At 38.5% G+C, this 121896-nt stretch overlaps 2 protein-coding genes and 3 non-coding genes across 26 annotated transcripts; 3 read left to right on the forward strand and 2 right to left on the reverse strand.

The window, feature by feature from the left end:
• Positions 1 to 19270: 19270 nt before the first annotated feature.
• Pabir3 (PABIR family member 3) lies at positions 19271 to 69456 on the reverse strand. 2 transcript variants are annotated; one of them, XR_013431665.1, is made up of 10 exons: positions 69317 to 69456; positions 68944 to 69133; positions 57304 to 57382; positions 49090 to 49146; positions 39307 to 39350; positions 39150 to 39204; positions 37249 to 37341; positions 34780 to 34837; positions 30567 to 30648; positions 19271 to 19613 (listed from the first exon to the last, which is right to left on the reverse strand). XR_013431665.1 is itself a non-coding variant. In XM_078034250.1 (9 exons), exons 2-8 carry the CDS (start codon positions 69057 to 69059, stop codon positions 30577 to 30579), a joined length of 516 nt encoding a protein of 171 aa, XP_077890376.1. In that variant the 5' UTR covers positions 69060 to 69133; positions 69317 to 69456; the 3' UTR covers positions 19271 to 19613; positions 30567 to 30576. The 2 variants fall into 2 exon arrangements, 1 of the variants encoding a protein (XP_077890376.1); XM_078034250.1 differs by lacking the exon at positions 34780 to 34837.
• A 4348-nt stretch (positions 69457 to 73804) lies between these two features.
• On the forward strand, positions 73805 to 73877 carry Trnaa-ugc (transfer RNA alanine (anticodon UGC)). The gene has a single exon. It is a non-coding gene; the product is annotated as a tRNA-Ala (tRNA).
• Positions 73878 to 74640: 763 nt separating this feature from the next.
• Pabir2 (PABIR family member 2) lies at positions 74641 to 118378 on the forward strand. Of its 21 annotated transcripts, none has more exons than XM_078034255.1 (14): positions 75804 to 75865; positions 78608 to 78686; positions 80645 to 80703; positions 81780 to 81883; positions 82804 to 82860; positions 83387 to 83430; positions 83510 to 83564; positions 84028 to 84129; positions 84402 to 84487; positions 86174 to 86238; positions 89838 to 89934; positions 102144 to 102262; positions 103404 to 103484; positions 118139 to 118378. In XM_078034255.1, exons 3-14 carry the CDS (start codon positions 80673 to 80675, stop codon positions 118141 to 118143), a joined length of 846 nt encoding a protein of 281 aa, XP_077890381.1. In that variant the 5' UTR covers positions 75804 to 75865; positions 78608 to 78686; positions 80645 to 80672; the 3' UTR covers positions 118144 to 118378. The 21 variants fall into 21 exon arrangements, with proteins under 21 accessions (XP_077890377.1, XP_077890378.1, XP_077890379.1 ...); XM_078034259.1 differs by having other exon boundaries at positions 81840 to 81883; XM_078034251.1 differs by lacking the exons at positions 80645 to 80703; positions 81780 to 81883 and adding an exon at positions 74641 to 74756 and having other exon boundaries at positions 75624 to 75865; positions 78608 to 78698.
• LOC120891162 (small nucleolar RNA SNORA26) lies at positions 80484 to 80605 on the reverse strand. The gene has a single exon (XR_005735570.1). It is a non-coding gene; the product is annotated as a small nucleolar RNA SNORA26 (small nucleolar RNA).
• Positions 93302 to 93446, forward strand: LOC120891236 (small nucleolar RNA U109). Its single transcript, XR_005735614.1, has one exon. It is a non-coding gene; the product is annotated as a small nucleolar RNA U109 (small nucleolar RNA).
• Positions 118379 to 121896: the final 3518 nt, after the last annotated feature.

Below are 121896 nucleotides of genomic sequence, written 5' to 3' on the forward strand. Positions count from 1 at the left end.
GGGGAAGGATGGAATGTTCTGGAAGGTGGGGGGTTCCTACTCAGAATGTGGGACCTGGGGCCAGTTACCAGGACTATAGTGTTCCATGGTTCAAAGGCAGATATCAGCTCCCTCCTCTATCTCTGGGGCCAGCTGTGGATGGAGCCACTAGCCTAAAGTCATTTCTTCTAAAGGGCACAACATCCTAATAGGTCTGAGCCTGGCTTGTGTGTGTGCCACTGTTAAGGTGAGGGGAGCATGGTACTCTTCATGAAAAGCAAGGTAATACTCCATTGGGGGGAGGGGTCTAAATTAATCCTTGCCATGGAATTCCCTAGGGCTTCCCCTCTGCTAACCCCTTCTCATTTTAGCACTACTTTGAGTTGTTATTTTGTTTCTTTTCTTTTTGCAGTACTGGGGATTGGACCCAGGACCTCACACATGCTAGACAAGCACTCTACCACTGAGATATATCTATAGCCTTTTTAATTTTTGGTTTTGAGACAGTACTTCACTAAGTTGCTGAGGCTGGCCTTGAACTTGCAATCCTCCTGTTTTGTCCTCCTGAGTTGCGGGGATTATAAGGCATGAACCATGATAACTGGCTAGGAAAGTACTTTAAAATTGCAAAATTATAGAGATGGAGAACAAAGTAATGGTTACCAGAGGCAGGGATGGGGAGAGGTGTGGGTATGAGTATAGAGGGATATAGGAAGGAGATCTTTACATTTAATAGAAAGGCATAGCACTAGACACACATTGTACCTGTATCAAATTTTCTAGGCTTTCTATTATACTATCATTATGTAAGATGTAACCATTGGATGAAGGGCAAGTTCCTATGAATATAATTTATTTCAAAATTTAGAAAACATCAACTCTCAAGCACAATACTGCATTTATTTTAAGTGCCTTATAAAATCTTTCGTTTTCCAATTTTTCTTTTGAAAGAAGTCCATTCCACCACCACTCTATACCACCCCTCCTTGATTCTTGAGAACTAAAAGTATAGACTTAGAAACAAAACTTGCTCACTTGGCTGAGTGATGTAAGTCTGTAATCCCAGCAACTCAGGAGGCTGAGGCAGGAGCATCACAAGTTCAAGGTAGCCAGTCTGGGCAACTTAGGGACACCCTGTCCCCCCAAAAAATAAAAGAAGGGGCTGGAAATGTAGCTCAGTGGTAAAGTGCCCCTGGGTTCAACTGCCCAAAAAAAATTAAAATGAGAGAGAAAAAGAAATAAAGTTTCCCTTTTCCCCATCTTAATTATCCCCACTGGAAAGAAAAGTCAGAGAATGTGTGTGGCCTTCTTTCATTTTAATCTATGGACCTGATGTTTCAGGTGGAGCTATCCATTGGTAATGGCTTGAACAGACTGGAAAGGTTCCGTATTTGCCTAAGCCAGCTCTTCTCCCTGCCATGGAAAAAAAAAAAGCAGAAACATGTTAAATTCCTTTTAGCCCTTCAATGTGAACAGAAGTATCAAGTGGGAAGGAGGGAGAAGGCAGGCCAGGAAGTTCTTGGTGTTGAGCTACCCACTTGAAGTCAGGTACTTGGGGAAGAGTAGTAGTTCAGCTAACCTCAGAGAGGGGGCATTTGGAGTTGAATGTAGAAACCTGAACCAGCTTCTCCTTCCCACCTCCCCAGAAGAGATGACAAAGCCTGGACCCTTCAATGGGATCAGTTGGTTATTTTGCAAAGGGAACATCTGCCACAGGCCATTAGATTCCAGACACACCCTACCCCCAAAAAGGCCCCAACTTGGCCTTCATACATTCCATGTATCTCCCTGAAAGTCCTTCAGTATTCCTTGGTTGGCTCATGCAACCCAGTAGTTGATATAATTCATCTCTTTCATATTATGCTCTAATTTTAAGTCTGAGGGACCTGTGTTCAAATCCTAGTTCTACCATTTACTAGCTACAGGATCTTAGGCATGCTGTCTACACCCTGACACTCCTCAGTTTGTTCACCCATTAAACAGGGGTAACTCCGGCCTTAAAAGGTTTGTAAAGTGTTGGGTACCTAACAGGTACTTAGCAAATGCTAGACCTCTGTTTTCTCTGCTCATTCTTTTCCATGTGGATGCCACATTGCTCACTGGAAAGGAAGCTCCTCTTCTTTTTCCTTTAGTACCTAGCCTAGGGTTGGGCACACAGTAGCTTGTTAATGAATCCTTGTTGGCACTGATTTTTTTATATTTATTTTTTAGTTATAGTTGGACACAATACCTTTATTTTATTTATTCATTTTTATGTGGTGCTGAGGATCAAACCCAGGACCTCTCATATGCTAGGTGAGTGCTCTACTGCTGAGCTACAACCTCAGCCCTGCACTGATGTTTTGATGATGCTGACAGAGACCTGAAATGGACATAAGGGAATGTCAGCATTCCATTTCAGAGGATGAAGGGAACATGCTTATTTTTTTTTTTTGACAGTACTGGGGATGGAACCCAGGGTGTAATACATGCTAGGCAAGTACTCTACCACTCACCGACACCCCCCTCACCCCTGCCTACATGCTGAACTCTTTACTTCTTTGATATATTGTTAGAGCAAAATTCTTCAAGTGGTAAAGCATGTCTTTCTTCCAGACATTATTTTAGACAAATATTATGCAACCCCAGTAAGATTAGAAAGCAATGGTTTTATGTACCTTGACAAAATGGCTTCTTAAACAGTTTATCAGGTGTAAAGCAGAAAGAAGGGATTATAGACTAACATGCTTATTGCCACAGAATTGAGAAGATTATCAAAGATAGCAGTAAAATCTGAAATTGACCCAGTTATATACACTCCAATCACTGACTTGGAACTATATTTCAGTGTGTGGTTACTTGAGAGCTACACTGGAAAGAAGAATGCATCAGGAAATAAAGACCGGAGCTATAGCCCAGATTTGGTCATACCTTCTCTCACTTAGCCATGGCAGACGCGCAATAAATATCTGATGGCTAATTAAGAGAATGGCTATGCTCTATTGGATAAACTTCAGACAGGACCCTACCTTATTTGAATTTATTAAGTCAGTAGTTGTGTGACCTACAGGAAGTCTCACTTTGCCTCTCTGGGTCTCGTGCTTCCCATCTGTCCGATGGTGACAACTATATTAATATTTTTTTGTACCAGGGATTGAACCTGGTGTTGCTTAACCACTAATCCACATCCCCAGACCTATTTTATATTTTATTTAGAGACAGGGTTTCCCGAATTGCTTAGGGCCTAGCTAAGTTGCTGAGCCTGGCTTTGAACTCAGGATCCTCCTGTCTCAGCCTCCCAAGCTGCTGGCATTACAGGCATGCGCCACCACCACCCAGCTATATTTATATCCTTAAGCAACTATTAGAATTATAGGAGGGAATGCAGAGGCAAAGCTGTGCAGACTGCGATTGTTTTCTATTATTGTCCGCTATGTAATAGTTACATGAATAGCTTGTGATCATTTGAAAATAATGTCCTAAATCTATTTCAAGGGGGCTGAGCATGCTCTGCCTATGTCATTTTCTTTCCTTACATGTTGGCAAGCCAACCAAAACTAGAGAGAGCAAGAGAGACAGTTGGTTCTTCTGAGCTAAATATCATAGACAACAGCACTCCATTTCAGGTTCTCAGATGGGTTGGATTTCAGATATGGTTCCTCTTACAGATGGAATCATATTCCTCAAAAAGGTATGTTGAAGTCCTGTGAATGTGCCCCTATTTGGAAAAAGGCTCTTTGCAGATGTAAGGTTTGCCACTATAAAGATCCCTTAATCTGGCATTCTAGAATTTACGACATATTTGGTTTATTAGTGCCGTATACTTTCTACTTTCTAGAATAAAATCTATGGCTTTAAGAAAACTGAGCATATATAAACTCTAAAATGATTACCTTTTATCATGTGAATTCTTGGAAATGGCTAGGAAGTTTCATCTATTCTTTAATTCTCAGTAGATATTTAACACTGAAGAGAAACGTGCAATATTATACTTTTTCAAGGCACATGAACGAAGTATAGAAGTCCTCTTTAGCTTTAAATGACTCCCCCATCCCATGATGACAAGCTTCAAGTCATAGCTGATCACTTACTCAATTGGATTTAAGATCAATAAGTGCTATTTAAAGAAACAGTTTCATATTTTAGATATTATCTTTATGTTGTTTTTCATGCATACCGCATAAGCAGGACAAATCCTGTCACAACCAACCCTAAAGGAGTGTTGAGGCTCTTTTGTTAGTAGGGTTTTTGTTGTTTGAATATTGTTAAGGTGAGTCATACAGTCCCATAGAGATGATATTCATTTATAATAGGATTAAATTCTGACACATTTTTCTTCTTCTTTGTTTTAATTTATTCTTTAGCATGGTTTTAAATACAGCTTTTATCTTCTAGACCTTATGTCCTTTTTTGCTTTCTTCAACAACTAAAATATATTTTTGTATCTGTTCTTTTTTAAAAAGGTCTCCAAATTTGTGGTTTTTAAGGATTCAGGTAACTTCTTTTGTGAGCTCTGCCCCCCATATTATAAAATGTTAAAAAAAAAGTTTCAGCTAATAGTTAAGAGAAGGCCTTAGGGTGGGCCATAATCCAACTAGTGTCCTTTAAAAAGAGGTAAATTTGGACACACACACACATACACACATACACACACACACACACACACACACACACGAGAACATCATGTGAGACACAGAAGAAAGAAGGCCATATGAAGATGGAAACACAGATTGGAGTTGTGTAGCTGGAAATAAAACACTCCCCAAACAGAAACAGCCCCACCACCCTCTGCCCTCTATGTAGTCCATGGTACCCTGTCCTTCTAAGTACATGAATCTACATGAAAAGGACACCTTGGTCTAAGCACATTAACATGTGGGTCTTCAGAATGACGTGAGAGCCTGTGTGGAACACTGAATTGCATTCCATATTTTCCAAATACACCAAAAGGTAACTCTCTTAAGTTTGATGGAGAAGAGCAAAAGCAGGCGGGCCTGGGATGCACAGGTGTGGGGTATACCAAGCCAACAGCTGCTGCCTGCTACCTTCTGCATGGAGACTATCTTGGGAAAGCTGTAGAGTCCATTCTGGGCCCTGATAAAGACCAGGGAACTTTCAGGAGAACTAGCCTCATCTAAGGTTTACAAGTGCTATAAAGTATTATGGGCTTTCAAACCAGGCTGCGCCTTGTCTACGCCTAGAGTCTGTGGTGTTTACCAAATAGTCATTTTCAAAATAATATGTACCCACTGATTAAATGAGTCCTGCAGAAAGGATGCCTACTTTTGCTTAGAACAGAAGTTTCTGGTTGGCCGAGGTTGACAATAGCCATCAATAGATTATAAATCTAGGGAGTCAGAATTTGTGAGAAACATGATTATTTACATAGTCTCAAAGTACTTAACATACATTAGTTATGAAGTACACAACAGAAAAAATGGAATCTTTACAGTGAAAATAACCTGGAAGACATCATTCTCATCAAGGAATCAAAATTAAAAAACAATAATCTAGCCTATTTGTTTTACTTCTGCCAAAAAAAAAAAAAACCCGATTTATCATGCCACACAAAGGACATACCAAGCAAACTTAAGCTGAAGGACATTCTAATTGACCTATACTCCTCCAAAACGCCAATATAATAAAAGATAAAAAAAAAATGAAAAAAAGAAAAAAGATGAAGACTCAAGGAGATTTATGAGAACTAAGACACATGACAACTATTTACAAATGTGATCCTAGACTGGATCATGAATGATTAAAAAAATAGCTATGCAGGCCATTATTGGGACAATTAAAATTTGAAAATGAACTGTAGATTCTATGACAGTGTTCTGTATCAATGTTACATTTCCTGAGCTTGAAACACTATTGTGCTTATATAACAGAATGTCCTTGCTCTTAGGAAATAAAAACACTGAAGTACTAAGGGGCAAAAGGGACCCAATGTCTGCAACCTTCTCTCAAGTGTTTCAGGAAAAAGAATTGTGTGCTGGCACTTGTCTGTTTGTGTCAAGAGAAACAGTGATAGAGCAAATGTAACAAGATCTTTAGAACAGATGAATCTTGATCAAGGGTATATGAAAGTTCTTTTCACTATTTTTGCATAAAATTTGCGTAAGTTGCAAATTAATATTTTTATTTTTTTTTTATTTTTTATTTTTTTAAAGAGAGAGGAGAGGAGAGGAGAGGGGGGAGAGAGAGAGAGAGAGAGAGAGAGAGAGAGAGAATTTATTTATTTATTTTAGTTCTCGGCAGACACAACATCTTTGTTGGTATGTGGTGCTGAGGATTGAACCCGGGCCGCACGCATGCCAGGCGAGCGCGCTACCGCTTGAGCCACATCCCCAGCCCCAAATTAATATTTTTAAAACATAATATTTAGGAGGGGTCAGTGGTAGAGTGCTTGTCTGGTATACACAAGGCTCCAAGTTTGATCCCAGCATTGCAAAATATATGTGTTTTTTTACTTTAAAATGTGTGTGTGTGTGTGTGTGTGTATATATGTTATTTTGAGTATTTAATCATGTGCCTGAGACTGTGCTTGGAGTGAGATATTCAAGGGAGCACAAGTCATGGTGTCTATCCTTAGCTCACAGTGTGGGGGCAGGAGGGACAAATAAAGAGGGGATAATTTTTGCAGGTGATGAAGGCTTCTGTGAGAGCTTGGAGGAGGGTCTGCTAAGCCCAGATTTCTGGGGAAGAGGGTCAGAGAAGTTCTTTACAGAGGACATAAAGTGGGGGGTGCTTAGAGTTGGGAGGCCCGGTGAAGATTTGCAGTGCCAATGCGACATGTGAGCAGAGGAGCTGATGGACTGGGATATGGGGAAGATGCCTGAGCCTGTAGGCAACAGCCACCTGCTTCCTGAGGACAGACAACAAGGCATGGCATGGATTAGCAGGCGTCAGGGGCCAGGCTGAGGCCGCCATAGCCTCTGAGGTAACATAAGAAGCACAAGCTTACGTAAGCAAAACCACTTGAGGTTGAAAGGTTGAACACAAGTGTGCTTACGGACGACCTTTGCAGTGATGTATACTGAATGTTCGAGGGACATCAGCCCCTAGATTAATAATATAAGTAAGCTGGATAAGGACATGGCCCCAAATGAGCTACAGCTGCTAATAATAAACAGCGAGGCAGGAAGAGAATGTCAAGTGATCATAGGAAACTAAAGAAGTGATTTTTTTTTTTGAGAACAGGACGAGCTTTACCAGCAATAAGGATAAGGGAGTAGCCAATTAACACACTACAGGATGGAGAGAGATTGTTGTTAATGGGAAAAATTCTCAGAACAGTACCAGGTCCCATAATAAGGGAACCAACGAGGCAGTAATGCTGTTGGGGGAATGGGAATTTCCATTCAGTTATGAGATACAAGAGCATACATCAGGGCTGGGGATGTGGCTCAAGCGGTAGCGTGCTCGCCTGGCGTGCGTGCGGCCCGGGTTTGATCCTCAGCACCACATACCAACAAAAGATGTTGTGTCTGCCGAGAACTAAAAAATAAATATTAAAAATTCTCTCTCTCTCTCTCTCTCTCTCTCTCTCTCTCTCTCTCTCTCTCTCTCTCTCTCTCCTCTCTCACTCTCTCTTTAAAAAAAAAAAAAAGAGCATACATCAGAAAGTGTGCAAGTGTTCCTAGCAAGGGCATAGTGGGACTTCTTTTTTAAACTTTAATATTATGAAAAATTTTGAAAACATCATTAGTTTAAACCACATGAAATTGCCAAAATTGAAATATTTTTGACCCACAAAAATGACAATTTCATGTTCCAAATGAAAACAAATTCCCATATACCCATTCCCCAACCTTAACAGTTATTAAAACATCATCAGTTTCATTTCATCCAAATCCCCCCAGAGTATCCTATCAAATGGATTGGTTTGAAACAAATCTCTAGGGAAAGTTTCGTTATGCTTTTAAGTATTAAAATCTGTATAAGAGAATCCAATTATATATACACCTAAAATTGATTAAAATATTCAATTTGTATATGCATATATAGTATTTTAGTGAATTATTTTACTTTCGCATTAAGCTCTATATTCACACGGTTCAAAATTCAAAAGGTGCCCAAAACAAACAACAACAAAAAAGACAAGTGAAAGTCCTTTTCCACCCTTATCCCCTAGTCAACATCTTTGAACCCCTGTGTGCCTGCCAACAGCTGGAGTCCTCAGAGGCAACCAATCAATATTAATAATTTTTTATGTAACCTTATGGAGCCATTTTATGCACAGGTTAGTAAATAGATTGCAAACTACTCACACTCTTCTGCACACCTTGCTTCTTCCACTTATTAAATCATGGACGTCATCCCATATCGACACATAAAGAGCAGCTTCTTCCTGTTTTTCCAAACACCTAGCATTTCAGTTTATGAACTGTAATTTATTTAACTAATCAAATTACTATTGATCGACTTTCAGGCTGCTGCCAATCTGCTGTGGATAACAGTTTACGCTGCAGCAACTCGCCTTACCCAATCCTCTTGCACAAGAGCAAGTAATTAGGTAGGAGAAATTCCTTAAAGTAGAGGTGCAGGATGGGGGGAATGTGACTTTGCAATTCTGGTAGATACTGCCAAATTGTCCTCTTTCAGCTAAGCATTATTTGCATGCTGCCTTTACCCTTTCATGAGGCACAGTATCCTGGGTGCTCCTTCCCTGTTACTACCTGGGCCCCATTGGAGACCACTTCAACAACTCAAACTCAGAAATACCCCTCTGACTTAAGCTTATTAGTCTCCCTGGACTGCTCTTTGGCCACCCCAGTCACTAGCCCACCCTTCCTCCTCTCTTCTTTCCCAGAGACCATCATTAGCCTCCTAGCTTCCTTTCCTCCTTCCAAGTCTGCCCCATGACCAGCCATTTTAGCTTTGCCAGTGTTGATCTCTGGACTCATTCTCCCTGTGACCTTTGGCAGCACTTGCTCTGCCAATTCCCAGCTCTGTGAAAACCCCACTATGCATTCTCTCCATCACTTGCTCCCGGGCTGCTAGCTATTGCTAGAGAAGGTCATGAAGTTGGCTCCACTACAAAGCCTGGCCAGCCAGCCTTAGCTGGGCCCCAAGGGCTACGACGAAGCAGTCCTTTTATATACCTATATCAAATTTCTCTCAGCGATTGTTCCAAATCCTCTTCTCCTCACATTCTCTGCCTGACCATTGCCCCAGAACCCTCAGTCGATGGCCTAGCTCTGGATTTCAATGAAAGAATAAGGTTATCAAACAGGAACTCCCTTAGTTTCCCTTTTTCATCTGCTTTCCCCAGTTCCCTGCATACTTGACCGTGGCTTTTGCTGCCCAGTCCCCCAAGCCTCATGGGAAAGAGGTACTTCCTCCTCAAGGTTATTCCTTCTGCTTGTGGCCTTGGCACTAGATTCTCCTGACTTCACCTCACTTAGCCCCATCCTCCTTCCCTTTGGGGAAGCTCTTCCTCCTCACTTGTCTTTCCTCTCAGCCTACAAACACTTCCCTCATGCCTTTGCCATTGTTCCACATTACCACCAGAGTTTTCAAATTTAGTGATCTTTAAAATGATACAAGTAATTCATGTGCCCCTGGCTTCACTTTCTCCACCCCCGTTGGCCCCAAAATGTAATAAAATAATCAGAAAATACTAAGAAAATAAAAATCACAATGCCACAACCCAATCATTAACATTTTGATGTTTCTTTCCAATATTTTTATATGCACATATATACATTTATCTATATTTTTAATAAAATTAGATAATAGTATCCATACTATTTTGTTAGAATGTTTTGGACATTGTGTTTTACTATTTATTAATTTTCTGACTCTAGTGAAATACATTAACTTCTTTGACCGCACATTTCCTCCTGTTTAAAATGTGGACTATTATATTAACTGCCTCACAGGGTTGTTAATGGGGATTAAATTTGATAAAAATATTTTTTAAAATACCACCACAGTGCCTGATGCATGGCAAGTTGAATTAATTTTAGTTATTATGCTTTTTTTTTTGGTATCAGGGATTGAACTGAGGCACTTGACTACTGAGACACATCCTCAGCCCTATTTTTTATAGTTTATTTAGAGACAGGGTCTTACTGAGTTGTTTAGCACCTTGCTAAATTGCTGGGGATGGCTTTGAACTCGTGATCTTCCTGCCTCTGCCTCCCGAGCTGCTGGGATTACAGGCGTGCAACACTGTGCCTGGCCGCTATTATGATTCTTTAATTTTTTTTTTTTTTTTTGTTGTTGTTGTTATTGTTGTTTGGTACCTGGGATTCAACCCAGGGACAGTTAGCCACTAAGCCACATCCCAAGCCCTTTTTAATATTTTATTTAGAGACAGAGTCTCGCTAACTTGCTTAGGGCCTCACTAAGTTGCTGAGGCTGGCTTTGAATTCGTGATCCTCCTGCCTCAGCCTCCCTAGCTGTTGGGATTACAGGCATCTACCACCATGCCTTTCCCCTATTATGATCTTCTTGGCATCAGCAAAGATAGCTGTACAATAATTCAGTGAGTTCTGTCACTGCTGTGTCTAAAATTCATTTGGTACATAAGCAAGTATCAATATGTGATAAACTCCCAAAAGCAGAATTTCTGAGTCAAAGCAATGTGTATTTGTATTTTTTTAAGATATTTTTTAGTTGTAGATACATGCAATACCTTTATCTATCTATCTATATTTATTTATTTATTTATGATTCTAAGGATTAAACCCAGTGCCTCAAATGTGATAGGCAGGTGCTCCACTACTAAGCCACAACCCCAGGCTCCTCTATTTATAATTTTGATACACATTGCCAAATTGCTCTCCATTAAGTGCAAGTTACCATGATTTCTTTAAATGAGAAAGTATTGATGGATGTTGAGGATATTTCAGGTTTTTTTTTTCCTTCAGATTATGAGTCTAGGCTGTGAAGAATATCCTTATAACTAAATCTTTGCATAGATCCATGACCATTTATCCAAGGCAAAGGAAAGGAAAGAGTATGAGTGAATATATAGGGATGGGGTGCAAATGGTGTGCATGGGAAACTGCTAGAATCAGTAACAGTGGAGAATGGCAAGAGATGAAGTTGGAAAAGAGCAAGATCAGATTATGAAGGATTGTAAATGGCAAAGTCATCCAATCAGTCAGTTACTAAATATGTATTGACCACCTACTACATGCCAAACACAGTTTTAGATAACTTTGTTCATTTACTGAATCAATGTAGGAAAAATTCCTGCCCTGGGAGAGCTTACATTCTAGCAAGGGAAGGCAAACAATAGAAATAAAAAATATATATATTACTATTAGTTACTACTATTACTATTCATGTGTTAGAGAGTGGAAGTCCCGTGGAACAAAGACAACGTAGAGTAGGCCAAAGGGCATCAGGAGTGCTAGAGGTTAGAACAGGCAACATGCAGTGGTTTCCCCATTATGAACTTTGTACTTACTCTACAAGGAGGAATCACTTACATAAGCATTCACTTATATTCATCATCATCTTTGACATAACTCCATATGACTTCATACCTGATACTTAATGAATTTCTTTAAACCAACTTACTTTCCTGGCTATGGATCCTACCTAGTTGCCCTTCAACAGATGAATGGACAAAGAAATTGTTATATATATATAACAATATATATATATATATATATATATATAACAATATTCCAGTATATATATATACTGGAATATTACTCAGCCATAAGGAAGAATGACTTTATAACATTTGCAGGTAAATGGATGGATCTGGAGACTATCATGCTAAGTGAAATAAGCTAATCCCAAAAAACCAAAGGCCGAATGTTTTCACCAATATATGAAATATAAACCACAATAAAAGGGAGAGAGGGGAGAAGTTTTGTAGGTTAGACGGAAGAGAATGAAATGAAGGTGGGGGATTGGAATAGAAAAGACAGTAGGATAAGTCTAACATAATTTTTTATGTACATATATGAAAAAATCTAAGTGAACAACACCATCATGCCCACCCACAAGAATGGGAACATAATTATAATAAGATACATTGCATGCTTGTATAATTTTATCCAAATGGATTCTACTGTCATTATAAATAAGAACCAATAAAATGTTGTTTTAAAGGGAACTTCATAACATTACCATAAATAGAAATGCAGTATCAAGTGCTGTAAAGGTCTAGAGATAGATATCCCTTGACACTTAGTACGGGTCTCTCCCTTCCATTCAGAGACCAGTTTGTAAATAAGAATAAGAAGCACTTTCTAAACTGTGTACTTATTGTTTTCCAGGCAGGTTATTGTTTTTTATTATTCATTTATTTAACTATGGGGTTTGAACCCAGGGGTACTTTACCCACTGAGCTATATCCTTAGTCATTTTTATTTTGAGACAGGTTCTTGCTAAGTTGCTGAGGCTAGCCTTGAACTTGTAATCCTCCTGCCTCAGCCTCCCCAGTGGCTGGGATTCCAGGTGTGCCCTACTGTGCCTGGCTTCAGCTTCCTGGTATACATGCAGCAGATATGATTCATCTTCACAAAAATAGGAGTTAGGTAATACTGCTGTTGCTGTTGGTTTAGGAGGAAAACCAAGTCAAGTGATCAACCTTCCCATGTCTCAGTTTGCTTATAAGTAAATCGGGACAATAAGAAGGATATATGGGAGAGAAGGATTTAATGACTTCTGCCCAGTCCATGTCATGCTTTGGGGAGACTTAGAGAGGGCAGGAAGGGGACAGAGACTCTATCTACATCATTCCCTGGCCCACCAGATGCCAGTAAATGAGATTAGAACTAAATCACTGCTTTAAATTACAAACATCTCCCCCAGAGTTAAATTTATTGGTCACTTTAATTTTCCTAAGAAGAATTTTTAATCATAATATCCAAACTGATTTCAGCCTTTCTGGGGTGGAAATTTTGATTAGAAGAGTGGAAGATGATGCGCTGCTGGAACACCCATCTCTTTTGGAAGGAGACAGATATTGTATGTGTGTGGGGGGGGGCACCTGAGGGAAAGAAACAGCAGAAAACAAGATGAGAAGAATCTAAAGACAAACGTGTCAACTTCAGGGATCTCTAATTCAAGTGCTTTGGTGAAAGAAGCAGAATATAAAAATAAATAATAACAATAAATAACAGAATATAACAATAAATAACAGTGGAGAGAGAGGGCTTTAGGTCCTGTTAAGCTGCTCAGTCTCAGAAGGTACACTACTGTCGTTCAACTCTCTGAGAAGACAGCCTTGGATTTTTTTTAAAAGATATTTTCAGGGGCTGGGGATGTGGCTCAAGTGGTAGCGCGCTCGCCTGGCATGCGTGCGGCCCGGGTTCGATCCTCAGCACCACATACCAACAAAGATGTTGTGTCCGCCGAGAACTAAAAAATAAATATTAAAAACTCTCTCTCTCTATCTCTCTCTCTCTCCTCTCTCACTCTTTCTTTAAAAAAAAAAAAAGATATTTTCAGGGCTGGGGATGTGGCTCAAGCGGTAGCGCGCTTGCCTGGCATGCGTGCGGCCCAGGTTCGATCCTCAGCACCACATACCAATGAAGATGTTGTGTCTGCCGAGAACTAAAAAATAAATATTGAAAAAAAATTCTGTCTCTCTCTCTCCTCTCTCACTCTCTCTAAAAAAAAGTAAATAAAGATATTTTCACTCATAGGAAATAATATTGGACTTTGCCCTACTCAAAGAATCAGAATCAGACATGTCTTTTTCTGCTTTCATTATCATTGAATAATGAGAATTCCAGATAATTACACAGATGAACCCAGGGTCAATATAATGTAGTCATCCTGGAATGTGAGCATCAGTAGAGTACTTCAATGCTCCATTTACAAGAGGCCAATGATCCTCCACATAGAATCATTTATTTTTATTTGTTCTGTTTAGATATACATAACAGTAGAGTATATTTTGACACATTATAAATACATAACTTAGGATCCCATTCTTTTTTGGGGGGGTACCAGGGATTGAACCCAGGGGTACTTAAATACTGAGCGACATCCCCAGCCCCCTTTATTTCTATATAGTATTTAGAGTCAGGGTCTCGCTGAGTTGCTTAGGGACTTGCTAAATTGCTGAGGCTGGCTTTGAACTTGTGATCCTGAGCTGCTGGGACAACAGGTATGCACCACTATGCCAGACTCTTTTTTCTTTCTTTCTTTCTTTTTTTTTTTTTTTTTTTGTGGTGCTGGGGATTGTACCTAAGGCCTTGTGCATGCGATGCAAGCACTCTACCATCTGAGCTATATCACAGCCCCCTCAGACTCTTTAAAAAAAAATAAAAAACATTGCCTAATATATTGTTTGGTAAAATCCAGCTCTTTTCACCCCTATTAGAACTTTGGTCCTAAACAAAGTCAATGGCACCACCTACCTGGACAATTGCAAAAACTTTCAACACGGTGTCTCTACTTCTTTCTCCTACAGTCCATTTGCTAAGGCTCCTACACAAATCCTTGTACACATGGTTATAGTGACTCTTGGTAAGGGCATCTCTTTGCAATTATGATACCATATAAATCTTTATTTAAAGGGGCCAACTGGATGTTACCCCTGTCTACTTAACTTTTTTCACTACACATCAGTCAAATTACCCTATTAACTATGACTCAAATATGCCAAAAACCTAAGCTAACTCAAATTTTCTCATTCCTTTGCTGAGATGCTGTTCACATCAATACTGATGTGCCTGGAGGATCCAATTCTTGTGGTTGTTCATGATGTGGAGTTTCACTGGTTGTATATTCAGACATGAACATAGGAAAGTTCTGTCCAATTCATTCCACTGTCTTTCCTATTCCCATCCCTCTCCCTTCCCTTCATTTCCCTTTGTCTAATCCAATGAACTTCTATTCTTCCCTCCCCACTATAATTCATTCATTCATTCATTTTTGCAGTGCTGGGAATCAAACTCAAGCACTGGCACATGCTAGGCAAATGCTCTACCACTGAGCTAACATTTCCAGCCCTTTTTATTTTTATATTTTGAAACAGGGTCTCCTGTGTTACCCAGGCTGGCCTTGAACTTTTGCTGCTCCTGCTTCAGCCTCAGGGTCACTGGGATTAAAGGCCTTAACCACCAACCTGACCTAGTGTAAATATTTGTAAATGGCTTGGAGGAAATTGGAGACCAAAAAAAAAAAGTTTATCATGGAAAAAAAAGGACTAAGAGCAAAAGAGCTTCATCTTTAGAACAAAGGAAACTTTACCTAATGACAGCAAATAGCCTCCAGATGTGATATGTTATATAGACCCTATGTCATAGAAGAAAAGAAATTCCAAAGGCTGCCCCTGGTTTAACCATGTAGAGAGACATCAGATTCCCTTGATAGCCTGGGACTGCATTATCTAGTATGCCAATAGCTTGTTTCTCCTGCCCAACATTTGGGGAATCCCAGACAAGACTCAGATAACCCTGGCACTTATGCTAGACTTTCTATTTGTAAAGAGGGATTAGAAAAAGTTCGTTGCTTGGTAACATGTGCTTTATAAACCCTTAGATCTTTGGAATGCTAAAATAGAGAAAGTATTTCTACTGTTTTGTTTAGCTTTGTGTTTTTATTCCTTTCTTGTCAGCAAGATCCAAAGGGTGACACCATGCTTGGTAGCTTTCAAGGCACTCACAGTTCCTAACCAACAGGACCCGGCTAATTGTCTATGAAGTCAGATTCTTTTCCTGCCAGTGAGGGAGTTCAAGAGGCCACATACACATCTAATATGTCACTAGGACAGCTTCGAGTCATAGTTTCTATTTAACTGAATGTTATCAATCTTGAATTTCTATGTTAAATAAAAGAAGTGTGAAATCATATGAAGCTATTCCTAAGAATTTTAAGAGCCTCTAGAAAGAGTCCAGTTTTTTTTTTATTTTCTAAAGCAAATTAGATTATCTTTTAAAGGAAGTATAAAGTTTAGCTGATCTTTTTTGTTTGTTTGGTACCAGGGATTGAACTCAGGAACACTGGACCACTGAGCCATATCCCCAGCACTGTTTTTGTATTTTATTTAGAGACAAGGTCTCACTAAATTGCTTAGCACCTCGCTTTTACTGAGGCTGGCTTTGAACTTGCAATACTCCTGCCTCAGTCTCTTGAGCTGTTGGGATTACAGGCATGTGCCACCACAGCAGGCTAGCTGATCATTTTTTAAAAATATTTATTTTCTAGTTGTAGTTGGACACAATATCTTTATTTTATTTACTTATTTTTATGTGGTGCTGAAGATCTATCCCAGGGCCTCACACGTGCTAGGCAAGCGCTCTACCACTGAGCCACAATCCCAGCCCCTAGCTGATCATTTTTTAACAGTGATAAAATTGTTTGGCAAATACCAAAAACCAAGACATACAAATTAAATTCTTTGACAGCACATATAATCTAATCAACATTTTTGGACAAAATAAACATATTTAAATATACTCTCTTCACTCTCATTGATTGTTTTATTATCTCAAGTGACATTTTACACAATAAACCCTTTTGAAAACTAGTATCTCAAGTCAAATGTTGTTTCAATGAGCTATATATAGGAACTGCATAAACTAACGTGCTGCTAGTGGGAATATAAAGTGGTGAAATCACTTTGGAAAAGAGCCTGACAATTTCTTACAAATTTAAACATACATTGACCATATAATATAGCAATTCTACTAGACATTTTCTCAACAGAAATTAAAAAATACACCCACACAAAGGCTTAAACACACATATTCAGGAGTAGGGATATAGCTCAGGGGTAGAGTGCTTGCCTAGTATGTATGTAGGCCCAGGGTTCTAATCTCCAGAATCACACATTCAAAAAAAGCACAACTGTTCATAGCAGTTTTATTAGTAAAAGTCATCATGTTCATCAAGAGGTGAATGGAGCCAGGCGTGGTGGCCCATGCCTGTAATCCCAGAGGCTTGGAAGGCTGAAGTAGGAGGATCACAGGTTCAAAGTCAGTCTCAGCAATTTAGCAAGGCTGTAAGCAACTTAGCAAGACCCTGTCTCAATAAAAAATAAAGAAGGGTTGGGCTGGGGATGTGGCTCAGTGGTTAAGCATCTCTGGGTTCAATCCCTGGTACCCTGCAAAAAAAAAAAAAAAAAGTAAGGATAAACAAACTGTACCATATAAATACAATAAAATATAATTTAGCAATAAAAAGTAATGGGGGCAGAAAAGATGATGGAATGAGATGGACATCCTTATCCTAGGTACATGTCTGACTGCACATATGGTGCGACACTACATTGTGTACAACCAGAGAAATGTAAAGTTGTAAAGTTGTGCTGCAATTGTGTACAATGAATCAAAATGCATTCTGCTGACATATATACCTAATTAAAATAAATTAATAAATTTTTAAAAAAGTAATGAACTACTGATAAAGGAAGCAATAAAGATGAATCCCCCCAAAGACATTATTGCAAGCAAAAATAACCAAACACCATAAGTATATACCATATAATTACATTTTTATTAAATTGTATAAAAGATAAATCTTATCTATGGTAATGAAAAGATCAGCGGAAGCCTGGAGCCAGAAGTAGGAGGTGAGGAGGATTAACTACAAAGAATAGTGGATATTTTCTATAGCAATGGAAATGGTCTACATCTTAACTATAAGTATAAAATGGGTATAATCTATAATTTGCATATTATACTTTGATAAAACTATTTTTTAAACTGTGTGAAAAGTTCTGGGGCTGGGGGTGTAGCTTAGTGGTAGAGCACTTGCCCAGCATGTGCAAAGCCCTAGGTTTGATCCCCAGTACCAGCACAACAACAACAACAGCAACAACAAACCCAAAACAAAAACAAAACAAAGAAAAAACACTGTACCAACCTTATAGGGTTGTTATAAAAATTAAAATAGTTAGGAGCTGGGGATATGGCTCAAGTGGTAGTAAGCTCCCCTGGCATGCATGCGGCATTGGGTTCAATCCTCAGCACCACTTACAAATAAAGATGTTGTGTCCGCCGAAAACTAAAAAATAAATATCAAAAAATTCTCATTCTCTCTCTCTCTCTCTCTCTCTCTCTCTCTCTCTCTCTCTCTCTTTTTAAAAAAAATAAAATAGTTGGCCAAGTGCAGTGGCACACACCTGTGATTCCAGGAACTCGGGAAGGTGAGACAGGAGGATTGTAAATTCAAGGCCAGCCCCATAGCAAGCCCCTCAGCAACTTAGTGAGACCCTATCTCAAAATTAAAAATAAAAAGGACTATAGATGTAGCTCAGTGGTAAACCATGCCTGGGTTCAATCAACAGTACCCAAAAAAGTAAGATGAAAAATAAAAATGCCAGACACGTGGCACATACTATGATTCTAGCTGGGGAGGCTGAGGCAGGAAGATCACAAGTTGGAGCCAGCCTCAGCAATAAAGCAAGACACTGTCTTAAAATAAAAAAGACTGGGGATGTAGCTTAGTGGTAGGGCACCGCTGGGTTCAATCCCCAGTATAAATAAACAATTTTTAAAAACTGTATAAAAGAAAAAACTCTTCCAAAGTTGAAACTCTAATTTATTTCTGCTCAGCAAGTATCAAGTATCCTGTATACCTAGATGTAGCACTTAGAATTAAGAAACTACCTAGATGTAGCACTAGAATTAAGAAACTACCCTTTTGAGAAAGCTAAGTGTATAGTGGAACACATGCATAGTGGAACTCATTAAGCTCTGTACTATTTGAGCTGGTACATATAGTTTTATCAGGCTCTTTTAAAAAGTTCCCACTGTGTAGGAAAATAGCAACAGGTATGAACAAGCAAAGTTTTCATTAGGCTGCAAAGGATACCAGTGTGAATATTGGGTTAGGCAGGAATACTGGGAGCAGGTCAAGGACAAGAAATGATATTCTATATGAACTCTGGCCTACTGCTGTTGTTTTCTGGAGGGCATTTCAGTTGAGAGGCCAACCAATCTACATGCAGCTAACTCAGATCTAATGGTGATCAAAAGTCAGAAAAACTGGTGCCAATGATGAGGACAGAGTAGAAAATGTTATAAGCCAGGCATGGTGGTGCACGCCTGTAATCCCAGTGGCTTGGGAGGCACTGAGGCAAGAGGATTGTGAGTTCAAAGCCAGCCTCAGCAATAGTGAGGCACTAAGCAACTCAGTGAGACCCTGTTTCTAAATGAAATACAAAATAGGGCTGGGGATGTGGCTCAGTGGTCGAGTGCCCCTGGGTTCAATCCCTGGTACCCCCACCAAAAAAAAAAAAAAGATTGCAAAGGGAATAGACAACTGAGTGTCTCCTATAATCTTAAAAAATGACTCAGAATACAGCTACCATAAGCCAGGAAGTATTCAGAAATTATTTTAATCAAAAAACTTTAATAATAACACAATTTTATAGGAACTAATAATGATATGTGAAAAAAAATTATTAAGTGTTATGGTCACTTCTGATTGCCACACTTTAAGGATATTGATAAACTAGAAAATGATCATCCCAAAGAAAAATTACTGTGATAGAAAACCTAGCAGGGATGAGAATAGGAAAGACAGTAGAATGAACTGGATGGAACTTTCCTATGTATATATATGAATACACAACCAGTGAAATGCCACATCATGTACAACCACAAGAATGGGAAGTTCTGGGCTGGGGATGTGGCTCGAGCGGTAGCGCACTCGCCTGGCATGCGTGCAGCCCGGGTTCGATCCTCAGCACCACATACAAACAAAGATGTTGAGTCCGCCGAAAACTAAAAAATAAATAAATAAATATTAAAAAAAAAAAAAAGAATGGGAAGTTCAACTATGAGAATGGGAAGTTATACTCCAGGTATGTATAATATGTCAAAATACATTCTATTGTCATGTGTAACTAAAAAGAACAAATAAAAAATTAGCTGGGTACAGTGGTGCACATCTGTAATCCCAGCATCTTAGGACTGAGGCAGGAGGATCACGAGTTCAAAGCCAGCCCTAGCAACTTAGTAAGGTCCTAAGCAACTCAGTGAGACCCTATCTCTAAATAAATATTTTAAAAAAGGGGCTGGGATGTTGCTCAGTGGATAAGCACCCTGGGTTCAATTCTTAGTACCAAAAACTAAAAAATAAAAACAAACAAACAAAAAACTAGAGAAGAACAGATGTGTGGAAACATGGTAGCTGCTGCCATATATCTGAAAGCTTACATTATGGAAGAAGATATGAATTTTGCTCATTTTGTGGCATTTCCCAACACAAATCAGGATTAAAGGCTAGAAGGTAGAATTTTGTTCAATATTAGGAAGAATTTTTGAAGGAGTAGAACTTGCCAACATTTGAAAAGCTCTTTGCATCTCTTTCAATGAAAGTTCTGATAGAGGTAAGGGAGTCCTGATCCCCTTACCTCCCCACCTCATATAATGAAAACCTGCATGTAAGGGCTGGGGATGTGGCGCAGTGGTAGAGCAGTTGCCTAGAACACGGGCCCCAGGGCTCAATTCCCAGCACCATGAAAACAAAACGAACAACCCAGCATATGAATTTCTAAAATGCATTTATTTTAACTTCTTATTATTTCCTAATTACACAATTAACAGATACTCCATGTGGAAAAATCTGAAAATACAAAGAGAGGAGCAAATAAAATAAAAGCCATCCATCTTCTGCCTCCCTGACACTTACACATTTTTGCAATTTTGCAGACTTTTTAGTTCTATATCTATGTAAAATATGTATGTATGCTTTTTAAAAACAAAAATGAGATTCCATTAATCACACTGCTCTTTAACTTTGCAATATACTGTAAACCTCTTTCCATGTCAAGTGATATAAGACCATATCATTATTCTTAGAGGGTGGGGAGATTTTCATGGAGTGAATATACTGTAATTTGTTTTACCCAGTGGTTCCCAAAGGATATTCTATAGAACATCAATCCCACAAGATGTCCCTCAAAAACAACAACATGGGTTAGGCTAAATAGTTTGAAAATACTTCATACCATGTCCCCTTTTCTAGGACTTTCACAGTATTAAAGAAGGAAATTTAAACCCCAGCATGGTGGAACACACCTGTAATTCCAGGTTGAGGCAAGAGGATCACAAATTTGAGGCCAGCCTTAATAATTTAACAAGGACCTAAGCAAGTGAGACCCTGTCTCAAAATAAAAAATAAAAAGGGCTGAAAATGTGGCTCAGTGGTTAAGTAACACTGTGTTCAATCCCCAGTACCAAAAAAAAGTAGATTTAACTCAATTTACCAAGCTTACCTGAACATGGATTCTTCCCGACTCCTTCTTCTTTAATTCACTTACTTATTCATATTTTTATAACACCCTGAGAAATGCTGGCTTAATTGTTCCCTAGTGTTTGACATTAGGCTTGTAATTCTCCTGCCTCAACCTCCTGAATTGCTGGGATTACAGGAAATACCACTGTCTGGCCTTTTCTATTTTTTGAGACAATGTCTTGTTAAATTGCTGTGGCTGACTTTCCTCTTCCTTTGCTTCAGTCTCCTAAATCACTGTGATTATGAGGCATGTACCTCCATGCCTGGCAAGATTGTTTTGCACAATTAATTTTCTCATATTTACAAATAACATTATAATAAACATTCTTTTTAACCTGTCCCATATTCTCCCTAAATAAAATTCCTAGAATTTCTGTATCAGGGGCTGTGGGTGTAGCTCAGTAGTAGAGCACTTGCCTAGAATGTTATGAGATTGTGGGTTCAATCCCCAGCACTGTCAAAAAAAATCAGTCAGGCTTAGAACACACATGTAATCCAGCAATTTAGGAGGCTGAGGCAGAAGGATCACAAAGTTCAAAGCCAGCCTGAGCAACTTAATGAGTCCTTAAGCAACTTAATGAAACCCTGTTTCAAAATAAAACATAAAAAGGACTGGGATGTGGCTCAGTGGTTAAGTGCCTCTGGTTCAATCTCCAGTACCAGAAAAAAAAATCAAATTCCTATATCAAAAAAATGTACATCTTTTGAAGGCTTTTGATATACATTGCAAAACTTTCTCCAGAGAAGACATTATCTATCTTCAACAGTGAATTCAAATAGTACTTTCCCCATATTTTCAACAGCCTTGTAGTCTAAACAGTTTTAAAACACCTCTGCTTATTAACATGGCATAGGAATGTATTCTAAATCAAGTTGAAGGGAGTTTTAGCTGAACTCCTCTGACTGCCCTGACATGCTGGCCTCAATACGCTCCTTTCCAAAGATCCCTATCTGATGTAAACTCCCGTAGAGTTTAACATACGTCTAGTTAAGGAAGCAAACTAAACCCTTCCTTTCAGAAGAGCCAGACTAGAAATGGAAAGTATAATAGGCTCCTCTGCTGGATAATGACATTTTTAAGTATTTCCTTCTTCAGCACAAAGTCATAAGCCGGCTGCTTGCAAGTTTTAAGCACATCTTCTTTCGTTTGTGTTCAATGGAGAGCTACCAAGCATAAGAGCAGAGCCAGGAAATAAACAGAACTGACGTTACAGGGCTTTTCTTCCAGCCATACAATAATCATTGAGGAAAACGAAAATGCTCTTTTGCTGTTGGTTTGCTTTTTAGTGCTATTTGAACACTTCCAAATGCATACTGGCGCTGTGTTCTCATAGTTGACACAGCTCTTGGCTATGTCTCTCTTGCTTCTCTGAAATGAACACACCAAGCATATCTTTCTTTTGTTTTGGCTTGAGCTGTACTTACAGTACAAAGAAAATTTTCTGGTGAGTGCTTTGTCACTGGGAACTTGTTATTAATATGGAAATTCTGAGAGGATCATTTATTCCCACAAAACAAAACACCAGGAGGAAATTAGCTTCTGCATTTCATCATAAATCATTCATAATTCAGAGGACAGAGGAAACTATTGATGAGGCTGAACAAAATGAGTTTCTTGTTGCCAGAAAGAATAAAAATATTAGGTACGAAGCTGTCTAATTTCCTAAATATTTTCTTTTTTCTTTACTTTTTTTTTTTGGTACGGAGGATTGAATCCAGGGGTGCTTAACCACTGAGCCACATCCCCAGCCACCTTTTTATATTTATGTAGAGACATGGTCTCCCAGAATTGCTTAGGATCTTGCTAAATTGATGAGGCTGGTTTTGAACTTCCGATCCTCCTGCATCAGCTTCCCAAGCCACTGGGATTACAGGGGTGCACCGCCACACTTGCCTAAATATTTTCTTAAAGTGTTCCAAATTCATGCCATCATGACTTTCACTGTCATGCTAGCAAAGATGAAGGCAGATGTTTTCAGAGACTCAATAGAATTTTAAGAGGCAATACGGATTTTATAAATGTCTACATCAACTTTATTTTATAGATCAGCCATCAGAAATTCAGAGAGGTAAAGAGATCTGCCCAAAGTCACACAGAACTAGTGGCAGATCTGGACCTTCAAGTCAGATCTCCTAACTGCTCTGCTCAGAAAGAATACAGTCTGGTCACTCCCCCAAAAGGCTGACATGAGCAATTATGTTACCAATTTCCTTTAATATCATAAAGCCACAGAGAACTCCAATTGCATACAAATGGCAATCAGTCAATTTATTACTAATTTACTTAACAAATGCATCCATTTAACACATTTCTTTCTGAGAGATCATGGTCATTAAGCATCTCACTCTTAGGTGGGTTAAGCTATTTTCTGAGATTCCTATATGATATATAATGTTTTCCATTTATACATTATAGCCTTGTGACAATTAATTGTGTATGTGTGTGTGTGTGTGCGCGCGCGCACATGCCCACATGTTTTAAGACTGCACACAGGGCCTGGTGCATGCTAAGCAAGTGTTGTATCACTGAGCTATGACCCCATTCCCTGTTTATTATTGAGTTAAGAACCACATTGTAAAAATTCTGTGACACATCACTGCATTTCAGGGAAACAAAGCTAACTCTTTCCTGGCTTCCTGGCCTTTTCTAAATTCTATAAATTTCAACTTTCTGACAGTGACGTCTACCTATATGATAGATTATTCAAGCTCAACTTTTAAGATACTAAAATATTTAAAAATACTTCAGGCAAATTGAAAATTAGATATTCTCATAGATACCTAAAGTACCATAGATGCATTTTCATCATGGATATTTATACAGTTGCTTCTAGGTGAATTTAAAAAATTCATTTAGAAGATGAAATTAAATATATTCTGTAGTGGGAGTACTAATAATCAAGGAGCAGATTTATGCAGAATTAGAATCATAACTCATGTGCTTTTTTAAAAAAAATTATTTTCCTTTTTTTTAGTTGTTGATGGACTTTTATTTTTTATTTCTATGTGGTGCTGAGAATCAAACCCAGTGCCTCACATATGCTAGGTAAGTGTGCTACTGCTGAGCTATAGCCCCTGCCACTCGTGTGCTTTCAATAGCTCACTTGATTTGCCTCAATTCTAAAGAGTCAATAAAAAAGCCCACCTACATACAAACTTTCAACCCATCCCCCTTTTTAATGTAGGAGATTTCTAACTGTGAGAGTTGTCCAACAATAGAATGAATGTTTGTGAGGGTGTTAGTTCATTACTATAAGATTTCAAATTAAAAGATCATCTATCTGGAATTCTTTATAGGATTCCTCCATTCAGAGATACATTAAAAGACTTCTAAAATCCTTTAATTCTAAGATTCTGTGATTCCAATATTATCTTTATATTCTACTTTTACAGCACAGGGGTCCTTTCATATATGTATCTACAGTTGTTATAATAGATTGCCTCATATTGATATTTTTGTACTTTTTTTTTTTTTGATACTGAGGATTGAACCCAGGAGCATTTAACCTCCAAGCCACAGCCCCAGTCCTTCTTTTTTAAAACATTTTTTAGTTGTAGATGGACACAATATCTTTATTTTATTTTTATGTGGTGCTGAGGATTGAACCCAGTGCTTCACACATGCCAGGCGAGCACTCTACCACTGTAATCCCAAACCACTGGGATTACAGGTATGCGCCACCACACTTGACTTGAAGGACCAGCTCTGTCTCCCCAGTCCTTTTTATATTTTATTTAGAGACAGGTCTTGCTGAGTTGCTTAAGGTCTCGATAAATTGCTGAGGGTGGCTTTGAACTTGAGATACACATGCCTCAGCCTCCGGAGCCACTGGGATTACAGGCATGTGCCACCACATCTGGATCAATATTTTTGTACATCCCTTTAAGATAGGGATGGTATCACACTCATCCTTGTTCATAGTGTAATTTTTAGTACTTATCCTGTACACAGAATATGCTATACATTGAATATACTTGAAATTAGCAGTTTGATTGGTTGATTTGGCTTTCATAAACTTTTTATATACATTTATTTTATTTTATTTTTATGTGGTGCTGGGGACTGAACCTAGTGCCTTACACATGCTAGGCAAGGGCTTTACCCCTGAGCCACAATCCTGGCCCCCTGGCTTTCATAAATTTTAAGAATCATATTTTTTTTCTTGAGCTCAGAATCCAACTCATTACTATGGTGAGTTTTCTTATTGAATCTGTGTGAATCTTTAAGGTAAATTTGAATTTGCTCTTTTATGAGTAAAATAGGAATACTTAATTAAACACATTTAAAGCTTAAAAATGGTTCTTTAAAAATATTTGAAGGACTTAAAAACAGCACACTACAGGGACACAGCCACACCAATGTTTATAGCAGCTCAATTCACAACAGCTAAACTGTGGAACCAACCTAGATGCCCTTCAGTGGATGAATGGATTAAAAAAAATGTGGTATATATACAAAATGGAAATTTACTCAGCATTAAAAGAGAATAAAATCATGGCATTTGCAGGTAAATGGATGGAGTTAGAGAAGACAATGAATGCTAAGTGAAGTTAGCCAATCCCAAAAAAACAAAAGCCAAATGTTTTCTCTGATATAAGGTGACTGACTCATAGTGGGGTAGGGAGGGGAAGCATGGGAGGAATAGATGAACTCTAGATAGGGCAGAGAGGTGGGGGGGAAGGAAGGGGGCAGGGGATTTGCAAGGATAGTGGAATGTGATGGACATCATTATCCAAAGTACATGTATGAAGACACGAACAGGTGTCAACATACTTTATATACAACCAGAGATGAAAAATTGTTCTGTATACATGTAATAAGAATGGTTATGCATTCCACTGTCATATATAAATTTAAAAAATAATTTTAAAAATGAATAAAAATATTTGAAAAACATATTTTCTCTTTCATTTATCCTTTTACTGACAATGAAAATTAGCATCAGAAGACATGCCAACAGTATATACAATATAGTGATCTTTTATTCTTACACCTTAAAGATGAGTTAATGGACAGACAATTATTAAAATAACTTAAGAAAAATGAAATGGGCAAAATCAAAATTGCAAAATTATACTTCTGTGGGTTGAACTGTATCCCTAAAGAGATATGTTGAAGTCCTAATACTCAATACCTGTGAATTTGACCTTATCTGGAAATAGGGACTTTATAGATGTAATTAAATTAAGAGGAAGTCATACTGGATTAGAGCAGCTCTAAATCTAGTGACTGTTGTCTTTATAAGAAGGCCATGTGAAGACACAGGGACACAGATAGAACCATACACGTTGACAATGGCAGACATTGGATATCTGTCTGCAAATCAAGGTTTGCTAGCAAGCACCAGAAAATTCGTACAGGGGCATGGAACAGATTCTTCCTTAGAGCTTCCAGAAGAAACCAACCCTGCCAATACTTTATATTGGATTTCTAGCCTCCAGAATTATAGGACAATAAATTTTCATTGTTTTAAACCACCTAATTGTGGTTTAAAACATGTTTAAAAGTTATCATAGTTTTGGTCTGAAAATCAATAAATGGAAAATCATTTAAGAAATAAATCTTCCCAAATGGGCATGGTGGCACATGCCTATAATCCTAGCAACTCGGGAGGCTGAGGCAGGAGAATTGCAAGTTTGAGGCCAGCCTCAGCAACTTAGAGAGACCCTGTCTCAAAATAGAAATTTTAAAAAGGGCTAGGATGTAGCTAATTGGTAAAGTATCCCTGGGTTCACTCCCCAGTATCCACTCCCCCAAAAAAGAAATGAATCCTCCCAACATACAAAGTCAAAGTCAACAGAATGGAGCACCAACTACAAAATCTTTGGATTTGAGTATGTTATAGAAAGAGATGTGATTTCCTGATAAACAATTAAAATAATACTAATTGAACAAAGTAAGAAATTGTCTAAGTTGAACAAAGTGTATTGAGATAGTCAAGAGTACCAAGAGTTAGGCTGGGGGTGTGGCTCAGTTGTAGAGTGCTTGCCTAGTATGTGTGAGGCACTGGGTTCAATTCTTAGCATCACATAAAAATAAATAAATTAAATACAGGTGCAGTATCCATCGACAACTAAAAAAATATTTTTAAAAAGGACCAAGATTTACTGATGAAAGTTCCTTACACAACTGAGTAGTAGTCTCACTCCCATTGTTTACTTTCCCCATCCTTAGTCTTTGTTCTCAAACTCTGCAATCTTAATACTGCAAAACTCTTTTTGGTTCAAATGTCAATAATGTGTGTGTACCTTCCTGGATGTCAGTCATCTACAATTTCAGCAATAAATATCATTGCAATTACACCTCATTCCATGAGGGGGCCCTCATGTGTTTACTTGCCAGACCTTTAGTGCACCAAAAAATGGAGCACTAAAGGTCTGGCAAGTAAAGAAGCCAAGTAACAATGACAATATTTATAGGCTTGTCATTAGTCAATTCATAGAATCCTATCTCAGTTTCAGGAGACCATCATGATCCCCCACATCTTTAAATATTTGATTGCTTCTACTCTGAATGATTCCTGTGGGGCAACTGCCCAAAACTTCTTAGTGCTCCAACCATTTTTTTTTTTTTATGTTTGGGCATAACTGCATCAGAATTGAACATTGTGATTATTTCCAAAGATGAGGAAAAGACTTCTGCTAATATTTTAGATAACTGCCCTTGTTTTGTTAGCTGAAGTAATTTAAACCAATTCTCAACTTCATTACTTCATGATAGGATACGTTGGGTTTTTCTTTTTTTTCCTTTTTTTTGGGGGGGGGGAATTACTGAACCCAGAGGCACTTAGCCACTGAGCCACATCCCCAGCCCTATTTTGTATTTTATTTAGAGACAGGTTCTCACTGAGTTGCTTAGCACCTTGCTTTTGCTGAGGCTGCCCCAGCCTCCTGAACCACTGGGACTATAGGCATGAGCCACTGCACCTGACACATTTCTATTTCTTAAAATGCACAATTACTTAAAGTGCTTACTTTAGATTTAATTTTTTTTTTGTGTGTGTGTGTGTGTGTGTGTGAGAGAGAGAGAGAGAGAGAGAGAGAGAGAGAGAGAGAGATAGATAGATACGGGGATTTAACTCAGGGATGCTCTACCACTGACCTTCAGCCCAGTCTCCTTTTTTAAAATTTTGAGACAGGGTCTTGCTAAGTTGTTGAGGCTGGTCTATATCCTGCAATCCTCCTGCCTCAGTCTCTCAAGTTGTTGGGATTACAGGCAGCTACAGGCACTACTGTGCTTGGCATAGATTTAAATTTTTAACAAATGATTTTTTTCCTACTTAAAAAACTTATAAGGCTTCCAACTAGAAAATTGAGGCTTAAACAGATATTTATAGCCTGTAGGGAACAACTGGAAGCACATGATTCTTTCAGAAAAGCCCTAATATATTAAGCTTGTATTTAATCAAATCAGTAATCATGCTGATGAATGAAAGGTAATTCATAAAAATGTAAAAGACTACAATTTATCAACATTGTCTTTTTTCTGGATTTAATTAGAATGCAAAATTGATCAAGGCTAATCAGGTTGAGTACAAATTGAGTGAAGCCCCAATTATATATTATTTTCTTTCCATTCAATTAGCTTTTATTCATCTTGTTCTTCCCTACTAATTCCAACAAATTAAACACCCAAGGATTCATGTGCAAAATAGTCAATCCTTACATCAGTATGGTACAACTGGCTTAGTTTCAAAAATTGCTTGTGATAGGTAACTTTTCCTTAGTAGATGGAAACTAACAAGTACTGAAAATATTTTAAAAACTAGTAATTTTTAAAGATAATTTTATCTTGTTGGTTAACTGAACAATTACATTTCATTAGACCTTATAGTTTTAGATGTTTATGTCATTTCCTTTTTAATTCCTAAAAATAAACAGAGCTCTCAATTTTTTTTTTCTTTTTTGCATTCCAGGGATTGAACTCGGGCACTCCACCACTGAGCCATGTCCCCAGCCCAATTTTGTATTTTATTAGATACAGGGTCTCAGTGAGTTGCTTAGCACCCCACTTTTGCTGAGGCTGGCTTTGAACTCACAATCCTGCTGCCTCAGCTTCCCAAGCTGCTGGGATTACAGGTGTGTGCCATTGCACACAGCAGAGCTCTCAATTTTTAACAAAAGTCATGATACAGCATTTTCTAGATATTGCAGCTTATAGATGTATGACTGTATCTTCAACATAGTTTTAGTTGGAAAATATCTTTGAAAATATCACTACATTGAACTGTAAAGGCCATGGACAGAATTATATATACAAATTCTATAGATACACAGAATTTTAGGATTTTATTTTAGGGAAAAAAGATAAATAGGACATAGTCTAAATTATACCATCCTGTTATTGCTCTGACTTAGTTTGGTGCATGCGTGCATGCGTGTGTGTGTGTGTGTGTGTGTGTGTGTGTGTGTGTGTGTGTGTGTGATGATAAGAAGGTCTTGGTTCTTAGTTGAAATCTACATGAATAAAAGGAAAACCAGGGCTGGGTTTGTGGCTCAGTGGTAGAGCACTTGCCTAGTCCATGTGAGGCACTGGGTTTGATCCTCAGTACCACATAAAATAAAATAAAGGTGTTGTGTTCACCTATAACTAAAAAATAAATATTTTTTTTAAAAAGGAGAACCACTATCAGAAGGTGACAGAGGGGAGTTTATGCTGATTTTAGCTGATTAATTACAGGAAGAATATCCAGCACTGCTGTTGCTTTCATCAGGAATATCCAGAGACAGACCAAGAGAAGAAAATGCCACTCATTCATAACCAAATTCAAGATGTCACTCTGTGCACTCTGCTTTCTCTACACAGGAATGTCAAATATGTGACATAAACAACTGGGACTAGACCAAGGGCTGTTTCACAAGAATAGTATCACAAAACCAACAGTATCTGCCCCCCCCCAAAAAACCCTCCTACATCAATAGTTCCAATAAATAAAAATTCATTCCTTTATTTCCCATTGTAATTATTAAAACATGCTTTCTTAAGCATACTTTTCAAAAATACTTTCAATCAACAAAAGCAGACAAAAATCCAAGGTTGACAAGATAGACAGAAAATGACTTTTTTCTAAGCATACTTTATTTAAAAATAATTATTATTGCTGTTTCAGTGCTGGGAATTGAACCCAGGACCTCAGGCATGCTAAGCATAAGCCATGCAACTGAAATATACTGCCAGCTCTAAGCATGCATTTTTATGTATTTCTCTAATACCTTATCATCTAATGCTAAAACCTCCATTCTAAAAATGAATCCACTACATATGAATATCACACATGTTAGAAAAAAGAACTGAGGTTGATAGCATACATTTGGGATACTAGTTTTATAATTTCTAGAATGAGCCATACTTCTAAGTATACCTAATAGCCAAAGTAGACTTAAAAGCTAAGTGAAAAATGACCAGTGAATGTTAAAAAACCCATGTTGATACTCACCACACAGTCTTTACTGAAAGCTGGGAAGTATCACAGGATATATGTTGGCAGTGTCTTGGCTATTCATCAAGTGGTATTTTACCTAAGACAAAATGGCATATCAAGATAAATATTTCTTATTTAACTGGCTTATTGTGCTTTTAATTGCAAAGGTAATACTTGTTTATTGCAACAAATTTTTAAAAAATATATAATTGGTAAAAAATATATAATTTATATAAAAATATAAAGAAAAAAATTCTTAAGTCATTCTTATCCAGAGATAATCAATCTTCAACAAACCCTGAATATGTGTGTGTACACGACTTTTTTTTTTTTGAGAGAGAGAAAGAAAGAATTTTAATATTTATTTTTTAGTTTTCAGCAGACACAACATCTTTGTTTGTATGTGGTGCTGAGGATCAAACCCGGGCTGCAAGCATGCCAGGCAAGTGCGCTACTGCTTGAGCAACATCCCCAGCCCCCATGACTGTTTTTTTTTTAAACAAACTTGGATTTGTACTATATATAATGGTTTTTACTCTACTTTTTTTTTGTTTCCCCAGTACTGAAATCATCATCATTATCATCATCATCATCCTAGAGATAGAGATCCCATAGAAGTTCCTTGCGAGTATAATAATGGTTCATAAAGCTCAGAAGAAGTCTGGCATCCTATCCTATGGCCAGATTACACTTACAAGGGAATTAAAAAAAAAAAAAACTAACAACAGAAAAACTCATTTGTCTTTTTTTTTAAATTAAAAACATGACAAAAAATTCCTCATAAAAGAAAATTAAGCAGGGCACAGTGGCACAAGCCTGTAATCACAGTAGCTAGGGAGGCTGAGGCAGGAGGATCCCAAGTTCAAAGTCAGCCTTAGCAATTTAGTGACGCCCTGTCTCAAAATTTTAAAAAAGGTCAGGGGATGTGGCTTAGTGATTAAGTGCCCCTGGGTTCAATACCTGGAAAGAAAGAAAAGAAAGAAGAAAAACTCTTTGCTAAAACCATCATTACTTAAAAAAATTATTTACTCTGCATAATTTTTACAAAGTTCTTACACTTCCCACTTGAACACTTATTTGTTCTTGCTTACTCCTAGTGGAAATAACTGTTACTTATCACATACAATATGCCTTCATTTGCTTAGAGGCTCTGATCTTTATTTCACATTCCTTCACTTTATAGAGTCCTCATTCTTTTGAGGGAGGGTACTGAGGAACTGAGGATTGAACCCAGAAGTGCTTTACCACTGAGCCACTTCCCTGTCCTTTTTGTTTTTTGAGACAAGGTCTCTCTAAGTTGCTTGAGGATCTTACTAAATTGTTAGGCTTGCCTTGAACTTAAGTTGTTAGGGGGCCTGCCTCAGCCTCCTAAATTGCTGGGATTATAATAGGCCTGTGCCACCATGCCCGCCTGGCAGAGTCCTCATTCTTTTTAGCATCACCACACACACATCCCTACTTGACCCCCACGCCTGCCACCAGGACCTCATTTCTATTTTTATATCATCTTTCCCCCTGTTTCATTTGGGCTAATGGACTCTAAATAGGACATAGGTCATTGTTTCCTAGTGAATATTCATATTTCAAAATATACAAATAAGATTAGATTTATCTGTTATTGTATTTGGCCAAGAAGGTCCAGATGAATTTTTACTAGAGCTGTGTAGGGTATGCTTGGGAGGGTTTGACATAAAATATAGACTAGGTGGTATACACAGAATTTGTTTTGGAGTTCCCTTAGGTACACCTAAAAGAAAAAAGCAGATGTCCCCCAGAGCAACCGATGTCACAGTAGATAGTAGATGTTACATATCTACTAAGATACTGCGTAGAGACCAAATCCATTATGTTAAATTGAACAATAAAAACAACTTTTTTGGGTGGTGCTAGGGATCAAACCCAGGGCCTTGCACATGCTAGGCAAGAACTCTACTACTGTGCTATACTGCCTTCCCCAAACCATATTTTTTTTGCAGTACTGGGTGTAGAACCCAGGGCCTCATGCATGCTAGGCATGGGGTGTACCACTGAGCCACATCCTCACATTTCCCAAAACAATTTTTAAATGATAAATTCTAAGAAAACTCCAAGCACTTTCATGTGATAAAAATGTTTTACATATAAATATCTTATAAAAGGAAAACCGGTTTTAAGTTGATAAAGCACTATTTTCTTTTTTTAAATATTTTTTTAGTTGTAAATGGACATAATATCTTTATTTATTTATTTATTTAGCTGTGAATCGAACCCAGTGCCTCACACATGCTAGGCAAATGCTCTGCCACTGAGCTATATAGCCCCAGCCCAAGCACTATTTTCAATTTAAGCATACTTAATTTTTCTGCAATGCTAGGGATGGAATCAAGGGCCTCACTCATGGTAGGCAAGTGCCCTATCACCGAGCCATATCCCCATCCCTAAGCACACTTTATTTTAAATATTCAAAGAAGCCAACTTCCTATCAGGTCTTAACTGCTGATATATTTGAATGATTTTCAACACCAGCCCAAGCTTCACAGCACAAGCAAATGATCCCTTAGTTATTGATGCATCTTCACAAAACAATGTACTTAGTTTGGAAATGAGAATTTTCCAGAATTAATCTAGTCTTAGTCTTAAAATATAAAAAGTACATTCTGAGTTAAGTTCATTGTTAGTGATATTTCCATTAATTAATCCTAAATATACAAATCATATATTTTGCTGGGCATAGTGGCACATGCCTATTATCCCAGTGGCTCAGGAGGCTGAAGCAGGAGGATTGTGAGTTCAAAGCCAGCCTCAGCAACTTAGAGAGACCCTAAGCAACTTAGTGAGACCCTGTCTCAAACTATAAAAAGGGCTGGGGATGTGACTCAGCGGTTAAGCACCCCTGGGTTCAATCCTTCATAATCCCTCCCTCCAAAAAAGTCACATATATTTCAACTTCTTTCCCTATCATTTCTTCATCCTCTTTCTCATCATGATGGGTTTTTCACAATTACATACTTTTAAGCTTTATCTCCTTTCCATTTACCAATATTCCCCTCCCCACTGTAGTTAGACTTTGTTCCAAATATATAATTCAATAATTTTATTTAGAAAGGAACAAAAGCATAATTTATTGAGGTAGCACCTGGAAGCAGGATCTAGTTGTGTGGAGTTTAAGAAAAGATACTTCTGGGGCTGGGGTTGTAGCTCAGTGGCAGACTGTTTGCCTAGCATATGCGAACCACTGGGTTCGATCCTCAGAACCACATAAAAAATAAAAATAAAAAATAAAGATATTGTGTCCAACTACAACTAAAAACATATTTTACAAAAAAAAAAAAAAGAAAAGATACTTCTGTTCATTCAACTGTTCTTTTACTATTGAGTAGGTAGGTGGCTTTCCATATATTTAGTCAAAAAGAACCTATTCCTTCACATATATTGTTATTGTTTAAGTAGACATAAGTTGTGTTAACTTATTCATATGATATAAAGGTGTATATGTGCAGTAGTGGGACATGAGTTGAGATTCAGAAAAATACTTGATGACTGCCTCACTCTGTTCATTTGTTCATTCATTCATTCTTTCCTTCCTTCCTTCCTTCATTCATTCATTCCCTACCTTATTTTAGAAAATATTTAATTTTTTAAATTAAATATTTATACTTATTTAATGAAAATCTTAACAGCAAGGCCAGATGTGATAGCACATGCCTGTAATCCTAGTGGCTTGGGAGACTATGGCAGGAGTATCACAATCAAAGCAGGCCTCAGCAATTTAGCCAGATTCTAAGTGGGGCTGGGGTTGTGGCCCAGTGGTAAAGTGTTCACCTAGCACATGCAAGTCCCTGGGTTTGATCCTCAGCACCACATAAAAATAAATGAAATAAAGGTATTGTGACAATCTACAACTAAAATATTTTTAAACAAATATTCTAAGCAACTTATCAAGACCCTGTCTCTAAATAAAATATAAAAAGGAGCTAGGGATGTGGCTCAGTGGTTAGGCGCCCCAGGTTCATAAAAAATCATAACAGTCAACTAAACTAGAATTAAATTCCTCAATTCACATTTATATAGTACTTTATAGTTTTCAATGTCTTTATAAGTATTTCCATCTGGGTAAAATAGAAAAGCTATAGTAACTTTTCAAATACATTTTCAATAAATAAATCCTTTAAAAACAATTTTTATTGTTTTAGTTATTTTATAAAAATGAGCAAAAGTTATATTTATTTCTGAGAGAAGATAAAAGTACCTTTTCTTTACCGGGTCCAAGGATAGTTATTTTAACAGTGTTGGTGGGCCTGTGACTTCTAAAATAAAACCATCATGATCATTAGAAAAAAATCTGGAAAATAATCAATTATTACTTCATTATAACAGATCTAAGTATAATACACTAAAAAGAACTCTGAATACTATGTGATAACACATCTTTTTATTGCTTTTCTGTAAATGTGAATAAATCTAGAAACACATCAGAAGCAAATAGTCTTCTAATTCACCAAGATTTAGGATTTTGGAACCTACAGTGTAGAAGAACCTGCAAGTCCAGGTTGTGACATGCCTTGAATCAAGTTGAGAATTGTGGATGAAGAAGTTCTTTAAAGTACTAGAGATAGGGCTGGGCTGTGTAGCTCAGTGGCAGAGTGCATGCCTAGTAAGTGTGAGGCACTGGGTTCAATCCTCAGCACCACTAAAAATAAAAATAAAGATGTTGTGTCCACCGAAAACTAAAAAATAAATATTAAAAAATTCTCTCTCTCTGTCTCTCTCTCTCTCTTTCTTTAAAAAAATAAATAAATAAAATAAAGGTATTGTGTCCATCTACAACAAAAATTTAAAAAATAAATAAAGGTATGCTGTCCATGTACAACTATAAAAAACTTTTTTAAAAGTACTAGAGCTAACCAACACTTATGAACAAGATCCGTCAGAGGAAGATTATGGTCAAATAGGATTAATGAATTGTTGAATATTTTCTTTATTTTCACATGTTCTTTGTCACTTGGGTTTTTTTTTTTCAGTGTATAAATCCAAACAAATGACATTTCCACTTCACTAAAAAGAAACCACTTCTTTGGTTGTCATAGAATCTGGAGCTAAAATTTCTTTTAAGTTTCTAAAATTCTTATTTTATAAGTAATGTAGTTATTTTCAGACAACTAAACTTAACATCAAAACTCATCCTGAGGGACTGGGAATAGGATTTAGAAGCAAACTGGTGTAATTCACACAAGTTTATAATGATGGAGAAAAACACTGCTAAATCCAAATTGGAACAGAGCTTTTAAAACCATCACTTTTGTCAGAAAGGTCAGTGGTTTCCTAGGGCAGGAAGAGTGATGGGGAGGAAGACAGTGCAAAAGATCATGAGGACATTATTTAGAGTGTGGGAACTCTTCTATACATTGATTGTGGTTGTGGTTATGAAGCTATACATAATTATCAAAATTAACCATATACTTAAAAGTTGGTGAATTGTATTGTATATAAATAATATTTTAAGAAATGAAAAAGAGGGTTGGGGTTGTGGCTCAGTGGTAGAGCACTTGTCTAGCATATGTGAGGCATTGGATTCAATCTCAATACCGCATAAAAATAAACAAATAAAGGTCTATTGAAACTAAAAAAAAATATTAAAAAACAAGAAAGAGAAAAGTGTCACTGAGCATCATTTATACCATAGCAAAATATTCTCCCTCAGAGATTTTTTTTTTGTACTAGAGATTAAACCCAGGGGTGCTTAACTACTGAGTCACATCCCTAGCCCTTTTTATTTTTTATTTAGAAACAGGGTCTCCCTAAGTTGCTTAGGCCCTCACTAAATTGCTGAGGCTGGCTTTGAAATTGTAATCCTTCTGCCTCAGCCTCTTGAGTCACTGGTATTATAGGCATGTGCCACAATGCCCAGCCCTCATAGGTTTTTTTTTAATATTTATTTTCTAGTTTTCAGTGGACACAACATCTTTTTTTTTTATTGTTGGTCGTTCAAAACATTACACAGTTCTTAATACATCATATTTCACAGTTTGATTCAAGCGGGTTATGAACTCCCAACTTTACCCCATATACAGATTGCTGTATCACATCAGTTACCCTTCCATTGATTGACACATTGCCTTTCTAGTGTCTGATGTATTCTGCTGTCAGTCCTATTCTCTACTATCCCCCTCCCCTCCCCTCCCCTCCCCTTTTCTCTCTCTACCCCTTCTACTGTAAATCATTTCTTCCATTTGTATTATCTTGTCTTACCCCTCCTTTCCTCTTATATATCATTTTGTATAACCCTGAGGATCGCCTTCCATTTCCATGCGATTTCCCTTCTCACTCCCTTTCCCTCCCACCTCTCATCCCTGTTTAATGTAAATCTTCTTCTCAGGCTCTTCATCCCTACCCTGTCCTTGTTTACTCCCCTTATATCAAAGGGGTCATTTGGTATTTGTTTTTTAACGATTGACTAGCTTCACTTAGCATAATCTGCTCTAATGCCATCCATTTCCCTCCAAATTCTATGATTTTGTCGTTTCTTAATGCAGAGTAATACTCCATTGTGGACACAACATCTTTGTTTGTATGTGGTGCTGAGGATCGAACCCAGGCCGCACGCATGCCAGGCGAGCGTGCTACCACTTGAGCCACATCCCCAGGCCCCTCATAGGTTTTTGATTGGGTAACTACTAGTATTTCAAAGAGCTTAGACTTCAAGGCACTCCTTTCTTACCTTCCCAATCCATTTAGTGAGAGAAGCTGCTTGGGATACTGGGATTAGATCAATGCTCTTTACAGCGGATGGTGTGTCCAGATCATCATCATTCTGTGAAAGCAGAAAGCAGTGGATAATTGTAGCACCAATTACTTACTAATCAAGTACTTCTGGAGATAGCTGTTGCATGGGAAAGAGAACCCTTACTACTGAGCCTGACTTCATGTAGACAGCGCTCATCATGATAAAGCAAGCAGGGAATCTATGGTTTACTTCAATAAGCAAAGCTTCCCTTTGCCTCTTAGAGGAGAGAGCTCTGTAGTGGTTAAGGGGCTTCCTTAGCACCCCAGAAAACTTAGAACATGAGTACTCAATATTAAGAAATACATACTATATACACAAAATCTAAATTCAGCTTTCCTTCTTGGATTTGACCTATCCTTTGCTATCAAAAACTGTAATGCTATGTCCAGAAAAGGACCAAAACAGATTTAGCTAGAACTAAGACATAAATGGGACAGCAGGATCTATTAAAAAAAAGTTTACAAGTTTTATGTGTACAAAATCAGTACTACATAATTGAGGGTTTTAAAATAGGCACTTTTCTAAAACACAATATGAGTTAAACTTATATATTACACATTCCCTTTCTCCTCCTATAATACTTGGAGAATCTCTTATTCACTTACTCATGCCAAAACTTAAAGTAAGTAGAATTTGGCCAGCTAAAGGACTCCAATAACATCTATACATTGTTATTAGAAACAAAATGTGAACAGGGACAAGCCTCCAAAAGGTATCTATCTATTCATTCTTCAGAATCTATTCCAAAATCAGAGTCAGATGCCCATCTAAGGTACTCAGAGCTCAAAGGAAAAGATGTCTTCTGTTGATGATCCATTTCCTGATCTAACAACTCTAAAATCTGGAAATTGGAATTAACCAGAATCTCTCCCGCTCAAATTTCAGTTCAGTTCTTATTATCTCATTATCTGAAATGTCCACATTAAAAAAAACACTAAATATCAACCAACTACCATAACTAAGCAATCATGATGTATAGAGACATTAAAAAATGTGAACAAGGGATATAATTATATCCTGAATATGTTTAAATTAAAGGTTGTATGTTAAAATGTTACCAGAATTATATGTCTGAACAGACATAAAAATGCAATATTTTTTTCATAAATCCATTGCCTATAGCTTAAAACTGACATATAGTTAGTAAATGATGTAGAAGGAAGTAAAAAATCATTTATCGTTTTGTAATCTAAGCATTTTAGTAAAACTGAACTTTTTTTTAAATTGAGGATTGAACTCTCGGGCCCTCAATCACTGAGCCACATTGCCAGCCCTATTTTGTATTTTATTTAGAGACAGGGTCTCACTGAATTGCTTAGTGTCTTGCTTTTTGCTGAGGCTGGCTTTGAACTCACGATCCTCCTGTCTCAGCCTCCTGAGCTGCTGGGATTACAGGCATAACTGAACTTTTTAAAGATTCTCTAGGACAGAGATGAAGCTGGTTTACAACAGCTATGGTTTTATATCAGACAACTATGTACTTTGAACTCCACTTTCAAATAATGATAGTTATTTTTTAAATATTCCTTTTAGGTGTAGATGGACACAATATCTTTATTTATTTATTGTTATGTGGTGCTAAGGATCGAGCCCAGTGCCTCACACATGCAAGGCAAATACTCTACCACTGAGCTCCAGCCCTAATGATAGTTATTTTATGGATAAATCATAAGCTGTTTCTTAAGATAATTCAAGTTATTTATGGAAAAGATACTGCTTAAATATCAAACAAGAGCTGATATTTTCAGAAATTACAGTGAAACTAGATAGTACAACACTACAATAGAGAAAATTTGAAAGTTTGGGCAAAATTAAAGTGTTACTGTAAAACATACCAGTTTCAGATTTTCTTCCCAAGACTGACTTATCTGTATTGCAGTGTGTACCTCCCTACAAAAGAAAAGAAATCAGTACATAGATTGCCTATCTGAAGGAAAAGATATAACTGAATATACAAATTATTAAAGTGGTAATTGAAAGTACAGTACTCACCGTTCATGCATTGCTTCTCTGTTTACTACATCCATGCCTTCTTCCTGGAAGGTGGGAAGATGAGGGTCAAGTGAATGTCTAGTTCCTATGGTTTCAAACAGTTTCATTTGGATTGAAAATTTCAAAATTTCATTTGGATACATCTATATTATTACTCATGGGGCTATAGAAGAGCTACAGTATAAACAAATCTCCATATAAGTAAATTGTTCTGCATTCTTCATTGTTACACAAACTACCACACAAAGATATATTACTTGTGCATTACAGTACATCAGATATGCAGGGAAGGATTAGATGAAAAACTTTCATTCTGTGCTGGGTGCAGTGGCGCATGATTGTAATCCCAGCAGCTCAGGAGGCTGAGGCAGGAGGATCCCAAGTTCAAAGCCAGTCTCAGCTCAGGAGGCTGAGGCAGGGAGATCCCAAGTTCAAAGCCAGTCTCAGCAATTTAGTGAGGCCCTGTCTGAGAGACAGAGAGAGAGAGAAGAAGGAGGAGGAGGAGGAGGAGGAGGAGGAGAAGGAGAAGAAGAAGAAAAGAAGAAGAGAAAGAAAAAACAGAGAGTTTCAAGATTGTTGTTTACCCCAGTACAATGGCTCACACCTGGAATTCCAGCAACTTGGGAAGCTATTGCAAGGTTCAGTCCAGCCTCGGAAGGGCTAGCCTCAGTGAGGCCCTAAGTAACTTAGTGAGACTCTATGTCAAAACAAACAAACAACAACAATGGGAAAAAAAAACAGGCTGGGGATATGGCTCAGTTGTAGACTATCCCTGGGTTAAACCCCAGAGTAAAAAAAAAAAATGTTGTTGTTTACAGTATAAACAATACGTTTTGGGGAGTCCACAATAGAAGAGTGGTAATATGAGTTGTATGAAAAGAACAAAATTTGACCTAGGCCTTTAAAGATGCTCAAATATGGACAAGCAGAGAGTGGAGGGAAGAATATTCCAAACTGAAGGTACCATATGAACAAAAGATTAGAGGAAGAAAAGAATACGGCAATAGTTGACTCTAGCTTGATGAAAGAGTTTGTATGTTAGAATAATGAAAAGATAAAACTGGAGAGGTGGGGCTGGGGATGTGGCTCAAGCAGTAGCGCGCTCGCCTGGCATGCGTGCGGCCCGGGTTCGATCCTCAGCACCACATACCAACAAAGATGTTGTGTCCGCCGAGAACTAAAAAATAAAACATTAAAAATTCTCTCTCTCTCTCTCTCTCTCTCTCTCTCTCTCTCTCTCTCTCTCTCTCTCTCTCTCTCCTCTCTCACTCTCTCTTTAAAAAAAAAACTGGAGAGGTAAGATAGAATCAGATTTATGGGATCTTAAACAACTAAAGAGTTTGAACATAAAAAGAGTTTGGGTAAAAAAGAATAGTTGTTAGGCCCAAAGACTTTGGAGTCAAAAAGAACTGATTAGAACCCCAGATTCCTAGAATCTGTAACTCACTACCTGTGTAACCATAGATATAACCTAAGCCTTGGTTTCTTCATCTATATAAAGATGATAACAATGAGAATACTAATGTTCTTGATAAGTTCTCAACATAGTGCCTATCACGTAGTTAGTACTCAATACAAAATGTTATTCTTAATCTATTTTTTTGTGTGTGTGTGGCGCACGAGGATTGAACCCAGGGCCTTGTGCATGTGAGGCAAGCACTCTACCAACTGAGCTATATCCCCAGCCCTAATTCTATTATTAACAGTTAATGGGAAACCATTGTTACTTTTGTATAGTAGAGAAAATATGTAAAAAATAATGTTTTAGAAAAGTTATCTTGAGGGGCTGAGCTCAGTTAGTAGAGTGCTTGCCTTGCATACACAAGGCCCTGGGTTCAAACCCCAGCACCACAAAAAAAAAAAAAGAAAAGAAAAGTTATCTTGATCCCTGTAATCTTAGCAACTCGGGAGGCTTAGGCAGGAAGACCATGAGTTCAAAGCCAGCCTCAGCAAATTAGAGAGGCCCTAAGCAACTCAGTGAGACACTGTCTCTAATATACAAAAAAGGGCTAGGGATGTGGTTCAGTGGTTAAGCACCCCTGGGTTCAATCCTGGTGTGTGTGTATGTATATATGTGTGTGTGTATGTATATATATGTGTGTGTATGTATATATGTGTGTGTGTATGTATATATGTGTGTGTGTGTGGTGTGTGTGTATATATATATATATGTGTGTGTGTGTGTGTGTGTTGATTGTGGAAGTCAGATAAAACTGGAAGAGATAGGAAATCTGTTAGGATATTACCTTTGTAATTTGGACCCAAGGGACAAAAGAAGGAAGTGGCACTGAAAACAGAGAAGATGTTGTCAAGGAAAAATTAATAGGATTAGAGGTCTAATTGGATGGAAAAATAAGACAAAGTGAAATTAACTCTTAAAACTATTTGATGGTGACTATTTTGATACCATCATGGAAAATGATGGAAATTTGGAAAGCTAGTTTAAGAAGAAAACCAGTATCTTAGAATAATGGAATAATAGTCAATCTTTTAAGCAAAATTGCTAGTATAATTCTTCCATTTAATATTTATGTAGATGTTTTCCTCTAGTGAGAAAAGCTCAAGGTATTTTGTAATTCAATCAATGAACAAGCAAAAAGCAAGTTTTCCTGGAACTGGGACTAAATTTTTTTTTTAAATATTTATTTTTTAGTTCTCGGCGGACACAACATCTTTATTGGTATGTGGTGCTGAGGATCGAACCCGGGCCGCAAGCATGCCAGGCAAGCGCGCTACCGCTTGAGCCACATCCCCAGCCCCCACTGGGACTAAATTTTACTTAACATTCCTCCCATTCAAAATAGGAGCATGAGCTGGGTGGCACACAGCTGTAATCCCAGCGACTCAGAGGTTGAGGCAGGAGGATAGCAAGTTCAAGCCAGCCACAGCAACTTAGCAAGGCACTAAGCAACTCAGTGAGATCCTGATACTAAATAAAAAATAAAACAGGGCTGGGGATGTGGCTCAGTGGTTAAGCGCCCCTGGGTTCAATCCATAGTACAAAAAGAAAAACAAAAAAAGAACCCCACAGGAGCATGAGGTAATATCAGCTATTGAGTATTGTTAGTAAAAGGGAGTTGATGTCTTTACATTTTATGTCTTGTCTTTTTCCAAAATGGATTGGAGAATTTTAGATGACTTTATATTAAGACTATAAAAATAAGATAAAATTCTAGTATACAGTACTCTTTGCCTCTGATGTAACTGTCACACTTGAGAATTTAAGGTTGTTTTCTTTTTCTGGTATGGTACCAGAGATTGAACCCAGGGTGCTTAACCATTAGGCTACATCCCCAGTCCTTTTTTATATTTTATTTTGAGATAGGGTCTGGCTAAGTTGCTGAAGTTGACTTTGAATTTGCCATTCACCTGTCTCAGCCTCTGAGTCACTGGGATTTCAGGTGTGTGCCACTGCACCCCGAAGTGTAGTTTTCAATTTTGTGTGTGTGTTTGCTGGGGATTGAACTCAGGGCCTTGTGCATGTGAGGCAAGCACTCTACCAACTGAGCTAGATCCCCAGCTTATAGTTTTCAATTTTTGAGTACACAAGGTAAAAAAAAGAAAACAATTTTCCTCCCTGAGGGAGACTATGCCTGAAAGATTTAGTTGTCAAATGCCTGCATAGAGTTCAATAAATGCTTGCTGAAACAATTTGTACACAAAGATGAAATTAAATTTCTTTTAAAACAAGTTAGGCTCTTCCCTTAAAGAACTTCTGTTCATGAAAGAGACTAGGCACTTATTAGATTCTAAAAAGAAAAAAGGAAGATAAAAGAAAGTCCTCAAAAACATATCACAGAAATTGAATTTCAATGCTTTATTAGACAAGAAAATACTCACAAAAAGATACTATTTAAACTGTGCCCATCATAATCACAACCAGTTGGCATAATCCATCTTAAGTGGCTTAATCTTTGTTTTTGGGGGTACTGGTGATTGAATTTGGGGCAATCAATCACTGAGCCACATCCTGAGCCCTATTTTGTATTTTATTTAGAGACAGGGCCTCACTGAGTTGCTTAGCGCCATGCTTTTGCTGAGGCTGGCTTTGAACTCGTGATCCTCCTTCCTCAGCCTCCCAAGCCACTGAGATTACAGGCGTGTGCCACCACGTCGGGCTTAAATGGCTTCATTTTATAAAGTTCCCTTATATTTATGTCTAACTTCAATTTAATTAGTAAAATCCGGGTAAGATAAAAAGAAAAATGTAATATGTTATTAAAGTTCAAATTTGTGAATATATAAAAACAAGGATTACTAGAAATTCAAGTTAGAACATTTAAAACAATATTTTTATTTTTGCATTATAATATATATATATAATTGTGGGATTTGTTATTACATATTTGTACATGCAAACAATAGAACAACATAAGGAAGGACAACAGAACAATATAAGGAAGATACTTTTCAATTGATTTTACTTAAGACACCATAGAGAAAATCAAGTGCTTACTGGATGCCACTGTTTGGTTTTGATTTGCTTTCAGTAGTGGGTATTGAACTCAGAGCCAAGTGCAAGGAAGTACTCTACAACTAAGCTACAAACATATCCCCAGCCCTTTTAAAAAATTTTTATGTTGAGACAGGGCCTTACTTAGTTGCCCAGGCTAGCCTTGAACTTGTGATCCTCCTCTCTCAGCTTTCAAAGTAGCTGAAATTAGCAGGAAGATCACAAGTTCGAAGCCATCTTCAGCATCTTGGAGAGGCTCTAAGTAACTTAGCAAAACCCCATCTCAAAATAAAAAGTAAATGTTGCTGGGAGTACAGCTCAGTGGTTAAGCATCCCTGGTTCAATACCATTATATATATATATATATATAGATAGATAGATAGATAGATAGATAGATTAAAGAGGGTTAGGGATGTAACTCAGTGGTAAAATACCTCTGGGTTCAATCCCCAGAACCAAAAAACAAAAAGTAGCTGAGATAACAGTCCTGTGTCACCTGGATACCAAGGATTTTACATCCTCCTTAACAAGTCAGGAAATAAAGTTATACAATGAAATACTGCGAGGAAACTCAATCATGTCCCTCAAAATTCAGACATTGAAGTCCTAACCCCTAGTGCCTCAGAATGTGACCTTATCTGAAGATTGGGCCTTTATAGAGGTAACTAAGTTAGGAGGAGGTCATCAGGTTGGACCCTAGTCCTAAATGACTAATGTTTATATAAAAAGGAGAAATTTGGAGGCATAGCTCAGTAGTAGAGACTGGTCTAACATCACAAGACCTTGGATCTGATCCTCAACACCCTCTCCCCAAAATAATCCCAGAAATTTAGAGACTGGCACATAATACAAAGAGAACTCCAAAAAGCTTTCAATTTTTTGCTATGCTAGGTAAAACCAGAAACCAACTTTTGTTCTCTGAGGGAGACTATGCCTGAAAGATTTTAGTTGCCAAGTGGTTGTACAGTATGTCTTCATATGAATGTGAAGACAGCCATCCACAAGCCAAGGAAAGAGGCCTGGAACAGATCCCTCCTTCACCTCCTTTGTAAGGAATCAATTCTGGAACACCTTGATTTCAAACTTCTGGCCCCCAGAACAGTGAGGTAAAACACATTCCTATTGTTTAAGACACACAGTTAGTAGCCTGAGGAAACAGCAGCCTGAGGAAACTCATACACAAATTATTTCTGCAGAGCATTTACTCATGTTTAATATTTTGGGAGATAGAGAACTACCGAGGATGCTTTCAAATCTCTTGAAACAAAATATCACTTGTTTTTAGGAAAGGAAAATCACAAAAACATTAAGAATTACTATGTGCTTAGAAAATTAACTTCAAGCTCTCTAACATGAGAAAAACAGCCAACAATCACAATCAAGAAATTGTCCAGCTGGGCATGGTGGCACATGCCTGTAACCCAGCTGCTCAAGAGGCTGCATCATAGACTGGGAAATACTGAGTTCAAAGCCAGCCTTAGCAATGTCAAGGTGCTAAGCAACTCAGTGAGACCCTGTCTCTAAATAAAATACAAAATAGGGCTGGGGATGTAGCTCAGTGGGAAGTGCCCCTGAGTTCAATCCCTAGTACCAAAAAATAAATAAATACATACATACATACATACATATATACATAAATAACAAATTGTCCTTTAACTATCCAGTAGGAAAGGTTGCAATTTAAACTATACAATTATTTAAATGTTAACCCATAACCTAACATTCACTTGGGACTATGTGCTTATTTAAAAATAAAAGCAAATTTCATCAGTTTACAGGAAATACAGGGAATAAAAGCACATGTAAACACCACATGGAAGCAAAAGAAGAATGTGGGACATTCTACAGGACAAATGACCTGGTTTCTACAGTAAAAACACAGCAGTGAACAAAAACAAGAAGAAAAGGATGTTTTAAATAAAGAAGATCTGAGAGATATATCAACCAAATGTCATGTTTGGATTGTTTGTGAATCAATAAAAATGACATTTTTTAAGAATCTGAAAAAATCTAACATGGACTTAGACGACACTAAGTGTAATTTCTTACACATAATGATCAATGTGATTATGCCAAAGTGCCTTTTTCTTTTCTTCTTCTTATTTTTGTTTTTGGTACTAGGTATTGAACACAGAGACACTTAACCCTTGAGACACATCCTCACGCCTTTTCATGTTTTATTTAGAGACAGGGTCTTGCTAAGTTGCTTAGGGCCTCACTGCCACAGTCTGGCTGGGCACAATTCAGGAGCCACTTGTCAAAAGAAACAAACTTTATTTTTAGAATCACACACGCCAAACAAAACAGCTCCTCAGGAAAAACCTTCAGAGCCCAACTGCCACCACTGGCTTCCCACAAGCCTCTCCACCTCCCCCACTCCTCCTGCTCTTGAGGCCGATTGGCTGGGTCGTGTGGGGGGAGCCAAAAAAGTCCCCCAATGAGCAGCTCCGTGGTCTAAAAGGGCAGGGAAACAGCCCAATGAGCATCACCGCAGAGGAGCCAATCAGTTGGCAGCTAGAAGTTGCTGGGACCGCTGTGAGCCAATCATCGGCTGGCAGCTGGAAGTTTGCTGGCAGCTGGAAGTTTGCTGGGGCCCCTTGGGCTATGGCTCTCAACACCTCACTAAATTGCTGAGAATGGCTTTGAACTTGTGATCCTCCTGCCTTAGCCTCCAGAGCCATTGAGATTAGAGGTGTGCACCACTGCATCTAGTACCAAAGTGTCTTTTTCATGCCCATAAATTTAGGCAAAAAGATATGTCCAGGATTTACTTTAAAGTACTATCCCTTCACTCCCCTCAAAATAGAAATAAATGAAAAATTATGTTACAAATGTGGATAATTGTTAAAAGTTAGGTATTGAGTACATAGAGGTTCTGGTTTATATATTTTTAAACTTCCATTAAAAATTTTAATGCAAGCTGGGTGCTATGCAACATGCCTGTAATCTCAGTGCCTTAGGAGGCTAAAGCAGGAGGATCACAAATTCAAAGGCAGCCTCAGCAAAAGTGAGGCACTAAGCAACTCAGTGAGACCCTGTCTCTAAATAAAATACAAAATAGGGCTGGGGATGTGGCTCAGTGGACAAGTACCCCTGACTTCAATCCTCAGTATTCCCTCCAAAAATATTTCCATGCAAAGCAGGGCATAGTGGTGCACACCTGTAATCCCAGTGATTTGGCAGGCTGAGGCAGAAGGATTGTGAGTTCAAAGCCAGCCTCAGCAACTTAATGAAGCCCTACTCTACTTAGTAATGTGGCTCAGTGGTTAAGCATCCCACTACTCTACTACCAAAAATAAAAATTAATGCAGTATGCCCTATATTATACATATATTAATTACTTTCATCCTCATAACAATCCTGACAAGGCTACCATTATTTCCTCCATTTTACTGAAAAATGAAATAAATATCCTTATTAATGTTGTTAAGGTGAAAGTTTAGTATACAATGGGGAGAGGACCACTCATTTCTGTTTTAAGCTTAAAACTTTAAATTCAACAACAAAGTAGTAGTAGTCATGGTTAAAGAATGTATATAAAGAAATAAGCAACTTAAGACAATTATCAGTCCATTAAACTGAGAATAAGTCTTAATTTTCCATTCAATTAGTACCCAGGTTCAAAGTTAGTGTAATATCTATTTTCCCATCACTAATTTTCTACTTGTTTTTCACTTTAAATGTTTATAATACATATTCTGGCACTATGGAAATAAACTACTTTACAACCTACGTTATTAACCAGTTCAAATAGCACTGATTTTTCTTAAAATAACCCATTTTCAAATTTTGGGCTTAATTTAGGAGAAGAAAAAAACCAAATTGCACAGATAAGTCAAAGGTCACTTTTACTGTTGGTGTGAAGTTTATATTATTTAAAAAATTCTAAAATAGCATCACACAAAGGTAAGTATTGGAAGGTAAATATTAAAGGAATGGACTGGGTGCAGTGGCGCACTCCTATAATCTCTGTGGCTCAGGAGGGTGAAGCAAGAGGATCACAAATTCAAAAGCAGCTTCAGAAACTTAGCAAGGCCCTCAGCAACTTAGTGAGACGCTGTCTATAAATAAAATCTAAAGAAAAAGGGGGTCTGGGATGTGGCTCATTGGTTAAGTGCTTCTGCATTCAGTTCCTGGTATCAAAAAATATATAAAATGGGTCTAACACAGTGGTGTACACATGTAATCCCAGCAGCTCTGACGGGGAATACAGGAGGATTACAAGTTCAAAGCCAGCCTTAATAACTGAGTGAGACCCTGTCTCTAAATAAAATACAAAACAGGGCTGTGGATGTGGCTCAGTGGCCGAGTGCCCCTGAGTTCAATCTCTAGTATCAAAAAATAAAATAAAATAAAAATAAAATGGTTTCATCATACTTTCCTGCTAATGTAAGGTAACCTGACCTTAGGAAAGCCATGGTACTGGTGAGGGAAAGAGGAAAAGGATACAAGAATTAGAGGACTAATAACTAGGTTTACGAAATATCTTTATGGATTTTGTGCCACTCTAACAGAGAAAGGGGAGCTGAAAAAGAATCTAGTATTTGGGGGCTAAATCTTGCCTCTGACATTCATGAAGTATGGACATTGGGTACATAAGTTCTGCTGTCTTTCATTTCTGACCTTGTAAGGCAGTTGTGAGATGAAATGAGATCAAGATGTAAAGTACTGGTCACAGTGCTAAGCGAATAATTGCTTCATAACAGTTAAGCACCCCCTTGCAAAAAAAGCTGCTTGTACCTGGGTCAGAAAAAAATCCTACCACCTGTGATGGAGTGGTGATTTGATCTTTTTGAGTTTGGTGGATAATCCTTGGATAATTAAAAGGTTTAATTCTGTACTTGGCTTGTGCTGTTAAATACACACATACATATAAATACGCACAAAACATAAACTAGTAAGGTACAATGTGTCCCTAAACTCAGCTCACTAAGAACTGAATGTGAAACAATAACAATAAAGGCCACTTTAGCTGGTCTTTGAAAAAATTCATCAGAGAGAGCTTTAAGAAAACATAACTGGTAATTATGAAGCTACAAGCTTAATTTTTATATATAACCTTCTTCTTTGAGATCCTTGGAAGAAACTAGGTTCAAAATATAAGGGTATGTGGTATTTCTAGAAACCAACAATTTATTAAAATAACTAATAGCCCAAATAAATAGAGAACTTAGTAGTTTGTTTTGTTTACAAAACCATTCCTAAAATTAGAAACTTAATTGCACATGACCTGGCTTAGAATTACTGAAACATAGATCTTTTTTTTAAAAAAAACAAAATAAAATTTACTTTTGTTAATGAACATCTATCAAGTTTGAAAGCCTTCTTACCTGTTTTATTTGATGCAAGCGGCTGGCAGAAGTACAAATAGGAGAAGGTAGGAACAACTGAAATTTAAAATAGAAAAGTCAAGCTTGTGTTAACATTTCTGATTAGTTATTTCTAAACACAAAGTCAAGGTTGAATCATCTAAGATACTTATTGAGCGTCTAATGTGTAAAGCATAAAGGTCACTGGTATAGCTTCATACCAATGGTACTGGTTAAGGTCAAATGTTAAAATATTCAATTGGATCTTGACCAAAATAATTATGCTAACCAAAGTCTAATATATTTCAAAACCCAACAAAATAACTATTAACAGAAATATAGGACAGAGCCTGGCATGGTGGTGCATACATGTAATCCCAGCAGCTCCAGAGGCTCAGACAGGAGGATCCCAAGTTCAAGGCCAGCCTCAGGAACGTAGTAAGGTGTTAAGCAACTTAGTGAGATCCTGCCTCAAAATAAAAACCAAAGCCAGGCCCAGTGGTGAAGCCTGTAATCCCAGTGGCTTGGGAAGCTGAAACAGGAAAATTGTGACTTCAAAGTCAGCATCAGCCATGGGGAGGCATTAAGCAACTCAGCGAAACCCTGTCTCTAAATAAAATACAAAATAGGGCTGGGGTATGGCTCATTGGGCAAGTATCCCTTAGTTCAATCCCTGGCCCCACCCCCCAAAAAATTAAAAAGGGCGAGGGATGTGACTCAGTGGTAAAACACCCCGGGTTTAATATCACAGTACCTCATTCTTCTTGCCAGTTTAAGGCCATCCTTAAAGCTTAGTGAAAAGCTTTTCTTGGAACAAATAGCAGAAACAGTCCTTATATCAGCAGATAACTTGCCAAACTTACAAAATGAACATAAAAGAAGCAACTCCGCCAAACACCTTGAAATCTAGGCAGGGAAACCAAATTTTCATTAATATCAATTGACTTTAGGCAATCATTTTCAAGTACTTAGCACATTTACTCTTGATTGCTATGATACTTGTTATCTATGTCCTTTCACTTTGGGGAGGCTACTTTCTCTTTTTAGGTCTTATGTCAAAGCTTATGACATCATTAGTGCTGTAGTGTGAATTTTCTGGGGTGCGTTGGATTTGAACTTGGGCTACAGAATCATAGAAAGTTTTTTTAATATATATATTTTTTAATTTTTTAGTTCTTAATCTACCTTTATTTATTTTTAGTTCTTAATCTACCTTTATTTATTTATTTTTTATTTATATGTGGTGCTGAGAATCGAACCCAGTGCCTCACACATGCCAGGCAAATGCTCTACCACTGAGCAACAACCCCAGCCCCTAATTTTTTTTATAGTAGATGGACACAATACCTTTATTTTATTTTCATGTGGTGCTGAGGATCAAACCTAGTGCCTCACACATGATAGGGAAGCACTCTACCAACTGAGCTACAACCCTAACCCCAGAAATTTTTTTTTAACTGGACAAAAAGTGAACCAAATACTAGACTGGCTGATTTTTTTATAGTAATAATGGAGAAAACAATTAATTGGAAGAGTTAAGTACCACAGTTGATGTCATAATTTCAGCCAGGCAATCTTCTAGTGATTTCCTGGACAAAGTTTTCCAATAGGAAATTCTAAAACTTTTCCTGAAACCAAACTGAGTCCTCCCTATCCCTTAGGTATCAGTGAAAAACAATCTCTTCCAGGAAGTCTTGTAATTAGTTTAGAATAGTTTAGCACACTCTGCAAAATGCCTCAGATAATTTTTCTACATAAAACAAAATATTAAAATAAAGTATCCTGAGATGTTGTTAAAACTCACCAGTATCTTCTGTGTTAATTTCTCACATGTCTCTTATACTCCAGGGGAAAAAAGGCGTTGGAAGGAAGCAAGAGTAGGGATGATGTCATAGTTTGGGGCAGGGGAGAGTAGGGTTGTAAGGAGGGATTGGGATGAGTGCTACATGAAACTGAAACTGATTCCTAGGATTTATCTCAAGTGAAGTAATTAAGATAGGAAGAAAGACTAATATTAGTTCCATTTAAAAGAAAAACCACAGAAAATTAATATTCTACAGATACTAAAATTTTAAAAGTAAATTTTAACTTTTCTAGGTGTGCTTTTACCCATTTCCTAGTCCTTACTAGAGATAAAAGGCTTAATTGTGAATGAAAAGTTGTATGCTGTGTTTAGAAATGTCTACCTGGTTCTAGAAATTACTTAAGTTGGTTTCCAATAGTACTTAACAAGAATTGAGTCCAGGCTGAACAGACACAGCACAGACAGAGCGAGGTCTGGAATGGATTATACACTTGCTGCTGGGTGAGTCATTAACTAGATTTAGGGTTTGTAGCTGTCAATGTGAAAAGTAAAACCCAATCAGGTAAATATCAATAGCTATAAAATTAAAGTGGATGAATTGCTCAAGAAAATACCATTTAAAGCACTCCAGTAATCCCAGCAACTCAGGAGGTGGAGACAGGAGGATCGGAAGTTCAAAGCCAACTTCAGCTAAGCAACTCAGTGAGACCCTGTCTCTAAATAATATACAAAATATTGCTGGGGATGTGGCTCAGTAGTTGAGTGCCCCTGAGTTCAATCTCTGATAACACCCTCTCCCAAAAAGAAAAACACAATCTTGTCTAATAAGAAGATGAAACATTTCTCCTGCTTCCTTTGGAATAGCAGGGGGCAGATAAGGATGGAGAAATGCCACAGTTGCACACAAATTCAACAGAGGTGCTAAGAAGATTCTTGGCAGAGAGGTGGGGAATGGGCATGCCAAACTCAGGGTTAAGAGATAAAGAAAAGGGGGGGCAAGGCAGGGTGGCACAGGCCTATAATCGCAACAGCTCAGGAGGCTGAAATAGGAGGATATCGAGTTCTAAGCCAACCTCAGCAAAAAGGAGGCACTAAGCAACTCAGTGAGACCCTGTTTCTAAATAAAATACAAAATAGGGCTAGGGATGTGGCTCAGTGGTTCAGTGCTCCTGAATCCCCAGAACCAAAAAAAAAAAAAAAAAAAAGTGGGGGGTGGTGGTGGTTTGAAGGGAAGGCAGAGTCCTAATATTCAGAAGAGAACCTCATGTTTCTACTAACTAGAAGTGGGATTCAGTAATTTCTTGAAAGTGGTGAAAAAAATATTTGTGCTTTATTAAGCAGAATAATTATGAGATAACTCACAATTATACAATGCATAAGAAATACGCATCCGTATTTATATTTGTTTGCTAAATAAAACCCACGGTTTTTCAATGCCATTTGTTACAGTGAATTTTTTTCCTAAAACATTGTTTTACCTATATTGAAATGCATGAAAAGCAGGACCAATTTTTTATCTTCAATTGTACATAACAAAATTTATCATTGTAATCATTTTTAAGTACACAGTTCAGTAGTGTTGTACACACTGTTGTACAACCAATCGCCAGAACTCTTCATCTTTCAATACCGAAACTCTATACCCATTAAACAATACCTGCTGTTCCTCCCTCCTCCCAGCCCTGGCAATCATCAATTTACTGTCTCTATGAATTGACCACTCTAGGTACCTGCAATACCAATTTTTTTTTCAGGGGGCGGGGTACTGGGGATTGCACTCAGGGGCCCTCAACCATTAAGTTACATCCCCAGCCCTATTTTGTAATTTAAAAGAAACAAGGTCTCACTGAGTTGCTAAGTGCCTCCTTTTTTGCTGAGGCTGGCTTTGAACCTGTGATCCTCCTGCCTCAGCCTCCTAAACCACTGGGATTATAGGTGTGCACCACCAACCCAGAGTCTATAGTACCAATTTTAAGGATAGTCCAGGATGGGAAAGACACTTACATACATATAGTTTATGAGCCAAGCACAGTGGCACAGACCTGTAATCCCAGCAGTTTGGGAAGCCGAGGTAGAAGGATCATGGTTTCAAAGTCCCAGCAAGGGCTGGAAATTCTGAGTGAGATCCTGTCTCTAAATAAAACACAAAATAGGGCTAGAGATGTGGCTCAGTGGTCAAGTTCCCCTGAGTTCAATCCCTGCTAACCCCCAACAAAAATATATAGTTTATGATACCACTCAACAATGCTTATATTTTTTTCAGGAATGATAGTTCTACTTTGTAATGTGATATGTTAGCTAGAAATGAAAAATACATTTATTGTTCATGCTTTCTGAAAAATATTTAAATACCATAGAGATCCATAAATTAGAAATAAAATTCCTGGGGCTGAGATTGTGGTTCAGTGGTAGAACACTTGCCTAACACATGCGAGGCCGGGGGTTTAATCCTCAGATTTATTTTGTATTTTATTTGCAGACATGGTCTGAGTTGCTTAAGGCCTTGATTTTGGTGAGGGTTTCTTTGAACTCATGATTCTCCTGTCTCAGCCTCAGGAGCCACTAGGATTACAGGCCTGGGCCACAACAGGGATGATGGTATATTTTGACAAAATAAAGTTATATGCATAGCACTATTACAGCAAGTTAAACCTATAAGCCATGAATGTTCCCATCACCAAATATGTAAAAATGAATTTAATTCTGCAAAACAATGTGTTTTATAAGATGGCTTATTTTAAATATGCATTATATTAAACTGAATTATAAGTAAATTAAGAAACTAAAATTCCTAAGAAATATTATGCATTTAAAAATTTTAGGTACTAGGCTGGGCATGGTGGTGTATGCCTATAACCCCAGTGGCTTAGAAGGCTAAGGTAGGAGGATCTGGAGTTCAAAGCCAAGCTCAGCAAATTAGTGAGGCCCTCAGCAACTCAGTAAGAACCTGTCTCTAAATAAAACACAAAAAAAGGGCTAGAGATGTGGCTCAGTGTTTAAGCCCCTCTGGGTTCAATTCCCATTACCAAAAAAAAGTTGTGGAAATAATATTCAATATCATTCTATGAAGATGAAGACATCTAATTTTAAGCTTAAGATGTAATGTTTGGAGGGATACTAGGAATTGAACCCAGAGGCACTTTACCACTGAGCCACACCACAAATCCTTTGAATTTCTTATTTTGAGGCAGGATCTCAGTAAGTTGCTAAGGGCCTTGCTAAATTGCTGAAGCTGCCCCCAAACTTGTAATTCTCCTGCCTCAGACCCCAAATCACTGGGATTACTGGCTTGCACCATTGTACCCAGCAGGAAGTATACTCTAAAATTTATTTCAAGGTATAACATTTCAGTAGAATGCACTCTACAGATTCATATAGAAATTCATATGATAGGGGGCTGGGGTTGTAGCTCAGTGGTTGAGCACTTGCCTAGCATGAGTGAAGCCCTGGGTTTGATTCTCAGCACCACATATAAATAAAATAAGTAAATAAATAAAGGTCCATCAACAACTAAAAAAATTTAAAGAAAAAGAAATTAATGTGATAGAGAAATCTATAAACAATTAACTGTATGACAACAAGTTAATCTATATAAAATGGACAAATGCCTAGAAACACAAATTACCAAAATGATTCAAGAAGAAATAGAAAATCTCAACAGACTTATAGTAAGACATAGAATCTGTGGTCAAAAACCTTCCAACAGGGCTGGGGATGTGGCTCAGTGGTAGAGCACTTGCCTAGCATGTGTGAGGCACTGGGTTTGATCCTCAGCACCACATAAAAATAAATAAATAAAATAAAGGTATTGTGTCCATCTACAACTAAATAAAATAAAATAAACAAACAAACCTTTCAATAAAGAAATTTCCAGGACTAGGGGCTGGGGATAGAGCTCAGTTGGTAGAGTGCTTGCCTTGCATGAGCAAGGCCCTGGGTTCAATCCCCAGCACCACAAAAAAAAAAAAAAAAAAAAGAAAGAAAAAGGAATTTCCAGGACTAGATAGTTTTATGGATAAACTCTATAAAACATTTAAATGAAGAACTAACACCAATCTTTTTCAAATTCTTCCAAAATTAGAGAGGCTGGGGCTGGGGTGTAGCTCAGTGTTAGTGCATAGCTTACTTAGCATGTGCAAGGTCCTGGGTTCCAGTCTTAGAACTGAAGGGGAAGAAAAAGCTAGCACTTCCTAATGCATTCTGAAGCCAGCAATTACCCAGATACCAAAGCCAGCAAAGATACCTCCAGAAAGAAACCTACAGACCAATATCCCTTATAAATAAAGATGCAAAAAGATTCATTCCAGGAACTCAAGGGAGGTTTAACATAAGAAAATCATAGTGCTACATTATATAAATAGGACAAAGAGGGAAAACATGGTCATCTCAAAAGGCTTAGAGAAAACACTCATGACAATTCAATGCCTTTTCTGTTTTTGGTACCAAGGATTGAATCTAAGAGTGTAGTAGCACTGAGCTACACCCCAGCCCTTTTTATTCTTTGATTTTGTGATAGAGTCTCCTTAAATTGCTGGCGCTGGCCTTGAATTTGTGATCTTTCTGCTTCAACCTCCCAGAATTACTGGGATTATAGGGTTGCACCACCCATTCCCCCAAGGCTCAAAAGCCCTTACAACATGGAAACCCTCAGAGACTAAGAGTGAAAGGAAACTTCCTTAACATGATAAAGGGAATTTACCAAAATGCACAGTTAACATTACAATGAATATTAACTATGAAAGCTTTCCCACCAGGACTAGGAACAAAACAAGGATGGGCACTTCCTGAAACTAAAGAGAGCTGAGGGTTGAACAACATGGTGAATGCGCTGAATTGTACTTTTCATTTATTTTTTAGCAGTACTGGGGATTGAACCCAATGGAACTCTAGCACTGAGCTATATCCCCAGCTCTTATTATTATTTTTTTAATTTTCAGACAGGGTCTGGTTAAATTACTGAGGCTGGCCTCAAACTTGCTATCCTCCTGCATCACCCTCCAGAGTAGCTGGAATTACAGGCCTCGGTCACCTCACCTGGCAAATTGTACACTTTAAAACAATTAAATGTTATGTGAGGGCTGGGGCTGGGGCTCGAGTTCAGTGGTAAAGCACTCGCCTTGCATGTGGAAAGCACTGGGTTTGATCCTCAGCACGACATGTAAGTAAAATCAAAGTATTGTGTCCATCTACAACTAAAAAAATATTTTTAAAAAAGTTATGTGAATTGGGCTGGGGATGTGGCTCAAGCGGTAGCGCACTCGCCTGGCATGTGTGCGGCCCGGGTTCGGTCCTCAGCACCACATACAAACAAAGATGTTGTGTCCGCCGAGAACTAAAAAAAATATATATATATATTAAAAAGTTCTCTCTCTCTTTCTCTCTCTCTCTCTCTCTCTCTCTCTCTCTCTCTCTCTCTCTCTCAAAAAAAAAAGTTATGTGAATTTTACCTCAATACAATTTTCACAAAATGAATCATTCAGTCACCTTGGTTTACTGATCATAAGTATGTTTCATATGTTTAACTAGCAGAAAACAGTTACAATTTAAAGATTGCATTATAACACTATGAATAGCAAATTTCATTTACAATTCAAGATAAATGTGATAAAAGTCAAATTTTTTAAAAAATCAAATTAAAAGCCGAAAACTACTTTTAAGAGAGCCTGCAAATTTCCCTCTCAAAGTTAGTATGCCCTTCAAAAACTGGAAGCTAGATGATCTTATGCATAAAAACAAACTTTAATGCTAAATCCATATGAAATTCAAAAGTTAATTCTGCTTCACCTGCAGCAAAAACTGTTTTTGATGTACTTATTTTTCCTTCATTACTGTTTAGAACTCTATTTCTCTTTTTTTGGGGGGGAGTACAGGGGATTGAACTCAGGGGCACTCCACCACTGAGCCACATCCCCAGCCCTATTTTGTATTTTATTTAGAAACAGGGTCTCACTGAGTTTCTTAGGGCCTAACAAGGCCTCACAAAGTTGCTGAGGCTGGCTTTGAACTCCAGATCCTCCTGTTTCAGCCTTCTGAGCAGCCCCAGCCCTGCTTAGAGCTCTGTTTCTCAAGGAAGAACTTGTTAGGAATGTAAATTCTCAGGCTCTGCCCCAGACTCACTGAATCAGAAACTCTGGGGGAAGACCTAGCCAGCCATGTTTTAACAAGTCCCCCATGTGCTCACTCAAGTCTAAGAACCACTGGTTAAGACAAGTAAGCTTGGACTGGGGATATAGTTCAGTTAGTTGGTAGTGCACTTGCCTTGCATGCCCAATCCCCAGCAACACACACACACACACACACACACACACAGAGAGAGAGAGAGAGAGAGAGAGAGAGAGAGACAGAGAGACAGAGAGACAGAGAGACAGAGAGAGAGAGCAAGCAAATAGCTTAAGTCTTGGACAAGGAGGCTGGTATCAGCATTTTCTTACCAGGGCATGCTGGCTCATAAATGTCATGCTGTTTCTTTTCACTCTTAACGTGTCAGCTTGGAATACCTGTGAATTATCACTAAGGACAAAAAGAAAACACTTGTTATATAAAGTTTATTACAATTTTTTTTAAAAAACAGTGCTGGAAATGGAATTTAGGCCTTATGCATGCTAGGCAAGCACTCGACCGCTGAGCTACATCCTCAAGTCTGCAAATTTTTTCAAGAAATAAGATTTCTAATACTTAAATAGCAACACTGTTAATTGTAAATGGCATTCTGGTAGAGACAACTGTGCAGATGTAGAAATTAACACACACACACACACATACACACACACACACACTTAAAAGTACACATCTTAGTCCATTAAGCTTAAACAAGTTACCATATAAGAAAAGAAATTCTTGGGGCTGGAGATGTGGATCAAGCGGTAGCGCGCTCGCCTGGCATGCGTGCGGCCTGGGTTCGATCCTCAGCACCACATACAAACAAAGATGTTGTGTCCGCCGAATACTAAAATATAAATATTTTTTAAAAATTTTTAAAAAAGGAATTCTCATGCATGCCACTTTACCTCTAAAGCTAGAGAAAAAGAATAATTTATTATGACCTTGGAAATACATCATTTTCAGCGTAAACCTGTAATTCGTTTAAATTTATGATTGGAGGGCTGGGGATGTGCTCAAGTGATAGCACGCTCGCCTGGCAGGCGTGTGGCCCTGGTTCGATCCTCAGCACCACATACAAACAAAGATGTTATGTCCGCTGAAAACTAAAAAATAAATATTAAGAAAATTCTCTCTCTCCCCCTCCCTCTCTCTTTAATAAATAAATAAATAAATAAATAAATAAATAAATAAATTTATGATTGAAGCTGGGCACAGTGTACGTGTACCCCTGTAATCCCAGCAGCTCAGGAGGCTGAGACAGAAGGATTGCAGGTTTGAAGCCAGCCTCAGCAACTTAGCAACTCTTTAAGAAACCTAATGTGACCCGGTCTCAAAATAAAATATAAAAGGGCTGGTGATGTGGCTCAGTGGTTAAGTGCACTTGAGTTCAATCTCCAGTACCAAAATAAAATTTATGATTGGAGCTACCCAAATTTTACATGAACAAGAGGGATAACTGATAGCAGGTGTAGATAGAACTGAAATCTTCCACAGATATGTTTTGTTTGGCCTACATGGTGTTAAAACATTTCTGAATTCATTGTGCAAACTGAGAAATTTCATATTTAAAAAAATCCAGATTCCAGATTTTTGGCTTCTATTGAAAATTTGCAAGATTTTGCAACACTGGGCTCCATTCCCACATGGCAACAACACACTGAAAGTGAGCAGCTGCTGCCCACTGAAAATGGAGTAGGGGTCCTCACCTTGGACTATTGCCCACTCAGGTGGCCTCAATTCTATTTGAGCTTATAACCTTGAAGAAGTCATCTTTTCCTTTACATGTTTTCTTTTTACTATAACTTTTTCTTTTGTACTGGGGATTGAACCCAGGGGCACTCTACCACTGAGCCACATTCCCGGCCCGGCCCTATTTTGTATTTTATTTAGATACAGGGTGTCACTAGGTTTTTTAGTGCCTCACCATGGCTGAGGTTAGCTCCCGATCCTCCTGAATCTGCCTCCCCAGCAGCTGGGATTACAGGCGTGAGCCACTGTGCCCGGCTCATAACTTTTTACTTTGAAATAGTTTAAGACTCACAAGAAGTTGCAAAAAGTATGCCAATGGTTCCCATGTACCTATCATCCAGGTTTCTCCAATGATAATAAGAAATCATTTTTAATACTGTTCTTTGGCTGCTTTTGTTACCGAAAGCTGGGTCCTTGTCCCCGATGCCAATTCATGCCAATTTAATAACAAGGACACAGTTTTGAGAAAAAGGAAAAAGAAGCCTTATTGCTTTGCTAGCAAAGGAGCACTGGAGACTCTTATCTGGACACTGTGGTTCCACCCATCATCGAGAACAAAGAACTATTAAAAGAAGCTCAGCAGCGGAGCACTTGCCCAGAACAGGTGAAGTCCTGGGTTCGATCCTCAGCACCACATAAAAATAAATAAATAAAATAAAGGTATTGTTTCCAACTACAACTAAAAAATAAATATTAAAAAAAAAGCTCTTAAAAGCTGCATTCCAGGTATGCCTCAAGGGGAGTCCCAGGTGTACCCCGAGGGCATGGTGAAGTGAAATTCACTTATTCAGTTGTTAATATGGACTATAAAGCACTTCTCAGGTTGACTTCTTCTAGTGGTGAGCTCAAAACAGATAACTAGGCCTAGGAGGGGAAATGGTAATCTTGTTACCTACCCCTAGATCAGGTATGGGGAAGGAGAGGAAAAGAAAAACAAGTCCCTTTTAAAATAAGCAGCTTGGGGCTTGGGATGTAGCTCAGTGGTTGAGCACTTGCCTCACAGGTGTGAGCCACTGGGTTGATACTGAGCACCACATAAAAATAAATAAATAAAATAAAGATGTTGTGTTGAGAGCTACAGCCAAAGCGGCCCCAGCAAACTTCCATCTGATTGGCTCACCGCGCCCCAGCAAACTTCCAGCTGATTGGCTCCTCTGCGGTGATGCTCATTGGGCTGTTTTCCTGCCCTTTCAGACCACGGAGCTGCTCATTGGGGGACTCTTTTGGCTCTGTCCACGCAACCCAGCCAATCAGGCTCAAGAGCTGTAGAGAGGCTAGCAAAAAAAGCGGGTGGTGGCAGTTGGGCTCTGAGGGAATTCCTGAAGAGCTCATGTGGTGCCCAGTGTGTTCTAAAAATAAAGTTCGTTTCTGCTTGACAACTGGCTTGTGAATTGTGCCCAGCCAGACTGTGGCAATATTGTGTCCATCTATAGCTAAAATATTTTTAAAAAATAAAAAATAAGCAGTAGCGAAGGATATATTCAAAAGGTAAAGTGGACTAATGTTACATTCACATCCAGTCTTTTGGGGTTTACCTCCATACTCTCTCTTACTTGTATTTTATTCTTTTCAGGCTCCTTGCTAAGAACCAATTCAAAACCTTTCCAGTCTGGTGTGGTGGTACATGAAAGAACAGCTTGCTGTCTTACAATTTCAGTGATTTTATAGTCTGCTTAACTAAGTTTTGTTTTTGGGGGGTTGGCAGTACTGGGGAATTGAACTAATGGCACTTTACCACTGAGTTATATCCCCAGCCCTTTTTATTTTCTTTTTTGAGACAGGGCCTAGCTAAGTTGCTGTGACTGGCCTTGAACTTGTGATCCTTCTGCCTCAACCTCCCCAGTCAATGGGATTACAAGCCACTGCACCAATCCTGAACTTAGTTATTTACCATGATATTCAAAGCCCTCCATGATTTGGCACCAGATTTGTGGATTTCAGGAAGTAGTAAAATTTCAATACAAAATCTAGGCACAGGCCTGTAATCCCAGCAGTTGGGGAGGCTGAGACAGGAGGATAGTGAGTTCAAAGCCAGCCTTAGCAACGGGGAGGTGCTAAGTAACTCAGTGAGACCCTGTCTCTAATAAAATACAAAAATAGGACTAATGATGTGGCTCAGTGGTAGAGTGCCCCTGAGTCCAATCCCTGGTACTTCCCCTCAAAAAAATCTAGGCACAAATATCCAATAACTACCTTTCTCTTTTGCCAAATATGGCACAGTGCAATGACAGCAGTTCACAATAACCTATTATACATTTTTTGAATAACTAAAAGAGAAGAAAGGGGGCTGGGGTTGTGGTGCTGGATTCGATCCTCAGTACCACATAAAAATAAATAAATAAAAGTATTGTGTCCAATTACAACTAAAATATAAATATTTAGGGCTGGGGTTGTAGCTCAGTGGTTGAGTGCTTGCCTTGCATGTATGAGGCACTGGGTTTGATCCTCAGAACCACATCAAAAAAAAAAAAGATAAATATTTTTTTAAAAAAGGAGAAGAGAGAAAAGATCTGGAAGGTTGCAAACTTCATATGATAAGAACATGAAAATATTAATGAGCCTGATTTGATCAGTATATAGTATATACATGTATTGAAATATCATGCTGGGCATCATAAATATGTATACTATGTGTTAATCTAAAATTTTAAAAAATGGGGACTGGGAATGTGGCTCAGTGGTAGATGCTTGCCTAGCATTAGTGAAGACCTGAGCTGGATCCCCAACAACTCTCTCTCTCACACACACACACACACACACACACACACACACACACACACACACCAAAAAAGTAAAAAAAATTACAAAATATTTGAGATTGAAATGTTAATTACCCTGATTTTATTATTATGCATTGTATGCATATATTGAATTATCACACTGTTTCCCATAAATATGTACAATTAAATAATAGTAATTAATTTTTTAAAATCTCATCATGGACCAACAGTAATGTTTCACTTATAAAAGCTCATTTTGGTATTTATAAAAATGTAGGGAATTAATGATCTCAGAATGCAGTGTAGGGCTTTAATAGGGAAGAAAAATACTCAAAGGACCCAAATGTATGGTAGAGTAAAATAAGTGCTTAGAGAGGCAAAGAACAGGACAATTAGCAGCTACATAACATATTTAATTACATAGCACTTAACTCTTTTTTTAAAAATGGATTGGTAAAAAAAACAAAAAACCAGTCCCTTCACTGGGGATCAACACTGGTCAGCAGAAGAGCATTTGGAATCGAGGCCTATAGGGCAAAGTTCACCACTGAGCTGTCTGGATATCCCAGACCTATGCTTTTCTGCCTCCAAAGCCTGTTCTGTATACTCGAAATGCTGTCCCAGCCATCTGAAGACCTCTTTTCCAGAGTGTACTCTATGGATCCATTAAGGCCCATTTCAAATGTACCTTCTTCCTGAACTTTTTCCTTATCCTTCATCAATTCTTGCTTTAATTTTTCACTCCCTTCCTTGAATTTCTTTAGCACTTTCTCTACCTTCCTAAGCTTATTGAGACTTGATCCCATTTTGTAGCATGACAATTTGCATATTACAGGGAAGAACTCAATATTTTATAAATTTTCCCAACAATAACATGAATAGGCAGTCAATTATAAGTATATTTAAGGAACACTAATGGGTCACCTATTTTTACTATCTTTTGTGTAGGGAGCCTGACTCTTAGGGCTGGCAATAGTATTCTCCCCCAAACTTGTATCTGCCAATTTTATTTAATAAGACTATAAAACTGAAAGAAATAATTGAGGTAGCATAAACTACAATTAGTATGAGTCATTTCAAATGAATTTATATAAAACCCTACATGTTACCCAGAACTGAGTTAAATCTATTTCTTTGTCTCTCTCTCTCTCTCTCTCTCATTTTTTTTTTTTGTACTGGGAATTGAACTCGGGTACTCAACCACTGAGCCACATCCCCAGTCCTATTTTTTTTTTATTTTATTTAGTGTCAGGGTCTCACTAAATTGCTTAGTACCTCACTATTGCTGAGGCTGGCTTTGAAGTCACAATTTTCCTGTTTTAGCCTCCCAAGCCGCTGGGATTACAGGTGTGCACCACCTTGCCTGGCTTAAAATCTATTTCTTTTCTTTTTTTTTTTTCCCTAAAGGTCATTTATTGTAAAACCATAAATACAACTGACATGAATTCATTTAAGCAACTGATCCTCTCTAACCATGAAAAGGATGTTTTGGCTTGGAATCAACCCCAGGAAGAACGTGGTGAGAATTCAGGGTTGGGGGAGGTACTGAATCCTGGGCTGGGGCTTTTAGTGACTTAAGGAACCCGATGGTACCTTCCTCTTCTCCCTGGGAATGTTCCACTTTCAGATGAGAATAGACAGGTAAAAACAGCAACATTTAAACAGCTCAGTTTTAAATATTATTACTTAGTAAAAATCTTTTCTTTCTTTTTTTTCCTAGGTTAGAAAAAGCAAAGCTAATATAACTGGGTGGTATTCAATGCCCCACATCAAATGATAATAGCTGTCTACACAATTATGTCAGTTACATTCTCATAGCAATCAGTTTTCTTTTCTTTTTTTCTTAGTACTAGGGATTGAACCCAGGGGTGCTCCATCACTGAGCTACATCCCCAGCCCTTTTCATTTTTTACTTTGAGACAGTGTCTTGCTAAGTTACCCAGGCTGGTCTTGAACTTGTAGTCCTCCTGCCTCAACCTTCCGAGTCATTGGGATTACATAAGCATGCACCATCACACGGGGCCAGCAATCATTTTTCATGGCTACTACCTTTATTCCAGGCAAGAGGTCAATAAACCAGATAGTGGGCAAACTTTTTCTTCAAAAGGACAGACAAAATAAATATTTTAGGCTTTTGGGGCCATATCAATCTCTGTTGTAGCTTTTCAGTTTTGCCAGTGTAGTGGGAAAGTAGCTGTGGACAATAAACAGATGAACATGGTTAAGTTCCAATAAAACTTTTCAAAAAGCTAACAGCAGGCTAAATTTGTCCCTTGGACAATAATATGCCTTTCAATTGAGTCAGCAATAATTTAAAAGCAGGATCAAACTAGAGGTTTTTAAAGAAGGAAAGTGCTGGCAAGGATACAAGAAACTTTTTTTTGTGTGTATATGTACCAGGGATTGAACTCAGTGACACTCAACCACTGAGCCACATCTCCATTCCTACTTTGTATTTTATTTAGAAACAGGATCTCACTGAGTTGCTTAAAGCCTTGCTTTTCACTGAGGCTGCCTTTGAACTCCTGATCCTCCTGCCTTGTCCTCCCCTACCACTGGGATTGCAGGTGTGCACCACCACGCTGGGTTCTGGATAAACCTGCAGTACTGAGGATAAACTCAGGGCCTCATACAAGCTAGGCAAGCACTCTACCACTAAACTATACCCCAGCCTGACCTGTAATTCTTTTTTTGTGTACTAGGGATTGAACCCAGGGGCAATCAACTACTGAGCCACATCCATAGTCCCCATTTTTAAAACTTTTTATTCAGAGACAGGGTCTCACTGAGATGCTTAGAGCCTGGCTAAATTGCTGAGGCTAAACTCGTGATCCTCCTGCCTCAGCCTCCTGAGCTGCTGGGATTACATGAGTGTGCCACTATACCTAGCCTGACCTCTAATTCTTTTAATAAGGGTCAGAGGGAAAAAAAGGAAAAAAACACAACATCTTTAAATATAGTTATTGACACCAGTAATAAGTCAGCCAACTATACAGAACCAAGAGGTTCAAAACTTTTGACACTGGTATTTTTTTTCAATATCTTTATTTTATTTTTTTATTTATGTGGTGCTGAGGATTGAACCCAGTGACTCACACATGCAAGGCAAGTGCTCAACCACTGAGCTACAACCCCAACCCCTTGACATTGGTATTTTTATTAATACAAGATGTTCATCACAAAACAGTGTGGGAACTGCACTGTGTAAAATAACTGACATTTAAGAAATTTAATTCTGCAAATTCTGGTGCAAGAGAGAGAGTCTTTACATACAGGAAACATCAAGCACAATTAGAAAATTACTTGAAAGAGGTATAACAGGGCTGGGATTGTGGCTCAGCGGTAGAGTGCTCCCCTAGCATGGGTGGGACCCGGGTTCTATCCTCAGCACCACATAAAAATAAAGGCATTTGTTGTGTCCATCTACACCTAAAAATAAATAAATAAATAAACATTTTTAAAAAGCTGTGCCCTCAAAGTGCGTTGATAAGTCCACTGTCTAAAAAAAAAGAGGTATAACAATATTTAGCAAAATATGGACCACATGCTTTACTGCCAAGTATAGTTTAGAAAGGGTAGGACAACCAAGTATTAGAGGCCTAAATAATGGAATGAGAAAAATAAGCAGTGTACATATTACAATTGCAAAGAAGTGAAAATGATTTCAACTCAGACTCAGTGTAATCTTACTCTAAATTGTTGTTCAGAATAATTTCTCTGACTATACCCTAATTTTGCAACAATAGCACAAAATATGCCTTCAGATCATTTGGGCAAGTTCCTGACATCAGGCATGCCATTCATCATTCCTCTAACTTCTGAGTCACTGAAGCTAATCCACTTTACAGTTTCCATATCTTTAACTCCCACTAGATAAATACACAATTTACACTCACTTTTCTGTACAAATTTTACTTCATGCATCAGGATCTTAAGCTGGAGAATTCAACTCTGTAACTGTGCTCTAATGATTTTTAAAATTGTCAATCCTTTGCACAACAAAGTAGGAAGGGATAACTGAGATTTCTTAGATTTCAGGACTCTGTGGATTAGGCAACAGGGTCTATGCATTCTCTCCCTGGAATGTTTAATACATTAAACTGGATCCACATGTTCCTTCAAGCATATATCCTTCATTATCATTTGCAACCTGCTTCTTTTCATAAAGCTTTCCAATAAAACCAACATTCTTAGGCTAGGGATGGAGCTCGGTAGTAGAGCACTTGCCTATCATGTATATGTAAGGCCCTAGGTTCATCCTCAGCATCACAAAAAAAGGTAGAGGGGAACAATACTCTCCTTACTGCTCTATTCTACTAGCAGGGTGGGTCCCCTAACAATTCCTTTGATAATATAATAGGAAGTGTCCACCTACAACTAAAAAAAAAACAAACAAATTTTTTTTAAAAAAAGTTACTGTTCTCGCTGGGTGTGGTGGTGCACACAAAATCCTAGCGGCTAGGGAGGCTGAGACAGGAGGATGATGAGTTCAAATCCAGTCTCAGCAACAGTGAGGTACTAAGCAACTCAGTGAGACCTGTCTCTAAATAAAATACAAAATAGGGCTGGGGTTGTAGCTCAGTGGTTGAGTGCCCCCGAGTTCAATCCCTGGTACCAAAAAAAAAAAAAAGTTCCTGTTCTCCATAAAACATGCAGAGCCACTGACTTTACTTTAAAAAGAAAAAAGTAATTGGGGGGGGTACTAAGGATTAAATCCAGAGGCACTTAACCACTGAGACACATCACCCACCCTTTTAATATTTTATTTGGAGACAGGGTCTCACTGAGTTACTTAGGGCCTTGCTAAGTTGCTGAGGCTGGCTTTGAACTTACATCCTCCTGCCTCAGCCTCCTGAGCCACTGGGATTACAGGCGTGCACCATCACCACACCAGGCTGGTGATGTATTATTTTTTGGTCAATTTTAGCTTTATTTTGTGATAATATGTCCTTCCCTGCCTCAAATCGCTAGAGAGCTGCATTTCATTAGAGCTAATCAGCTTAGATATTGATTAGTAGTACAGAATTCACTAGTTTAGGAGCCAGGAGATACAGGTTCATAGTACTGGCTCTGTCACTATGGCATTTTCAAGATATATGAGTCTCATGTGTTCAACAAGGAGGATTGATGTTGTCTTTCAGTTTATGTTGTGTATATTACAACTACCAAGTAGTATGACACTATAAAAGGTGAGGAGCAGCCGAGTGTGGTGGTATATGGCTATAATTTCAGCAACTTGGGAGGTTGAGGCAGGAGGATTGCAAGTTCCTTGCCAGCTTCAATAACTCAGTGAGACCCTTTCTTTTTTTTAAAAAAGATAATTTTTGTAATATTAATTTTTTAAGTTGTAGTTGGACACAATACCTTTATTTCATTCATTTTTATGTGATGCTGAGGATTAAACCCAGGGCCCTGCGCATGCTAAGTGAGCACTTTACCGCTGAGCCTCAATCCCAGCCCAAGACCCTTTCTTAAAATAAAAAATAAAAAGGGTTGAGAAGCAGGCATGGCACCACATGCCTGTAATCCCAGTAGCTCGGCTTGAGTCTGAGGCAGGAGGATCGCAAGTTCAAAGCCAGCCTCAGCAATTTAGGAAGGCTGTAAGCAACCTAGAGAGACCCTATCTCAAAATAAAATACAGAGGCTGGGGGTGTGGCTCAGTGGTAGAGTGCTCGCCATCTAGCATGTGTGAGGTACTGGGTTTAATCCTCAGCACCACATAAAAATAAATAAAGGTGCTGGGAGAGGTGGTGCATGCCTGTAATCCTAGTGGCTCAGGAGGCTGATGTAGGAGGACTGTGAGTTCAAAGCTAGCCTCAGCAACAGTGAGGTGCTAAGCAACTCAGTGAGACCCTGTCTCTAAATAAAATACAAAACATAGGGCTGGGGATGTGGCTCAGTGGTTAAGTTCCCCTGGGTTCAATTCCTAATACCAAAAAAAGTGGGGAGGGCTGAGGATGTAGCTCAGAGTTAGAGTGCCCTTGGGTTTAATCCCTAGTACCAGGGCTTGGGGGTGAGCAGCAAAGCTAATAACATATCGTGAATGTACTTTTCAGACTTACAGAATCTAGAAAATCTAGTGATACTGGGATATGTGATCCAAGATCTCTTTGTCTCTCTCTCTCTTTTTTTCCAGTGCTAAGTATAGAAGCCAGGGCCTCACACATGCTAGGCAAATGTTGTACCAGTAAGTTATGTCCCCACTCAAAAAATCTCATTTAAAAACCTATTTGAGGGCTGGGGATGTGGCTCAAGTGGTAGCGCGCTCGCCTGGCATGAGTGTGGCCCGGGTTCGAACCTCAGCACCACATACAAACAAAGATGTTGTGTTCGCCCGCCGAGAACTAAAATAAACAAATATTTTTAAAAAAATAAAAATAGGGGCTGGGGATGTAGCTCAAGCGGTAGTGCGCTCGCCTGGCATGCGTGCGGCCCGGGTTCGATTCTCAGCACCACATACCAACAAAGATGTTGTGTCCGCCGAGAACTAAAAAATAAATATTAAAAATTCTCTCTCTCTCTCTCTCTCTCTCTCTCTCTCTCTCTCTCTCCTCTCTTACTCTCTCTTTAAAAAAATAAAATAAAATAAAATAATAAAAAAATAAAAATAAATAAAAACCTATTTGAGGGCTGGGGATGAAGTTCTGTGGCAGAGCACTTGCCTAGTATGCATGAGAACCTTTAGTAATGCCAGACCTTCAGATATGTGCAAGAAATAGTTAACCATCGTTGAATGCAGTGTTTCTAATTCTTTTTTTCATTGTCTGGTCTCCAACGAGCCTTTTTAGATATTTTTTCCCCTAATAACTCCTCTTCCACCAAATTTTCACACCACAGATATATATGTGTGCTTTGTACATAAAAATAATAAAACTTTTCCACACACACACCTCTCCCTAGAATCAGTTTTCCTTTTCCTTTGGGGGAATGTTATCCACTAAAAATGTATAATTTAGGAGACTGAACTTCTATAGTACCTAAACTCTATGTTCAAATAAAAACTAGGTGTAGAAAGGTCTAAGTTTATTTACCTGAAAACCATTTTCATCTAGAGTGTGTAAGAGGTGAAGTTCAGAGGTGACAGAGCAGTTGAGAATAAGAAAAAATAGTCCTGACAGGAGATGTGAAATCAGGGAGGGGTTGGGGAGGGTGTTGTTTCTTCAAAGGAGTGGTTAAGGGATGGGCTGAAATTGGAAAAAAAAAGTGGTGCTCCATCCTGATTGATTGCTGCTTTCTAGTCCAGGTGGATTGTCAGCAGAGGATGTTTAGGTTTAGATGTGTGTCAACCTCAGGGTGGGGGGTGTACTCTCCCTCTGGTCAGCGTATTCCACACCTGCCCCTTCTCCACCAGGCTGAGGGTGGGATCTCCAGACACCAGAGACAAGGGAGATACCTGCAGAACTTCCATAAATACAAGGAAGGGAATGCTATAGGAAGTCACTTTTGTCCAACATCTCCCCAATGCCCGCTTGCCTCTTCCAGTATCTCAACCCTGCTCACCCAAATCCATTGATCAAAGGGACGCTGTTGGCTATTCTTAAGGCATTGCCATCTGAGGTGGTGGAATTCGGCGACAGCTCCAAGTCTACTTCCATTTTCTCCTGTGCCATGCCCATGTCAAGGATGAAACCACTGCTTAGTTCGAAGTTCTCAATGCTTTCTGGTTTCTGTTCATATAAGGACAAGCCACCTATGATATGTAAGGAGAGAGGCAAAAGGGAAAAAAAATAAAGGAGGAAGCTCTTAGACGATTAGGAGTGTTCACCTTTGTAGGCCAAACATCACTAACACCAGTGGGCACAAAGTTTGACAGAACTGGCTCCAAACTTCCTTACCCCTATCATCGGCCCCTAACGCAGAAAAGGTCTCTCACCTCCAAGTCTATAATACAAAATGAGGCATTTATCTCAGTCACCGCTGAGATCCCTTCTCCTTTATCTTTGTAAGGCGCCACAAGCTCAGCTAAGCCTTTCCAGCCAAAACAAAAACTACAATTTGCCGCCTTCCGGAGTCGATTTAGTCCCGCCCCTTCCCGCATGCGCCCTGCATCTGACTAGATGACGCTTGCTTATACGCGGGCAATTAACGTCACTCTAGGTGTCTTTGTCACCCTTAACAGGAGCTCATTTGCAATCGAGGAACCGCCTTTTTCCCAGTGCCAGTTCCCACTGCCGGTTCCCACTGCTCTTGCTGCTGAGGATTTGCAATGAATGTTCTTCCTCTGTTACTATGCAAATCCCACCACCGTTTCTTTAATCTTTACTTAAGAAAGATAATTGGGCGGAGTGTTTTGCATGGAAAGTGTTTTGCCTTCCAATCTGCCCTGTCTAATGCTCAATTTTCTGTTTTGGCTAGCCTAACTCCTTATGTTTTCCATCCTGTAACAGCAGACACACTACACCTTTAGAATCTTAAAAAAGCTAAAGTTTGAAACGAAAATCAACGAAGTGTGTAGGGTCTCAATAAAACGATTACCTCATTGAACCTATTGAGCAGATTGGTTCTGCAATTGTGTAGAATCAAGTTTTCAATGTGGTTTCATTTTTACCATAATCGTAATGTGTGTATTTTTCTATGGGATAAATTTTGACTTCTCATAATTAGTCATCTAAGAAATAAAGACTTCAGCTAACTTACAAAGATTTAAGTTAAAGCAGTGAGGCTTATTTTCTTAAAACATCTCAGAATCTATTCAAATCAGTCTTTCCATTTTAAAGAATTGCTGTTTTTGAATTTTAACACCAGTTAATTAGCCATATTGAGTACTGAAATCTTAATTTCACACGAATATTATAAAACCACACATTTTAGGAACTACATAGGGAAGTGGCAAAGAAGGTAAAATGAACTTAATGATATCAGACTTATTAATTAGTCATAATATTGGTATAGCACTTTTCATCTTATCATATGTTTTCACATACTTATATCAATTGGTTCAATCATCAACCCTGCACAGGTAATCAGTAGTGAACTTAAAATAATGCAATTGCCTTGAAACCATTCATGACAAGTTATGACATGTAAGATGATAATCATTTATTCTTCATTCATTCTGGGAATGGAATTTTAAAAGTTTGATCATATTATGCACAATTAGATTACTTAAATCCCAGACATGAGGATGATTCGGATTCTCCATCCCTGATGTAAGTCAGGTTAATAACAGCTACCATTCATTGGGCACTTATGTGCCTGATGCTGTCCTAATCATGTTAAATATATGATCATACTTAATGCTTACAATAATTCTGTGAGGTAGACACCATCACAATGCCCATTTTTCCTTTCTTTTTTTCTTTTTTTTTTTTTTTTTTTTGGTATGGGGGTTGAACTCAGGGGCACTTAACCATTGACCAGAGTTGCTTAGCGCCTTGTTTTTGCTGAAGCTTGCTTTGAACTCACAATCCCCCTGCCTTAGCCTCCCAGGCAAGTGCCACAGCACCCAGCAACAATGCCCATTTTTCAAAGTAGGAAACCAAAGCCCAGAAGGGCTACTTGAAATAGCTACTAAATGACAAAGTCAAGATTCCTCTGACTTTCTGTTTAAATAAAAAGATAGATGAGGTGTTCCTGAATATTTCCCTGGACACTATTTCTGTACTCATAAGCACTTCATAAATATTTATTAAATTACTTTATGAATAAATGCAGGTTTAAATAAACTGCCATTCATAGCCATCTTATAAATTAGATAAACTATTTCTATTTTACAGGTCATAAAATTCCAAAGAGATGAACGGCACATCATTATGTAGCAGCAGAGTCCAGACAAGGTAAGAAAGCCACTGTTAAAATTCCCAGGGTACTTGGAGAGTTTACAAAAGATGGTGGCTAAAGCTGAGTAAATTCAGAGTGAAGGCAAAAAGCAATGGTTAAAGAGAAAACAGAGGGGCTGGGGATATAGCTTAGTTAGTAGAGTACCTGCCTCCTAGGCATAAGACCGATGGGTTCAATCCCCAGTTTCACACAAAAATAAAAAAGTCCAAACCAAATTGAATAACAGAAAAAAATGGATCAACTTGTGAATAAGTGGCTCTTACCTCTGTTCTTCTGTTTATTTTACTATTAAGTTTGTTAATAATATGATTTAATGAAAATATTTTGAAAGAAGAGACAAAATTTAATTTTTAAAAATTTAAGTCCACCTTTCAGACACAAATGAATTTGCTGTGATTTGTAAAATGTAAAAATGGATGGCTCTTTCCATTATTATCTCTGAATATAAGAGGTTGATATAATCTAAGCTTTTTTATCCACATGCAATATTACTTATATTCTTTATTAAAATTATTTTCTTTAAAAAATTTAAGTACAATTACACAAAGAGGATAGGTATAATAAAATGACAAAAAGCAACTAACAGACTAAAGTTTCTAGAAAAGATATGAAATGACTAAACACTTGAGATGGCAATATGTTTCCAGCTATTATCAAAAAGGAGAAAATCTCTTATTATAGAAAAGCTACACCTCAGGAACCCAAAATCTGTGAATATATACACAGGACCCATATAGTATATTCACAGGTTGTAATATCAAAAGGAACAAGTAGTATAGAACCAGAAAGAATTCTGTATGTTATAATGACAAACACAACATTTAAAGGAGTTATTTGGTGTTGGGCATGGTGGCACACGCCTGTGATCCTAGCAGCTCCGGAGACTGAGACAGGAGGATTGCAAGTTCAAAGCCAGCCTCAGCAATGACCAGGCACTAAGCAATTCAGTGAGACCCTGTCTCTAAATAAAATACAAAATAGGGCTAGGGATGTGGCTTAATGGTTGAGTGCCCCTGAGTTTAATCCTCAGTACTCCGCCAAAAAAGAAAGGAGTTATTTGTACTCCTCCCCATTTCCACCTAATCACATTATTATAACCAACCTGGCTGTATTTCTTTAGCAGCTCTTCTTGTTCCATAGCAATAGTCCATGCCCACAGACCACTGGTTTGCTTAGATCTATATCTTAAAACTTAGGCTACTCCTTTTTTTGTATGTCCCAGTCTGCTGCTGCCACCTGTCCAAGGTCTCTTACCTATAAAGATGTCACAAATATGTCATAATCAACTCTTTATTTTACCAGTTGTCATGGCAACTTTAAAGTTTTCCTTTCAACCTGTAGTTGCCACAAGAGAAAGTCAAATACAAGTTGAACATCAAGCCAAAAGAACACCTCAAACCTCCCAAAAGATTTATTTGAAATGCAAAATAAATTTGGCAGGCAATCATGATGTGAATCAAACCCGAAATGATGGCCAAATTAGCACCCTTCATCTCATATGTTCTTTTTTTTTTTTTAAAGTTGTGGATTAGTTTTTTAATTAATTAATTTTTAAAATTAATTAATTTTTAGTTTATTTATTTTTATGTAGTGCTGAGGGTCTAACCCAGTGCCTCACACATGCTAGATAAACACTCTACCACTAAGCCATCACATATGTTTTTGAGCTTCCCCTACACTAGGAAGCTCCTGAAAGTTAGGGATTCAAGTAAATTATCTACCTTTAAGGAGTTAGAAACCGTATATGGTCAACAAATGATTCTTTATTAGCTGTCCAAGGTGGTGCAGTCCTTTAATCCTAGGGGCTCCTGAGGCTGAGGCTAGCCTCAGCAGTGGTGAGGTGCTAAGAATTCAGGGAGACCCCGTCTCTAAATAAAATACAAAAAACAAAATAGGGCTGGGGCTATAGCTTAGTGGCAAAGTACCTGCCTGGCATGCATGAAGCACTGGGTTCAATCCTCAGCACCACCTAAAAATTAACAAATAAAGGCATTCTGTCCATCTATAACTACAAAAAACATTAAAAAAAAAACTATTACAGGGCTGAGGTTGTGGCTCAGTATCAGAGCATTTGCTTTGCAAGTGTGAAGCTCTAGGTATGATCCTAGCACCTCAAACAAACAAACAAACAACAACAACAACAACAAAAAAAAAAACAAAGGCATTTTGTCTGTATACAACTTAAAAAAAAAACCCTATTACAAGCCAGGTGTGCTGGTGTACACCTGTAATCTCAGTAGCTCAGGAGGCTGAGGCAGGAGGATCAGGAGTTCAAAGCTAGCTTCAGCAATAGCGAGGCACTAAGCAACTCAGTGAGACCCTGTCTCTATAAATAAAATACAAAATAGGGGTCTGGGGTTTACCTCAGTGGTAGAGCGCTTGCCTCACCCATGTGAAGCTCAGTTCGATCCTAAGTACTACATAAAAATAAATAAAGATATTGTGTCCATATTTTTTAAAAAATTTAAAAATAAAAAAATACAAAATAGGGTTGGTGATGTGGCTCAGTGGTCAAGTGCCCCTAAATTCAATCCCTGGTACACCCCCCCACCCTGCCAAAAAAAAAAACAACCCTAGGGCTGGGGATATAGCTCAGTTGGTAGAGTGCTTGCCTTGCATGCACAAGGCCCTGGGTTCAATCCCCAGCACCACCACCAAAAAAAAAAAAAAAAAAAAAAACCCTATTTACAGCCCTCCTGTATTCCCAGGAGCTGCTCAGGCCAAGGCAAGGTTAATATGGGACAACTGAAATGAAGAGTCAGGGAAAATTATTTTTGCTAAATTTTGAAACTAATTTCATAACTATTTTATGTTCTGTATTTTCTAGGTATGTATGATTAACACAATGCAATGGCCTTCTCACTCCCAGAGCCATTCTAGTGGTGAGGATTAAGTGAGAAAATATTTCTACAGCTGTTACAGTACAGAACTGTCTAGCACAGAGTAAGTGCTACATAGGTGTTTGATAATTAATAAAGAAAAATTCCAGCACTCACACAGTCAAGTTATGATTGTTAGGATTTTCGTAAGCTTTACGAAGAAAAAAAATTACGAAGAAAAAAAATTTTTTTCTATGTACATACAAATGGATGATCTAAAATATAAATCATCCCCTTCAGACAAGAACAAAAAAAAACGAGGGATTTAAGAAATGAGCGGGAATCTCAGAGGTCGGAGTGTATAAATTGGGGACTAAATAACATGGAAATCTCGTGTCTCCCAGTTTCCCTTGAATATTGGTTCAAACTCCTGAAAGCTGCCGCTCCAGCATCTTCTAACTATTGGCTCTTTTCGAAATAGGGCGCCAGGGTCCCCCGGCCAATGCCATTGAGCAAGGCGCCGGGCCCCCTGGAAACGCTCCTCCCTTTTAAAGGAGGGTCGAGGGGCGGGGCTGTCACGCATGCTCCGTGCCCGCGGGCCCATTGGAGAGGCCGCCGGGCGCGTGCGCAGGACCCGATGGGTTCCCGGACGCGGAAGAACTGGCCCCGCTGAGGCTCCCGCTTCCGAAGCGTGGGAGGCGGAAGAGACTGCAGGTTGTAGATTTTGGTCTTGGCCCCATCGGGTTCCCCCCGGGCCATTAGAACCCAAGAGAGGAAGAGGAGGCCCCGCGGCGGCGGCAGAGGGATCGAACCCCCAACCAGTCCTCGAGGCGGGAGGGGGGCAGGGACGGGCGAAGCTTCGATCTCAGGGCTGAGGAGCCTCCAGGGCTGTGTCCGAAGCATGGGGGGCTGGACCAAGTCCCCGAGTATGGGGAGCTGGAACTACCGAAGTCTCCCTGCCAGGCCCTGCCCAACTGACAGGTCCTCGGTGTTACCGCTGCCCGGGCAACCGCGGCACCTGTAGCCAAGCCCCGCTGGTGGTCCTCAGCGGGAAAGCATGAGTTCCGCCGCTGCCTAGTTTCCTCCCCCTCCTTCTCGTCTTCCTCTGTGTCCCTTCCTCTCTCCTGTTTCCCACACCTCATCCTTATTTCCCGTCCCTGTGCTCTTCCCCCTGCCCTCTGTCTTCCTTACCCTTCCCCCTATCATCCTCTCCCTTCCCCCATCCTCCCTTCCCCATCGCCCTTCCTCCCTTCTCCCATCCTTCCCTCGCTCCCCATTCTTCCCCCTCCCCCTCCTTCCCCCATCTTCCCATTCCCCCATTTTCCCCTCCCCCATCCTCTTCTTTCCCCTTCTGCCCTGCTCCTCTTATCCTGTCCTGTATTTCCATCTAGCTTCTTTCCATCCCTTTTCTTCCTCCCTCCATCCTTGTCTTTCCTCCATCTCTCTTTTTTCCTCATCCTCTTTCTTGATTCTGTTACCCTCCAACAATCTCTCCATCCTTCTCCCCTCCCTCTCCTCCAGCCTCCCTTCCTCATCAGCATCCTCCTTCCCTCCTCCTCTCCTACTTTTCTCCGCCCTTAGCCCCCGCCCCCAAGACTCCGCCCCTTAGCCCCCGCCCCCAGCTGCCAGTCCCCAGCAGCTCAGTCCTGCAGTGAGTCTTGGGAGCCCATAGCTAAGCACCAGGAGCTGAGCACTGCCCGCTGTGCCTACCTGCAAGTCTCGGACATGGCTCAGGAGAAAATGGAGCTGGACTTTGAGCCTGGTACATCTCATGGGGGCACCCTGAGGAGATCCAACAGTGCTCCCCTGATCCATGGGCTCAGGTGAGCAGAACTGGGGAGGATGGTATATGGGGTTAAGAAGCTTCTTGACCCCATGCAAGCAATCTTCCTTCCCTAAAATGCAAGTTTGAGCTCATTTGGGCTGTCCAAATAGAGGGGTTGGGGACTTGTTTGCTTTACAGTGACTGGAGTCCCAAGGTGGAGTGAAAGTTTGACCTCAAACTCTGGGCCTTTTGGGGAAAAACAGCCACCCCCCACCTGGGGGTTGCCTCACTCTAAAAGAAATCACAGAAAGCTTCTGAAAGGTTGCTAGTCCTGGCTAATTTACACCAGGGAAAGTCAGACTGAACCCCTGGAACTAGGCTTGCAACTTGACACCTGTCTCTTAAGAGCTGCTATTTCTAAGCTTGGTTTAGGAACCCTGGCATTAACAGAGGTTTGCTTTAATAAATCACAATTTATCTAATAACTTCTAATTAAATGGTGTTTTAATGTCATATTAAGTGATTTGGATTTGTTGAAATCTTTTTCAATTCTAAAACTGCCTGAAATGCATTTCAGTGAATTAAAAAAAAAGGTTTCTAGTAACTTACATTAGTGAGAATAGAGGTTTGAGAAAATTATGGAAAGAGTCGATCGTTTAATTTTAGCGGCAGGGTCTTGTGTGATTTTTTTTTTTAATAAGACACTAGAGGGTCTATTTTTAAAGTAGAATCTTGTGATAGTGAAGGTTGGGTTGGCTCACCTCCTGAGCCTATTGCATTTCACTTTTATAAGTAGACAATTCATCTTAGGTAGAGAGCCAATTTATGAGATCCTTTCAAAAAATGGCATTGGTCCAAAAAATGGAATGGGAATACAATTAGCCAAAAACATTAATCAAGCACAGTGAGGGCAAAGAAAGGGGTAATCCTTGTCTATTGAGCTGATTATAACATCTGTATTTTGAGGGGGGGAAAGAGGTCTACTTTTTTCTTTTATTAAATATAATTTTGAAACTGAAGGAATGATGGAGTGACTTTTTGTCTTATTTTATACTTTTAAGAATAAACTGTTTTTTGGGCTGGGATTGTAGCTTAGTGGTAAAGCACTAGCCTGTGTGAAGCACTAGGTTCGATTCTCAGCATCACATATAAATTAATGAAATAAAGGTCCATCAACAACTAAAAAAATTTTAAAAAAGAATAAGCTGTTTTCTCTTTTGGTTGTCTTTTAAATTCTGGTGATCAAGCAATTGCTAGATACTAAGGGGATCCTACTGACCTGCTTTTACACATATGTAGGAAAAAACACACTGTTTTTTGAATAATGATTTAAGTACTTGGAAGGTAGCATGTGATGTGATAAAAGAAAAGGTAAGGAGACCAGGCCTGGTCCCAGTTTTTACTAACTAGCCACACTCACAAATGAGTCATTTAACCTTTTTGAGTGTTTTTTTTTTCACTTAAAAATTAGGAGAGTAGAAATAGGCAATCTCAGTGGTCTTTTGAAGCTCATTCCAGTTCTGAAAATCCTTCTTGAACTCATTGTGGGCACAGCACTCTGCTAGGAACTGCAGAGATATTATATTAAAATAAAAAAGCATCTCTACACCAAGAAGTTTAAGACACAGGACACTTTTCTTTTGCAGCACTAGGGAACACATTTTTTTTGGTGGTGCTAGGGATTGAACCTGGGGCCTCACACATTAGGCAAGCACTCTACTACTGACTATATCCCCAGCCCTTTTTAATTTATTTTAGACAGATCTCACTATGTTGCCCCGGCTGGCCTTGAGCTGGCCTTGGGATCCTCCTGTCTCAGCCTGGTCACAGGGATTACAGGTGTGCACTACCCTGACTGGCTAACACTTTAATGAAAGGTAAAGTAGGGGCTGGGAGGCATGGCTCAGTGATAGAGCATCTGCTTAGTGTGCGTGCAGGGCTGGGGATGTAGCCCAGTGGTAGTGTGCTTGTCTAACATGCCCAAGGTCCAGGGTTGATCCCCGGCATTGCAAAAAGGAAAAAAAAAAAGTTTCATTGAGCATGGTGGTGTATGAGCCCAGCAGTTCAAGACCAGCCTGGAGAAATGACCCTCTTTCAAAAAGAGAAGACGGAAAGAGATAAAGTAACGTGGGTGTCAAGAAGTATGTCATCTCCTAGTGTGTTCTTGGGTTCACAGGAGGTAATGATTGAATTGGGTTTGTGGAATGATGTGAGGCTTGTGCCCTGCCTGTATGAGGGCATGGTGTTTGAGGTGGGCATGGAAGGAGAGGAAGGATTCTGTCAGATAGTGGTAGGAAGGAGAGCATGTGAGGCAGAAGAGGCCTCCTGAACAAAAAAATAGTGCAGGTACATTTATTTGAACATTGATTCTCAGGTAGGACACTTGCTTTGGGTGGTCCTGGGATATGTGCTGATATGGCTTCTCTTGTAGAACAGGGCTCAATGGCACATGCAGAAAATGGTGGTATTCGTGGTTCTCTGGGATATACAGATGAGCTACTGCCATCCGAGGGGGGACCTGTTTGGGGGTGTAGCTCTGACCAGAAGCAGCTGGAATGAACCAGTCTGTAGCTCCGCCCCACATTGCTCAGAGCTGTCCCCCAACCACTGAGGAGATCAGTATCTTGGCAAACCTGTAATCCCTAGCACACCAGTCAGGCAGCTCTGCCAGGAGGACGGAGGATCCTCTGGAAGAAAGGAGGAACCATTGAATATTTCACTGTGAACTACGGAATTGATGCTAACATATTTGGAAGATCTTTCTCTAGAAGACATTAATTGTTTTATTTTTACTTTTCAGTGACCTTTCACAGGTTTTTCAGCCTTACACATTTAGAACTCGGAGGAATAGCACAACAATTATGAGCCGTCACAGTTTGGTAAGTATCAAAGTAAGTATCTGAAGTGATTTGGATTGGAGACAATACTTCCAAATATAGTTCTTCCTGGAAATTATGTGCTGTGCACAATTGGTTTTAGAGATTTATTTTAACTGTCTTGTTTACTACTTTTGCTCTGGCCATTCAGCTTTGGTACAATTGCTGTGGACTTTTGTATTTTAAAAATTTATTTATTGTTATTTATCACTACTTGCATCACAGTTGTGAGATAAGTCCGGGATTAACTTCTAATTATAGCTGAAAATAGTGGTCTTTATTTTTCCTAGGATGTAAAAATCACTTACACAAAGTGTTTGTTTCTGACACTTATCTGTCAGATGATGCTGATTGTGATTGTTCTCTATGGCCAGAGCTGCTGTGTTGGAGATCACCTTATTAGATGGTTGGTCCAGTAGAAATTATAACGTTTTTATATGGTAGCACTTCACATATAGAACTCACTCTTCCATCAGCTTCAGTGCTTTGGAAGACATCTGAGATGTAAGCACACAGACATCTAAATGGCTGAACTAGATTTCCAGTCTGTGCACAAAGGTTCATCGGTTTATTTATAGGAGAGCCTCTCTGACCTCTGAATCATTTAAAATTTATGCACAATTATAATAAGCTTCCAACCCAGTAGCATATGAGAAGCAGCAAATCAGAAGAGTTACATTTGTGTTAAGGTATACTAATAGCTGCTAGTGAGGGAGGAAAAGGAAAAACTGAAAAACAGAAATTATTAAAAAAAAAAGTTTGTGACTTGGCAGAAGGACTAAGAGCCTGTTGATACTCCCTGAAGGTTTCACTTGTATAAAGCAGTATAGTGACGTTCTTAAGGATCCCTGGGTCATTAGACTTTTCTTAAATTCCAGTAATACCTATGTTTGTATGGTATTTTACACTTTGCAAGGTACTTTCAGGCATTTAATTCTTACAAAAACCTCTCTGAAGTAGGCAGAGCAAAAGATGCTTTTGCCAATGAAAAGCAGCAACAGTTAAGACTCAAATCACACAATAGTAAGTGGCAGAGCTGGGATTAGAGTAGAAATCTTTCGGTGTCATTCCATTTGGTGTACTCTGAGAAAGGGGGAAATATAACACATTTTTGAGAGATTTTCAGCTGGAATGGCTCAAAATACTTAAAGGGGAGATGTTAGCTATCTAGAGATTTGATTCGCTTCACCTCCTTCCCTGAGGATATTAGGAAATTTAAGTATTTTTACTGGCTACTTGAGAAATATTTTTACATGTTATACAGCTGTGCACCTGATAAGAGTAGCACAGAAAAGAAGGGGAAAATGAATTTGCCTCTGTACACTTCACTTGCCTCTTTTGTTTTGTTTTTCTGGTGCTGGGGATTGAACCCAAGGCCTTGTGCATGGGAGGCAAGCACTCTATCCACTGAGCTGTATCCCCAGCCCCACTTGCATCTTTTGTAAGATGTGCAGATTCTTAACAATTCCGGTCTAGGCTCATCTCTCACACTGACAAATACTTTCCTCTGGCTGTCCCCAAATACCTTATTTTCTGAAGGAATTCTGGTGATTCACTGCTTTTGCTTGATCATTTTGCTACTGTACCCTACCCCTCCTTTCTAGTTTCTGGTCCTTCAGAACCCACTTTAATTCTTATATCTCCTGTGCACAGGCATCCTCAACTATCATGATATCAATTACACTGTATGCATTATATCACAGTATACTCTGTACATTTTTTTAAAGAGAGAGAGAGAGAGAATTTTTTAATATTTATTTTTCAGTTTTTGGTGGACACAACATCTTTATTTTTATATGGTGCTCTAACTCCAGATAGGATCCAAAGAGGAGTTTTGCAATCTCTTGTCTGGGTCATATGGAGGTTTCCTCTACCCTTCTGTGTTAGCCTCTTAAAGCACTCCATCAACCTTGAAAGGGCGATGCTGTGTAAAACTTAATGTACTTCTGTGTGTCCCATAGTAACCTGCAAAGAGTGAAATGTTGGCGAATGACATGGAAAGAAACGGACGGTGAAAGAGGTGGGGAAAAGCAGAGTCTTAATGATTTTAACTGACTGGGTATAAGGGCAGGAAGGAGGACTCCCAAGTGACTGAAATTGTTTCTTCATGACCCTGGGAATGGTAATGAGGAGTAGAGAAACTGAAAGAATTGGAAGTTTGGGGGGGAAGCGGATGAATTTCTTTGGGGCATGTGGGGTTTGAGGTGCCGCTGGCTCCATGCTGTTCTCCAAAGCCATATTCTACATTTGTTTGATTTTAGACTGCTGGTGTACTGTCTCACCACTTTCTCTTCTAACTGATGACCCTTCTTACTTTACAGAGAAGACAGTCACATATCTTGTATAAATGTCAACTTTCTTCTCCTTAAAATGTCTTTATCATCACGTAGGATGCTTTTCTCTGATGGTTCTTACATTTTCTGACTCTCCTGTCACTTCACTATTATCTCCTCTGTCTTGTGCCATCAGTCTTTTCCTCCCACTTTCTTCTCCCAACTCACATCTAATATGGGGAAAACAAAGTGTTTTCTTTTTGTAGGTCTCTCCTTTCTTTTCCAGGGCTCCTTTTCAAAGCATAATTGACATTCAGCTGCCTGCAGTTCCTTGTCTCCTGATTTATTCTCAATTTGTAATCTTAATACTCCTACCATACCTCTGTTAAAAAACTGTCCTTGAAAATGTCACCTATGCCCACTTAAGTTGCCAGTGTCCAGCGGTTCATTCCTTATCCCACCTTAGCTCTTTGCTTTCCTTTGCATCATTAGCCAGCACCTCCTTAAATCTCCTGGCTTTTCTTTTTCCAGCTGATATATTACTCTTGTTTCTGATTCTGGACACAGCTTTGCTGTTCTCTTTCTGGTCCACTGTTCTAGTTCTGTCTAAAATTAACAAGTTATAATGTAGATGTAGCATCTGCATTTCTGACTGGCCACAGTCGGGTTGTCAGCTTTCTTTGGTTCTCTGACTGACATGGGTGTGCTCTTCCACGTTTGCCTGTTATAGTCTTTCTGCCTTATCTGCTTGCCTAGTAGCTTCGCATTGTTCAGATGACCTTATTAAGTGCTCATCAGTAAATACTTATTACTTTCATAACAGGAAAAAAAGAACTTTTAAAAAGGATTTCACTGGTGAAGTTTTTCTCTTTTCAAAACCTAGGAAAGAAAAAAGAAAGGTATGGTAATGAAGGGATATCATTTGAGGTAAAAATCATATTTCAGTGGATAATACTTGAAAATTTTACTTGAATTAGCTTTTTCCTAAAATAAACATTTTATACCAATCACTACATTCCTATTCAAAAAAAGTTTTAATGGCATAGGACCTCTTAAACAGGATAATTTTTTATTTGGTTTTGTAGTGTTAAAGATTCACTTGCATTTCTTAGGGAATGAATTATAGTTGTTTACCTTATGGCTATTAAAACTAAGATCTGTTGATATGAATTGTATCTGATATTTTGTGGCCAGATTGCGATTATTTTGAAGGAACATAATTTGGCCCCCAAATCATTTTAGCTTTGTGTTATTAAAAGGGAGAGGATCTAAGGGAAATCAACAGTTATTTTAAAGGTATACCTTGCATTTCTACAATGCTTTTTCTTTGGTAAGATTTGTGGTGGTAGCATTATTGATTAAATCCCAGTGTTGATTTAGGTCATAGAAGCAAAATCTTAGTGTAGTCTTTTTGAGAACATTAATCATAGACAAACTATTACACTGTGCTTGTTAGCCTGTTTTTCTCTGTGTGTACATTGCTAATAAAAAATAACATTGTTTTTTTCCATTTTCATATGTTCCTTATTTTAGATAAGGGGGGTAATGGATGTTTCCATGGTCAAGAGTGTTTTTCCCCTGCATTTATATAGCTCTACACTCATTTGGGGAAAGTGCTAAAGTCAGTGCCTGTCTAGCAACAGATGGTGCTTTGAGGTTGGACACCTGGTGTACTTTCTAAAGACTGAATGTACTGCCTCTAGTGCATTAATGTTCAGGATTTATTAGAGCTGAATTTCTAAGAAGAATATGAAAAATTATCTAGAAAGAGGTTGGTACACCAATAATGACAGCAGACTGCTGCTTTGTGATTCAGAAAATAGTAAATGTTTACTTTTTCTTTCCAGTTGCTGTCATCTTCACCTAATCGTATTCCTAGTAGCAGACTGCTTCAAATCAAAAGGGTAAATTTTACTTACTAGCTCAGATCTGAAGTTTTTTGGATTTTACATTTTGATTTTGATTTTGATTTTTAAGACTTAAATATTAGCCGGGCGCGGTGGCACACGTCTGTAATCCCAGCGGCTCGGGAGGCTGAGGCAGGAGGATCGCAAGTTCAAAGTCAGCCTCAGCAACTTGGCGAGGCCCTAAGCAACTTAGCGAGACCTTGTCTCAAAAAGGGCTGGGGATGTGGCTCAGTGGTAAAGCACCTCTGGATTTAATCCCCGGCACCCCCAAAAAATAAAAATAAAAAAGAGACTTAAATCTTAAAAATGGGCCAGGATGTAATTCTGGGTAGTTGGAGACAGATTAAAAATTTTTCAAGTTTGCAGATAAAATAGACATGTGGCATGGTGGACAGGCTTAGAACGTTAGTTCTGCTCCCTTGTGATTCTGTCAAATGAGGTTGAGAAGTCTTTTGATTTTATTTGAAATAGAGAACGGTGTGGATGAAAATTCTATTTTTTTTTTTTACATTTGTCCTTGTAGGAAGAAGGCCTGGATATGATGAATAGAGAAACTGCACATGAGAGGTTAGTGCTTTGAAAGAGCAGGGCCTACTCTGATATGTCTTGTTTGTAAACACTAATGGTTTTGCTTTGTTTGTTTTAGGGAAGTGCAAACTGCAATGCAGATAAGCCAATCATGGGATGAGAGCTTGAGTCTGGTAAAGTTTTCCCATGTTTGCTTGTTTTTTATTTTTTAAAAATCTTGCTGGGTGTGGTGGTACATGCCCTGGAGGCTAAGACAGGAAGATAGCAGGTTCAAAGCTAGCCTCAGCAACTTAACAAGGCTGGAAGCAACCTAGCAAGACCCTGTCTTAAAAATAAAAAGGGATGGCGATGTGGCTCGGTGGTTAAATGCCCTTGGGTTCAATCCCTGATACCCTCTCCCCACCCCCAACAAAAAAAACTTTATGTGTTGTTCACTGGCTTTGTTAATTTTTTCATATGCCTCTGTCCTTTCTACTTCTAAATTGATAAATTGATTCTTGTTTTTAATCTGTTCTCCCAGCAGAGTAATATTGGAGGCCCTACATTTCTACTCTTAAAATGTAAATGTGTTATAGTAGTAAATGAGAGCTGTGGTATCTTGAATTGTTATGAGGAGATAATACTTTATGTTTACAGAGTGATAGTGATTTTGACAAGTCGGAGAAATTATATTCTCCTAAGAGGATTGACTTTACTCCAGTTTCTCCAGCACCTTCACCCACCCGAGGATTTGGAAAGGTAGGATCATTGACAAGATATGAGCTATCTTTTACACAGTGTTTACCCTCTAAAACATATGTATACAAATCACCTCACTTTTAAAGTATCTAATAACTTCAGGGGAAGATCAATGAAAACCTATGATAACAATTTCAAAAAAATGTATATATATGTATATTTCACACATAGAAAGCTAAGCAATTTTGAGGACATTATTTCTGTCATTTTCAAAAGAACTTTCTGAAGATTGGAACACTAGAAATATTTTAATATTAAATATATTTTTCTAGCAATGCTTTTCACCATCCCTACAAATGTTTGTGAGTAGCAGTGGGTTGCCACCAAGTCCTGTTCCTAATCCAAGACGGTTTTCCAGGTAAGTGAACTTTCTCCCCAATATTTTATTGTGGAACTTTTCTAGCATGTAGCAAAACTGAAAGAATTTCACAAAGAATACCCATAAGTGCATCACTATTATTCTGCCACTAACAGTTTACCAGATTCCAATTTTTGATACTCAGTGCTGATTTATATTTAGAGGGGACACACACACACACAGTTCACCCTTCTTAGTTTTTCTCCTTTATAAACTTTTCTGTATTTTTTATTGATGCATTATAGTTATACCTAATGATGGGATTTATTTTTATACATTCACACATGTACACAATATAACATTGTAATTTGGCCAGTATCACTCTGTAGCTTTTTTTTTTTGTGGGGAGCGGGTACTGAGAATTGAACCAAGGGCTACTTAACCACTGAGCCAATCCCCAGCCCTGTTTTGTTTTTTATTTAAAGACAGGGTTTCACTGAGTTGCTTAGTGCCTCGCCATTCCTGAAGCTGGCTTTCAATTCATAATCCTCCTGCCTCAACCTCCCAAGCCACTGGAATTACAGGCATGCACCACTGCGCTCAGCTTAATTTATCCTTTTTTTTAGGGAAAAAAAATTAAGATTATAGACCAGTAATGGCACATGCCTATAATCCCAGCTACTCAGGAAGCTAATGAGGCAGGAATGTAATAATGATCCAACTGTGCTTTTTTTAAAATTTTTTTTTAGTTGTCAATGAACCTTTATTATTTTATTTATTTTTATATGGTACTGAGAATTGAACCCAGGGCCTCACACATGCTAGGCAAGGGTTCTACCTACCACTGAGCCACAACCCTAGCCCCCACCTTATGCTTTGAATATGGTCCTCGCTGCTCTACCACTGAGGCTTATTTTAAAATGGACATGTTTTTCTTTCTTTTCTTTCTTCCTTTTTTTTTTTGTACCAGGATTGAACTCAGGGGCACTCAACCAGTGAGCAACATCCCCAGCCCTTTTTTATATTTTATTTAGAGACAGGGTCTCGCTGAGTTGCTTAGTGGTTTCCTAAGTTGCTAAGGCCGGCTTTGAACTCAGCTTTCTGATTACAGGTGTTCCCCAGGCCATGTTTTTCTCTTCTTCTTTTCCCTTTCCCTCTCCCTAACCTAGCATGTGTGAGGTCTTGAATTCAGTCCTTAGTGTCTTTCTCTCTCTCTCTCTCTCTCTCTCTCTCTCTCTCTCTCTCTCTCTCTCTCTCTCACACACACACACACACACACGCACACACACACACACACACACACAAACAAGTTTGTCAGAATATAAATAACTTCTTAAATAATGTTTCTTTTTGGTTATGGGTGTTTTGTCCTATGGAATTAATTTTAAATAATGGCTTAAGGGCTGGGGATGTGGCTCAAGCGGTAACGCGCTCACCTGGCATGCGCAGGGCGCTGGGTTCAATCCTCAGCACCACATAAAATAAAATAAAGATGTTGTGTCCACTGAAAACTGAAAAATAAATATAAAAAATTTTAAAAAGGCTTAAAATGCTGTCATTCCAGATTGCATGTTCTGGATCAAATCATGTATTGACATTTCAGTTATTCAGTCTAGTGACAAAAGCGCTTTCCATTTCTACCTATATGACTGCCAATTTTGCTTGCTTATTTGATGAGCTATAATACTGTTTATCTTGCATCTGTTAGAAGAACTTCACCTTATTCTGTTTGCTTATTCATCAAAGCAGGAGGAGTCAGAGTCCAGTCAAGTGCATTAGGCCTAGTGTTCTTGGTCCTCTTAAAAGAAAAGGTATGTAGCAACATAGTGACAGTGGTTGACAATATTGTATATGTATTTATATCTGCTAAGAGAGTGGCTCTTAAATGTTCTTAAAAACTTAAAAAAGGTAAGTAAGTGAAGTGATAGAGGTAAATGACTTGATTGAATTATTGACTGCCTTATTTCACAATAAGTACATGTCAAATCATCAGATTTCATAATTTTAATATATGCAATTTTATTTGGCAATTATACCTCAATAAACCTGTGGGGGAAAGAAGGAATGTATCACATTTCTAGTATTTAAGTCATCCACGCCTAAATTAAAAACTGGTATTCTTATCTGAAGTGAGCTCACAGCATTGCTCTCCTTTTTTTCTAAAGAAATGTCAAGTATTCCCACTGTACACTTGCTCTACTGAGTGTAAATTTTGTAAATTAGCTATTTGATACTGTTTATATTTTCTTACACTTCCAATCTGAATTTTATTCATATATTTATGATATATATTCCCAAAATATTGCCTCTCAGTGATCTGAATGTAAAAGAGATGCATAATTGTGATATTGTGGAAGTATGATAATGTCATAGCAAATATATCTGTAAACATGCTGTATGCTCAAATGTAAGGTGAGATCCACCCCCGTCACCATATTATATATACCTCAGCAAAGCAAGAATTGCCATATATTCAGGTCTATAGAGTTTTCCATGTAATTGGGTACTCTCTTTAATTACCTTATTTTCAATCATGAAGCACTAAAGTGGTGTCAGTCAATACTAATTTTAGATGCATGCAGAAGGCACCTGAAGGCAGGCATATTTTTTTGTTACCTGGGATGGAACCCAGGGGCACTTAACCATTGAGCCACATCGCCAGCACTTTTTAATATTTTATTTAGAGACAGGGTCTCACTAAGTTGCTGAGGCTGATCTTTAACTCATGATCCTTCTGCCTCAGCCACCAGCCCCCAGCCCATCTTTTTTTAAACAAAGGCAAATTTAACAGGCATCAGCCATTAATCCTGGGGTTATGAGCGTGTGATTGTAAATATCAGATGGCATTTTGAGGAAGAGTTTTCACAAGGGATTTTGAAAAACAATTGATTAAGGGCTGGGGTTGTGGCTCAGTGGTAGAGTGCTTGCCTAGCATACATGAGGCACTGGGTTCCATTTTCAGCACCACATAAAAATAAATAAATAAAATAAAGGTATTATGTCCACCTACAACAATAAAAAAATTTTAAAAAGCAATTGAATAAGTAGTTCTTTGTGGAAATTATTCTTCATGGCCAATGAACAAATCAACTCTACTTATATTGGTGAACTGATACTTAGGGTTTGGTGAAATCTTTCCAGCCCTAGGGTCACACACAGATGCAAAAAGTACTCTATTTGAGACAACTTAAAACTAAAGATGATGTGATATAGAAAATAGATCCTTATATGTTGATAATATTTATATTTAACAAATATGTTTTATAAAGAGTCTTTAATCTTACAAGAGTTATGTACAATTCTAGGAACATTTTCAGGCAATTAAGTAGAAATGATACTTGAAAATAAAACTATGATTATTAACTTAAATTTTGTTGCAGGAAGTTAATGAATTACTATGGTTGTCAGTTTTGTAGCTATTCCAAGATAAACCAGCAGATGGAGGGATTCTTTGCAAAATAGGGTTGAAGTTTTGTGATAGTAAAGTGAAGTTGAAAGCCCCAGCATTTTTTTTAAAGCTACATGTTAAAACATGGGGGAGGGGTGGAGAAATAAAAATATTAACTTTCTGAGTTTTAATAATTTTCAGAATAGTTCTAGAGGAAGGATAACATGAATTGATGGAAAATACGGAAAAAGTGAATGTTCCATTTGTTTTTCTTTAATGTTTTTCTTTCATAAAAATCTTGTACAGTTTTAAGTTCAAAACTTAAGTTCATTATTAAATGTACTTATTTCCTACTGGGTATATAGATAGCACCATGAATTAAAATGTCTATAACATTTCATTTTCAAACTGGGGCTGGGAATGTAGCTCAGTCATAGAGTGCTTACCTAATATGTGCCAAGCCCTGGGTTCCATCCCCCACACCATGGAAAGAAAAGGTGGGGACAGGTACAGTGCAGTTAGCCATCTGTAATCCCAGCTATTCTGGAAGCTTGCAAATTCTAGGCCAGCCTTGGCAATTTAATGAGACTCTGCCTCAAAATAAAAAAATAAATAAAAGGGACTCGGTAAAGTCCCTAGTACCAAAAAAATAAAATGTCATTTTCAAAGAAGTGCATGTTTTAAATGAAAGCACACCTTTTTTGAAAAGGGGCATTTTCTGCCTGATTCAGAGTTGTAAGACAACCCTACTACTTGGTGGCAAAATGTTTAGCATTATTTCTTTTGGTGCCAAGTTTTACTGTTATCATTTCTGAAAACATCTATAGGTTTAAGTTAGCGTTACGATATCAAATTTGAGAACTGAAAAATAGTTGCTTTTAATTGCACATGTACTTTAAAACTTGTATTTTTAAAATATTTTTAGTTATAGGTGGACATAATATCTTTATTTTGTTTATTTAATTTTTTCAATATGGTGCTAGGGATTGAACCCAGTGCCTCATGTGTGCTAGGCAAGTGCTCTACTACTGAGCCCAGCCCTCAAACTTGTATTTTTAAATCTTAATTTTCATTAAATAGTGTAAAGCAAACTTTTACTTCCATGCTACTTACTGACAATACATCTTTAACCCATTTAATGTCATCTCAGGAAATGTTCAGATATTAAAACATAAATAATCTTTGCTGGAATGGGTTTGTGTCTCAGTGGTAGAGTTCTTGCTTAGCAAGTGTGAAGCCCTGGGTTTGATCCTCAGCACCACATAAAAATAAGTAAAATAAAGGTAAAAAATATTGTTTAAAAATAATCTTTGCTAACCATCTAGCATAAATTATTTATTGTGAGCTTTTTTTCTGTTTGGTAATGCTTTAGTTCAGCTATTATTTAGCTTTGGTTCATTTTGCCTGATGTAATCTGTGTTCTATTCTTCTATTAAAGAACATGAATATATTCATAACATGCTACATGTTATGAATAAGAAATTCTTTTAAAGCTGTTCTGTTTTTTTTTTTTTGAGTACTGCGGATTGAACTCAGGGGCACTCAACCATTGAGCCACATCCCCAGCCCTATTTTGTATTTTATTTAGAGACAGGGTCTGAGTTGCTTAGCGCCTCACCTTTGCTAAGGCTGGCTTTGAACTCCATGATCCTCCAGGCTCAGCCTCCTGAGCCCCTGGGATTACAGGCATGCGCCACCGTGCCTGGCTAAGGCTGTTCACTTTTTGCTTGAGGTTATGTGGAAGCATATTTCTTCTATATTAAAGCACATGGAAATAATTTAAGTAATAATTCAAAGAAGCATTCTGAGCTTTGGTTAAATAAAGATCACCTGATTTTCACACCAATTTTTTTTTTTTTTTGTAGATGGACATAATACCTTTTTTTAAAATGTGGTGCTAAGGATCAAACCTAGTGCTTCACACATGCTAGGCAAGCGCTCTGCCACTGAGCTACAGCCCCAGCCCACTAATCTTATATTTATAAAATTGCATTAAAGTCACATCATCTCTTTCCATTTTAGGTGAGATGGAAACAGAAAGCCAGCCCAAGAGATTCTTCCAGGGCACAACCAACATGCTGTCTCCAGATGCTGCACAGCTGTCTGATCTCAGTTCATGGTAAAAAAAAAGAAAGAAAGAAAATCAAAAGGATATTAGGGTTTGATCCTTTTTAAAAAAATATTTATATTTTAGTTGTAGTTGGACACAATACCATTATTTAATTTATTTATTTTTATGTGGTGCTGAGGATTGAACCCAGTGCCTTGCACGTGCTAGATGAGCATTCTACTATTGAGCCCCAGCCCCAGCCCCCAGGGTTTGATTCATTTTTAAAAGAGCCACATTGAAAGTATATTGGGATAATTAAAAATATATTCAGCTTCTAGTCTATGCTTCCTTAGAGGAGTCTCTGCACAGGTTTAGATAATTTTGAATATCCCAGATCATTTGAAAGGTATGAATACTTCGCTTCAGTTTCATTCCTAGCTCCTGTTAGGTCAGCCTCTCAATAGGTGGAATGGTTTAGTAGAGTGTGAACAACTGTCTGGTGTGAGAAAGTCACAGGCTTGCCGTGGGTATTGTACATTGATTGGAACTTCTATGTTGGCATTTCATATTATAGCCTTTCAACTTAGCAGAGAATACCCTCATTCTCTTAGGCATTGCATTCTCTAAATACCATGATATGTGGTATTTAGATTGATGTTTTTGGAAAATTCAGGGTATTTCATTGTAATGTGAACTAAGGTTTCATTTTTTATGGTAACACTTCCTGATTCTTATGGTCCAGTCATACAACTGGTATCATCTTAGTTTAGTTGTGTAACTTTAGGGCCTTTCTGTTTTTGTGGGAAAGTTAACTTCTTTTCCTATATCTGAAGTTGAGCTGAGAATTTACATGCAGAAATACATATGGGGGAAAAGGAAGGGAAGAGATAGCAGTAACCAGGTAATATCTATCTGGAAATCTTTAAGTATTCCCCAGTCAACTTGCTGAGTACTTATATCCAAGACTACAGTTGCTTAATGACTTTCAGAACTTTGTTTCCTGAGTTTTATGGCTGAGTGTGTTTTTTTTTAAAGGCACTCACTTTAAAAATAGGAGGGTATTCTCTGAATGGAGGAAGTATTGATAATTTCTTCCCAAATCAACTTACTCATTGTTTTGTGTAAGATAACCTGTACTTCTAGTGGTCTAAGAAGTCAAAGATGATTATTATTGCTTATTAGACTCATAGATCAATTCTACTTTTAGATTTTTCTAGCTATTCAGCCCCATAGTCTCTCCCACCCCCCACATCTCTGTGTCCCTGATTGCTCAGTGTGCTAATTTTGGTACAGAGTGCCTTTCCGTGGACGTAGATGATTGCAAAGAGCAATGCCTGAAGCTTGTCAAGAGGACTAGCAGATGAAACTCTATACTTAGTGCATACTGCATACTACTTTTATGGTAAAGTCAGTTTGAATATAGGCACATGACTAGAAATAGGTTTGCTTATCCAGTTAGTAACTAAGTGACTAGGATAACAGCATTTTACCAAACTAAAAGCATGCAGGGTAGGGGGTTGGGCTTTAGCTCAGTGGCAGAGCATGGGGTCAGCACGTGCAAGGCTCTGGGTTCAATCCCCAGTGTGTTCGTGTGCGCGTGTGCGCGTACACACACACACACACACACACACACACACACACACACACACAAATAGAAGATGAGGAGGTTTATTTTGATATCATCTTAGGTTGCCTGCCAAATGTTAGAAAACTGTTTCACGCCATTAAGAAAGGAAAGAGAAAGCACGTTATTTATACCAAGGGTCCTTGCTTCTCATCCAGGCATTTATTCCTTTGAGCAGCACACCCTTAGTCATGTATGGCAGTGGCTATTGTGAGACTTCAATTTCTGGTTTTGGTACTTCCATACCCATGAGTAGAACTATGAGTGTTTATGAGAGCCTTGGGAACATTGTCATTGATGATAAAGGGAAAGATTTGGCTTTTGAGCACAAAAGGCTATTGCCTTACACAGGAGAGATTTGCCATATTCATGACCACTCCTAGAGTGCTAACAGATGCCCCAAGTAATCTGTGATAATGAAATTTATTCCTTATCTGGCATGGTAATGCACATCTATAATCCCAGCTACTCGGAGGCTGTGACAGGAAGATGGTCAGTTTGAAGCCAGCCTTCGCCATTTATCAAGGCCCTAAGCAACTTAGCAGGACCCTATTTCCAAATAAAGTAAAAAGGGCTAGGGATGTGACACAGTGGTAACATCTCTTGGGTTCAATTTCTGGTACCCCTCCTCCCCAAAATAAAAAGGCTGAGGCAGGAGGATGGCTTGAGCCCATGAGTAGAGACCAGCCAGGACAACATAGCCAGACTCCATCTTAAAAAAAAAAGAATAGTTAAGTCATGAACTAAACTTTCAAATTATGCTTTTAGTCATTAATAAGTCCAAATTAGCTGGTGGCACATGCCTGTTATTTCCGCAGCTTGGTGGGCTGAGGCAGGAGGATCACGAGTTCAAAGACAGCCTCAGCAACTCAGCGAGACCCTGTCTCTTAATAAAATACAAAAAAGGGCTGGGGATGTGGTTCAGTAGTTAGGTGTCCCTGGGTTCAATCTTTAGTACCAAACAACAACAACAAAATAGTCAAAATTTAGTGTTTAGCATCTGTACTCTGAGGTTACTAAAACTTAAAATTGTACCAAGACTTTTGGGACACCTTATATTCTGATGATAACACTGGCGTCCATGATGAAGAAAGTTTAATATGAGTTACTCTCTTTATGGACAATATGGATCCCATTTTTGCAGAAACATTTCTTCTAAAGGTGGTTTCATTGATTAAAATCACGCATCTGTAATTTTAGGAATAAAGACAGAGATAGGAACCAGTTGCATCCTGGCTCATATTGCCAAGGGTGACAGTCTTATATTTTTTAGTTGTTGATGGACCTTTATTTTATTCATTTAATATAATCAGTGGTGCTGAGAATCAAACTTAGTGCCTCACACATGTGAGGCAAGTGCTGTACCACTGAGCCACAACCCCAGCCCAGGCATCAATTCTTATACTGCCTTTTAAGGAGCAAATAGTAGATCAGATAACTACTAATGATGATAACTACATCATTAGTAGTTATCTCATCATTTTATTCTTTATAGTTAGTTGCTGCCCCACCCAACAAAGAAAGGAAAAAGATTGGTTTTTACAATCTTTAAAGTTTATGTACTAGATGGTAGTCTTTAAAATCTGACATCTTTGAAGTATAAATTAAATTTGAGTAGGGATTTCTGTCCAGTTAAGCATACTTTTTATTTTTTATAAACTAAATAAAAATTCTGAAGTCATTGCCAACTGAATCTGGGGAACATCATTAACCATAAGGCAGGAATTATGTCATTTCTCATTTAGTCCTTATGAGCATCAAGTGTTTGAGTATAACTCAGAAGTATATCTTTGTATGGTTCTTTGATTCTTTTTGCATGTTGGGAATTCTTTCTGTGGTTCTTGCTCCATTATGAGCAGGACTTCAGTATCTGCAATATGCTATATTGAATAAAGGCATTTTCAGGGCTTCTGGCCTTTCTATGAAGATTAAGTGATAGTCTATTTCTCCTACATAAAAGGAAACATTCTCCCATGAATTTTTTTGCCTAGTGCATTAGTATTAATGAGTTTATTTTAACATTTTGCCTGAAATTTGTCTCAGTGGTTCTAACATAATTTTTAGTGTTATATATGTCATGTAAAAAAATAAATATTTTTTGACAAAAAGAAATATGACAAAAATAAATATTAATCATATATTTTATAAAATTAATTTATATGATTAATATTTAGAATGTATACATAGACTTTAGAGATGTTTATATGAAATACTCAGACATGTGTATAGATACTTTTAAATTCCTGTCCCCAAGGTAAAAGAAAATGGTCATATTTAAATATGTAATCCTATTTGGAAAGATAATACTGGGTCCTGCTAAGGCAAGATTATAGAGCCTGAGATCTGTATGTATCAGTTCAGTAGTTCAGTTCATACCATGGGGTTGGGGATGCTCTGTATGTAGTCCTTCCTTATACCAAAGTCTCACTAGGCTAGATAGGACTGTGACTGATTGCTATTGCATTTACCTGCCTGTCATTAATCTTGATAGAACCTAGCTTTTTTTTTTTTTTTTTTTTTTTTTTTTGGTACTAGGGATTGAATTCAGAGGGACTCTACCACTGAGCCACATGCCCAGATTTTAGAGATAGGGTCTCACTGAGTTGCTTATTAATGCCTCACTTTTGCTGAGGCTGGCTTTTGGAACTAGTGATCCTCTTGCCTCAGCCTCCTGAGCCGCTGAGATTACTGGTGAGGGCCACCACACCTGGCTCAGAAGCTAATTTATTGACTGGATGAGTCTCTGTGCCTTGCCCGGTTGGGGAGATAACATGAGCCACATTGGATATCCTAGTTTTGTTATTGTTTTCTCCTTTGACTATTTTAAGATTCGCTTATACTTTCACCCGTAGTTTTTAGACAGGGTACTTCTTTCACAGTCTTGGTACTCTCAGTTGTGTGGTTCCAATATTGTCTCGATAATGTATATTCAGTGGCTGCAGTGAATTAGTTCACTTTTGATTCAGGTATTCCTCTATACAAAATAAATTGTATAGGTCCTTTGCTTTTCTATCATTGTATGGTCTTTGGCCATTAGTGGAAGTAAAGCTCATTAGCACCTTTATCAGAGCTTAAGTGAAAAAAGAAGAGAAACTCAAATTAGACCAGACTATGTTGTTTTTAGAAGCTCTGATATAAGCTTTAATAATGATCGCTGTGAAAATTACTTTTGTACGGTGATCTCTCTGTGGATACAAAAGTTGTATAAGTTTTGCTTTACACGGATATAACAGTTGGTGATTTGTGACCTGTATCATTTCTGCTTCCATGACTATGTATAGTCATGCCAGATTTATTAGGACAGAAATTAGATTATATGTTTAGCAAAAGTACCTAGCTAAAACTTCACCAACTTCTGAATCTAAATTGCAGTGGAAACTAAAATGTAAGTGTGCCGTTTTTCTCTTAATGAACCAGATTACATACATTTTTATGTAATAATAGAGAAGAAATCCTGAAATAAAAAGTTGAGCTTTTTTAAAAAAAATTCCTGGTAACTTCTCCATGTGTTTATTTCTCTTAAGGTAATCAACAGTGTTAGAAGAAAAATTCCACTGCCTGTGTCATATTATTATACATTTCTAAATTAATAGTGGATTCACCTAAGCAAGCAAGTTCTAGTACAAATGGAATCTTTTATCCCAGGGCTCACCATAAGTCTTGTGGTTGGAATAAGGAATTCTTTATTTATATTCAGATTATGTGCATGGTGGCCAAATTTTAATCTAAGCCTGTTTTCTTCCTGCCAACTAGCATAGAGCGTGTCCTTCGGCTGTCCAGCCAATATGTGCTTTAAGAAAGTAAATTCATTTTAATATTAGTCTAGGCAAAAAGCTGCAGGAGGAAAAATTACATATGTTCCAAAGGAAAATAGAAAGGTCTTTTTGATTTTCCAATGTCCTGGAGTATCTGTGCCACTTTCTTTCAGTAGTTTGAATAATTCATATTTTAGACCTATTTTGCCATTTGGTTGAACAAATATCAGGGCCAGCTAAATTTTCCGAACTTCTTACTTAAAAGTGGAATTATTAATGAGGCATTTGACAGCAGTGAGCATAGTGTAGGAGTAGTGTGGAGTATACTGTTTCCATTTTTATTTTTACTTCTCCAAAGCCTATTTGTAGTCTGTCTCCACCTAAAATCACTCCATAGGCAAGAAAAGGAAATGATATTTGGGGGCTGGAGGTGTAGCTTACTAGTAGAGCACTTGCTTAGCATGCTCCAGGACCAGGGTTCCACCCCGAGCACTGACAAGGAAAAAAAAAAGGGGAAGGGGGATTGAACATAGGAGTGCTTTACCACTGAGCCACATCCAAGTGTGTTATTTTTTTTTAAGACTAGAGTGTCACTAATTGCTTAGGCTCATCTCAAACTTGGAATCCTCCTGTCTCGGCCTTAGAGTTAGTGGAATTATAGGAATGTACCATAGTGCACAGTAAGAAATGACATTTTAAAAACAGAATAGTGAGAAGTGGGGGACAGGGGTAGATTACATTTCATTGAGTGTAATATATGGCCCAGAGACTTCCAAATGCAGCATAGCTTTAACTTGGAAATTCATAAAAATAATATTAAAAGACTCATAACATTTAGACTCAGTGCCTCTTAGGTCAGATAGGTTCTCACAAATGAGCTAGCGGCCAAACTTCAAATTAGAACCCATATTTCCTGATTCATAACTCATTCTACAATAATATACTTTTTTCCCTTTCAAAAAATAAAAAATATGACTGTGTAAATTCTGTTTTTTGGAACTGAGGATATTGAATCCAGGGCGCTTAATTTATGAGCCATATCCCCAGGTCCCCCTGCCCCGCAACTTATTGGTGGTTCTGGGGATTGAACCCAGGGACTTGTGCATGCAAGACAAGCACTCTACCAAATGAGGTACATCCCCAATTCTCCCTCCACCAGCCCTTTTTAATTTTTACTTTGAGACAGAGTCTCTCTAAGTTGCTTAGAGCCTTGCTAAGTTTCTGAGACTGGCTTTGAACTTGTGATCATCCTGCCATAGCCTCCCGAGCTTGTGCTGCTGTGACCAGCTATGTAAATTCTTAAGCTGCCTAACCTCTCCAGCTTTGTCTATTAATGTGTTCTCTTTATTCCCCATACTACAACCACATTAGACTGCTTTTGATTCCTAGAACTACCCTTGCTTCTTCACAAACCTTGCTTAGTTTATTCCTGTTCGTCTTTCAGATTATACTGCAAATATCACCTCTGGGCAGCCTTTCCCAGTTCTTCCGGGTTAGATTAGGTTATCCATATGTTGAGCACTCATAGGCCTTTGTATCTTGCTTTGAGTAGCTTTATGACAAATGATAATTATATTTATTAGCATGATTACTTAAATGTTTCTCTCCTAAATTCAGTGAGGACAGGGAACATGTCTCTTTCATGCCTTTGTCCTAGTATCTAGCTTACTTCCTACATTTGGCAGGCACTCAGTAAATGTTATACTAAGCAAATGAGTGAATTCAGGCAAATATAGAACATGGAGCTTATATATTAGATTGATGGGAGTCAAAGTCAGAAAGGCAGCTTGATGCCAAATTGCAAGAATTTTCAAATCCCTTCTAAAGTATGAAGCCAGATCCATAAGGCAGTCTGGCTTGATTGTTGGGAACAGTGGGCGCCTGGCTAGATGGGGCAGGTATTCCTGGCCTGAGTTAAAGAGATGCTTAATGTTCAGATCAGTTTCAGTGGAAACACAGGCACAGAGGCCAGTTGTTCACATTAAAGTGGCAGTGGTCATAAGGATATTGGGACCATGGATAGGGAGCATTCATTTTAAAAGCTTAACTGGAGAGTACCTGAGAGATCAAAGAAAAGAACCTTTTGGAGAGGATAGGGAGACCTTTGAGGTTTGGAAGCAAGAAAAAAGGAAATGGCATAAGGAATTCATAAAATCAGAAGAATATCAAAGGCATAAAATTGGAGGGGAAAATCACTATTTTCTTTCTTTTTTCTTTTTTCTGGTACCAGGGATTGAACCCAGGGGTGCTTAACCACTAAGCCACATCCCTAGCCCTTTTTTATATTTTATTAAGAGACAGGGTCTCACTGAGTTGCTGAGGCTGGCTTTGAATTGGTGATACTCCTGCCTCAGCCACTGTATCCAGCTAAGAAAACATACACTCTAGTAGTAGGCAAGTGGTCAGCTCTAACGTGGTTGAAAGAGTTTGTTTTAGAGTAGAGGAGCTGGAAAGCAATGTGCCTGATGGCACACTTTAGCCAGCCCAAGAAGTGGCACCTCTCTGAGTCTGGGCTGATGGGAAGGTAAAAAGATAAATATAAGTATACACACACACACACACACACACACACACACATTTTTTTTTAACCTGTAGTGCTGGGGGTTGAACCCAGGGCTTCATGCATGTGAGTCAAGCACTCTTCCAACTGAGCTATATAGCCAGCCCAAATATGAAGATGTTTAACCTCTTGAGCAGAAGGTCAGGGAACCCTCTTGCAAAAACCATGGCATGCAAGAGAAATGCTTATGAATGCTTACCCTGTGTTGGGACAGCCTGCTGCCTGTTGTGGGTGGGGGAATTCACAAATGATACAGAACCTTGAAAGTTTGTCTTTCAGGGTTTATGTGAATATAATTTCACAGGTTAGTTCATTGCTGTTGCTTTTATGCTTTTTATTATTTACAAATGCTCCATTGATGCGTGAGTCTTTGAAACCGTGTGGTTGCATGTATGTTTACCCTGATAGCTGCATTTGCTTATAATTCTTTTTGCTTTGTCCTCAGTTCAGATATTTTGGATGGCAGTAGTAGAAGCAGTGGCTTATCCTCAGACTCACTGACTACAGGCAGCGTTCCTGCACAGTCTCCAGTAGCATGCTCCAATTCATGCTCCTCGTTCATCTTGATGGATGATCTCTCAGCCAAGTGACTTAACGATTTCTGACTCAGTGCTTTTTAACTGCCGGTTCCCACATGAAATATTCAGTGAGGAACACAGAGAACTTTGATCCATAATGAGGATTGAAGTTTGACAGATGTCAGTCATTCTGATGCTGTTATTTGGGGGGTATCTCTCCCCTCTAAAGTTTAATTACTTACTATCATGTCTGTTTTTGTCAATCTCATTTTGCATTTAATGACTAAATCTTAAAATACCGATTTTTGATCTCTTAGAAGCTTTGCTTTTCTTAAGTGCCTCAAAGAGCACCTTCTTTCAAGTCTATATGCTTAAGGGAGGCACTGATATGGACTTGCTATCATGGTTCTTTTCCCTAGCAGTGATGTGATCAAGTTGATCAGAAATTCTCTTGCTTGAGAGATTTTTCTGTTGTTGTTCTTTGTCAACTACATGGTTTCCAATCCCTTTATTTCCCAGCAATATGCCAATTGCTTTTGAACAGATTAAATTTTTAGTTTTCTGCATTAGCTTAAAGTGCATTATTTTGTTTTCTTTTCCTGTTTGAGCTGCTGCTTACTTGCCATTTCTCACAGAGGGGAAGAAATGCCTAGTCGCTTCCATCACTATCCTTGTTGCTTCTTTGCTAGTGGAGTGTATGATGAGAGGATCAATTTTAGTGCTGAGAATGTAAATGAACTTCAGGATGCCTATGTTAGTCACCCCAGGTTCTTATGACTTTGCTGCCACAGTTGATAATTCTCCTCCCAAACCTGTTATCCTAAGGAATATATAAAATATTATTGATATTTCTAGGTGGTGTTATCAAGGAGAAGAAATTCCTGCCTTGACCAGATGTGTGGAGCATCTACAAATGAATGAATAATGTATTTGCATACAAAGCAAGTGGTCCTTGGAGCTGTCAGTGTCTCCGGTGGTATTATGAGGCCTTAGGTGCCTTGGGGTACATTGTCATGCTGTAAGGGATGTATATCCTAAGGTAGTGTGGAAAAAGGAGGCTTTATGTGTGTGATAGCCACATACTATTTCAGTTGCTGCTTTTTTCTGATTTCTTTGTGTCATTGGATTTGTTTGTTTTGTCATGTGGTGACTGGTGTTTTGGCTATTGTGTTGTTGCCAGAGTCGGAATCCAGTTTGTGTACATACTGCCTTATCGTAAAGGCAGTTAAATCTCTATGAGAAAGCTTTTAGGAGCTGAAAAAGTCAATGTTATCTTGCATTCTGCTTTTAAGAAGCTGTTTGAGCTGTAAAAACTGTACCTACTAGTAAGTACGAGGTACCGTGTTATTTAATTTTTACAAAAGGAAATGTGTGGCTGAGCTATTTAGGAAATCTGAGTGTACTCTCTTGTTATGTTATTTATGAATTATACCATGTAAAATGTCGTGTTCTTTTCATCTTCAGACATTGTGGTTGGATTGTCTCTGTCTAATATGCACATTGCCTGCTAGGATCATGATATTCCATTTTTTAAATGAATGTAAGAAACAAAAACTACTGCACTTGTGTCTTTTGAAGGCAAAGATCCTTGGATTTTTAAGGAAGATGGTGTGCTTTGAAGGCACCCCTAGACTAGCAATAGCAGATTGCTATTGAAGGGAAACCTGTTCTCTTCCAATTATTAGAGAATTTCACTTAGCTTGCAGTAGTTCTATTAAAGAATTAGATGTGTCCTTTATTTTAAATTGTAATCACTGCCATCACAGCCACTAAGAGCTTTTGTTCCTGTGTTGCTTTCGCCTATGCAAAGGCCAAAAACCCTTCGAAACTAATGCCACTGTCCCCTTGTGTGCCATCTTAAAGACAATCTCTTTGATGGTACTCGGTATATCTATTCTGTTTGTAAAAGAACCATGTTAAGATGTTTTTGCTCCTATAATGATAATGGTTTTGTCTTTCAGGAGATTTGTCCACCTTCACTCTACTGTCTTCTTTGCCTTAAAGGGACACTCTTGGGTTCAAATGTAGGAATGTTAGGAGAGAACCTTTGAAATATGATGATATTTAAATATATTTTTTGAAATCCAGTGGTGGGCTAGAGCAGGAAATTGAAATTATTCCAGTGGTATGAGAACTGAGAGGCAAGATGATTCACTTTATTGTTTAAACTAAGGTTCATTTTCAGTTTTTATTCTTTAAATGGACTGAAACGTTAGGTTTATGCAGGGATTGTTTTGAAATCAATAAAAGACATATGCTAGCCCACAGATGAGCTTTCTTGACAGTACCCCTTTATTTTTATATAAAGTCTAATATTTGAGAAGTGATTATTGTTATAAAGTAAAATTCCCTCTTCCTATTCTAGTACTATATCATATATTTCAAGCTTCTATTTGAAAACAAGTACAAGAAGTCATAAGATAATCCTACAGATACTGTTTGACTTATAATCACTGTTTCATGACAACTGCTTTTGGAATAATAGAATAATAATAGAAAGTTTTGTGAAATGCTGGCCTTGCATATATCTTAGAATGCAAATTTAATAAAGTGTGTACATGCATAAAATATAGTGTTTTAAAAGTCTATCTCTTTTATTCTTCTTGATAATTGTTTTCTGCTCCATATTCCAAAAGTCCATTCTCTGTATCTAATGTCAAGTCAAGTTTTGTGTTAAAAGGTATCAAGAACACAAAGAAATGATAGCTATATTGAAGTTGGGGCTGTTTTCCCAAACAAAGAAAAACCTCCACACATAATCTGTCAAAAATTCAAGAGTGTTTTGAAGAATTTGACAATTTAGAAGGTTCTTGCCTGGGTCACACATATTTTTTACTTGTTTTCAATTTCTCTTTTTGTTTTTTATATATTTATAAGTCTCTAAATTATTTTTTGAACAAGACAGGGAGATATGTAAATAGGCAAAAATAAAGCCTTTCATCCCTGACTTGGGTCATAAACCCTTGATTTTATTTTCAGTTTTTAAAAAGTCAATGGATTACTTTATTTTAAAAGACTTTACATTTTGAAATAATTTCATATTTGTAAAAATCTTACGATAGCCCAAAGAAATTCCATATATCCTTCTCCCAGCTGCCCCCGTTGTTAACATTCAACCACATTTGCTTTATCATTTTGTGTGTGTGTGTGTGTGTCTGTGTATACCATCCAAGAATAAATTGCAAACATGAGACATCATTACTCATAAATGCTTCCGTGTAAATTTCCTAAAGACAACGACATTCTGCATAAACCGTATTAGAACTATCAAAATCAGGAACTTAATGTTGATGCAAAATTGTCATCAAATCTGCAGACCCATTCCAATTTTGCCTGTTCCCAATAATCCTTTTTTTAGCAGAAGGAAAAGAATAAACGATTTTTTTTCTTGGCCAGGATTTAATATAGACTTCTGTTACACTTGGTCATTATGTGTCTTTAGTATCCCTCAATCTGGAAGTCCCTCAGTCTTTCCCTGTCTTTTATCAACTTCAAATTTTTGAAAAGTGCTGGTCAGTTATTTTGTAAAATATTCCTTGGTTTGGGTTTGACTGTTGTTTCCTCATGATTAAATTTAGGTTTTGCATTTTAGAAAGAAATACCATGGAAGTGATGCAGTGTTCTCAATGTATCATTTTAGGATGTACATGGTGTTACTTTGTCCCATTAGTAGCTGTTCACCTTGATCCTTTGGTTAAGGAGGTGTCTACCATGTTTCTGCACTGTACAATTACGTATTTTGTAATTCCATTTACTGATAGTGAGAAACCTGGTTCCTTTTATCCTCAATGTAATTCCTCCTCAATTCTATATGTCACCAGTTTCCTACCTGGCCAGCCACCACTCAGACTGCTTCCTTGGCCCAACCATCTCCTTGGATCTGACCCTGTTGCCCTACTGCCCTGGCTGCCTCTAAGGAAGGAAGGGAAAAAGGGAGAAGGTCTAAATTACTCATTTTAAATATTCTTGCTTCACACACATTTCAACCTCTACCTCTAAGCTCCTTTTCCTCTGTTTGATTACAGCTCAAGAATTTCTTATATGCATTAATTTAATGAATATTTATTGAGCTCTGTGCTGGGAAGTGTAAATGCAGAGTAAGTTCATGCCTTCAGGGAGACCAGAATGGTGGAATAAATGGAATTACACTGACCATTCGAGGCTCTGATGAGACCATATTGGGAGTACAGAGTGAGAACATGGGCTGGGATACTGGAATGTTTCCCAGAAGAGGGACCACTGAAGCTGAATTGTGAAGAACATAGTTGAGTGGATGTTGGAATCAGGTAGAGGGAAATACGATACAGGCAAGAAGAGACCAAGGCACTATTAAAGAAATTCCAGTAATTTGGTAATAGGGGAAATGAGGCTGGAAAGGGAAACAGAGGCCCTGTGGTCTTTGAGGATTGGAAGTCTAACTTAAGTGGGTAGAAGCCCTGGGTGTAGACTTAAGCAGGGAGTAAGTGAGGGGGGTGGAAATTCTAATAAGCATAAACATTTAGGAGTCAGGTTGAAGAACAAATGGCAGCAAGAGCGGTGGGAGGAAAATCTACAGAATATCACTAGATGAAGTGAAGCTAAGGAGGGAGTGGTCTACCAGTTCAGTTAGATGTAAATTGAAAATTTCTCAATGGATCTGATGATTAGGTCCCTGAGAGACTCAGTATATTTCTAGTGGGTGAATTGAATTGCAGTGGCTTGAATAAAAAGGGGTTTAGGATATTTATGTCATTAGCGTATGTAGTCTATGTCCAACATCTTCTAACCTCCTTCACCTTTTTTCCCAATACTTTTTCCATTACAGTACAAATTCCTGTTTTTTTTTTTTTCTTGCACTTTCAGTGGCTAGTGCTGTATCTGAAATGGAATAGTTACTCAATAAAATTTTGTTAAAGAATAACCCACACTCTAACCCATAGGGGGAGCTGAAAGAAAATCCCTCCAACCTATAATGGGAGTTGAAAGAGTGTCACTCGAACCTATAAAAGGAGCTGAAAGAAAATCACAAGGGAATGTTAACCTATAGGAGAAGCTGAAAGAAAATCTCCCGGGAAGTATTAACCACACACTCTAACCTCTAGGAGGAGCATCAAGCCGCGTCTTCCAGACATTCCTGAGGAAAACTTGCATGAGGAGTCTTCGTCAAGGAGTTCCACCCCTAGGTAATATTTATTATTATATACCTAATACTTACCTTCTATCTGGGGCACGTGATATTAGCTTTCCATTTATGATAGTGATATGAAGTTATCTATTAAAATAAATTGAGCAGATAACTCTTTTAAATACATATATTTAAAAAACAGACATAGCAAAGAAAAAGTTGAAGCATCTTAAATGAACAGTGAGTGGCAGATATGGCCAAAATCTTAGAAGTGAAATACATGTACGAACTTGGATTGAGGGAAATACTGGAGGCACACTGGTGTATGGAACTGTTGTGAAGAAATTAAAAGCTGTTGAGTCTATGTGGAATGCTCTTTTGGGGCTCCTCTTTAGAGTCTCTCTCTTTTGAGATTCTGCTCTTTCCATCTATGCAGTGTGATAAGAGAGGTATCTTTACCTTCTCAAAAGACACCCGCTCTTGTTTTCAAAGACAAGAGGAAACTTGGGTGGGGCTCAAGGAAAAGGGGCCTAAGGAGTCTGTCAGGCCTGGTTTGCTTACTTATATCTCTGATGAAAGGAGAGCTAAGGTCAGAACATATCCCTTAGAGAAAGAAGCTTCTAGTCGTGTCTCTGAGGCTTCAGCACAAAAGGAATTTGTATCCAGCTCCCCTAGTTACTACACTGAAATTTGGAGTGAAAGCTCAGTGAGGTGTTTATTTGTGGGAATCTGTACTGTAGGCACTTATCTCCCTCCAGAACCTGTGGGGTCAGGGTTGGAGGAGGAACTGTGGTTATGGGTTGAGGGTCAAGAATTCTAGGATTTGTAATCCTGACCATGTGTGTTTCCTCCTCAGAGACAAAATTAACATTCCATAGTGTTTTCAACTTATTTTCCTTTTTTTCAAGAGTTTTTTCTTTATTCATTTTTAAATTATGAAAATGAATTAGATTATGAATATGGAAAAAAGCTCATGATAAAAAGTTCAAACCTCATAGATATATTCAAGGTAAAAAGGGAACAGCTCAGCTTACCACCTTCTCATGTGTTATATTATAGTTTGATTTGTGTAACTTATTATCTTTTTCTGTACATATTGAAACATAATTATAATAGATGCACATGCACATTTTAAAACTTTTTTGTACCGGGGATTAAACCCAGGGGAGCTTCACCACGGAGCCACATCTCCAGCGCTTTTTAAAAAATATTTTATTTAGAGACAGGATCTTGCTAAGTTACTTAGGGCCTCACTGAGTTGCTGAGGCTGGCTTTCAACTCACAATCTTCCTGCCTCAGCCTCCTGAACCACTGGGGTTACAGGTATGTCCCACTTCACTTGACATAAACATTTTTGGAGTGTAACATACATACAAAAAATATACAGCTTGAACTAATCACAAATTGGATGTTATATGAAATGTTCTGTGTGACGTAGGTAATGGTTACATGGGTTTATTCAATTTGTGATCATTCTTAGAGAGTGAATGACTTGGAAAAGTCATTAAAATTAAAAAAGTTTAAAAATATGCTTAAAGAGTTCTAGAATGGGCTGAGGATGTGGCTCAAGTGGTAGCACACTTGCCTAGCATGCACGAGGCACTGGGTTCGATTCTCAGCACCACATAAAAATAAAATAAAGATATTGTGTCCACCTAAAACTAAAAAAATCAATATTAAAAAATATATTTAAAATATATTTATTTATTTATTTTAGAGTGAGAATTTTTAATATTTATTTTTTAGTTATCGGCGGACACAACATCTTTGTTTGTATGTGGTGCTGAGTAACGAACCTGGGCTGCAAGCATGCCAGGCGAGCACGCTACCACTTGAGCCACATCCCCAGCCCTAAAAATATATTTAAAAAAGAGTTCTAGAATGTACTATGTAGACCTGGGACATGTTCAAATAGGTTTATCCAACTTGCAATCTTTCTTGGCAAATGACTGGAAGTGAACATTAGGGGGCGCTTAAAGAGTTCTGGAATGTTCTGTGTAGACCTGGATGATGGTTAAATATGTTTATTCAGTTTGTTGAGAGTGACTGGAAGTGAGACTTCAGGGATGGAGCTGGGTTTGGTGGTGTATGCCTGTAATCTCAGTGACTCAGGAGGCTGTGACAGGAGGATCACAAGTTTGAGGCCAGCCCCAGCAACTTAGCAAGGATCTATCTCAAAATAAAAAGATCTGGGGATATAGCTCAGTGGTAAAGGGACTTTGAGTTCAATCCCCAGTAACCCTTCCCCCTCAAATGTTCAGGAATGTTCTGAGTATTAAATATGTTTATTTAGTTTATAAGTGTCAGTAGAGAATGAATAACTGCAAGAGGGCATTAGGGAGTTCTTCAAGAGTTCTAGAATGTTGTAGGTTAAGCTTGTTGATAATTTATGAGTTTATTTTTAGCAACTGGATAATACTTTCTTTGTGAATATTCCATAATTTAATCTTCAATGGATTGTCATTTGTGTTTTTTATTATTTATTAGTATACACAAATAAATATTCCTATATGTTTGTTTGCCCTGTAAGTATTTCTGCGGGAGAGATTCTTAGAAGTGATAAATTTCAAGGTCAAAGAGTATGCATTTTACTCATTATTTTCCTTTTGGAAAGTTAAAACTGTGTAAAAAATTCTAACAGCAAAATGGGTATACAAGGAAAGGTTAGTTTTCCTCCTTTTTTCTTTTTTTGGTACTGGGCATTGAACTCAGGGGCACTCGACCACTGAACCACATCCCCAGCCCTATTTTGTGTTTTATTTAAGACAGGGTCTTACTGAGTTGCTTAGTGCCTCACTTTTGCTGAGGGTGGCTTGGAACTCCCGATCCTCCTGTCTCAGCCTCCCAAGCCACTGAGATTACAGGCACTCACCACTGTGCCTGGCTAGTTTTCCTCCTATTCTTGACCCCCTCCCAGTCTCATCAGATCCTTCCTTGGAAGCAAACAGTGTTATAAGAGTCTGGCAAGTTCTTACAGAGATAGTCTATGCATTGCATATGCAGTTATATATTTTTATAGGCACTGCTGAAAGCCATCTTTCCACCCTACCAAGATTGTACCAATATATAATCTCGCCAGTAGCATGTAAATTTCCTATCCTTTCAAGAGATGATTCAAGGGTTTTGGAAAGACTTGAGAAAAGAACAGATTTTATTCATTCATTCTTTGGAAATACATGCTTCAAAATTCAAGAGATACAGAAGGTCTCCCTCCCCACCTTTATTCCCCAGCAACAATGGCTCCTCTCCCCAAAAGCAATTGTTTTCAGTTCTTGTGCACCCTTACAGAAAAGTTTACATGTGTGAAAAGTCTATATATTCTCTTTCCTAAAATTTTACACGAATGGTAGCATATTTGTGTGAGCCATTACAGCATAACCTCTTCCTAACCTTTTCCCCTCAAAATCACAAGTTACTTAAAATAGCAGTTGTGCATTTTTTCTCATGAGTCTATGGGTAAGCTGGATGGTTCTACTGTTGAGGGCCAGGGTCAGCTGATGATCTTAGCCGATTAGTTGATAAATCATTTTGGGGCTGGTTTGTCTAGAATGACTTCAGCCAGGATTAGCCAGCTCTACTCCATAGGGTCTCAGCCTCCAGCGGTCTAGGCTGAGCTTGTTCTCATTGTGATGTCAGGGTTCCACAAGAACGGAAGAAGCACACACAAGGCCTTTGGAGGCCTATTCTGTTGTCCAAAAGCAAGTCACAAGCTAGCCCAGATTCAAGGGATGCCAGGACTGCAAAGTCACCTTGCAAAGTTTTGGAGGGTTAAGAGGGAAAGAACCAGTGCCATTTACTCTTTCAAATACAATAGGTTTTTTCCTTTTTCCTGTACCTTAATTTTTTTTTTTACCTAATACTAGGTCTTGGAAATTATTTTATAGTTCACAAAGGATTTCTTCGATATTTTTTTTTTAAAGAGAGAGTGAGAGAGGAGAGAGAGAGAGAGAATTTTTAATATTTATTTTTTAGTTCTCGGCGGACACAACATCTTTGTTGGTATGTGGTGCTGAGGATCGAACCCGGGCCGCACGCATGCCAGGCGAGCGCGCTACCGCTTGAGCCACATCCCCAGCCCTTTCTTCGATATTTTTAAAAAATATTTTTTAGTTGTAGTTGGACACAGTACCTTTATTTTTATTTATTTATTTTTATGTGGTGCTGAGGATCGGACTCAGCACCTCACACATGCTAGGTGAGCACTCTACCGCTGAGCCACAGCCCCAGACCCAGCTTTTTCATTCATATATATATATATATAAATTTAGTTGTAGATGGATACAATACCTTTATTTTATTTGTTTATTTTCATTTGGTGTGGGGGATCGAACCCAGAGTGCCTCACACATGCTAGGCCAGTGCTCTACCACTGAGCCACAACCCTGTCCTCTCCATTTCATTTTTTAAATATTTTTTAGTTGTTGATGGACTTTTATTTTCTTTATTTGTTTATATGCGGTGATGAGATTCAAACCCAGTGCCTCACACATGGTAGGTAAGTAAGTGCTCTACCGCTGAGCCATAGCCCTAGCCCTCCATTGTATTTTGGTAGTCTCCTAATGAAGGAAATTTATATTGCTCTCAAGCTTTTGCTTTTGTCTAACAATGTTGTAATTAGTAGCTTTGAACATATGTCAGATAAATTCTAGAAGCAAAAGAATCAGGTCAATGGGTGTGTGTTTATAATGTTGATAGATATTTTCAAATTTAATTTTAATTTTTTATCCTTTTAGTTAGAAACATGTCAAATCTAAGCTGGATGTGTGGCACATGCCTATAATCCCAGTGGTCGGGGAGGCTGAGACAGGAGAATTGCGAGTTCAAATCCAGCCTCAGCAAAAGTGAGGAGCTAAGCAACTCAGTGAGACCCTGTCTCTAAATAAAATACAAAATAGGGCTGGGGATGTGGCTCAGTGGTCAAATACCCCTGAGTTCAATCCCTCAAACCCTCTCCCCAAAAACATGTCAAACCTATATAAATGTTGAAAGAATAATATAATAAGCACCCATATATGCTTCATCAAGCTTAAATACTTGTTAATATTTTGCCACATTTATTCTCCATATATATCACAATATACATCACATGCTATGTAGGTATGCATATTTTATGTACCATTTGAAATTAAATTGCAGATCAAGACAGTTTTTCAGCTTGTACTGCCTAAAAGCAAGTGTTTGCCTACATAATCACAATATCATTAGCATACCTAATAAATTTAAGATTGACATTCACAGCCTATATTCATATTGTTCAAATTATCCCAATAATTAATATTCTTTTTTTTAAAAAAAATTTTGGAGTGTAGAGAGTATTGAGCCCAGAGGTGCTCTATCATTGAGCTACATTTCCAGTTCTTTTTATTTTTAGACAGGGTCTCTCTGAATTGTCCAGGCTGATCTGGAATTTGCAATCCTGCAGTTTTAGCCTTCCAGGTTACTGGGATTACAGGTGTGAGCCACCATACCTGGCTGCCCCAATAATTTTTTTTGTACTTGCAGTTGAACCCAGGCCATTGGGTTACATGGGATACATCACTGTCCTTTTTATTTTTTATTTCGGGGCAGGGTCTCGTTAAGCTGCTGAGGGTCTCACTAATTGCTGAGGCTGGCTTCACACTTGTGATCCTCCTGTCTCAGCCTTCCAAATTGCTGGGATTACAGATATGCGCCATTGCACCTGGCTGTCCCAGTAATTTTCTTTATACCTTTTTTTTTTTTAATTGAGGAGCCAAAATTCGGGATCAAAGTCATACAAGTACATTTACTTACCATGTGTCCAGTTTTATTTTATACAGAACAGATTCCTACTTTTTTCTCTCATCTTTCATGAAGTATTCATTTTCAAGAGTCTGGGCCAGTTGTCTTGTGTAATATCCTGTAATTTGGATTTGTCACATTGTTTTCATCATGATTAGAGTCAAGTTAAACACTTTTGGCAAGAATACCACATTGGTGATTCCCGTTGCATCACATCAGGAGGTTAATTTGTCCCAATTGTGATGCCAAGTTTGATCACTTAGTTAAGGTAGTATCCTCCAGATTTTTATTGTAAGGGTATCCTTTCTCTCTTTGTAATTAGTATCGTAGTAATGTTAGAAAGTTATTGTTACTGTATAAGTGTCCTGTTGCCCAATAAGTTTCACCCATTTTACATTTTGACCCCCTACCTGAATCGTTTTTTTGTTTTTTTTTTTTAAGATGGTGGTATTTTCTTAGTTCTGTCATTCCTTCCACATTTACTAGGTAGCACTTTTCCATTAAGAAAGATGACCCCCTTCTTTTTCCTTATCACTTCAAATTTATAAAAATTATTCAACCAGGTTATAACATTGATTTATTGTGCTATAACACATTGAATGATGTACTGGTGCATGAATAGACAGACCAATGGAATAAATCTGAAAGTTCAGAAATAGTCTCAAGTATATATGAAAAGTTAATATGTAATAAACGTATACCCAAATCATTTGACAAAGATGAACTTTTTGGTGGGGTGGTAACTAGAATTGAACTCAGGAACAGTCAAACACTGAACCGCATTCCAAGCCCTGTTTTCTATTTATTTAGAGACAGAATCTCACTGAGTTACTCAGTGCCTTGCCATTGCTGAGACTGGCTTTGAACTTGCCATCCTCCTGTCTTAGCCTCCTGAGTGGCTAGGATTTCAGGCATGTGCTACTGTGCCTGGCAAAGGTGAACTTTTTTAAAATATTTATTTTTTTTAGTTATAGGTGGGCACAAGACTTTTATTTTAAGTGGTGCTGAGGATTTAACCCAGTGCCTCACACACGCTAGGCAAGAGCTCTATCTCTGAGCCACAACCCCAGCCCAATGATGAACTATTTTTAATATTTATTTTTTAGAAGTAGTTATTTTGTTTATTTATTTTTATGTGGTGCTGAGGATTGAACCCAGGGCCTCGAACGTGCTAGACTAGCACTCTATTGCTGAGCCACAATCCCAGCCCTCCAATGATGAGCTTTTTTTTTTTTTTTTAACATAGTAGAAGCTCTTTTTTTAATATTTATTTTTTAGTTTTAGGTGGACATAATATCTTTATTTTATTTTTATGTGGTGTTGAGGATCAAACCCAGTGTCTCGCGCATGCCAGGCAAGAGCGTTACCGCTTGAGCCACATCCCCAGCCCTAATGATGAGCTTTTTAATGGATGCTATTAGGATAATTGGATAGCTATTTGTATTATTTGGTGTCCCTTACTTCACATCATACCCTGAAATGGATCCTAAAATGGTTATGCATGTAAAAATGAGAATTATATAAATCCTAGGAGAAAATTTAAATTAATTAATTTATTTTATTATTTAAAAAAATTTTAGTAGGGCTGGGGATGTGGCTCAAGCGGTAGCGCGCTCGCCTGGCATGCGTGCGGCCCGGGTTCGATCCTCAGCACCACATACCAACAAAGATGTTGTGTCCGCCGAGAACTAAAAAATAAATATTAAAAAAAAAAATTTTAGTAATTGATGGACCTTTATTATATGTGGTGCTGAATTGAACCCAGTGCCTTACACATGCTAGAGAAGTGCTTTCCCACTGAGCCACAACCCCAGCCCAATTAATTTCTTATAAAAGTATACAAATCACTTAAATTAAGTACTAAAAATCACTCATAGGGGCTGGGGTTGTGGCTCAGTGGTAAAGCGCTTGCCTAGCATGCATGAGGCACTAGGTTCGATCCCTGCCACTCTATAAATAATAAATAAAATAAAAGTATTGTGTCCAACTACCACTAAAAAATTATTTTTAAAAAACCACTCCACATAACAAGAAATGTGAATATATTTTAAGCACAGTAACTTTGACCATCTGGATCACTCAGGAGGATGGGCAGTGTCAAATTAGGTTGTCCCATTAGGCACTTCTGAATCTCCCTAGGTGTCTCTTTTATGGCCCTTATGCTACTTATAATTATAGTATTTGTTAAATGTCTGTCTTCAATATTACATTATCATATGTATGAGGAGTAACCAAGACTACTGTGTTCATGCTAGTATCCCCTGCTTTTTAACATTTGCGGATGAATGATTAAATTACTGTCTCTTTACATTCACCAATGCAACTTGCCACTTAAGAGTTGAATAAATGAATGAATGAATGAATGAATAACATGGAGGCAAGGAGTAGTCTAGATTCAGATTTCTTTACTTCCACCTCCTTCGCTACTCTTTTAATTCTTGTCCAGTTTCCATACCACAATCTCTCTCCTAGTTTTCTTTCCTAATTTTGTTTCTGTTTGTTAACTAAAGTAAAACTTTCAGCAAAGCCCGTATGCATAAAATTTATACCTAGATCAAAAATTTTGAGGTGTAAGTTTCTAAATGAAATTAGATGTTTGTATATAAATTGCTTGAAATGTCTTGCTTTCTTATCTTATTCTATATGTGTCTTACGCACCAAAACAAGAACATGGAGAAGTAATTTATCATTAAAATCATTCCAACATTTGTTTTCTATTATTGCTAAAACTACTTCCTAGGATTTCACTGCAAACCTACAGTATTTTAGCTTCACTTTTGTGAATTAACTTGGAACTCTTTTATAACTTTGTTTCTTTAAGAAAAGCATCGTAGATACCAGTAAATGTTTGAAATGGGACACACTTGTGAATTGGGAGACTGTGTGTTTATGAGTGCGTATTGATTGGAATTGTTACGGAGCCTGTAAGCAATTTTTTTTTTTTTACCACTAGAAATTCCTGATGTTTTTCTATTACAACTAATTTTCCACATATAGAGTAAGCCGATTTTATATGTTGATTTTTGACATCAGAAGTTACATGAGTTACTTGATTTCATAAGCCAAGTAAAAACATGCCTTTCCCTAGATCATCATTATAAAAGGAACCTCTGGGTAGTATATCCTGTTTTCCCAAATACTGTAATTATAAATTGATCCAATAAACATTACCTTGAAATTTTGCTCAGTTGAAAGGCACCATGGAAAAATCACATGTATTAGAGCATGTTGAATCTGCAACACATATTTTGGAGTTTCAATAGCCTATATAATATTTTATAGAGTCCCTCCACCATGGCTTTGATAAATATTGAGTACAAATACGAATTGGGACAACTAAGTTTGGGGTCAAAATTTAGGTAGCAATCTTTGAATAACTTATTGTAAAGGCACTATATATGCCTATTGAAGAATATATGAAAAGTAATGGAAGATAAAAAAAACAGTTTTAAAGTGAAAATAAAAATCAACATAATTACACCAGGCAGAGACAGCTGTATGTTTGTGGAATTTTCTACATAATTAAACATATACTCAATATGCAATATTTCCTTCTTTGCAAAGCACATAAATATTCAGAATATTATTTTAAGAAGTACATTGCCATCCGAGGCATTTAAGTTTTGTGGGTTAGCACAGTACTAAGATGAATGGTTTGAGAATTCTGAGTCTCGAAATCAAGTCATAAGAAGCCCTGTTCCAGTTACCTGCAGATGTCAGTGTGGATCTGAGTGTGAGTCAACAGTTTGTTCCAGGATGTGGTGGGACACTTGAAGTCTAGTTGTGAAACAGTGGTTGATTTTTCATTTTTATTTTTTGAACCAGTCGTTTATTAAACAAACACCAGTTCCTAATTAGATGAGAAATATGAGCTGTAAGAGCCTTAAGTGTCTGAGATTTCTTTTCACAAAACTTAAGTAATCATGGACAAATTCTCTAATTACACGGTTCACACAAGATTATGTCCCCTCGTTCCCAGCCCTGATTATTTGACCAGGCTTCCTACGATGAGTTATAGTGCTAGAGAAGTGATGTTAAAATTGTTGCACTCACTAAATTTCACCTCAACCCAGATAGCAAGTCTGAGAGTTCCATTATGAGCTGGGTTGGTGTACTTTCTGCTGTTATCACATTTAAGCACAAAGTTGGAAAATGATAATCCAACTCCAAAAGAGCATAATTTATGCCATTTCTTGCTTCTCCTCCTTTCTTTTCTACAGGATTCTCTTTTTCTCCAATTTTGCAACAAAAAAGTCAAAATGTTCGTCATGTTAGGAAACTGTCAGAGACTTGCAATGCCTCATTATATCAAAATACCGATGTTTCCTGGGCCACCACACGAACCTACCATCTGTTTCATGAGCTCACAAGCTTCCTCTCAACTATAATTTGCTATATATATTGGTACATAAATTGTTGGTAGCTTATGTTTACCCAGTAACAGAATCTGTTTGGCAGAAGGGTATGGGAAAGGTGTCTTTGTGGAGAAAGATTTTCTTTTTTTTCCTTCCTTCCTTCCTTCCTTCCTTCCTTCCTTCCTTCCTTCCTTCCTTCCTTCCTTCCTTCCTTCCTTCCTTTCTTTCTTTCTTTCTAGCAGTTTCACTCCAGTCTCTTTCTCTTTTTAAAAAATATTTTTATTTTATTTATTTATTTATATGTAGGGCTGAGGATTGAACCCAGTACCTCATGTGTGAGGGGCAAGTGCTCTACCACTGAGCTATAGCCCCAGCCCCTTCTTTTTCTTTCTTAAAGAAAACTCTTTTCTTTCTTTTTTTATCTACAATTGTTTTTCTTCAAATGTAGAAAAAGTGATGTGCTAGCCCCAATAATCTGCCTTTTATATTATTTTAATTCAAATTGCCTTGTAAGTAGTTCTCGCTTTGGGAGTTATTTTTGCTATGCTGGTTATCTCCGTACATAACCAAATGCCCTCTTAAATTTGTTTTTCTTTTATAAGCAAACTTCGTACAAATCACTGTGAAAAACTGCCTTGACCTTGTAGCTGTAAAAGATCACAGCGTTTTGGGACTTCCCACATCTGTCTAATGTAAATTTCTGCTGTTTTTCCAGTGTTCTTAGTGTCACTTACGGGTTTTGAATGTTGAATTTACATTTCAAGAACATTGGTCAGGGCCTGGCGTTCTTGAACTGTAACAGAATCAAACCTCCTGCACGTTGCCTTGTCAGCATGACTTCAATTTTCATGTAGCTGAATAAGCTATATATTTCTACCTACCCACTTTCTTGTCTTTCTAATCAGCCGACCAATGTGTATGCTGAAAGTCACCCCCCCCAAAAAAAAAAGGTAGAAAAAATTCTGACTTTCCTTCCCGTTAGTTCTAGACTGTAGTGTAGTTAGAGGCTGTAGTGTACTTCATGTGCAGGCTTTGAGAAGGGAAGGAGACTGTCGTTCTGTCACCTTCCTTCATGTAACACCAAAGTGTAATTTATGCAGGCTTATTGCATGATTTTTTTTAAGGTACCAGGGATTGTACTCAGGGGCACTCGATCACTGAGCCACAACCCCAGCCCTATTTTATATTTTATTGAGAGACGGGGTCTCACTCCGCTGCTTAGTTCCTTGCCTTTGCTGAGGCTGACTTTAGACTCATCATTCTCCTGCGTCAGCCTCCTGAGCTGCTGGGATTACAGACGTGTGCCACCATGCTCAGCTATTGCATGATATTTTGCCTTTGTGAAAGTGACTGGTTTTCCATTATGGTCTACATCTATTGCATAGGTTTCTATAAAGAAGCAATGCAGGGATTATTAACCCACTCCCCATTCTGAAACAAAAAGAGAAGAGATGAAAAGGAAAAGAACTTCTATGTTGTGCTAGAGTTGTAGCTCAGTGATAGAGCACTTCCCTAGCACATGTGAGGCAGTGAGTTCAATCCTGAGTACCACATAAAAATAAATAAAGGTATTGTGTCTTAGCTACAACTATTAAATAGATAGATAGATTGATGATAGTTAAAAAGAACTTCTACGTCATCCTGAGATTTTTTGTTTGTTTGTTTTTGATACTACGGATTAAACCCAGGGGTGCTTAACTACTGAGCCACATTCCCAGTCCTTTTTATTTTTTTTTATTTCAAGACAAGGTCTCACTAATCGCTGAGGCCTGCTTGAAGTTGCGATCCTCCAGCCTTAGCTTCCTGAGCTGTGGGCTTTCCAGGCATGTGCTACCATGCCCGGCTTTCATCCTGAGACTTTAAAACTTGTTTTAAGATTAAGGCAGCCGCTGGGCCTGGTGGTGCAAGCCTGTAATCCCAGCACATCGAGAGGCTGAGGCAGGAGGATTGTGAGTTCAAAGGGAGCCTTAGCAACTCAGAGAGGCACTTAGCAATGCAGCGAGACTCTGTCTTTAAGTAAAATATTTAAAAAGTGCTGGGGATGTGGCTCAGTGGTTAAATGCCCCTGTATTTAATCTCTGGTACCCCTCCCTGCAAAAATAAAAAGTTATGGCAGGATTATTATATATGCAGAGTTCCTTTGGCCACACCATCCCATCTTTCATTTTGTAGTCTTTGTTACCACCTCTCCAAGTCCCCAACTCTTCACGTGCAGATCTCTCTCTCCCTCACAATACAGACTCTTAGGGGTGGACAGATTGCTTCTTCTGGAATTAAATGGCCCCTACTGTGTTGCAAAACATAGGCATTAGCTGGGATGGGGAAAAAGATTTCTTTGTGTCCCTAGGGGCATTGATAATAGAATCATCTTTTTCTTGGTTGGTACTCTTGCAGCAATGCTAGTCATGTAGGTGAGAAATTAGCAGCTTTAGCTATGAGATTGAGACCAATTTCTTTCTTTTATTTTTCTTTTCATTACTTCTCAATTGTCTTCTTTTGAGACCCATTTTCATAGAGCAGGTAGATAAAGGCAAAAGAGAGAAGGTCAAACCATCAGAGGAGGGCTGGCAGAGGACTGGGATTTGGGCACAGAAGGGAAAAATAGGATCAAAGATCCTGGAATAGTGAATGATCAAGGAGGGAAACGTTACCATACTAAACCAGCACTTCTTCAGCAATGGTGATATGCCAGGGACAAGAAGTGGGTGGAACAGGTCAGAGGAGGAATTTTAGGAGTTTGATGACTGAAAAAAAATGGTGTAGGATGCCCCAGAAGTCTTTGGTGACAATTTCTGTATAGAAGTTAAGGAGGTGCAATGGCATATACCTGTAACTCCAGCAGTTCAGGAGGCTGAGAGAGGAAGATTACAAGTTCAAAGCCAGCTCAGCAGAACTCAGTAAGACCCTGTCTCAAAATAAAACATTGAAGAGGACCAAGAAAGGAATGTAGTACTCATTCTGAAAGTTTTGTGGCATTCAAAAAACTGGCAGCTAGAGAAGGAGGAGGGTCCCTTGTAAAATAGTCGTCAGTGTTGCTACTGTCATTGTGGATAATGCATTTGTCTGCCTGATATTGAGTAGATGCTGACATGGGGAAAAAAATCAGAGGACTCCCCTGAGCAGTGCTCAAACAGAAGTTTCTGTGATGATAGTAATGTTGTCCATTTGTGATGTCCCATGAAGTAGCCACTAGCCACACATGACTGTTGAAAACTTGAAATGTGACTAGTGTGATTAAGAAACTGAATTTTTAGTTTAATTTAAATTCTTTCCCACGTAAGCAGCCACACATGGCTAGTGGCTATTATAATAGGATATCACAGGTCTACAGGGAGGGAGGTAAATGTGGGAGTGAGAAAGTGAAAAGGGAAGAAATATAGAGCAGAGTGGGAGATGATAATTTAGGGAGTAGTCAGGGGAAAATTTCATCTGGTAAGAAATGCTTTCACATCTCCAGTAGCTAAATACTATCAGTTTTTCATCAACCAAATTGTCAAGTTTGGAGGAAGATTTGGGTACCTGAGGAGAGAGATTGGAATACTTAAAAGTATAAGGGACGACTGGGCAGTGGTGGGAGCCCAGCCACAGTTGTCAATATCAGTGTGTACTGTGCCAAGTCTAAGGGGCCTGACATGGGTCTAATTAGTACTAGGCCAAATGTGTGATTCCATAGAATGTCCTTTCTGGAGCCAGGTGCAATGGCATATACCTGTAACTCCAGCAGCTCAGGAGGCTGAGGGAGGGGGATTACAAGTTCAAAGCCAGTTCAGCAAAACTTAGTAAGACCCTGTCTCAAAATAAAACATAAAAGGGTTGGGGATGTGGCTCAGTGGTTGATTGCCCTGGATTCAATCCCTGGTACCAAAAAATTAAAAAATTAGTTTCTGAAATAAAATAATAATAATAAAACTATAATTAGTTTATTATGCTGTCTAAGCTTAGAAAGTTATGTTTAAGTTTATCCCAAGAGCTTTGTTACTCTACCTTAAATATTTCTTGGTAAATTCCATTTTTCTGGTAAATTAAGCCTTGATATTGTACAGTGTATTTGAAGGAATCTCACCAGACAGGTTGGGCCCCTTCTGCCTGGGTGATGTTTGGCTAGGGTGATCTGCCAGATTCCATTGCTTGCTCTCCTTTTGATGTCAAAGCTTTGGGGAAACTCACCCACCCATTTCTGGTGGTGGCAGTAGAAGTGGAGGGGGGCTTCCTTCTAGCTATAAAAATCATAGCACTGTATAAAACCATTGCTATTTCACTAGCACAGTTTCCAGATGTTCTGTGGGTGGGAGGTAGGGTCAGGAGATGCTTGTTGCAATATAGACCCTATCTGTAGAGAAGAAGAAAATAAAAGAGATGAGTATATAGGAATGGAAATTGATCAACTAGGATTTTTCTGTATGTTTCAAAGAATTAGGAACTAAAGAAGTTTTTTAAACTCCAGGTATTAGACAATTTAAAATCTTGATTGTTTTAAATGGAAATATCTCGTTAAACTTAAAATTTTAACTTCCCAAAAAAAAAGTATATCCTTTGGCTGACTAGATAATCTGTGGACATTTCCCTGTAAGGCTTTGATTTCTTGTTTTCATTGCAGTCTAACACCCCTGGAAGAGGCTGATTTGTGTCCAAAGCTCATGATGAACAACCCTGATTAGAACTCTTCCTCTGACGTTAAGATTTAAACTGAAGCTGAGTGCAGTGGAGTATCCCTGTAGTCCCAGCTCTTTGAGAGGCTGAGAAAGGAAGATCCATCGCTTGAGCCCAGAAGTTCAAGACCAGCCTTGTCAACATAGTGAGATTCTGACTCAAAAAAAATATATTAAATTGAACCCAATGTTGTCTCATTTTATATATTCCAGTGGCCAACAAAAGGGCAACACAACCATTCTTGATAGTTCCAGTTAGGACTTTAAAGAGAAATCAAACAGATGTTGGATCCTCAACTTGCAATATCAGACCTAGGGAACTGACTAGTCAATTGTTTCATCTGTCAAAAATGGTGATCTGGGCCGGGTGTGGTGGCACACACCTGTAATCTCAGTGGTTTGGGAGGCTGAGGCAGGAGGCAGGAGGATCAAGAGTTCAGAGCCAGCCTTAGCAACTTAGCAAGGCCCTAAGCAAGTCTTTGAGATCCTGTCTCTAAATAAAACACAAAATAGGACTGAGGATATGGCTCAGTGGTTAAGGACCCCTGGGTTCAATCCCCAATACACCCCCTCCCAAACTTTGATCTGTACTAGGCATGGTGGTGCAAACCTGTAATCCCAGTGGCTTGGGAGGCTAAGGCAGGAGGATGGCAGGTTCAAAGTCAGCCTCAGCAACTTATTGAGCCCCTAAGCAATTCAGTGAGACCCTGTCTTCAAATTTAAAAAATAAAGGGCTGAGGATATGGCTCAGTGGTTAAGTGCCCCCCTGGGTTTAATCCCCAGTATACACACACACACACACACACACAAATAAAGGTGATCTGCTATAAGATACCAAGGTGTTTCCCCATTTAAGCCCTGATACTGGGATAATTCAGCCTGTTTGAGTAACCAAACAGGTTACTACAACCAAAGAAAGCTTAACATTGGTGATGAGTTGGAGCAAGGACAGGAGATTCAAAAGTAGTGTGAGATAGTCTAGAAGGGTGACTAGAACCTGTTCCCCAAAACACAAAAGAGATATGTGATTACACAGAAAGAATCTGGGACCAGTGGCTTCAGCCAATTTTGTTAGTCATTGACTGGATCATCTTGGCCTTAAACTCTCTTAAAACCCTTAGTTTTTCTAGAAAATGGAGATGGTGTTACCTGCTGAACTGGCTTCCTCAGAGGGATTCTTGCCTGATGGGCGACCATACTGAATGAAGTCCTTTCCCACTCTTAAGATTCTGTGACTTTTTTGGTAGTAAATGTGAAAGTGCTTTGAAAAGTGCTAAGTGGTATAAATGTAACATCTGTGTCATTGTCATTGTTATAAATGCCTCTTGTGGATTTCCAGAGGCTGATGTTCTCCCTACATCTGCTAAGCAGGCCCACCCCAAAGCAAGTTTCCTGACTTCCAGGCCAGGGTTCTCTTCCTGACCTTATAATGTCGCTTTTAAAAATTAATAAGCTGAGTGACCAGCAGAGAACTTCCCAAGGAGGGCCCTGCTATTTCCCCTCTCACAGACATTTATTTTCTCTTCCTTGGCAGAGTATAAACTTCACTACAAGCCACTGAAGAAAATAATGTTTTCTGTTAAAATCACTAAGCTCAGTGACCAGGCAGCTCAAAATATAGCGGAGTGTTTCCCAGGGAGGTTAGGTCCCCACCATCCCCACCCCCATCCAAATTTATCTTCCCTTCCCCAGCAGAATTCAAGCTACTATATAAACCACTGGGCCCATGCTATTTTGACCTTCTGGATAGGCCAACTTTAGCCACAGGAAGCCAGTAACTGAACAGGACACTCTTGGTGCAGATTGGCCATAGGTTAATGACAGGTTTCATTTCTCTAGATGGTCAGTGGTGTTCCACCCCACCTCTCGCAGAATATGTCATTGCCCTGAGTGAAAGGGCCCAAGGGCAGTGCTTAGAAATGAGTTTAAGCTGTTATACATCAACCAAGGATAAAGTCCTCTGCTTCTGTCACACACCATTCCTTCTGACTTAGCATATACTGCCTTGGGTTGTTTGTATTTTTTCCAGAACACAAGCATATGGCATGGATCCCTTCGTACAAACCTTGTAGCCCCTTGAACATTGAGCAAAATGTTCTGTACATAATATTCACATGATTTGAAAAACAAATTCCAAGTAATGTAAAAAATACGATCTTTTGAAGTATTTACAGTCCAAAAGAAATTATACTGATACAAATCCAAGAAACTTGGATGTCTGCTTGCTTCCACCCTTTCACCTCGAATGATGCAGATTGGTTTAACAGCCCACCACGTCTCAGTAACGTTAATGTATGGTTACCTTTGGCAGTGTTGATGCTGGGACCTACGACGAGTGCAATTTGGGCATTAGTTAGCTTTGCCAATGATTGTGATATATCATCTATAATATATGATATGTGATATGGCCAGTGGAGCCAAACAAGTCACTCGGAGAGTGAGTTATTGGCTTTCTGGACAGAAAAGGTGTTGGGTCAAGTCCAAAAACAGCATTGAATTTTCCTACTCTGTAAGCAGCAAGAAAAATGAGGGCCAAGGTGACCACAATCCTATCTAGCTTCTACATCTGCATTTACCAAGATGTTTTTAAAGTCCTTGATGTTAACTCCAAAAAAGCAGTAAAAATGGACCAAAAGCAGAAAGATGTAAAGGGTGCCTTCCTGTCTCTAGGGACAATTAGGCAACCAGCCAGCCTGGCCAGCTGAGAGAGAACAAGGCAACCTGCCCGGGAGACAAAGCTGAGGTCAGGCAAAGAACTGAAACTATTCTGCAAGAGGGATGGGGGTTTGAAAAATTAAAAACAGGTCAAGAAGTAAGCCAAGGGTGGGAACCAAACCCTGAGCTGCAGGCCTTTGGATGTACATGTTCCAGATCAGGGTGTCACACTGAGCTCTGCAAGCAGTGTGTCAGCCTGCATCAAGGTATGTTGTCCTCAGCCTTAGCTTGGATGCATTTTCCATTCTCAGGCTGATTCACTTTGAATTCAACAAAACAGTAGAGGCCTGGGGGGAGGACAGATTTTAGGGCCTCTTTACCTCCCTCTGAAAACTGATGCTAGTGTTTTTTAACCCAGCACCTTCAAACAAAGGGAGAGCATGTTAGCTTCCTTCTGGGAAAGGAAGGAACCAAGTTCAGGGTGGTTTGGGTCATGCTTGCTACTGAGGCATTAATCAGGGTCCTGACATAACTGGAAAGGGCTGGTTTCCTATTCATGTATAGAATCATAAAGGGGGCACAACATTCAAACAAAAGGCCAAGGAAACCTCTCCCAAAGATCGTATCAACTGAAGTTATGGACCAAGGAGTCTGGCCAGACGGAAAGCCCATTTTAGAAAAGGACCCTGTTTTTCCAGGCATTCCTGTTACTCCGGATATGACTATAGTTTCAAAGAGGTCACTGGAGTAGACCTTAACTTCAAATGGTCCTTGGGGAGTGGCCAGTTATTCATGGTAAGGCTATTTTTCATTATCTCTAGCAGTAAGGAGCCGCAGATATCCTATGCTTAAGATGGTGGCCATTGTGGTTTGCTAGCTCCCCATCCATTTTTCCCTCTCAGGTTGTTTAGCCAAAGTATGGTTCGAAGAATTACTTCCAGATCCAGTGGATGGAACCTAATGAGTGTGAGCCAGTCTTAAATAATCTTGTGCCCCTGGATGTTACAGAGATACCAGGCTATGAGGATTAGCTTGGGAATGGGCATATGAC

This window comes from Ictidomys tridecemlineatus, chromosome X (assembly GCF_052094955.1).
Source record: "Ictidomys tridecemlineatus isolate mIctTri1 chromosome X, mIctTri1.hap1, whole genome shotgun sequence".
Lineage (NCBI taxonomy): Eukaryota > Metazoa > Chordata > Mammalia > Rodentia > Sciuridae > Ictidomys > Ictidomys tridecemlineatus.

Coding starts and splice junctions, on each gene's coding strand:
- Pabir3 (XM_078034250.1), bottom strand. CDS start 69,059: ATGGGCATGGCACAGGAGAAAATGGAAGTAGACTTGGAGCTGTCGCCG. Junction 57,383..68,943: donor CCTTTGATCAATGGATTTGG/GTGAGCAGGGTT, acceptor TTTTGTCCTTAG/TGATAATTCACAGGTATTCC. Junction 49,147..57,303: donor TTATGAGCCAGCATGCCCTG/GTAAGAAAATGC, acceptor TTTAAATTTCAG/TTGTTCCTACCTTCTCCTAT.
- Pabir2 (XM_078034251.1), top strand. CDS start 75,768: ATGGCTCAGGAGAAAATGGAGCTGGACTTTGAGCCTGGTACATCTCAT. Junction 82,861..83,386: donor GACTGCTTCAAATCAAAAGG/GTAAATTTTACT, acceptor TTGTCCTTGTAG/GAAGAAGGCCTGGATATGAT. Junction 84,130..84,401: donor CCACCCGAGGATTTGGAAAG/GTAGGATCATTG, acceptor ATATTTTTCTAG/CAATGCTTTTCACCATCCCT.